Source organism: Hyla sarda, chromosome 2, assembly GCF_029499605.1.
Source record: "Hyla sarda isolate aHylSar1 chromosome 2, aHylSar1.hap1, whole genome shotgun sequence".
Lineage (NCBI taxonomy): Eukaryota > Metazoa > Chordata > Amphibia > Anura > Hylidae > Hyla > Hyla sarda.
Genome location: NC_079190.1, coordinates 387,636,949 through 387,781,127, shown reverse-complemented (window position 1 = coordinate 387,781,127; position 144,179 = coordinate 387,636,949). Strand labels below are relative to the sequence as shown.

The 144,179-nt window shown below is 43.8% G+C and overlaps 2 protein-coding genes across 5 annotated transcripts in view; one reads left to right on the top strand and one right to left on the bottom strand.

Moving 5' to 3' along the window:
* Positions 1-37,464, bottom strand: part of SMPX (small muscle protein X-linked) — a 153,086-nt gene extending 115,622 nt beyond the window's left edge. The window contains exons 1-2 of one of the 3 annotated variants that reach the window (XM_056558606.1): positions 37,399-37,464; positions 31,839-34,028 (exon numbers count right to left, since the gene is read on the bottom strand). In XM_056558606.1, coding sequence (XP_056414581.1) covers positions 31,867-32,826 — 960 coding nt within the window. In that variant the 5' untranslated portion in view covers positions 32,827-34,028; positions 37,399-37,464 and the 3' untranslated portion in view covers positions 31,839-31,866. Of the gene's footprint in view, positions 1-9,044; positions 9,084-31,838; positions 34,029-37,398 lie in introns of those variants that run through there. The other 2 variants (XM_056558609.1, XM_056558610.1) reach the window with 2 other exon arrangements.
* A 12,462-nt stretch (positions 37,465-49,926) lies between these two features.
* Positions 49,927-126,177, top strand: MBTPS2 (membrane bound transcription factor peptidase, site 2). Of its 2 annotated transcripts, XR_008888973.1 has the most exons (12): positions 49,927-50,124; positions 54,326-54,474; positions 56,802-56,940; positions 69,875-69,978; positions 72,504-72,631; positions 80,601-80,719; positions 113,465-113,645; positions 117,100-117,194; positions 119,954-120,149; positions 120,641-120,716; positions 121,441-124,668; positions 125,091-126,177. XR_008888973.1 is itself a non-coding variant. In XM_056558605.1 (11 exons), the coding sequence occupies exons 1-11, from the start codon at positions 50,050-50,052 to the stop codon at positions 121,661-121,663; spliced, it is 1,485 nt and encodes a 494-aa protein (XP_056414580.1). In that variant the 5' UTR covers positions 49,927-50,049; the 3' UTR covers positions 121,664-124,682. The 2 variants fall into 2 exon arrangements, 1 of the variants encoding a protein (XP_056414580.1); XM_056558605.1 differs by lacking the exon at positions 125,091-126,177 and having other exon boundaries at positions 121,441-124,682.
* Positions 126,178-144,179: the final 18,002 nt, after the last annotated feature.

The following is a 144,179-nucleotide window of genomic DNA, read 5'->3' as shown; positions in this document are numbered from 1 at the left end:
TGACAAGGGGATGATGAAGGGGGGATGTGTGGGATGATGACAAGGGGATGATGAGGATGTTAATGACGGGTCTGGATGATGACAGGGGGGGATGAGGTATTTCCCACCCTAGGCTTATACTCGAGTCAATAACTTTTCCTGGGATTTTGGGTTGAAATTAGGGGTCTCGGCTTATACTCGGGTCGGCTTATACTCGAGTATATACGGTATTTTTATTATTGCATATGTTTTTGGTACTTTTAATTATGGGTAATCATAATATGTTATTCAGCCTATGGTTATACCTAGGTACCATATTTTCAGGGAGTTTTAGCATATGGTGCTGAAAACACAGAATAACTGTGCACATATGGAGATATGTCCCTTGACACCTGATAACTGCCAGCCACAGATATACCTGGCTCCGGAAACTGACTGTGCGTTACAAAGGAAATCAAATTCATGGACCTCAATTTCCCTTTAGTACAGAATTTTATATGGTTTAATTGTTGCACAAAACTCACCATTGCACAACATTTATGACTTTTCTACACACCCCAAAGAACCAAGCCATGTCTGGGCTTGTGTATATTTGTCAAAAGTTATAACATATTTTTATTGCATACGTGTCACGCCGAGCGCTCCAGGTCCCGCTCCTCCCCCGGAGCGCTCGTGGCGTTCGGCTCCTGTTTGCAGCGCCCCAGTCAGACTCGCTGACCGGGTGCTCTGCTCTGTGTCCCCCGGCGGGGATGCGATCCGCGCGGCGGGATGTGCCTGCCCGCGGGTCGCATCCCGTTCCGTTTACCTGCCCCGTCCTCCTGCTCAGTCCCGGCGCACGCGGTCCCGCTCTCTAGGGCGCGCGCGCGCGCCGGGTCTCTCAGATTTAAAGGGCCAGTGCACCATTAATTGGTGCCTGGTCCAATCAGTTCCCAATCACTCCCTACACATATAAACCCACTTCCCCTTCCTGTCCTTGCTGGATCTTGTTGCCTTTGTGCCAGTGAAAGCGTTCCCGTGTGCCTATTGCCTGTGTAACCAGACCCTTGCCGTTGCACCTGACTACGAACCGTTGCCGCCTGTCCTGACCTTCTGCTATGTCCGACCTTGCCTTTGCCTTGTCCTTGTGTCCCGCGCCTGTCTCAGCTGTCAGTGAGGTTGAGTCGCTATCGGGTGGAACGACCTGGGGGTTACCTGCCACAGCAAGTCCATCCCGCTTTGCGGCGGTCTCTGGTGAAAACCAGTAACCCCTTAGATTCCGTTCCCCTGGTACGGCCCATGCCCTCGCCTCACTGACACAGAGGATCCACTACCCGTGTCCTCCCCGCATACCAGTCCAGATCCTGACAATACGTAATACATAAGTGCAAGAAAAGAGTAGTTCCAATAGCACAATATATCAGAAAAAGCACATGTCTGTCACGATGCCGGCTGGCAGGAGGTGGATCCTCTGTGCCAGAGAGGGATTGGCGTGGACCGTGCTAGTGGACCGGTTCTAAGTCACTACTGGTTTTCACCAGAGCCCGCCGCAAAGCGGGATGGTCTTGCTGCGGCGGTAGTGACCAGGTCGTATCCACTAGCAACGGCTCAACCTCTCTGGCTGCTGAAGATAGGCGCGGTACAAGGGAGTAGACAGAAGCAAGGTCGGACGTAGCAGAAGGTCGGGGCAGGCAGCAAGGATCGTAGTCAGGGGCAACGGCAGGAGGTCTGGAACAAAGGCTAGGAACACACAAGGAAACGCTTTCACTGGCACAATGGCAACAAGATCCGGCGAGGGAGTGAAGGGGAAGTGAGGTATAAATAGGGAGTGCACAGGTGAACACACTAATTGGAACCACTGCGCCAATCAGCGGCGCAGTGGCCCTTTAAATCGCAGAGACCCGGCGCGCGCGCGCCCTAGGGAGCGGGGCCGCGCGCGCCGGGACAGGACAGACGGAGAGCGAGTCAGGTACGGGAGCCGGGATGCGCATCGCGAGCGGGCGCCACCCGCATCGCGAATCGCATCCCGGCTGGAGACGGTATCGCAGCGCACCGGGTCAGTGGAGCTGCCCGGAGCGCTGCGGTAGCGAGAGTGAAGCGAGCGCTCCGGGGAGGAGCGGGGACCCGGAGCGCTCGGCGTAACAGTACCCCCCCCTTGGGTCTCCCCCTCTTCTTAGAGCCTGAGAACCTGAGGAGCAGACTTTTGTCTAGGATATTGTCCTCAGGTTCCCAGGATCTCTCTTCAGGACCACAACCCTCCCAATCGACCAGGAAAAAGGTTTTCCCTCTGACCTTCTTGGAGGCCAGTATCTCTTTAACGGAGAAGATGTCCGAGGAGCCGGAAACAGGAGTGGGAGAAACAAACTTAGGAGAGAAACGGTTGATGATAAGTGGTTTAAGAAGAGAAACGTGAAAGGCATTAGGAATTCGAAGAGAAGGAGGAAGAAGAAGTTTGTAAGAGACAGGATTAATCTGGCACAAGATTTTGAAAGGACCAAGATAGCGTGGTCCCAATTTGTAGCTAGGGACACGGAAGCGGACATATTTAGCGGAGAGCCATACCTTGTCTCCAGGAGAAAAAATGGGGGGAGCTCTTCTTTTTCTATCAGCAAACTTCTTCATGCGTGATGAGGCCTGTAAAAGATAATTTTGGGTCTCTTTCCATATAGTGGAAAGATCACGAGATATTTCATCCACAGCGGGCAAACCAGAGGGCAAGGGAGTAGGGAGGGGGGGAAGAGGGTGACGGCCGTACACCACGAAAAATGGGGATTTGGAGGAGGATTCAGAGACTCTGAAGTTATACGAAAATTCGGCCCATGGTAGAAGATCTGCCCAGTCATCCTGGCGGGAGGAAACAAAATGGCGTAAATAATCACCCAGGACCTGGTTAATTCTTTCTACTTGCCCATTGGATTGAGGATGATATGCAGAGGAAAAGTTTAATTTAATCTTGAGTTGTTTACAGAGAGCCCTCCAGAATTTTGACACGAATTGGACGCCTCTATCCGAGACGATCTGCGTGGGCAACCCGTGAAGACGAAAAATGTGTACAAAAAATTGTTTTGCCAACTGAGGCGCTGAAGGAAGACCAGGAAGAGGGATGAAATGTGCCATCTTGGAGAATCGATCAACGACCACCCAAACAACAGTGTTGCCACGGGATGGGGGTAAGTCTGTAATAAAGTCCATACCAATCAGAGACCAAGGCTGTTCGGGGACAGGCAGAGGATGAAGAAGACCAGCGGGCTTCTGGCGAGGAGTCTTATCCTGGGCACAAACAGTGCAGGCTCGTACAAAATCCACAACATCCGTCTCCAGAGTCGGCCACCAATAGAAACGAGAGATGAGTTGCACGGATTTCTTGATACCCGCATGACCTGCGAGATGGGAGGAGTGACCCCATTTGAGGATTCCGAGGCGTTGGCGTGGAGAAACGAAGGTCTTCCCTGGAGGAGTTTGCCTGATGGAGGCTGGAGAAGTGGAGATCAGGCAGTCAGGGGGGATGATGTGTTGCGGAGAGAGCTCTACTTCCGAGGCATCCGAGGAACGAGAGAGAGCATCGGCCCTAATGTTCTTATCGGCAGGCCGAAAGTGAATTTCAAAATTAAATCGGGCAAAGAACAGAGACCACCTGGCCTGGCGAGGATTCAGCCGTTGGGCAGACTGGAGATAGGAGAGGTTCTTGTGATCGGTGTAAATAATAACTGGAAATCTTGATCCCTCCAACAGATGCCTCCATTCCTCAAGTGCTAATTTAATGGCTAGAAGCTCTCGGTCCCCGATGGAGTAGTTCCTCTCAGCCGGAGAGAAGGTCCTAGAAAAAAAACCACAAGTAACAGCATGCCCGGAAGAATTTTTCTGTAGAAGGACCGCTCCAGCTCCTACAGAGGAGGCATCAACCTCCAATAGGAAGGGTTTAGATGGGTCAGGTCTGGAGAGCACGGGAGCCGAAGAAAAGGCAGACTTGAGCTGTTTAAAGGCGTCTTCCGCTTGAGGAGGCCATGACTTAGGATTGGCATTCTTTTTGGTTAAAGCCACGATAGGAGCCACAATGGTGGAAAAATGTGGAATGAATTGTCTGTAATAATTGGCGAACCCCAAAAAACGTTGGATAGCACGAAGTCCGGAGGGGCGTGGCCAATCTAAGACGGCAGAGAGTTTGTCTGGATCCATTTGTAGTCCCTGGCCAGAGACCAAGTATCCTAGGAAAGGAAGAGATTGACATTCAAACAGACATTTCTCCATTTTGGCATACAGTTGATTGTCACGAAGTCTCTGAAGAACCATGCGGACATGCTGGCGGTGTTCTTCTAGGTTGGCAGAAAAAATCAGGATATCGTCCAGATATACAACAACACAGGAATATAAGAGATCACGAAAGATTTCATTAACAAAGTCTTGGAAGACGGCAGGGGCGTTGCACAGGCCAAAGGGCATGACCAGATACTCAAAGTGTCCATCTCTAGTGTTAAATGCCGTTTTCCATTCATCCCCCTCTCTGATGCGAATGAGATTATAGGCACCTCTTAAGTCCAGTTTGGTAAAGATGTGGGCACCTTGGAGGCGATCAAAGAGTTCAGAGATGAGAGGTAGGGGGTAGCGGTTTTTTACAGTGATTTTATTAAGACCGCGGTAGTCAATGCAAGGACGTAGAGAGCCATCTTTTTTGGACACAAAGAAAAATCCGGCTCCAGCAGGAGAGGAAGATTTGCGGATAAAGCCCTTCTTTAAATTTTCCTGGATATACTCAGACATAGCAAGAGTCTCTGGGACAGAGAGAGGATAAATTCTGCCCCGGGGTGGAGTAGTACCCGGGAGGAGGTCAATGGGACAGTCATAAGGCCTGTGAGGAGGTAAAGTCTCAGCTTGTTTTTTGCAAAAAACATCCGCAAAGTCCATATAGGCCTTAGGGAGACCGGTTACAGGAGGCACCACAGGGTCACGGCAGGGAGTACTGGGAACCGGTTTAAGACAGTCCTTGGAACAAGAGGGGCCCCAACTCTTGATCTCCCCAGTGGACCAATCCAGGGTAGGGGAGTGGTGTTGAAGCCAGGGTAGTCCAAGGAGAATTTCGGAAGTGCAATTGGGGAGGACCAAAAACTCAATTTTTTCATGGTGAGATCCGATGCACATTAGGAGGGGCTCCGTGCGGAAACGTATGGTACAGTCCAATCTTTCATTGTTAACACAATTGATGTAGAGAGGTCTGGCGAGACTGGTCAGCGGGATGTTGAACCTGTTGGTGAGAGAGGCCAAAATAAAATTTCCTGCAGATCCGGAATCCAAGAAGGCCATAGTAGAGAAGGAGAAGGTAGAGGCGGATACCCGCACAGGCACAGTAAGACGCGGAGAAGCAGAGTTGACATCAAGGGCTGTCTCACCATTGTGCGGGGTCAGCGTACGTCTTTCCAGGCGGGGAGGACGGATAGGACAATCCTTCAGGAAGTGTTCGGTACCGGCACAGTACAGGCAGAGATTCTCCATGCGGCGTCGTGTCCTCTCTTGAGGTGTCAGACGAGACCGGTCAACCTGCATAGCCTCCACGGCGGGAGGCACAGGAACGGATTGCAGGGGACCAGAGGAGAGAGGAGCCGGGGAGAAAAAACGCCTTGTGCGAACAAAGTCCATATCCTGGCGGAGCTCCTGACGCCTTTCGGAAAAACGCATGTCAATGCGAGTGGCTAGATGAATGAGTTCATGTAGGTTAGCAGGGATTTCTCGTGCGGCCAGAACATCTTTAATGTTGCTGGATAGGCCTTTTTTAAAGGTCGCGCAGAGGGCCTCATTATTCCAGGATAGTTCTGAAGCAAGAGTACGGAATTGTACGGCGTACTCGCCAACGGAAGAATTACCCTGGACCAGGTTCAACAGGGCAGTCTCAGCAGAAGAGGCTCGGGCAGGTTCCTCAAAGACACTTCGAATTTCCGAGAAGAAGGAGTGTACAGAGGCAGTGACGGGGTCATTGCGGTCGCAGAGCGGTGTAGCCCACGACAGAGCTTTTCCAGACAGAAGGCTGACTACGAAAGCCACCTTAGACCTTTCAGTGGGAAACTGGTCCGACATCATCTCCAAGTGCAGGGAACATTGAGAAAGGAAGCCACGGCAAAATTTAGAGTCCCCATCAAATTTATCCGGCAAGGATAGTCGTAGGCCTGAAGCGGCCACTCGCTGCGGAGGAGGTGCAGGAGCTGGCGGAGGAGATGATTGCTGAAGCTGTGGTAGTAGCTGCTGTAGCATCACGGTCAGTTGAGACAGGTGGTGGCCTTGTTGCGCTATCTGTTGTGACTGCTGGGCGACCACCGTGGTGAGGTCGGCGACAACTGGCAGAGGAACTTCAGCGGGATCCATGGCCAGATCTACTGTCACGATGCCGGCTGGCAGGAGGTGGATCCTCTGTGCCAGAGAGGGATTGGCGTGGACCGTGCTAGTGGACCGGTTCTAAGTCACTACTGGTTTTCACCAGAGCCCGCCGCAAAGCGGGATGGTCTTGCTGCGGCGGTAGTGACCAGGTCGTATCCACTAGCAACGGCTCAACCTCTCTGGCTGCTGAAGATAGGCGCGGTACAAGGGAGTAGACAGAAGCAAGGTCGGACGTAGCAGAAGGTCGGGGCAGGCAGCAAGGATCGTAGTCAGGGGCAACGGCAGGAGGTCTGGAACACAGGCTAGGAACACACAAGGAAACGCTTTCACTGGCACAATGGCAACAAGATCCGGCGAGGGAGTGAAGGGGAAGTGAGGTATAAATAGGGAGTGCACAGGTGAACACACTAATTGGAACCACTGCGCCAATCAGCGGCGCAGTGGCCCTTTAAATCGCAGAGACCCGGCGCGCGCGCGCCCTAGGGAGCGGGGCCGCGCGCGCCGGGACAGGACAGACGGAGAGCGAGTCAGGTACGGGAGCCGGGATGCGCATCGCGAGCGGGCGCCACCCGCATCGCGAATCGCATCCCGGCTGGAGACGGTATCGCAGCGCACCGGGTCAGTGGAGCTGCCCGGAGCGCTGCGGTAGCGAGAGTGAAGCGAGCGCTCCGGGGAGGAGCGGGGACCCGGAGCGCTCGGCGTAACAATGTCCAGGTAAGTTTTCACGCGGAAGGAAAAATGTAGAATGGTCATCCATTGCAACAGGGGCCTGCAGACAATTAGTTCATCAAAAATGAAAAACGATTCGATGTATCGGAAAAGCATGACAGTCGCCAAATCGCAAAGGAAAAGCAGCCAACATACTATCCCAGACTAGAATTATCAGAGAACCCCTTTACTCTGAGTAGGGAACAAGAAAATCATATAGGCATATACCCCTGGGAACACACCCCATAATATAGTAAAAGAGATAAAACACCAGACAAGAAAAACAATTAAAGGGATAAAAAGTTAAGTACCGGAGCTCCCTTTAATGTGTCAGTTGAAAATGTGGATTTAATTTCTGAATCTGAGAGAGGTGGTGAAGATACAGGGAATGTTTGTGATCTGAAAGACAATAATGATTGCTGTGATATTGAGGAGGAAGATAGGTATGAGGACCTGCCATGATTAAGCCAGTACCTTTGCCTCTCAGGTTATTGAGGGTCCTAAGGCCCCTCATAAAAGGGAGGATACTGTAATGACTCAACCTGGTTCTGGCCAAAAGGTTTGGTTTTCTGGGTGTTTTGCTGAAGCATCATCTGTGACTGTGGAAACGCCTGGTCCTATCAGGGGACTTGGACTTAGAGCTCATCACATCAGCTCTGTTTGTCTCTCAGGTGGATATAAATTCCTAGACAGCCTGTCATTCATTGCTTGTGTTTGTTTGTATCTGCACTAGCTCTTGTTTTACTCCTGGCTTGATCTTCTTAGTGTATTTTTGACTCTTGGCTGTAGTGACCTGACCATTCTCCTGTATCAGTACAATGTGCTCTCTTGGTTAATACACAGACTCTATTTTATTTTAGTTTGGGCATTCCCTGCCTGTCTTTTGTCTTCATTTTATGCCTGCCCTTTGTATCCTGACCGGTTTCCCTGACTTCCATAGTGTTGTTTATTGTTTTGGATTTTTATGCACATGCATTTACTCAATTTAGAGAACATTGTCCAGTTGAGAATCCGTCGCTTAGGGTACATACTCAGGTAGGCAGGTAAAGTAGCTGTGAGTAAGCATAGGACTGCCCATATCCCAGCCTGAAAAGACATTTGCTAAATCTGGTCTTCGTATACTGAATTTGGTCAGTAACAGTATGATTGCGCTATGTATGGTAATGATAATATATGTTCCTTGTTTACCGGTATTATTGGTAATACTGGCCTTGGCATACTGGATTTGGTCATTTACGGTATGGTGTTAATATGTAAAGTAATAATATCTGTAACTTGTATACTGGTATTTTTTAGTAGTAGTAGGATTATTACCGAGAGGCATACGATATATTGTGTGTAAATGTGTATCTGCCTAGGGCACCTAAATAACTTGTTCCAGCCAAGATGGTGACTTCTTGAGAAAAGGGTGGGGCATATTGGATTTTCACTGCCCGGCCCTATTGTTCTGGGAGGGTTAAGTCAGCACCAAAGCTGTCTGGCTGCAGTTTACCCCTCCCTACAGAGGACACATTAACATTCCACCATTTATGTGTATAAGGAGGTTGGCAGTTATTCAACATGTATGGCCACCTTAAAGGGGTTATCCAGCGGAATAAAAAATAAAAAAAACTCAGATCAGCTTAGGACATTAACCTTGCATTTATTATTCTACTGTGACCTATTAAATCTCCTACTTGTTCCCTTCCCCACATGCTGTCTTTAAACTACAGGTCCCAGCATTCTTTGCCGCCGCTCTGTGCTCACTTCCTCCTAACTGCCGTTTTCTTCCCCAGTCCCTTGGCCCCAACCCTCAGAGCGTTACTAATTAACCATTTCCATCCTGCTTCCATCTTCTGTACTATATAGTAATGATTCACAAAATGGGTGCCTCCATCTGTTGCAAAACTACAACTCCCACCATTCCCAAAAAGTCCATCTGTAAACCCCCTCACTTTCTTCAGATCTTTCTTTTGTGCAGTTGCTTCTGAGGGCGTGGCTTACATGGACTTCGAAAAAAGAAGAAAAAGTCCGCTCACCTCTACATGCGAGTTGTAGCTGCCATGATTCCTGATTGCTCCAGGTGCTGTCAGGGCGTTGCTGCTGTGGACAGGAGTGGAAAGGAGTAACTCACTTGGAGTGAAGATCCCTCAGCACTTCCAGACACATCAGTAGATATAAAACACAAGCTTTTATTTTGTCTTCTTAAAAAACATCAGGGTAGCAAATCATGTTAAAAACATGGACCAACGCGTTTCGGCTGTGTAGCCTTCAGCATAATATATTTGTCTTGAGCAGACCTTGAGAAAGGCTACACAGCCGAAACACATCGGTCCATGTTTTTCACATGATTTGCTACCCTGATGTTTTTTAAGAAGACAAAATAAAAGCTTGTGTTTTATATCTACTGATGTGTCTGGAAGTGCTGAGGGATCTTCACTCCAAGTGAGTTACTCCTTTCCCCATGGACTCAGAGATTGCATAAAAGTCACATGACCCTGTCTCCAAGGGTGGGGGCCAGAGGCAGTTAGGGGAAGAAAGCTGAGACAGAGTGGACACAGGATGGCTAATTTTCCTGCATTTCGCACATTTTGTGCTTCATATAGCTCTGCAATGAAGCATTACTTTTAATTTATTGCTTAGGAAGTTATATTTATCATTACATGAGGGAAATAAATAAATGATATTTTACTTAACTGAACTACCCCTTTAAGGGCCGACACCAGACATTACCGCTTGTATCTGTTTATCTTACATGCAAAGAATGATATAATAGCTTATTTCTCTGCTAAGTTTGTATTTAAACAGATTTCCTGCATCCAAAAATTAGACAGAAAAAAGTTTCTGTACCAAATATCTATGGCAAATTATTGGAACAATGTACATAAGTGGGTTTTATTTCATCCTGTGTAATGTATTGGGTAAAATCAGTGAGACAATCCACAGCTGAAATAATCCACCTAACCTGGTCTTACCCTAAGAGCAGTCAGGGCCCAATTACAAAAAAAACAATATGCGTGTTCCCCTGGGAGCTTTTAGAGTTTTCTCTATCACTTTTTAGAAGCACCCCCTGCAAACTATAGCAGTTCAAAAAAATCTTAAGTGTTCTTTCAACAGTTTGGATATGATAAAGGTGGCAAAAAAAGAAGAAGATTTTAATAGTATACTTAATAATATTTCGATAAGGGTTGTAGCTCTATTCTCATTGCATGAAGATTAGATTCTGGATGTACCTGAGAAATCCAATGACTGGCCATACATGGCCATATGAAGAAAGAGGGAAGACAACTCTGGTTCCTGTATCCTGGAAGGACTGACTATCCATCTATCCATCCATCGAGGGCATTACTCAAGGATTCTAACTATGATCTAGCCCTGAGAGCAACTACAATTGCTCATTCATGCTTCCATAGGGTATAGCAGTCTAAAATCCTATTTAAAAGCACTATGTGGAAAAAAATATTGGAATGGGGCAGCCGAGATAGAAAAGAGAGACATGGGGGAGGGGAAAGGTCACCCCCAGAGAAACTGATGAAGAGCAAAATCCTCAGATTTCAGTTATTATTAAAAATGTATAAGAGGCAATTAATAATTAATAGGGGGAAATAGCAAACAAAGTTGTTGACATTTTTAAGTACATTGTAAAAGTGCTGATGGCAAAGAGGCAAAAAGCCAGGAACAGTACATTCCGAATAAAATTAACTGAACATTGGAAATTCACTTTTGAAAACAATAAAGAATACAATATTCTTACATTTTGTATATATTCCACAACTTGGGATACATTAATTTGGGCATGTTGCAATTGTGATCAAACCTAGTAGAGGATTATGTTGTCTTGTAGCCATTAAAGGGGTACTCCGGGGAATTAAAACTCATCCCCTTTCCACAGGATAGGGGATAAGTGTCTGATCGCAGGGGTAGGTGTCTTGAGGGTTGGGTTGTCAGACCACTAGGACCCCATGTGATCTCCTGTATGGGGCCCTGGCTACTTACTGTGATAAATGCAAGTGAAAGCCCACTCAGGCAATAACCAGCTGGGACAGGGGTCCTGAGTGGGCCGTCACTTGCGCTCATCTCTGAGGGTGGCGGCCGGAGGGCGCTGAGGAGGGGTAAGTAGCGGGACAACATGCAGGAGACCGCAGGGGTCCCAGGAGTCGAAACCACAAGATTAGATATTTATCTCCTGTCTTGTGGTTAGGGGATAAGTTTCAGTTCCTTGAAGTACCCCTTAAACTTGATTGTGCCCGTAAACCTATTCATAAGTACTTATGAAGTATGGTTATCCCATACTCAAAGTAGACATGATAGGTGATAACTGGGGGGGGGGGGTCTTCCAACGATCACAAGAGCAGAGGTCCCTTATCCTTCAAATGAATGGGGCAACAATGTGCATGCTTTGCCACCAGTCCATTACCTTTTCTATTAGCCTTCAAAACATAGTCCAGTACAACACTACAGCACAGATTTACTAAAACTCCATAATTCATAGAGAGTGTATACTTAGAATTTACAATCTATGAGTGTGCCAGATTGCTGTCACATTATTACAATGTCTAGTCTAAATTTAGATGAACCATTAGTTGGCTTAAAGTGTACCTATGTTTTGAGCAAAACTTCTGACATGACATACTGACATTTCACCAACATAGCTGTTGGTGGGGGTCTTAGCACCTGAACTTAGACAGATAACTTCTGTCGTTATGGCATTTGTATAAATGATAAGTAAAATGCCAGAATTCTGGTGCACTGATGGTGCAGTGTGTCGCAGTGTGTACACTATGTGCCCTTTACAGAAGATACGTTTCCTTTTACTGAGGCCATGCGTCTTTGTAAGACCCTGAGGATGAGTGTAAAGAGAATGTATAGATTTGCCCCAATTTCCCAGGAATTCATCCCTTTATGTTATCCTAGCCCGATCATATTTTGTCCAGCACCCAGGGAGGAGAGTTGACAAAGGTGTCTGGAGGGTGTCACTTTCTCACATCACTCTGCTGTGGCTGAACACCAGTGATTTGTATATGGCACCTGTGCTGCTCAAAGCTCTTTTTAGCTCTTTGCAGCATTACTAGAAGCACAACTTCAATAGAATGCTGTACTACTCTCATGCCAGGTCTTGGGGCCGGGTGTGGGGTATCAGGGACCTGACAGGTTCTCTTCAAGTGAAAATAGTCATGCACACAGCACTATTCTTCCTATCTCAATGAAAACCAAGTGATATTACCGTATGGTATCATTTGAATATAATTTAACAAATATGTGTTTGTCTTATACACTTTCACTTTGTTTCGAAAGTGGGGAAACCCAAGCAGTGTTTCATGCACCAGCAGACGTTTACTTGACCACCAGTAAATATAGCCCCATTGTCCGTGTATTACTTATTAGATTAATCTGCCCACTGTATATGTAGCACTACAAGCCCAGTACAGAATGCATGATCCACCCCCTGACGTTTGCTTTGTGGCTTGATACTGGTTGTCAAGCTGAATGTTTAGTAAACTTAGTATAAATGTGACATGTTAAATGTGTTGTATACTTAGCATTCTGCAATGCTTTATTTAATGAACCGCACCAGTTTCATATCAAGCTGCACGCCTGGTTACATTTGGCAGAGAACCAGATTCCTCAAAGTGCCAGCATTGTACACTACACAAAGTATATCTGAAAAAGGACAGATCTTCTCGTACAATAAAAAAAAAAAAAAAAAAAAAAACGTTTCCATCAGATAGACGCTTTGCTGAAATGACATGTTATTACTTGTCGCTGATATAGAGCCAACATATTCTCCAACCAAAGGCAAATTTTCCATTAAAGGGCTTCCCCTTTTTTAATTCAAGCCCTCCTTATGATCACTTGATTGTTCTATGTGCAGCTTTAGAAATGGTGAAAGCTACAGCCTGCCATACATTTACTCTACAGTGGCCACTGTAGGGAAAATGTGGTATTACACGAAAACAGTCAAATTAATGACTATGTATATGTAATTTAATAAAAAAACAGGTTGGGCCTGTAAGAGCCCCACGGAATGATTGGTGGGGGGCCCCGCATTGAGACCGTTACCGATGAAAACTTTTAACATGTCTCTTTGACATGTCAAAACATTTTTTTTAAATGACAAGGACACTTAAAACTTCTCAACCTTATCACAATGCCTTGGCAGTAGTTGATTTCCTCTACAAGTGGCCACCTCCAGCCCCTGCCCCAAACCTCCTCTCCTATTTTATTCTAAGCTTAACGGTTTATATCAGACTTTAGTCGCACTTCAGTTTCTTGTGTCAACCTGATGTTACACTGTTTTCCGAGAGGCATCTGGCTTACCTCTATGATGTACAGTCCTATGCAATGTCTCCTTTCCCTGTACTTTAATAGAAAAATAATGTAACATTAAAGATAATAAAATATCAAATAAAAAGTATTCTAAAGCCTTTTAAACTGAAGCAATTTTTCTCATAAGTTTACATGCATTTTTTTTTGTACTGCTTCACATAACTAATAATAAAAAACAATGAATATGTAAGAGGATAACCATATATGTGGTGGCAGTCTGTTATTACAATCTCTGTATTTCTTGCATTCTGTTGTATCATGTATTGGCTGTACCTCGACCAGTATGGCTGTCTGTTTCCGGCTCTGTTCTTTGTATATGCCGGTGTGCAGCTCTGTCAAACAGATGATCGGCAGGCCCACTTGGTGACAGACGGGAAGATAGAGCATGAATTTAAAAAAACTGCCTGCCTTGTTCCTGAGCTCATTTTGTGTCCTTCCTACACTGGATTCTTATTCTTGGATTCGATTTTTGTTTTCTGCTTACATCTGGGGTTGGATGCTCTTATAACACCGTCACTCCCTATTAATGCAAGCAAAGCCAAACAAGTACTTAAAGGGGTACTCCAGCCCTAAGACAGCCGCCACACCCCATCCCATAGGCTTGCATTGAGCGTGATGTCACATAAAAAGCTAGTGACTTCTGTCTATTGTGATACATTTGATGAATTTTTCAACAGTTTTACAGTGGATTTCTGGCAGACATGCCACTGCAGGTATAAACCATGTTCCAAATTATTATGCAAATGATATTTAAAGGGGTTATCCACCATAAGGGGATTTTATTACGTACCTGGCAGACAGTAATGGACATGCTTAGGAAGTATCTGCGCTTGTTTTGGGGCTAAATGGCTATGTTGTGAGATTAACATAACACTGTGGCTAGCTTTTTGTGAACTGGTATTTCCTGTTTGACTTTTTTTTTTTTTTTACTACAAATCCCACAATTCCATTTTCCACCCTCCCACACATCAGCCACCCCACCCATTGAAACATAACTGAGCTACATCCATTCAAAGACCTGTGGTTTTCAATCAGGGTGCCTACAGCTGTTGCATTAGTTGCAGATTGATCTCTCTCCCACCAAGTGATCGCTCCAAACATTGAAGCAGACAGGCTCCCTGTCATCAGCTGACTAGTGAGTCAGGTCTCGGCCGCATTGCAACCTGGGAAAAATCTGAGAAAACAGTATTTTTGTATGCTGTTAAGAATAAATATTGGGGTGAAAATCACAGAAGAATTGTGAGAAAACCGTCACACACAGGTACAGACACTATATTATGAACTGCACTAACTTTACAGCCCCTGTAGCATAGTCAAATAAAAAAAATTCCTGGAATAACCCTTTAACCCCTTAAGGACCAAGGACGTACCGGTACGTCCTTGGTCCTGCTCTCCTGATATAACGCGGGGTTACACAGTAACCCCGAGTCATATCACAGCGGGCCCGGCGTCATAGTGAAGCCAGGACCGGCCTCTAATAGCACGCAGAGCCGATTGCGGCTAAAAGCGAAAGTTGTCGGTTAGCTCAGTGGGCTGTTCGGGATAGCCGCGGCGAAATCGCGGCATCCCGAACAGCTTACAGGACAGCGGGAGGGCCCCTACCTGCCTCCTCGCTGTCCGATCGCCGAATGACTGCTCAGTGCCTGAGATCCAGGCATGAGCAGTCATGCGGCAGAATCGTCGATCACTGGTTTCCTATGAGAAACTAGTGATCAATGATGAAGATGAGTGTGTGCAGTGTTATAGGTCCCTATGGGACCTATAACACTGCAAAAAAAAGTGAAAAAAAAGTGAAAAAAGATCATTTAACTCCTCCCCTATTAAAAGTTTGAATCACCCCCCTTTTCCAATAAAAAAAAAACACAGTGTAAATAAAAATAAACATATATGGTATCACCGCGTGCGGAAATGTCCGAATGATAAAAATATATAATTAATTAAACCGCTTGGTCAATGGCGTGCGCGCAAAAAAATTCCAAAGTCCAAAATAGTGAATTTTTGGTCACTTTTTATATCATTTAAAAATGAATACAAAGCGATCAATAAGTCCTATCAATGCAAACATGGTACCGTTAAAAACTTCAGATCACGGCGCAAAAAATGAGCCCTCATACTGCCCCATACACGGAAAAATAAAAAAGTTATAGGGGTCAAAAGATGACAAACGTATTAATTTTCCTGCATGAAGTTATGATTTTTTCCAGAAGTCCGACAAAATCAAACCTATATAAGTAGGGTATCATTTTAATCGTGTGGACCTACAGAATAAAGATAAGGTGTAATTTTTACCGAAAAATTTACTACGTAGAAACGGAAGCCCCCAAAATTTACAAAACGGCGTTTTTTTTTTTCAATTTTGTCGCACGATGATTTTTTTTTCCGTTTCACCGTAGATTTTTGGGCAAAATGACTGATGTCATTACAAAGTAGAACTGGTGGCACAAAAAATAAGCCATCATATGGATTCTTAGGTGCAAAATTGAAAGAGTTATGATTTTTTAAAGGCAAGGAGCAAAAAACGAAAATGCAAAAACGGAAAACCCCCCGGTCCTTAAGGGGTTAAGTGTCACATCGATTAAATATTTAGTTTTTCAGTTTAACAGTGTGTCTGAGGGCTCTTTTGATAACTGAAAGCAATTTCGGACATCTATGCTAATTAGATTGCCAGGTGAGCCCAATTTAAGGAAAAACTACCAAAGGTGGGTGTTCCACATTATTAACCTCTTGGGGACGCAATGCGTACAGGTATGCCCTGCATCCTCGGTTCTTAGCCCCTTAATGACTCAGGACATAAATGTACGTCCTGGTGAGGTGGTACTTAATGCACCAGAACGTACATTTACGTCCTATACATAACTGCGAGCATCGGAGCGATGCTCGGGTTAAGCGCGGCAAGTCCGGGCTGCTGATAGCCAGGGACCCACCAGTAATGGCCGACATCCGCGATCGCGCAGGTGTCCGTCATTAACCCCCCAGATGCCGTGATCAATACAGATCATGGCATCTGCTGCAGTGCGGTCACTAAAATGGATGATCGGATCGCCCACAGCGCTGCCGCGGCGATCCGATCATCCAGAACAACAGACGGAGGTCCCCTCACTTGCCTCTGCTGCCTTCCACGGGTCTTCTGCTCTGGTCTGAGATCGAGCAAACCAGAGCAAAAGATGACCGATAACACTGATCAGTGCTATGCCCTATGCATAGCACTGAACAGGATTAGCAATCGAATGATTGCTATAAATAGTCCCCTAGGGATACTATTAAAGTGTGAACATAAAAGTAAAAACAGTAAAAAAAAAAATTTGAAAAATCCCCTCCCCCAATATAAAAAAATGTAATATCCCCTCCCCCAATATAATAAAAATTAAAAAAAAACGAAAATTGTCCTTAAGGAGTTAAAGGGGTACTCCGGTGGAAAACTTTTTTTATTTTTTTATCACCTTGTGCCAGAAAGTTAAACAGATTTGTAAATTACTTCTATTAAAAAATCTTAATCCTTCCAGTACTTGTTAGCTGCTGAATACTGTAGAGGAAATTATTTTCTTTTTGGAACACAGAGCTCTCTGCTGACATCACGAGCATCCAGAGTAGGAGAAAATCCCCATAGAAAACATGTGCTGCTCTGGACAGTTCCTAAAATGGACAGAGATGTCAGCAGAGAGCACTGTGCTCGTGATGTCAGCAGAGAGCTCTGTGTTCCAAAAAGAAAATAATTTCCTCTTTAGTATTCAGCAGCCAATAACTACTGGAAGGATTAAGATTTTTTAATAGAATTAATTTACAATTTTTTTTAACTTTCTGGCACCAGTTGATTTTAAAAACCGGAGTACCCCTTTAAGGCCAAAATGGGCTGAGTCCTTAAGGGGTTAAGGACGCAGGGCATACCTGCATCAGCAGGCATCCTGTGCAAAGCCCTGGGGGGTCCTGAGGTGATTCCAGGTCAATCGGGTCTCCGGTAACCTGGAATAAAAGGGCGATTGGGGCTGTCCGAGACAGCCTTAATCACCCTTACCCACGGGTGCTACCTCACAATCACGTGATTGATCGGTTGTAACGACCGACCAATCCCTACTCTGCTGGGCGGTGATTGGGCCGGCGATCGGGGCAGGCGGAGGAGGTCCCTCACCTGTCCAGAGGTCAGCGGGGGTCCTCTCAGGAGCGGCGGCAGGAGGTGAGGCCTGATCGCCTCCTGCTATTGCTTAACAAAAACTCCCAGCATGCACAGCCAAAGGGCATGCTGGGAATTGTAGTTATGCAACAGCTGGAGGCACAATTACAACTCCCAGAATGCCCTTTGGTAGTCTGTGCATGCTGGGGGTTTTAGTTATGCAACAGCTGGAGGCACATTATTTTCTATGAAAAAGTGTACCTCCAGCTGTTGCATAGCTACAACCCCCAGCATGCACGGACAGCTAAAGGGCATGTTGGGAGTTGTATAAGTGTGCCTCCAGCTGTTGCATAACTACAACTCCCAGTATGCCCTTTGGCTGTCAATGCATGCTGAGAGTTGTAGTTTTGCAACAGCTGAAAGCACACTGGTTGCGAAACAGAGTTTGTTACCTAACTAAGTGTTTCACAACCAGTGTTCCTCCAGCTGTTGCAAAAATACAACTCCCAGCATGCACTGAGAGAGTGTACATGCTGGGAGTTGTAGTTTTACAACAGCTGGAGGCACACTGGTTGCGAAACACAGAGTTTGTTACTTAACTCAATGTTTTGCAATCAGTGTGCCTCCAGTTGTTGCAAAACTACAACTCCCAGCATGCACGGACAGCCAAAGAGCATGCTGGGAATTGTTGTAGTGTGCCTCCAGCTGTTGCATAACTACAACTCCCAGAATGCCCTTTGGCTGTCAATGCATGTTGAGAGTTGTAGTTTTACAACAGCTGAAGGCACACTGGTTGTGAAACACTGAGAGTTTGTTACCTAACTCAATGATTCACAACCAGTGTGCCTTCAGCTGTTGCAAAAATTCAACTCCCAGCAAGCACCGAGAGACAGTACATGCTGGGAGTAGTAGTTTTGCAACAGCTGGAGGCACACTGGTTTCGAAACACTGAGTTTAGTAACAGCTCCCTAACAGCTGGAGGTTTACAACCCCCTCCCCTATGTGAATGTACAGGGTACATTCACACGGGCGGATTTATAGTGAGTTTCTCACTGCAAGTTTGAGATGCAGCAAATTTTCCACCACAGTTCAAACTCCCAGCGGGAAACTGTAATCCCGCTGTGTGAATGTACCCTAAAAGCACTACACTACACAAAATAAAGAGTAAAACACTACATATACACCCTTACACAGTTATTCCCCCCCCCCCCCCCCCCCCAATAAAAATAAAAAACATCTTGTACGGCACTATTTCCAAAACGGAGCCTCCAGCTGTTAAAAATTCAACAACTCCCAGCAAGGCATGGGAAACACTGCCATAGGGTATTTTGGTGGCAGAGGCAAGTTTAATGCCTGCATCTGGGTCCATCCCTATGCAAATCCCCAATCTAGTCCTCAAATGCGCATGGCGCTCTCTCACTTTGGGGCCCTGTCGTATTTCAAGGCAACAGTTTAGGGTCACATATGGGGTATCGCCGTACTCGGGAGAAATTGCCTAACAAATTTTGGGGGGCTTTTTCTCCTTTCACCCCTTATGAAAATGTGAAGTTGGGGTCTACACCAGCATGTTAGTGTAAAAAAATTAATTGTTTACACTAACATGCTGGTGTTGCCCTATACTTTTCATTTTGACAAGAGGTAAAAGGGAAAATAGCCCCCCAAAATTTGTAATGCAATTTCTCCTGACTACGGAGATACCCCATATGTGGGCGCAAAGTGCTCTGGGGGCGCACAACAAGGCCCAGAAGGGAGAATGCGCCATGGACATTTGAGGTGATTTGCACAGGGGTACAATATGGGGTATTTCTGTACTCAGGAGAAATTGTGTTACAAATTTTGGGGGTCTTTTTCTCCTTTTACCCTTCATGAAAAGGTAAAGTTGGGGTCTACATCAACATGTTAGTGAAAAAAAAAATATCTTTTTACATTAACATACATTTTCACAAGAGGTAAAAGGAAAAAAAGATCCCCAAAATTTGTAACGCAATTTCTCCTGAGTACGGAACTTCCCCATATGTGGACGTAAAGTGCTCTGCGGGGGCACAAAAGGCTCAGGAGTCAGAGCGCACCATGTACATTTGAGGCCTAAATTGGTGATTTGCACAGGGGTGGCTGGTAGTTACAGTGGTTCTGACATAAACGCAAAAAAAAAAAATTTTGGAAATGAAACCCCTCACGGAACGTAACAAAAGGTATAGGGAGCCTTAACACCCCACAGGTGTTTGACAAATTTTCATTAAAGTTGGATGTGAAAATGAAAAATTAGATTTTTTTAAACTAATATGCTGGTGTTACTCGGAATTTTTCATTTTCACGAGGGGTAATAGGAGAAAAAGCCCCCCAAATTTTGTAACACCATTTCTTGGTGGAGTAAGGAAATACCCCATATGTGGATGTTAAGTGCTCTGCGGGCGTACTACAGGGCTCAGATGAGAAGGAGCGCCATTGGGATTTTGGAGAGAGAATTTGGCTGGAATAGAAGGCCATGTGCATTTACAAAGCCCCCATGGTGCCAGAACAGTGCCCCCCCCCCCCCACATGTGAACCCATTTTGGAAACTACACCCCTCACGTAATGTAATAAGGGGTGCAGTGAGCATTTACACCCTACAGGTGTCCGACAGGTTTTTTGAACAGTGGTCCATGAAAATGAAAAATGTAATTTTTCATTTGTACATCCTATCGTTCCAAAGATCTGTCAAACGCCAGTGGGGTTTAAATGCTCACTGCACATTCTGTGAGGGGTGTAGTTGCCGAAATAGGATCATATCCACTGTTCTGGCACCATGGGGGGCTTCTATTCCAACCAAATTCTCTCTCCAAAAGCCCAATGGCACTCCTTCCCTTCTGAGCCCTGTAGTGTGCCGGCAGAGCACTTAACATCCCCATACTTACTCAAAAGAAATGGTGTTACAAATTTGGGGGGCTTTTTCTCCTACTATTCCTTGTGAAAATGAAAAATTTGGGGTAATACCAGCATTTTAGTGAAAAAAATCACATTTTTCATTTTCACATCCAACTTTAGCAAACATTTTCAATAACCTGTGGGGTGTTAAGGCTCACTATACCACTTGTTACATTTCTTGAGGGGTGTAGTTTCCCAAATAGTGTGCCATGTTTTTTTTTGCTGTTCTGGAACCACATCACCCAAAGAGCGACACAATCAAATCTGTTTAACTTTCTGGCATCAATTGATTCAAAGAAAAAAAAAGTTTTCCACCAGAGTACCCCTTTAAGGTGAAAATGGGCTGAGTCCCTAAGGGGTTAAGCAGAGCACCATTTTTAAGCAATATGGGGAAGAAAAATGATCTCTCTGCTGCTGAAAAGAGTGAAATAGTTCAATGCCTTGGACAAGGTATGAAAAAATTAGATATTTCACAAAAACTTAAGTGTGATCATCGCACTATTAAGAGATTTGTGGCTGATTCAGAACACAGACAGGTTCGCGCAGATAAAGGCACATTGAGGAAGATCTCTGCCAGATCAATGCATCGGATCAAGAGAGCAGCTGCTAAAATACCATTACATAGCAGCAAACAGATATATGAAGCTGCTGGTGCCTCTGGAGTCTCTTGGACATCAAGGTGTAGAGTCCTCCAGAGTCTTGGAACTGTGCATAAACCTTCTATTCGGCCACCACTAACCAATGCTCATAAGCAGAAATGGCTGCATTGGGCAGAAAAATACATGAAGACTAATTTTCAAAAAGTCCTGTTCACTGATGAGTGCTGTGCAACCCTGGATGGTCCAGATGGATGGAGTAGTGGATGGTTGGTGGATGGCCACCCTGTTCCAAGTGCCAGATGCAGCAAAACAACCCCAAAACATCATTGAACCTCCACCATATTTCACTGTAGGTATAGTGTTCTCTTCTTTGTAGGCCCCATTCCTTTTTCGGTAAACAGTAGAATGATGTGTTTTACCAAAAAGCTCTATCTTGGTCTTATCTGTCCACAAGACGTTTTCCCAGAAGGATTTTTGCTTACTCAAGTTCATTTTGGCAAAATGTAGTCTTGCTTTTTTATGTCTGTCAGCAGTGGGGTCTCCTGCCATAGCGTTTCATTTCATTTAAATGTCGACGGATAATTCGCGCTGACAGTGATGCTCCCTGAACCTGCAGGACAGCTTGAATATCTTTGGAACTTGTTTGGGGCTGCTTATCCATCATCCAGACTATCCTGCGTTGACACCTTTCATCAATTTTTCTCTTCTGTCCACGCCCAGGGAGATTAGCTACAGTGCCATGTGTTGCAATCTTCTTGATAATGTTGCGCACTTTGGACAAAGGCAAATCTAGATGTCTGGAGATGGACTTGTAACCTTGAGATTGTTGATATTTTCCCCCAATTTTGGTTCTCAGGTCCTCAGACAGTACTCAACTCCTCTTTCTGTTGTCCATGCTTAGTGTGACATACACAGACACACAATGCAAATACTAAGTGAAATTCTCTCCTTTTTATCTGCTTTCAGGTGATTTTATTTTGCCCACACCTGTTACTTGCCCCAGGTGAGTTTAAAGGAGCATAACATGCTTGAAACAATCTTATTTTTCCACAATTTTGATAGGGTGCCAATAATTTTGTCCAGACCATTTTTGGAGTTTGGTGTGACATTATGTCCAATTTGCTTTTTTTTCCTCCCTTTTTTGATTTAGTTCCAATACACACAAATGGAATAAACATGTGTATAGCAAACCATGTGTTACTGCAATCCATTTTTGTGAGAAATTCTTCTTCTTCTTGAAAAATGTCAGGGGTGCCAACATTTACGGCCATGACTGTATATACAAAACCAGAACAAAGTAAACAATTAAATAAATGACCAAATTCACAAGCATCTGCCAAAAGCACAGCATACACATTGGAAACTGAGCCAGAGCCCTGATTGGCTTGGCGTTCCAATGCTTTGATTGGTGGACCAGTCCTCCTGACAGTAAGGTGTCTGGTAGTGATGGATACCCTGGGACAATGACCAGCACCGCAGCACTAATCAGATTGGTAAGCAATGGGGGAGAGATGCCCTACTGGAGTCCATACTGGTGAGTATATTACAATAGTATAGTAACATGCTACAGAGTACACAATCTGCAGTAGATCCAACCTGTGTGAAAGTGATTGATTTTGCATTTGCAGTCAACCCTGCAGTATACTACCCAACTGGGATGAAAGTTTTGTCTATGTTTTATATGTTCTTCTTGCAAATGAGAACAATGATACCACTGTTTGAAAAATACACAATATGCAAAAATATATGAAAATGTTTTTGCATATGTTACCTTATTTTTTAGCTATTAAAACATTAATGGCACAAAGCTGCTGTTAAGCAGTGTGTAGAAAACACAGGATATTTAGATATAGATATAGCCAACACTGGGAATCTAACAAACTGGATATGTATAAAATCAAACTGGATATAAACATTGATGGTTATTTACTCTGATAATCTGGTCTAATAAATTATTTATCCCTTGATACACCTCAGTGTAAATATTCATTCTGGTTGCCTGGACTATAGGTTGTATGTCTAACACTAACGTTAGGGAGATCACAGGGGAACAGGACTGCTGGACCATTTATTGCCTCAGATGCTGCCCTAATAGATTGCCTTGTAGTCATACACTGACGGGCAGTAATCTTTTGGAAGACTATTTTAAAGCAATTTGCAACTGATCAAACAACTGCGGCTTCAAGTTTCCTAGTAGAAAATAGGGTAAAATTAAGAACAAGTAAAAAAAGAGAGAAGCACATTTCTACATAGGCTCCACAACATACCCTCTGGCTATATCTAGGCATCAGTGGGGTCTCAGCACTAAACCCCCAAAAATCTAAACTTTTTACATGTCTACATCAATCTACATTATGCTTCTAAAGCACTGTTGGTAAAAAGATGTATAGATGAATACTGAATATAAATCAATGTTGTTTGCCAGATGGGAGGAGTATGGTAAAACTTTATGGGATGCCTGAGAACCTGTTGGCCTGTGGAGGAAGTTGGCTTGAGTTTGTCCGACACAGTGCAGGTCATTGGGCTGTAACCAGTGTGTTGGGTCTTTTGAAATGCAGCAAGGTCACAATGTTGCCAAAGAGGGAAAGCTGGTGGACTGGCTGAAGAGAAAGTCTGAGTGGTTTGCTTGGTACTTTATCCATGAGCAGCACAGTAGAGTAAGTGAACAATGAAAATGGAGAGTTCAGATGCCATATGGTCTGTGTGTGTCTCAGTCCTCAGAAAGCAGTGGGCAGAACCTTGGTTACTTGTCCTGTTTGATATATAGATTTTAGACTGCTTTGTTTTAGTACATTTGTTGGGTTTTAGTATTTGTATATTTTTGTTCTGCATTTGCTTTGTGTTGTGCATTTTGTCAGTCCTGTTTTGACCTTGTTTGATTCTACAACTCCGAAGATAGAATCCTGTTCTGAGCTTTCTGCTAATCTGTCTATCTAGGAGTGAGTGAGTCTTGTGCCTGTATTTGCTTGCATTTAGAATGTTAGTTCCCTCCTTGGCCAGTATCCTGATCACCTGGTGAAGAGTGTCCGCTGACTAGGGGACTATTTGGCTTTGATATTGATGTCCCTCCTTACTTGGAGTAGGGTATATAGTGTGTTCTTTGTTCTGAATCAAGTGTGAACAGTGCTCTTGATTTCCTGACCCGTTTTATGTTAGTATGCTATATCCTGTCATGATATATCTGTTAGTTGGTTATTGAATTCCCGTTATGTTCCTGATTTGTTCTCCGACTATGTACAGTTCTGTTTGTTTTGTTGACTTCAACGCCACTGCACTTTAGCGCAAGGAAGGGAGAGGCTCCAAGTTGTCAATCCGTCAATTAGGGTGGATGTGCAAGTAGGCAGGGAGAGTGGTTTATAGGGACAGCTTTAGGGCTCACTTTTCCCTGCCCACCCAAAGTTATGACAGTAACATGGCTGAACAATGATGTCAATAGGGCATTTCATATGAGGTCTCCAATGCAGTGGTAGTGATGGTCTGATTGAAGGGATGTCTGGCAGTTTTTTTTTGTTTGTTTTTACCTTCCAACACCTGTCCCCTGGAAATGTTTAATCAAACCCAGAAAACTGGGTTAAAGTGTACCTGCCACAAGATAAAAATAAATAAAATGCTCAAGGCTTACTCTTTAACTGGTGCTGATCCTGTACTTAAGCACTGGTTTTTAAGGCATTAATTCCCTTGTTTATGTTGCTCACACTACATGCAGTTCACTGAGGACGAGGGAGCGTTCCCTTGGGCAAGCATGACACTTGCCCTCCCATCTCATGTGGTAACTTCTTCGCTCACTGTTCAGAGCTGCTAACCAGCTGTTATCAGCCAGTGAAGCTGTGTGACATGTGTAGTGAAGCTCTGTGACATGTTCCCGCCTCAAAGAGCAAGCTGGTTGAAAAGCTAGGAGCATGTACAGAGCTCAATGATCAGTCAACACTTTCTGTATTTTGCAATAGCTGCAGGGGCAAGACAGTGTTCTGGACAATGGAGGAACCCCTAGTGGTAAGAAGTATAGAGCATATTTTTTTACCCAAAAAATAAAATTTTTAATCAATTTATATTAAAAGAACACAATGAATGTTATCTACAATACATAAAACGCTTATGCAAACGACAGTGCCCATTTAAGACTATACCACTTTGATTTGTGTTTACAAAATGTTACAGGTCTTTGTTATCCACAAGCAAGAGCGCACCAGCTCACCCCTGGGATAAGCCCCAATGCAGCACAGACGGGAGCGGAGCCACTCCTAGTGTTCACACAATGGAAATAGAAGATTGTGCAGCACAGAAGCTCTGTAAAATCCTCATTTCTTTATTAGTATCAAACACTGACATACAGGAATAACAGGTGACGTGTTTCAGCTATCATATGTAGCCTTAGTCACTAAGTCACTTAGTCACATAGTAAACTAAGGCTACATAAGATAGCCAAATGTGCCACCTGTTATTTCTGTAGGTCTTTGTTATATTTTGAGGATATTAGTGGTCACCTACTTAACCTCTTAAGGACCCAGGGCGTATGGATACGCCCTCACACCCTGGGCCTTAAGGACCCAGGGCGTATCCATACGCCCTGGCGTTTTCCGGTCTCTGCCGCGTGCCGGGCAGAGATCGGAACTGGATGCCTGCTGAAATCCTTCAGCAGGCATCCAGGGCAAACGCCGAGGGGGGCCATGTAGGCCCCCCATGTCGGCGATCGCCGCAAATCGCAAGGGAAATCGCCCTTGCGATCTGCGGCGATACCGGGCTGATCAGGTCTCTGGGACCCGACCGCCCGGTAATTTTGCATGATCACAGCTGTCACAGACAGCCAGGACCATGCTAAAGTATAGGAGCGAGGTGGCAAACCGGCCACCTCCTCCTATACCCTGCGATTCTTCGGTTAGTTAACCGACCAATCGCAGGAGGGGGGCGGTTACTTTCTCCCGCCCTGCCCGGCCCCTGAAAGTCCGGAGAGGACGGGAGGAAGACCGGAGGACATGGCGGGGGACGGGGGAGTGCTGGGGACCGGCCCCGGTACTTACCTCGTCCCTGAAGACCCGGATCCCGGCGATGAAGACGGCGGCGGCGGCGGCGACAGGTGAGTTGATCTTCAGCTGCGGTCGGGCCCTTTACAGCAATGCACGTCGCCGTAAAGCGACATGCATTGCTGTAATGGGACCCTGTAAACTACAACTCCCAGCATGCCCAGACAGCCCTTGGCGTCTGGGCATGCTGGGAGTTGCAGTTTTGCAACATCTGGAGGTCCACAGTTTGGAGACCACTGTGCCCTTCCAGATGTTGCAAAACTACACATCCTCAGCATGCCCTTACTGTCCAGGAATGCTGGGAGTTGTAGTTCTGTAACATCTGGCCCTTCAGATGTTGCAGAATTACAACTACCAGCATGCCTGGACAGTTTTGGCATACTGGGAGTTGTAGTTTTGCAACATCTGGAAGGGCACAGATTGGGAACCACTGTATTAGTGGTCTGCAAACTGTAGTCCTCCAGATGTTGCAAAACTCCAAGACTGGTGGGAATTGTAGTTCGGCAACATCTGGCTCTAAAGATGTTGCCGAACTACTACTCCCAGCATGCCTGAGAATGTTTGGGAGTTGTGGTTTTGCAACAGCTGGAGGCACACTGTTTGGGAAACATTGTCTGTTTCCTAACTCAGTGTTTCCCAACCCGTGTGCCTCCAGCTGTTGAAAAACTATAACTACCAGTATGCACTGATAGACTGTGCATGCTGGGAGTTGTAGTTTTGCAACAGCTGGAGGTCCCCCCCTGTGAATGTACAGGGTACATTCACATGGGCAGGGGGCTTACAGTGAGTATCAGGCTGCAAGTTTGCGATGCAGCAAATTTTGCGCGGCAGCTCAAACTCGCAGCGGGAAACTCGCTGTAACCCCCCGCCCATGTGACTGTACCCTAAAAACACTACACTACACTACCACAAAATAAAATAAAAAGTAAAAAACACTACATATACACATACCCCTACACAGCCCCCCTCCCCTCCCCAATAAAAATGACGTCTGGTACGCCACTGTTTCCAAAATGGAGCCTCCAGCTGTTGCAAAACAACAACTCCCAGTATTGCTGGACAGCCGTTGACTGTCCAAGCATGCTGGGAGTTTTGCAACAGCTGGAGTCACCCTGTTTGGGAATCACTGGCGTAGAATACCCCTATGTCCACCCCTATGCAAATCCCTAATTTAGGCCTCAAATGCGCATGGCGCTCTCACTTTGGAGCCCTGTCGTATTTCAAGGCAACAGTTTAGGGTCACATATGGGGTATCGCCGTACTCGGGAGAAATTGCCTAACAAATTTTGGGGGGCTTTTTCTCCTTTCACCCCTTATGAAAATGTGAAGTTGGGGTCTACACCAGCATGTTAGTGTAAAAAAATTAATTGTTTACACTAACATGCTGGTGTTGCCCTATACTTTTCATTTTGACAAGAGGTAAAAGGGAAAATAGCCCCCCAAAATTTGTAATGCAATTTCTCCTGACTACGGAGATACCCCTTATGTGGGCGCAAAGTGCTCTGGGGGCGCACAACAAGGCCCAGAAGGGAGAATGCGCCATGGACATTTGAGGTGATTTGCACAGGGGTGGCTGATTGTTACAGCGGTTTTGACAAACGCAAAAACAACAAAACCCCACATGTGACCCCATTTCGGAAACTACACCCCTCACGGAATGTAATGAGGGGTGCAGTGAGAATTTACACCCCACTGGTGTCTGACAGATCTTTGGAACAGTGGGCTGTGCAAATTAAAAATGTTGTACAGACCACTGTTCCAAAGATCTGACAGACACCAGTGGGGGTAAATGCTCACTGTACCCCTTGTTACGTTCCTCAAGGGGTCTAGTTTCCAAAATGGTATGCCATGTGGGTTTTTTTTGCTCTCCTGGCACCATAGGGGCTTCCTAAATGGGACATGCCCCCGAGCAAAATTTGCTATCAAAAAGCCAAATATGACTCCTTCTCTTCTGAGCATTGTAGTTCGCCCGTAGTGCACTACAGGCCAACTTATGGGGTACCTTCATACTCAGAAGAGATGGGGTTACAAATTTTGGGGGGTATTTTCTGCTATTAACCCTTGCAAAATGTGAAATTTGGGGGGAAACACACATTTTAGTGACATTTTATTTTATTTTTTGACATATGCAAAAGTCGTGAAACACATGTGTGGTATTAAGGCTCACTTAATTACTTGTTACGTTCTTCAAGGGGTCTTGTTTCCAAAATGGTATGGCATGTGTTTTTTTTGCTGTTCTGGCACCATAGGGGCTTCCTAAATGCAACATAAACCAAAAACCATTTCAGAAAAACGTACTCTCCAAAATCCCCTTGTCACTCCTTCGGTTCTGAGCCCTCTACTGCGCCCGCCGAACACTTTACATATACATATGAGGTATGTGCTTACTCGAGAGAAATTGGGCTACAAATATAAGTATACATTTTCTCCTTTTACCCCTCGTAAAAATTCAAAAAAATTGGGTCTACAAAAACATGTGAGTGTAAAAAATGAAGATTGTGAATTTTCTCCTTCACTTTCCTGCTATTCCTGTGAAACACCTAAAGGGTTAAAAGGCTGACCGAATATAATTTTGTATACTTTGGGGGTTGCAGTTTTTATAATGGGGTCATTTGTGGGGTATTTCTTTTCTTTTTTTTTTTATATCTTTTATTTCTTTTAATAATAAAATTTACAAAACTACAGTGTACGATTCAGATATACATAACAGCACCAGTCAAAAAAGAGGCCATATAGCCATACTTATACTTGTTTACATCTGAGAAGTATACCTAATCATTATCTCCTTATCTACTACAATCTTCTCCAGATATCTAGAATTCCTCCAGTTCACGACTCGTACCAACTGCGCAGCCAAATAATAAACAAGAAAGTTGGGCATATCCAATCCCCCCCTATCTCCAGGGGCCATAAAATATCTGTACTTCAAACTGACCCTTTTCCTTCCCCATAACAATCTGCCCAGTATAACTTCTATCTTCCGGAACCACCCCTTACCGATCCACATTGGCGAGGCTCTAAGGAAAAACAGGATCTGTGGGAGGATCACCATCTTTACTATCGCCATCCTTTCTGACATCGAGAAAGGCATTTTAATCCATATTTCTACTCTCTTCACTAGACTATTTAATAGAGGGCGTATATTGTTAGTCACAAACCTATCATTTGTGGCTGCTATTTTTACTCCCAAATAGGGGAAACATTCAGGTTTTTTTTAGCACGGATAATCTTCCCACCATCTCCCCCATATCTTCATCTAGGGGGAGCATAGTAGATTTACTCCAGTTTATCTCCAACCCAGATAAAGGGGCAAATACATCAAACAGCTTCATGATCCGGTGTATTTTTTCTTGTGGGTTAGTTACAAAAAGGAGGATATCATCTGCAAATAGTAAAATCTTATTTGTTTCTCCGTTTACTCCAAATCCCTCATAGAAATTGTTATCTCTTATCCAAGCCGCAAAGGGTTCAATATAAATTAAAAATAAAGAGGGTGAGAGGGGGCAGCCCTGCCTTGTTCCTCTACTTAGTTTAAATGGGTAGGAGGGAATTCCATTTACCACTACACTCGCCTCCGGATTAGTATACAGTAACTGAATATAACTCAAAAATCTCGTGCCCACCCCCACCTTCCTCAAAACTTCCCAAAGGTATCCCCACTCCACCCTGTCAAAGGCTTTGGTAGCATCCAGTGACAGAATGGAGCGGGGGCCCCGGGATCCACTCTGGATTGCCTCATATACCTGGTGGATATTGTCGTGGACCGTTCTTCCTGACCTAAATCCCCCCTGGTCTCTCCCCACCACTACCTCCACCACTTTATCTAATCTCCTTGCCAATACTTTCGCTATTATCTTTATATCCGTATTAAGCAAGGAGATGGGGTGATATGAACCCAAATCCAAAGGATCTTTATCTTTTTTCTTAATAAGTCTGATGTTAGCCTCACACATTGATTTAGGGAGAACACCCCCCCCCCTCCAGGATTCATTAATGATACCCAACAGTTTTGGAAGTAGCAGGGTTGAATATATCCTATATATCTGGAATAGAATACCATCGGACCCAGGGGATGTATTCCCTTGAATTGATGCCAATGATTCCTCCAATTCCTGGAGGGAGATCGGGTCATCCAAAGAATCCCTGGCATCCTCTGTTAAACTTGGAATATTAATTCCTCTCAAAAATTCCACTACGTCAGCCCTATTAATGTTGCTACTTATATAGGGGGAGATTTATCAAAACCTGTGCAGAGGAATATTTGCCCAGTTGCCCATAGCAACCAATCAGATCGCTTCTGTCATTTCTAACAAGGCCTCTGCAAAATGAAAGAAGCAAGCTGATTGGTTGCTATGGGCAACTGGGCAATTTTCTTCTGCACAGGTTTTGATAAATCTCCCCCATAGAGATTGGAGAAAAAAGAGCTAACCATTTGAGCTATTTCTTCTCTTTCTGTGGTTATGCTGCCATCCACCCTCCTCAAAGCAATAATACCACATTTCTCACCTTGATTTTTAAGTAATCTTGACAATGTCTTATTTGGTTTCCCTTTCTCAAAAAAGTTAAATTGGCCACTAAAGAATAGTTTATTTTGTGCCTTTTTAAGTAGATATTCTTTGTACTCCTCTTGGGCTGCCTTCAATTCTAACAGCCGTTCACCCCCCACTATCCTCATCTATCCCTGCTTCTAATAGTGCCACTTTACTATTCAGCATTGATTCTTCCTGGGCAAATTCCTTTTTCTTTTTATTAATTCGCCCTATATATAGGCCTCTCAAGAATGCCTTCATGGCATCCCATACTATCTGAGGACTCGCTGAATTATGGTTAATCTCCCAGAATGCTTCTATTTCCTGTCTAAACCAGTCCTGGTCTCCCACTAATTCTATCCAGTGGGGGTTGAGCCGAAAGCCCAACCTTTTCCCACCCATTGCCTTACCTCCAATTTCCACCACCACTGGACAATGGTCCGATAGGGTTTTAGCTCTATACTGCACCCTACTGGTCCAGATCATCGCATTCTTATCACAAAGACATAGATCAATTCGGGAAGCAGTGTTATATGAAGTACTAAAGCATGAGTACTGTCTTACTCCTGGGTTTAGTTTCCGCCACCCATCAACCCAATTCATCTCTCCACAGTACCTCGCCAATGCTGTTTCACTCCCCCCTACATTCCTACCTAGTTTGTATCTGTCCATACTAGGGTCCATTACATTATTCATATCTCCAACTATCCATAATGCCGCATGTGTCTTCCTTTCGCTGTAACTCACAAGGTCCCTCAGAACATCCAATCTAAAGGGTGGAGGAATATAAACAAAGGCCAAGATAATAGCCCTATTTTCCCACATTCCATAAAGAAATACGTATCATACTTGTCTACCTTTGCATTTTTTATTTTGAATGGTACCTTCCTATGAACATATAGTGATACTCCCGCAGAGTACGAAGAAAGTCTGGAGTGGTATTCTTCTTTGGCCCACTTCCTTGGTAATATCTGCTCATCTCTTGACCTATGGGTCTCGACTAAACATATGATCGCAGGAAGGCACCTCCGAATATAATCAAAGATTGCACACTTTTTAATTCTATCCGACATACCTCGCACGTTCCAAACTAACAACTTAAACGAAGACATATTAACTTTAAAAAAAAAAAAAAAAAAGAAGAGAGGAGGAAAAAAAAAAAAAAAAAAACTCTCTCCGCCTCCCCGTGCCGTCCCTCCCCCCTCCCACAACCTTCCTCCACCCCCCCACACACCCCCCTTCCCCCCTCCCCATAATGCACCGTACTTCTACTATGCATTTCTATCCTAGTGACACCCCGCAGGCCCCCCCTGGACGTAGAATTAATATTCAGCTAATACTTCCAACCCCTAATGCCATGATAATATCTTATACTACATGCCTTCTTTATCCATCCAATCTGAGACTTCCTGCGAGGTTCCAAATATTATTACCTTTCCCTTATGCTCTACCCGGAGTCTTGTTGGAAACAAAAGAGAGAAGGGCACCCCCGCATTCTTTAACTGCCTTTTTATCTCTCGAAAGGATGCCCTTTTCCTCTGAGTCTCCCAGGAGAAATCCGGATATACAAAAATGTTCTGCCCATTGTACTGTAGGTCCCTCACTTCTCTTGCCCTCCTAAGAATCGTGTCCCTATCCTGGGAAGTATATAACTTGATTAGGATTGTCCTAGGGGGGCCCCCCGGAGGGGGTATCCGCCTTGGGACCCGATGAGCTTGTTCGATCCCAAACATTGGGGTAAAGTTCCCTTCACCTATCACGTCCTTCAGCCATCCACTGCAGAACTGGATAGCAGAGTCCCCCCCCCCCCCCTCTGCCCCTCCAGGGAACCCCACCATCCTTATATTACAACGTCTAGATCTATCTTCAAGGTCAGTGAGCTTATCTTTAATGGATATCTTCTCCTTTTTTAAATCATTGACCTCCTCTTCCAGAACCTTGATCCTTTTTTCTGTTTTAGGGGCTTCTTCCTCTGGTCTGGAAATCCTATCTCTCATCTTAGTCATATCGTGTCTTATCATTGATACCTCAGTAGATACCACACCCAATTGTTTATTTATCTCCTCAATTGCACAGTTAGATTTTTTTACCCCTCCCAAGATCTCCTCCAACAACTGAATTCCCATGGGGGGCACGGTCTGCCTGTCCTCAATTTCTTCCACCTCCAGAACCGAGTACCTAGAACCTGTTTTACTAGGAGAGAGATCCTTCTGGGTTCTAGATTTAATACCCACAGCTGGAGACTTCCATATTTTATCCAGTTTACCCATAGCCCCCTTATCTTTCTGTGGCGAGCTACCCCCTGATCTTCTGGGGTTCACCTTAGGGGCCATTTCTCCCGCTTTATCTCTTCGCTTTATACTTGTAAGGTGTACGTATCACCACCCAGGTTCCACCTATTATCTTAACGAAATTATACACCATAGGCCCCTCCCACCCAATAATTTGCCTCCAATTATTTACAACATACAAAGGTGAGGATTCGTGGCCCCACACGGTTCTGGGATACACTTTGGACAGAGGATATCGCAGCCTGATCTATCAGTATCCGCCGTCAAATATAGCATAATAATATACAACTAAGAACTCATTAGCATATTTGATCCCCTTGATAGACAGTCCAGTCTCCCCCTAAAGTCACTGATCTTATAGGCCCTCTGTTGGATCCAGGGCAAGAGTCCAATTTCATGGAAGAGGGGGTCTACTAAGGCCCAATTGTTCGATTTGGTCTGTGAGTCCAGACTTCTCCAAGTCGCTAGAAGGAGTAACCAGGTAGGGTATCTGGCGTCCAATGTTGTCTATTCCACATGGGACAAGTGCTGGGGGCTGCTGCTGTTCATAATGTTGCAGAGATGTTAATGACTGATTTAACTGGCTTAAAGGCTGCCAAAATAATTATCAATATAGCATCAGATCTTTTTCTCGATTCCTTTCTCCTTTCCACAAGAGAGGGTCTGGCCCAGCCTGATAAAGTCCCAGCAAGGAGCAGCGGGGCCCCACACGTGCACTCCTCCACCTCAACGCCACTACACCGCACTGTGAGGCAGGGGCCACCATTTATGGGCTTCCGGAACAGGCCCGGCACTCCTCTCCCTTACTGGCTGCAAAAGTCCGCACCTCCCTCTCTCTCACCTTCTCTCTGGCGTCTCCCTCCGCAGCACACGGGGGGAGAGAAAACATCTGCCCCGCCACCTCCGTCTCCTGTCAGACAGCAACCCCACGGAGAACATCGCGTCGCGTCACCTCCACCTCGCTCCTCCCTCCTCCTGGGGCCCAATCCAGGGACCAGCGCCCCTAGCTCTCACGGGGTATCCAGGTAGGCATGTGGTCCTGGCGGCATTCCTCTATCAGTGTCCCGGCATCCCGGGGTTCGTTTCGGCTCCACGTCCGTCCCGAGGGCTCAGGGGGCGGGGGCGGAGCCCTGGAGCGCGCGGCCCTAGCTCATGCCGCCGTCACTTCCTCCCCCCTGATACTCATTTGTGGGGTATTTCTAAGATGAAGACCCTTCAAATCCACTTCAAACCTGAACTGGTCCCTGAAAAATAGTGAGTTTGGAAATTTTGTGAAAAATTGGAAAATTGCTGCTGAACTTTGAAGCCCTCTGGTGTCTTCCAAAAGTAAAAACTTGTCAATTTTATGATGCAAACATAAAGTAGACATATTGTATATGTGAAAAAAAAATTAAAATATTTTGAATATCCATTTTCCTTACAAGCAGAGAGCTTCAAAGTTAGAAAAATGCAAAATTTTCAAATTTTTCAAAACATTTTTCATAAAATTAAGAAAGGATGCAAGTTACAATTTTTTTTTTACCACTATGTTAAAATAGAATATGTCACGAAAAAACAATCTCGGAATCAGAATGATAACTAAAAGCATTCCAGAGTTATTAATATTTAAAGTGACAGTGGTCAGATGTTCAAAAAATGGCCGGGTCCTAAGGTGTAAAATGGCTGGGTCCTTAAGAGGTTAAAGGGGTACTCGGGTGAAAAGCTTTTTTTTTTTTTTTTTTTTAAAATCAACTGGTGCCAGAAAGTTAAACAGATTTGTAAATTACTTTTATTAAAAAATCTTAATCCTTCCTGTACTTATTAGCTGCTGAATACTACATTGGAAATTCTTTTCTCGTTTGTAACACAGAGCTGTCTGCTGACATCATGAGCACAGTGCTCTCTGCTGACATCTCTGGCCATTTTAAAGAAAAGAATTTCCACTGTAGTATTCAGCAGCTAATAAGTACAGGAAGGATTAAGATTTTTTAGTAGAAGCAATTTACAAATCTGTTTAACTTTCTGGCACCAGTTGATTTAGAAAAAAAAAAAAAAAACGTTTTTCACCGAAATACCCCTTTAAAGGATAAGTCTTATGCCTGACAGTACAGAAAAACTTATCACCTATCTGCAGGATAGGGAATAAGTTTTAGATCGAAGGGGGGGGGGGTCTGAGCGCTGTGGCCCCCTCCTGCGATCGTCTGTACGGAGCCCCAGCTCTCCCACAGAGTGCACGTCATGACCCCGCCCCCTCCATATATCTCTATGGGAGAGATGTTTGGCAATCTTCGGCTCTCCCATAGAGATATATGGAGGGGGCGGGGGTCATGACGTGCCACTCTGTGGGAGAGCCGAGACTCCGTACAGAAGATAATGGGGGGCCACAGCGCTCAGACCCTCCACCATCTAAAGCTTATTCCCTATCCTGCGGTTAGGGGATGCGTTTTTCTCTACTGTCAGGCATGAGACATCTTCTTTAATTCTCATTGTATTAAGATAATTGCAATTACTAAAATAAACCTAAAATTCCTATCAATACATTTCTGGATAATAGAGTAACACTTTGTAATGGCTGACAATGGACTAGAAGTGATTTAATTGCTCTTTTCCTAGGACAAAGCCTCAGAGAGTGAATGAAGGCTAATGAGTTTTCTATTTGAATACACTGTTCATTATAGTCAGCCATATCTCTGAGTTATTAAGAGATTTATTGACTCTGGGTGCAGGAAATACAAATATGACCCACTGCATGGAAGGTTAGGCTGGGTCCGCACTACGTTTTGTCCCATACGGGAGCGCATACGGCAGGGGGGAGCTAAAACCTCGCGCTCCCGTATGTTACCGTATGCGCTCCCATATGCCATTCACTTCAATGAGCCGACCGGAGTGAAACGTTCGGTCCGGTCGGCTCATTTTTGCGCCGTATGCGCTTTTACAACCGGACCTAAAACCATGGTTGACCACAGTTTTAGGTCCGATTGTAAAAGCGCATACGGCGCAAAAATGAGCCGACCGGACCGAACGTTTCACTCCGGTCGGCTCATTGAAGTGAATGACATACGGGAGCGCATACGGTCACATACGGGAGCGCAAGGTTTTAGCTCCCTCCTGCCGTATGCGCTCCCGTATGGGACAAAACGTAGTGTGGACCCAGCCTTACAAAGTTTCTTATAGCTTATAATTTACATCAGCCTGTGATCACAAACTCTAAGAACCTTGTGTCTTTAAAAAAAAAAATGTATATACCGATTACGTGTAACATTTAGGTAGATAGGTCAGCAGGAAAACAGGGTTGTAAATAAGCACATGGCTAAAGTGGCTTCTTACCAAGATTTCAGGTATATCTGCTTTTATTTCCAATAGTGCTCTCCATTGGTAAGAGATACAGTTTTTGTTAATATGTAAATGATGCTTAAGTGCCCAGGAGGCATTCCCTAGCACCGCAAGAGCCAAGTCAAGTCCAATCTATGTCCTTTGTATCACCGCCCCACGTCCCGATTGCCCCCACCTACTCTGACTTGCCATCAGGTAAAGGACACATGGGCTGGACTTACAGGGGCTCTTGCTTTCTAGGAGAACGCCTCATGGCACTTGAGCCTCATTTGCATATTAACAGGAAAAAAAAGGTTTTATCTTGCTGAAAGCTTATAACGGAGCACGACAAAGCAATAGAACAGAATTACTCAGACCTACCAATCCCAAAAATACAGAATCATCTATCATCAGACTTGTAGGCACTTTTGACGCATATACCCCACAAATCGGATCCTAAAAACTTATTGGCACATATTACAGTCAGATTCAGACCTCTCTGACAAAATAGGCACCAGACCCAATATTGGACCTGTTGGTCCATAGTCACTTCAATGAAACAATATCCAGCAACAGGACCTGGTTACCACAACCTCCACCTGGTTCCTATGCATGTGGACATTGTTCCACATGTAAGGTGTTTCCTAAAACAAAATCATTCACTTACCCTGTGGATGGTAGAACATATAGGATCTTGGACTTCATTAATTGTAGCAGCAAAAACGTACTTTATGTAGCAGGCTGCACCTGCCCTAAATTGTACATGGGTAAGACCACACAAGAACTTAGGCACCGTATTGGCAAACATATGAGTACTATTCGGAGTAGCACAGACACTCCCATAGCCAGACACATGAAGCTGGCCCATAATAACCTGATGGACCAGATAAAATTCTGGAGCCTCCGCTAGATTAGGATGGGGGAAAGAAAAGGGGGATGTAGATAGAGTCCTTTTGAGAGAAGAGGCCAAATGGATTTACCGGCTACAGAGCAGGAGTCCAATAGGCCTCAACGAAGGCTTCTCGTTCACGGCATTTTTTGAATGACATGCAATTTTAAAATATATTTCAAATATTCTCTTATTAAATATGTATCACAAGGACCATTCATTTTAGGCTAATACGAAAAGATGAATATAGGACAAAGAACACATAACAACTGAATTGTGACCCATCAGGGCAACTAAATATTATCCGATATATACCATGTATACAGCTTCACGCAAAATGAAAATGGAAAAGAAGAACTTAAAGTAAGGTCACAATATGTATAGTATATAGTATCCATAAAAAATAAACAATTCATATAACAACTTATACTTACCATGTTGGCTTTTCTCTTCTGTTTTTTTGGGGGGAGCCGGTATCGGGGGGAATTGAGCCATGATCTATAATATAATAAGCAAAGTTAATATTTAAACAAGTAAAATAATAAATTAATAACAAATATATATAAAAAGTGCATAAAATACTATCAGTATTTGAATAAAGAGAGCATGACCTAACACAACTGATGACAGTCCCCCTGACTTACTACAGGGAATGGATCTTGGTATCCTCCATCTATCATCAGTTTAGTCTTTGTATATTTTCAGCACACAGAAAAAGTCCACAGACATGCGTGGTGTCATAAAGTATCCGACGCAGCCGTAGTCATCTCAATATGCACAGCAGAACCTAAGTGTCATGTCGTGCGCAATGATAACCCGGAAGAGGGAGGAACAACATACTGACCAACATTCCAGAGGGTGCGCAGCCGCAGATGTCGGCGAAAACACATGGCACTGGCTAAGTTCACTGACATGAGCGGCGCCAGGAATTCACGCAATGTTTACAATGACGTATACATTACATGACATGAGCGCGGATAGGCTCAATACAAACACACCTATGACATGCAGTCATGTGGACCTAAGCGGATTGGCTGCAAGGAGTGGAGCTGTGCCATATATTGTTACAATTGGACAGCCCTGATGCGCACGATGATGCTGTGATTGGAAATGTCACAAACAGAACATATTTAAGCCTGACGGTCCAGTCTCACCAGCCATTTGCCTCATTCCCTTGAGAAAGTCAGCGTTGCTGACGTAACATCGGGGGGCTAACTGAGACTATTTTAAAGGGGTATTCCAGGCAAAAACTTTTTTATATATATATATATCAACTGGCTCCGGAAAGTTAAACAGATTTGTAAATTACTTCTATTAAAAAATCTTAATCCTTCCAATAGTTATTAGCTTCTGAAGTTTTCTGTCTAACTGCTCAATGATGATGTCAAGTCCCGGGAGCTGTGCATGATGGGAGAATATCCCCATAGGAACTGCACAGCTCCTGGGACGTGACATCATCATTGAGCAGTTAGACAGAAAATAACAACTCAACTTCAGAAGCTAATAACTATTGGAAGGATTAAGATTTTTTAATAGAAGTAATTTACAAATCTGTTTAACTTTCCGGAGCCAGTTGATGGGGAACACTGGAACAAGTTGTCTCGTGTGACTGAGCGCACTTCGTCTAGCCAGAATGACGTCTGCCGGCGCCATCTTTCTATTCATAGGGGCGGGTCCGGTTGGTCGCCTACAAACCTGGCCAACAACCAAATCATGTGACTGTGTATACCGTCCCATGACTGTCATGTGACAATAACACAGGAGAAACCAGGAAGACAAGAACAAAAACTGACAGTTACAATAAAGTGGGTGAAAACTTGAACAAACATAAACAAATAAATCACAAAAATTAACCAAACTCATTCCGGTCATTCAGACCGGCGTTACCAGTACCGTTTAGCCGGACTATCCAGCGGGCTTCTCGCTGGAGGAGGAGTTTACCTCGGTCACCTCCATTTCTCAGGGGTGGAATTCTCTCTAGACCTAAAAACTTTAGACTGCTATGGCTGCCATCATGTGCTTGGTTCATGTGGGCAATAAGACTATTTTAATATCAGACCAATGTCCATATAATACCAGTACTAAACACATCCAGAGCAACTGAACCAGCTGGTTAACACAATCAAGTGTAACCTAAGGATGTGTTACATATAATAAGGAACTCAGTCTGTCATTTTTAAACTACTACATGTTTAATAAGATATCCATTGGATTTTAACTTATGAATCTAATAAAGTAATAATTTAAGGGGGGGATTTCTAGTTTAGGGCGTACCCCTTGGGGGTTGACCCCTAAAGGTTGTTGATTATCTCACCAAAGGACAACACTATTGAAAGAAAAAAGATATGCATGGAATCCTGATAACTAGCCCTATCTAGCTATGGGCTTACTTACACCCATTAAATAACCATTGTAAGCAAGAAAATGAGTTCAGCTACAGAAACGTGCACCTGTATACTTATTACATTTATAATAGTTGTGTAATCGGCGGTTGATTGCTCCAGCCTGTAACTCAGGCATGGAGCAATCAATCAGAGACAGGACGCCGACGGAAGAAGGTAGGGACCTTCTTCTCTCCGGGTAGCGGATCGGGGCATCACGATTTTATCACGATGACCCCGCTCAGCCCGACTGAGCAGCCGGGAAGCTTTGAGCGCGGCATCGGAAGGGTTAATAGCGCGTGGTCGAACGATCGCGGCCGCGCACTATGAGCCGCGGGTCCCGGCTGTGAATAGGCGCCGGGACTAGAGATGAGTGAACTTACAGTAAATTCGATTCGTCACGAACTTCTCGGCTCAGCAGTTGATTCATAGATATGAAATCTCGCGGGACTATGGTCCATAAATTGTGGTGGTGGGTTAGTCACTTGAGGCTTGAGAAAGGGATAGATCCTGAAACTTCGCCAATCAAGCTCACCTGCTGGTGAGCCTCCAGACGCTGTTCTCAGAGTAAAGCGAGGTGCGCAGCTACTGCATATACTCGAGTATAAGCCGACCCGAATATAAGCCGAGGCCCCTAATTTTACCCCAAAAACCCAGGAAAAGTTATTGACTCGACTATAAGCCTAGGGTGGGAAATACATCATCCCCCCTGTCATCATCCAGACCCCCGTCATTATCCCCCCCCCCTTCATCATCACCGTCTGTCAATCTATTCCTCTGTGGTCTTCAACCTGCGGACCTCCAGATGTTGCAAAACTACAACTCGCAGCATGCTGGGTGTTGCAGTTTTGAAACCTCTGGAGGTCCGCAGGTTGAAGACCACTTCGGCCTTCATCATCATCCAGTCCCCCCCCCCCGTCCCTTTTGTTTTGTACTCACCTCCCCTCGGCGGGAAGTTAGGGTGAGCTGGTCCGGGCCATCTATGCTGCAGGGACCGTCTGGTGGGAATGGTTAGTCGTTGCGGGCTGTCCATTTTCACCAGGGGGGGGCCTCTTCTCCGCGCTTCGGGCCTGACCTAGTGACGTTGCCTTGACAACGATGCACAGGGACGTTGCGCATGAACGTCCCTGTGCGTCATCGTCAAGGCAACGTCACTACTCCGGGGCCGGGCCCGAAGCGCGGAGAAGAGGCCCCCCCCGGTGAAAATGGACAGCCCGCAATGACTAACCATCCCCACTGGACGGTCCCTGCAGCATAAATGGCCCGGACCAGCTCACCCTAACTTCCTGCCGAGAGGAGGTGAGTAGAAAACTAAAGCGGGTGTCTGGATAATGACAAAGGCCGCAGTGGTCTTCAACCTGCGGACCTCCAGAGGTTTCAAAACTACAACACCCAGCATGCCCGGACAGCCGGACAGGTGCACTACGTTACACCCATACCCTTGTGCAGATTGAGTGGTAAATTTTTGTCGATACTTGCATCCTTTCTTGGTGAAAAATTCCCAAATTTGATGAAAAATTTGAAAATTTAGCATTTTTCTAACTTTGAAGCTCTCTGCTTGTAAGGAAAATAGATTCACATATACAATATGTCTACTTTATGTTTGCATCATGAAGTTGACATGTTTTTACTTTTGGAAGACATATATATATATATATATATATATATATATATATATATGCAGATAAGGTCAGGCTGCTCACCACTCTCGCGTTTGCTGCACTGTCTCGTGCTACGGACACCGGTACCGCTCCCGGCTTAGTAGAAATCACACAGGAAAGAAAACGTCCGGCACTCGGGAAGATGCAGATAAAACTTGTCAATGGCTTTATTCACACGCTTAGGCAGGACACAATCTGACGCGTTTCGCACACTCAGGTGCTTAGTCGTAGATAGACATACACTCAATAATGCGGGTTAAAATACACATGAGTTTGGTCACATGACCACATGAATCTTAATTAAAAACAGTTGGTTACAAAACATGGCATTGGGAATCATGATCACATTTGATCGTTCGGAGAGAGTTCACACAAGGATGCAGGCAATGCGGCTTTAAATTTCAAATTTTGAGTAACATTTAAATTTCAATCTCGAATGGTCTAAAAACTAGTTTATCAATACTACCGATATTCATATTAATTTGGAGGTACATATTTACCGAAATAAACAATTTGAACTATACTTGCACATCAAGATCCGAAATATTTATGTATAGATCAATAACCGCATAATGTGCATCTCACCGTGTGAACATCCCCCTATAATTTGCAACAATTCAAAATTTATTATATGTGCACAAGAAGACGAAGAGTGCATATTGGACCGGGAACTAAACATACGTGATTAATAATAAATTGTATACATCGACTATATTCTCTTATTCAATTTATGCACACGTTAACATTAAATCCAATCTTTTTTTTAACCCTTGCGGGAATCTTGTTCCCAAGAGGAACATCCAATGTGCCTCTCTATTGTATAATTTCTTTCTAAGATCGCCTCCCCTAGGTCCTAAGGTGACTTTTTCTACCCCCAATACTCGTAAATGGGTGGTGTCCCCTGAATGGGACTCCCTAAAGTGACGTGACAGCATAGACATGCTTGTCAAACTACTTTTAGCATCCGTAATATGTTTCCTAAACCTCACTTTTAATGAATTGCCCGAGCATCCTACATATTGCAAATTACAAGCAATACATGTTGCTACATATATAATGGATTTAGTGTTACAATTGATATACTGGTGTATATTGTATGTCCTATTTGTTGTGCAAGACGTTACAGTATTTGAATTTACCATGTGTGTACATGTGATGCATCTAGTATGACCGCATTTGCGATTACCTATATTCCTCAACCAGTCCCGGTCCTTTACACTTTCCTTTTGACTAGTAAATAGACTAGGTGAGACTCTGGTTCCAATAGTGGGGCCTCTCCTGGACACAATAGAAATACCTTCCGATAATATGTCTCTTAATATTGGATCTGTTTCTAATACCGGAATATATCTATTTATTATTTTCTTAATCTGTCCAAATTGAGTACTGTATGAAGTCACGAAAAATGGTGGTCTATCTTTACTCGGATTTATATTTTCATTTTTAATTGTGTTTTTGGCTAATTTGCCTCCAACCTTATATGAGTCCCTTCTATTTTGATGCCTACTGGAATATGATACTAGTTCCTCACGCCCCCGTCCCTCTATTCTTATTTCTGCTTTTTTTAGTATTTTTTCGCTATAACCCCTCTGCTCCAATCTAGTATGAAGTTCCTCTGCTGCAATTTTAAATTGTTTCTCACTAGAGCAGTTACGTTTTATTCTACATAATTCGCCATAGGGAATATTATCCAGGACATGTCGTGGATGGCAGGAGGAGGCCAATAAAGTAGAGTTAGAGGCTGTGTCTTTTCTATAGGGGCGAATTTCTATACCATCACTCCCACTAATCAGCGAAATGTCCAAAAAATTAATTGTATTTTTATCGAAATGTGAGGTGAACCCCAAATTTAAGTTGTTGTTCCCAATATACTTAACAAATTCCGAAAATAGTGTCTTCGTACCCCTCCAAATTATCAGTAAATCGTCTATGTAACGACTGATCCAGTGTATATTATCATAATATGGGTTTTTATCACTGAAAATAAAGAGCTGCTCCCAATGAAACATGTAGATATTTGCAAAAGACGGGGAATATTTGGCACCCATTGATGCTCCCCTGGTCTGCAGGTAGAAACCACCATCAAACACAAAGTAGTTGTGTTTAAGCAAAAACTCCGTGGCGATGGTGATAAATTCCTGCAGACCAGGGGAGTATGTGCTGAATTTTTCCATATGGACGGACAGGGCCTCTAGGCCCTTAGACCAGGGAATGCATGGATATAAGCCTATAACATCACAGGTTGCCCATGACAACTGCTCATCCCACACAATTTTTTCTAAGATATTGATCACATGCTTAGTATCTTGTGTGAACGTGGGGGTGATTTTAGTCAGGGGTTGGAGATGGTGATCCACCCACTCCCCAAGGCGCTCCCCCAGCGACCCAATGCCAGCAACTATTGGCCGAAGGGGAGGTGGAAATACACCTTTGTGCACCTTGGGGAGTGAGTGGAACACTGGGGTAACTGGATTCTCTACAAATAGATATTCTTCCAGTTTTTTATTGATCGCCCCCAGGGCTACACCCTCTTCCAATATTTTCTTAAGTTCCATTTGGTACGTTTTAGTAGGGTCATTTTTTAATTTACAGTAAGTTGATGTGTCTGATAACATATCCTCATTGAGTTGTTTATATAACCCTGAATCCAGAACAATAATATTTCCACCTTTATCGGCATTACGTATTACGATAGATTTATTCTCAGATAATTCCTTCAATGCTATACGTTCATTTTTATTTAGATTATCATAAGCATTATCACGAGACACCTGTTCATTAAGTTTCACTAGGTCCCGCTCGACCAACTCCTGGAATCTATCCAGCGCCTCCGAACGGGAGGCAACAGGATAGAAACCAGGGTTGGCCGAGCGGTAGTTATTATTCCGACTATCATCAACAACTGCATTTTCTTTCTGCAAGCAAGTGAGCTGTAATAATACATTTTGATCCTTGAAATTAGTAACATTAACATTTACTTCATTAACCTCACCATCGCTCGCCACTGATCCTTCCACAACTATACCTGAAGGTTCCCCCTCCTCATGACTCATAACCCCCTTGTGAAAATGTCTTTTGAGAGTGAGTCCTCTTGCCAATTTATTAACATCTAGTATGGTATTGAAAAGTTCAAACTTACTTGTCGGCACAAAATTCAGTCCTTTACCAAGTACAGTAATCTGGTCAGCAGATAAAATGCATGCAGATAAGTTCATTACCGGATTTATCTCGGAACCAGTAGCGAGCGCAGGGGGTATCTTCTTTCTTCTATGTTTGCGTCCAGCTCTCCTTGCTTTTGACCCTTTAGGCTGTCGGTCTGGCCCAGACGGTTTTTTGGAACAGCTCCAAGTTCTTTAGATGGTGCGGCAATCGATGTTGATTTCTTTTTCTGTTGTTGTACTGATGAGTATTGTGCACCTGTATTTTCCTCTTGGGAACTTTCAGGGTCTGAAAAGCTCACTTTCCTTGTAGATCGGGACCTTGGATGATTTCTGCGTTTGGATCTGGATCGTGGGGTGCGTAAAATAGAGCGCGGTGTGTCTGGATTGTCTCCTTTATTAAGATGCCACGAGAACACTTGATCTTTATTAGAGTCCAAAAAATCTCTTTGGAATTTACTTTTTTTAATATCCATTATAGAGTTTTCCACACTGTCTAGCTTCTCCAATGCTGCTTGTTCCACGCTGGCAAAATCCTTGTGCTCTTTGTACATAGCCAGCTGGGTCCTAAGGCCCTCCATTTCTTGCTGCATACTGGCTAATTCCAGGGATTCCTCCTCCACAATATATGTCAAAAGTTTAGCTGAGCAATCCAGCAATGCGGAGTCCCATTTGGTAATGAATCCCTGTGAGTATGTTTTTATGGGTCTTTTTTTCAATCTGAGACCCCTTGGAACAATGTTCTTTTCTAAATATGTAGTGAGAGTTTTGTTATCCCACCAGGTCTTCGTCTCTTTAATCATGAGATTCTCCAACTGTCTTGTAATAGCAAGCATGTCAGGGGGAACCACATTAACCGTGGGTGTTACAAAATCATTAAACACTGTTTGAGCTTTCGCATCTCTGCTCGGACCGTATTTGTCCATATTACTCACATCAACGGTTGCAGGTTCCCCCAGTCCTAGCCTTGGCGTTTCCAAATTAGATTCAGCCATGTTAATCCACGTGGTGGGAGCACTCCAATGCGGGAACTGTTAGATGCAGATAAGGTCAGGCTGCTCACCACTCTCGCGTTTGCTGCACTGTCTCGTGCTACGGACACCGGTACCGCTCCCGGCTTAGTAGAAATCACACAGGAAAGAAAACGTCCGGCACTCGGGAAGATGCAGATAAAACTTGTCAATGGCTTTATTCACACGCTTAGGCAGGACACAATCTGACGCGTTTCGCACACTCAGGTGCTTAGTCGTAGATAGACATACACTCAATAATGCGGGTTAAAATACACATGAGTTTGGTCACATGACCACATGAATCTTAATTAAAAACAGTTGGTTACAAAACATGGCATTGGGAATCATGATCACATTTGATCGTTCGGAGAGAGTTCACACAAGGATGCAGGCAATGCGGCTTTAAATTTCAAATTTTGAGTAACATTTAAATTTCAATCTCGAATGGTCTAAAAACTAGTTTATCAATACTACCGATATTCATATTAATTTGGAGGTACATATTTACCGAAATAAACAATTTGAACTATACTTGCACATCAAGATCCGAAATATTTATGTATAGATCAATAACCGCATAATGTGCATCTCACCGTGTGAACATCCCCCTATAATTTGCAACAATTCAAAATTTATTATATGTGCACAAGAAGACGAAGAGTGCATATTGGACCGTTAACCCTTACTGTAACGTCTTGCACAACAAATAGGACATACAATATACACCAGTATATCAATTGTAACACTAAATCCATTATATATGTAGCAACATGTATTGCTTGTAATTTGCAATATGTAGGATGCTCGGGCAATTCATTAAAAGTGAGGTTTAGGAAACATATTACGGATGCTAAAAGTAGTTTGACAAGCATGTCTATGCTGTCACGTCACTTTAGGGAGTCCCATTCAGGGGACACCACCCATTTACGAGTATTGGGGGTAGAAAAAGTCACCTTAGGACCTAGGGGAGGCGATCTTAGAAAGAAATTATACAATAGAGAGGCACATTGGATGTTCCTCTTGGGAACAAGATTCCCGCAAGGGTTAAACAAAAGATTGGATTTAATGTTAACGTGTGCATAAATTGAATAAGAGAATATAGTCGATGTATACAATTTATTATTAATCACGTATGTTTAGTTCCCGGTCCAATATGCACTCTTCGTCTTCTTGTGCACATATAATAAATTTTGAATTGTTGCAAATTATAGGGGGATGTTCACACGGTGAGATGCACATTATTCGGTTATTGATCTATACATAAATATTTCGGATCTTGATGTGCAAGTATAGTTCAAATTGTTTATTTCGGTAAATATGTACCTCCAAATTAATATGAATATCGGTAGTATTGATAAACTAGTTTTTAGACCATTCGAGATTGAAATTTAAATGTTACTCAAAATTTGAAATTTAAAGCCGCATTGCCTGCATCCTTGTGTGAACTCTCTCCGAACGATCAAATGTGATCATGATTCCCAATGCCATGTTTTGTAACCAACTGTTTTTAATTAAGATTCATGTGGTCATGTGACCAAACTCATGTGTATTTTAACCCGCATTATTGAGTGTATGTCTATCTACGACTAAGCACCTGAGTGTGCGAAACGCGTCAGATTGTGTCCTGCCTAAGCGTGTGAATAAAGCCATTGACAAGTTTTATCTGCATCTTCCCGAGTGCCGGACGTTTTCTTTCCTGTGTGATATATATATATATATATCAAAAAGTTTTTTCCTGAAATACCCTTTTAAGGCTGGAACTCCACTGAGGTTTTTTTTTGCAAAAACGCTGTCAAAAAAGCCAATTTTCCCGCACAGCGTTTTTTCAGTGAAAAAACGCCGCGTCCAGATGTTAGCTGCAAGTCAATGGTAAACTGCAAAATGCCAGATTCACTTGGCGTTTTTCAATTTGGCGTTTTTTAATCCTTTTGGCGTTTTTTCCGCAATTTCTGGCTCAGAGGCTGGATTTTGAAAACGCCCGACAAAACCTAGTTTCTAAGTCTATGGGAGAGCAAAAACGCCAAGAAAAACGCCATGTTGGTTTAAAATTTTGCGTTTTTGCAGGCATTTTTTATTAGTTTTTGGACTTTAGCGAACCAAAAAAATTATGGAGATACCTTTTTTATTAAAATTTCGTAGGGTACCATAAAAATTTTTTATAAAAAAGATACAGTAGTGATGGAAAAAATTGTACTTAACGAAATTTATCTTTTTTTATTATGAAATGTTTATTAATTTTTAAACAGAGATCAATTTATGTGAGCGGGTAAAGCGCTAAAAATGTAGCCGACAATAATAAAAATGTAGTGTGTGTGTGTTTTTCACTTTTTTTTTTTTTTTTTTTTTGTTAGGTAGTACTACTACTCCCAGCATGGAACACACTGTTCCATGATGGGAGTAGTAGTTACCTGTACTTATTGACAGATCGCCTGTTGCGATCCTCTTGTATAATGTATGGTCCCCTGCACTCACGTATATACACACATATTCATATTTCCCGCAGAGAGCTGTGATTGGTCAGATGGTTCCAGCCAATCACAGCTCTCTGTGAGAAATAGAAATATGTGTATATATACGGCGTGCAGGGGACCATAGGAGAGCGCCGGCCGCCGCATTCATACATTATACCGGAGCATCACAGCGGGTGTCAGGAGTGATACCCCCAGTGATCTTTCATTAACTACAAGTACTACTACTCCCAACATGGAGTACACTCTGCTTCATGCTGGGAGCTGTAGTACCTGCATTAATAGACAGATCGCAGCAGGTGTCAGAAGTTACACTCGCTGCGATATGTCTATTAATGCAGGTACTACAGCTCCCAGCATGGAGCAGAGTGTGCTCCATGTTGGGAGTAGTAGTGCCTGCTAAAGGACACATCACAGCGAGTGTCACTACTGACACCCGCTGTGACCGTCCTGTTTATAGCAGAGATGGAGCGGCTGTATACATCGCTCGCATCCCTGCTCTGCACTATACTCCGGGCCGGCCGCTCATCCATCTTTTCCTCAGAGCTGTGATTGGCTGCAACCATCCGGCCAATCACAGCTCTGGGCGGTAAATATGAACGGCCAGTGATGTGAATAGAGCAGAGATGTGAGCGCTGTATAGAGACACATCACTGCTATATTATGGACGATCACATCGGGTGTCAGACTGACACCTGGGGCGATATGTCTATAGTACAGGTACTACTACTCCCATCATGGCACAGTCTTGTTCCATGCTGGGAGTAGTAGTACTACATAAAAAATGTGGAAAAAAAAGAGAAAAAAAAGTTAAACACACACACTTTATAAAAAAAATGTATTAAAAGTTTGTTATAACATTTAGTTATAACATTTAGTTAAATACATTTTTACATTCCTACTGCATCCTATTTTTATTTTTTTTGGTACCAAACTATTTTGTAAAAAAATAAAAAAGTTAAACACACACACAACTATTTTGTAAAAAAAAAAAAAAGCAAAAGGGGCCAAAAACTGCAAATTCCACACAAAGGTAAAAACGCCAGAAAAATCGCCAGAAAAAATGCCAAAACGCAGGGAAAAACTGTGGCAGTTTTTCTGGCGTTTTTATGCCACAAAAATTGCAGGGCAAAAATCTCAGTGGAGTTCCAGCCTAATGATTCCAAATGGAATTCCGCTTGCACACTTGTGGTATTGGCACCTATTCCATAGAAAATTTTAACATTGAAATAAGTGCCTGAAAGTACCTGACATCACAGGATGCACATATATACGGGGGAAAGTTTGTCCTATTCTGACCCTATAACTTCATTATTTCTCCTTATACGGGCCTGCACGAGGGCTCATTGTTTGCATCCCGATCTGTAGATTTTAACAGTACCATTTGTGTTTTGATGTGACTTTTTGATCGATAAAAAAAAAAAAAATTTAATTCGAATGTTGCAGTTAGTTACTAACTACAACTCCCAGCATGCCCAGATACAGCTGTGGCTCAGCAGCGGCCCCAAATGAAAACTACAACTCCCAGCATGTTGGACAACATAGTAGTATATAGTATAGATCAGTGTTTCCCAACCAGGGGTGCCTACAGCTGTTGCAAAACTACAACTCCCAGCATGCCCGGACAGCCAACGGCTGTCCGGGCATGCTGGGAGTTGTAGTTTTGCAACAGCTGGAGGTGCTCTGGTTGGAAACACTGGTGTAACATTCCGAGAGTTGGAGGATTGGTTGGATAAATGCCATCCATTGCATTGACGGTATTTTTAATATAAAAATAAGGGCAGGGTGGCCAAAATACCGGCTGTGGCGGTAAAATACCAGCCAGGTGGCAACCCTATTCCCAGACCAATTAGTCCTATCCTGCTTATGGGTATTGAATTTGATTTACATAGCACTGTCTTGCATGCTTGTTTACCTTACTTTTCTGGGAATGCCCAGATGTCTCCGTGCCGTTGTATTGTTATTTTAACTGAAAATTAATACAAATAAACAAATAATACAAAGGATGCAAAAACCCACATGCAAAACATGAGGAAGCAAAAACCCACTCTGTGAGAGAGGCAGGTACTGGAGGTGTATCTAGGCTGTCACTTAGTAAATTAACACATCCCCAGGTAATAATCTATTATATATGTAGCTCGTATTATACAGCAATTCATATGCCACTGAATAATAATACATGAGCAGTAAAGCCGCATCTATATTACTTCCGCCAGCAACAAATATGTCCGCGCAACACTCCTTCCTGCGCCTGCGTCACGCCCTGACAGCGAATCAGTGCGGCGCATTAGCTCGTCCCTCAACCAGAAGTGTCCGTCCTGAAACGTGCACCGGGATCGCGAGGTTCCTGTTGTGATAGAGTTCCGCCGTGATCAAATCGCTGAATGGCAGGGCCCCTGTCGCTATGATCCCGATACCGCTGGTCGTGGTGGTGCTAGGAGGATGGTGTGCTCTTTATCTAGCTGACACCTTACTGACGGTGAGAGGGCACGGGAAGGAACCTTCTATTATTCTCTGTGAGGAGGGGGGGGGTGTTCAGTCACGTGGTTTGTAAGATGGACTTGAACCTGCTCTATGGGGCTTTCAATAATAACTGGGCTCTGCTAATGTTTTAGCTGTTTCCTATCGATTGTAGAGCCTCATTATAGATCACTAGATACACTCTCATCTGGCATGGCTATTACATGTGGCATGTATATGATGGCTTGCTAATGTCTTTATAGCAGTGTTCCACAAGCTGCTGCTTGCCAGCTGTTGCTGAACTACAACTCCCAGCATGCTCTAACAGCAGTTGGCTGTCTGGGAATTCTGGGAATTGAAGTTTTGCAACAGCAGGAGGTCCACGGTTTGGAGATCACTGGTCTGCAAGATGCCCAGCTAAAGTCTTCTGGTGAGAACACATGTATCCATCAGGATAGACTCCTTGGAGATAAGTGGCGCCAGAAGTGTTTTCACTGACAAGCGCTTATCTATCCTGCATGAAACCAGGGAATCCAGCAAGATCTAAATCCAGTGAGATCAAGGTCAAATGTATAAACTAACAATTGTGTACACTCTAGGGCTGCACGATATGGGGGAAATGTGCGATTGCGGTTGTGGGCCTAAATATTTCGATATGCAATGCAATGTGATACAATAAATGGTGAAATCCCAAAGCCCCCCCCCCCCCCCCCGTTTTTATGTCCAATCTCCTCCATTTCACATCTATCCACCTATTTTATGCCCAATGCCCATTTCGCATCTCCCCCATTTAATTTCTATCTCCCCTCTCTCCATTATCACATCTTCCTCCATCACATTATCCTCCTATGTCACATTCCCCCGTCACATTCTCCCCCTGCCACATTCTCCCACCCATGGTCACATCTTCCCCCCCCCCCCCCCCCCCTTTCACATTCTTCCCCCCCCCCCCCCCAGTCACAATCTTCCCCCCCCCCCCCCCAGTCACAATCTTCCCCCATGTCACATTCTCATCCCCATATCACATTCTGCCCCCCCCCCCACGTCACAATCTCCCTCCCCCATCACATGTCCCCCTGCCACATTCTACCCCCATATCACAATCTCCCCACGCCAAGTCACAATCTTCCCTTCACGTCACATACACCCCCCCCCCCCCCCCCCCCCCCGGTGTCACAATCTCCCCCCGGTAGGTAGCTTTTTGTACTGTTTTTGTACTGCAGCAATACACTGGGTTTCCCGGACGGTTTCAAATCTTCCGCGGGAACTGGGAAACCCAGTGTGTTTGTGCTTGCGGCCAAAGAAGACCTTTCCCGATCAACCAATCACTGGCTTGACACGTTTCACTGCTGCAGCCAGTGATTGGCTTAAAAGGGAAAGATCTTACTGCTTGTATGGAGAAGACATTAGACCTCGAACCGCAAGGAGACGAACGGCATCTGCAGGGACTGGGAGTAGGGGAGCAGAAGTTTTTTTTTTTCTTCCTTCTTACTTAGCTCAGTGTTTTTCTACCAGGGTGCCTCCAGCTGTTGATAAACTACTACTCTCAGCATGCCCGGACAGCCTTTGGCTGTCCGGGCATGCTGGGAGTTGTAGTTTTGCAACAACTGGAGGCACCCTGGTTGGGAAACACTGAATTTTAGTATTTAAATTTGTTTTTACCTGCTGTGGCTGGCCCCCGCCCACAGCAGCACACGGGAGCCGGCCCGAGCAGATAATAGCAAGTTTTCCCAGGGGGCTGTATCGCAATATCGCAAAAATCGCGATTCGATTGCTTTTGCGATATAACGTGCAGCCGTAGTGCACTCCAATGCGTTTTGAGCACTAGCACTTGGTCATAAAGTGCAAGTCTAAAGCTGTGAGCCCCCTTGGGCTGTACAGTTACCAAGACAACTGTATCACACTTACAAAATTCTTTGCACAAGCACTTTTCTGATGAACAGGACTTGTGCATGTAACTTTGCTGAGCGTGGTATGGTTGCCTCGCCAACTGTACCACCCAGCGTGGCCTACATCTCCCCACACTGAAGGTAAAAGGGTAGCTCCCACCATCCCTTTTTTTTCTGTCCCTGCCTATTGCCCATCTATCCCTAACCACCTCCCTGCCTTTACATTTTTTTTTTTTTTACTATATTAAAAATGCTTTTTTTTCTGACTGGTAGTGTGCTCACTACCAGGCAGACTTCCCCAGCGGGCGTGACATCACTGATGCCTGCTTTGGGGTCCGATTCCGCCCTTAGTTCAACTATACAGGGTTCCTCCAGCTGTTTCACCACTACAACTCCCAGCTTGCCCTGACATCTATTGGCTGTCAGGGCATGCTGGGAGTTGTAGTGAGGAAACAACTGTAGGCACCCTGTGGTGAAAACAGTCTCAGCCGCAGCTGCCACACATCCCGCTCCCCAGGGCCCCGCCGCGCAACACCCCCCACCCTTCTCCCTCCGACCGCTCGAAAAAAAACATTCCGCTCCATCACCCCCAGACCACCCCCCACCCGCCCAAAACTACAAGGAGAAAAAGTAGTTTGTAAAGTATTATTACCCATCCGGAGGATCAGCGCAGCAATGAGTGCGCGCGCTGCCTCCGAACAGGGTAACGGGGGTGGGTGGGTGGGTGGTCGGTCGAGGCCAGTGGAGCTGGCCAATGCGTGCAGCCCCAGCTATCAGCGTGCTCGTTCTCGCCTGTTTGATTGACAGGCGGGAGCGAGCAAAGCAAGGACTGAATTTTGACTCATTGCCAGGCTTAAATGAGTCGAAATTTGGTAGTGACGTCACTGCCGAATGCATTCGACCACTAGGAGGGCGACCCCTAGTGGCCGAATTTAAAAGTGATTTTAAACTGGTTTAAAATCACTTTTTTTAATTAAAGTATATTAGAGATATGTTGTAGTACTTAAGTACTACAACATATCAATTTTTAGATTTCATGATAGTGCCCATTAAAGATCGCCAGGGCTCATAACTATAGACTTGCGCTTTAATCATGGCCATGATGCTAGTGGTTAAAATATCTGTGAAATATATCTCAAGTCCTTTTATCATACAGGATTCGAATCCTTCCTATGTTATCTCTCCTGCTCTGATGTAGTAATGTGCATGTCTTCTGAGTTAAAGGGCTGTTTTAAAGCCGATAAACTGATCGCACTGATCATGTGAGGTGTCCAGTCTATAAAAAGTACCTTTCAACAAATAAACTCTTCTAAACTAACTCAGGCTATGTTCCCTAACTACCCCTAACACCCAAGAGCTTTAAAAAGCTGTATAACATACCTTTCTTCTTGCTCACATAGTGCAATTTTCCAGCAGGAAAAAGTGGCCGTTTCCCAGCAGGCATGACATCACTGAAGCTTGCTGGGGGATCACTTCCGCCCTCATATGGTTGCAGTGCTGTGATGAATAGAAGACCTCAGGCTCTGTGCAGCTTTCAGTCTATGTTGCTATCAGTGAGGCTCTCCTGCAGGTTTCAGTCTGTGCAGCTTTCTGGGAGAATCTGTGGAGCTTTCACTTTATGTGCAGCTGTCAATCAAGCTCAGAGGAGCACTTCCTGAGTTTGGTCTTCTGCCAGGCCGGGAGAAGACCAAACTCGCTGTATTAATTGTGGCAGAGAACAGAGCCACCTAGTGGCCGTTTTTTCTATTACATTTTAAACATATTTATGTTGATAATTTTAAGTGAATGGGGAAAGCGTCTTCTAATTACACAAGGAAGACTATATTAAAAGTTTTATTTGGTGACAGGTATTTTTTACTCTTTCCCTGAAGTATCTATTGAAATCAGTGTGTATTAAATGTACTTTACAGACCACCGGGGTCCTTCAGACTTAGAGACTCATTACAATTATGTCTGGGAGGTAATACTCTAATGGGGATGCTTCGTAATAGGTGGTCTCACACTGAGATTCACTTTGGTTAGGCATCTGGACTGATAATCGAGCTGACTAATCGATATTGATCTAAAAGCAGAAGTTATATAATTCAGTGTAGAATAGAATAGTCTAGTTTCATATCATAGCTATCCAGTTTATAGAACATTGCAGCTTGCCTTTAGGACTGTGTGCTCTTCTGTATTCAGTAAAATTGTGTATTAATTTCTGCATACAAAAATGATATAGTCTTTTTATATAAAGTACAATACAGATTAGTACGTAAAGTAAGTGCAGATACATGTAAGGTTACTTTCCCTTTTGTTGATATGAGTTCTTTTTGTTGTTTTTACCCATAGTCCTCAAAGACCTACAAGAGCACATATGAAGAATGGCTTTCCACACACGGGCTCAGCATCTCACCATTTCACATCCGCTGGCAAACTACGATATTTAACCGTCTATTTTATAAGTGGGGAAGATGGAAGCCGTACTTTTTATATATATGGTAAGTGTCTGTATAAGATCACTTCCCAGCAGTGTCCTCCTTATCATCACTGAAAAAAAAAAGAAGGTTGAAGGAGCTCCGTGTGTAGGATCTAAGGATAGCAGGGTGGGAGGAGGGGAACCAACAGCCGCTTACCAAAACTGGTTGTGTGAGCTCACAAACAACAATGGAGATCGCATAGAGATATAAATATATAGTCCTCAGCCTATCTGGAGAAGATATAATCAGGAGGATGACTGGAAATGCAGGAATAACTTTGGTGCTGGACGAATGGAGATAGCAGAACCACGAAAGTAAAACCAGGTCTGTTTATTCAGCAGAGATGCAACACGTTTCGCTGCGCATGCGCAGCGAAACGCGTTGCATCTCTGCTGAATAAACAGACCTGGTTTTACTTTCGTGGTTCTGCTATCTCCGTTCGTCCAGCGCCGAAGTCATTCCTGCATTTCCAGTCACTCTCCTCCTTATAATCACAGACAGGAGTACAGTAAGGGTTGACAACAGAGTACACACAATAGATGTCAGCCTCCCCTTCCCTGTAGAATGAGAATAGCTCAGACAAGGTGTCAGCGCCATAGTAATGTATAAAAAAATTAGATAAAAAATGTGCGCTGTGTTGGATGGAATCCTGTCAGGAGGTTACCTTAAGAACAGTTGTTGGCTCCTGCATTTGCATTTTTGACCTGGATATGTCTAGGGCAAATAATACATATCCAGGTGTTTTTTATTTTTATATATATATATATTTTTTTTTTATTTGTTACTTTCCTGCACTTGCACTTTATTATGGTGATATTATAACCTTTTCCAGCATTGACACTTAAATGGGTACTGTCAGATACAAAAACTTTTGATAAGTTGTAAATATTTAGCAATTGCTTTCATTAGAACATTTTCAGTATTTAATACTGAAAAAGCCAGTCAAACAATTGCCCCCCCCTGCCTGCTTGGACACATACTAGTCCTGCTGTGTCCGTGTATCATCACCCATGTCATGGACACACTTCCTTGATTGACAGCTGTGAGCGCAGGGCTCGCAGCTGGAGGAAAAATCCTCCCACTGTTAGCTTGTGTCCCGCTGTCAGTGAGGACAAGCTGGGAGTTGTAGCTTTGCTAATGCTAGGGGAGATGTGAGCAGACAGCATACTGAGGAAGGGGGCGGAGACCTGCACTGTGAAGCTGCTGCCTTCTCCTTTTTGTGTGCTGATCTGCTGCTGAAGATAGGGCAGTGGGAGGATCCAGGAAGGGGCATTTATTATAAAACATGATTTCCCTAGTAGAATCCCATAGTCATGTTTAAAGTTTAAGCTAACAATCAGAGTTTACAAGTTTTTATAGCTTAGCTGAATGGCAGCAGTTTTTCCAATGGTTTACAGCTTTAGTCTTGAACTATTGACTCTCCATTCCCTTCACTTATACAAGTGTCTCTAGTCCTGAAAAAACATATTTACTTAATCCCTTATCAGTGAGAGGCTAGGTCACCCATGGATTCCCTGTAACAGCAGAACACAACACTATGGAAAGTATATGTATTGCCGCTCCTAATTGTGCGTTGCGTGCCATATAGTGAAGCACATGAAAAGCATGCTTCTTCACAGTCACTTAATGTGTTCGTTTTGCGGTTACGTGAGGCACTTCATGCATTGGTCTTTATTCTTACAGTAGAGAAGTCATTAATTATAACTTTTTGTGAATTGGGTCATTTAAACATACTATTTTTTTTATTCCAATCTAAATTTACTAGGAGTCGGAGTCGGTGCATTGTTTGACGACTCCGACTCCAGGTACCCAAATTTCGTCTGACTCCACAGCACTGCAGATTTCAGTTGTAAACTAAATGACTGAACACAGCTTTAAATATGCACAGGATATGCGCAGGACACTGTACGTGTAAAAGACTCTAAAAACGTATTCCCTTAGCACCGCCATAGGCTTTAGTAGATGCTCATGACTTCATACTTTTTTTGCTAGACACAAAAGCATGGTAGATTAGGTTTTGTCTAATTACCTCTTATACCACAGCGGTGCGCCGCATCCGGAATACCTTTTTGACAGTAGATGTATACTGGTGGCTCAGGCCTAAAATGTGATGTGAATGGGTCCCTATATCGTACCACTGTGTATGCAATCATCTGTAAGCCAAGTAGATCAGCAGCACAAATTCCTCTCTTGTCCTTATATATTTTCTACAATGTATAAGTGTAGGTAAAACATATGAGCATGCACTTATTGAAGCATATAGTATATTGCTGCTATTAAGTTTGTTGCTAGTGCTTGATCTCTGTACATATTGGGTCTAACATCCTCTCTATCCTCTTGTGCTGCAGGTTCAGCTTGGGCATGGTGTTTGGAGTCCTCGCTATGTTTGGGTCGATGATTTTACTGGGCAGGACGCTGATACAGACATTAAATCAGATGATGACAGATACCCCAGGGCCTCAGAATGATCGCATGCTCCAAGTTGTGGTCAGTAGAGACTAAATCCATTATGTTTTTATGACTTACCTCATTTACATTTCACTATATTTGGCATCAATTGATTATTTGTGTTTGCTGGTATTCTACAAAATTCTTAAGCCAACTTTCACCTGCAAAATATTTATTTCCCTATCGCCCATGATGGCACCTTTTGAGAGACCGCCTCCTTCCTCAGGACAGGAAACAGGAACTGGAAACAGTTTGCATATAAGGACCATAGGGGCTGCTATTCCCCAGTTCTGTTTCCTGTCCTGCGGATGATAACCGGGATGGGTCCCGTACTTCGGGAAGTTTGCATGTAAATATTGGGACTGTGGGGGCCCTGGTCTAATTGGGACATACAGGGTACCTGCAAGCGGCTTAAAGACCTTCGTATGGGGGCAGCCGCTAAGTCTGGGCGACCTCTCCCCGTCTCGCGCATGGCGCGTGTCTCCCGGTCCCTCTCGCTCCCTCCGGCTGGTGCATGCGGCCTTCTTCTCCTCCTCTTGCGGCACGGCCTAGCGTTCACGATCCGGCAGCGTTCGCTTCCGGGAAGAGGGGGGGCGGAGTGTGCGCATGCACGCACGTTGCGTGACGTGCGTACGTATTCAGCGCACGTCACATCAGTGCGCTTTCGCCGTGAGGAGAAAGGGGGCGCTGCGGCCTATTCCAAGTACCCGGAGAGGGAAGTCCTTGAGGCTTCTGACCGGGAAGGGCGGAATCCGGCGGGGTACGCGCCAGTCTGGTACCTCTCCAGGATCCAGGAGAGGTGCTTGCTCCAAGTCAGTGACTTATGGAACAAGTGACCCGCATTGAAATGGAGCCTGCTGTGACAGCTGAACCGGTACTATGGTGGGGTAAGGGGACACCTGTCCCATGAACTTTTTTTTTTTTTCATTTATTTTTTTGCAACCTTTTAATAGTAGTTTTTGTTCATTTGTTTTAGGCTAAGGAAACGCCTAGGAAGGCTAAATATAAGAGTAAACAGTGTGTTCTTTGTAGAAAGAAGCTGGATCCAAATTATTTAAGTTCACATTGTGAAGCCTGTGTTTAAAAGGATTGTGGAGGATGTGTCTCTGTCTTTCTCCAAAAGTATGCAGGAGGTAGTAAGAGAAGAGATTAAGGCCTGTATGTCCACTTGGTCATCCGTGCAGCCAGAACTTAGTTATTCCACTATAGCCATCCATTTTTCTGTACCTGGTTGTTCAGAGCAAAGAGATTTTTTTGAATTTGAAGAAGGTGATTTGGATGAAGAGTCAGAAATTTTGGAGGAGGTTCATAGCAGTGCTTTTTTTCCTACTGAAAATGTGGACGGTCTAGTCAGAGTGTTCGGATCTACCATGAAGCTTGATGATAGGATTGAGCCTTTATCTGTGCAAGATCGCATGTATGAAGGCCTTACACCTCGCAAAATGATTGGTTTTCTGGTGCATGACTCTTTGACCTCTATTATAAAGTCTGAATGGCAAAGACCAGATAAGAAATATGCTATAGTACCGAGCATTATTAAGAGAAAATATCCTTTTCAGGAAGAATTCACCGTCAATTGGGATAGGTCCCCTAGAATTGATCCACCTGTAGCTAAGATGTCTAAAAAAGCAGCCCTACCATTTGATGATGCCAGCTCTCTAAAGGAGCCAATGGACAGAAGGGCTGATTGATTTCTTAAAAAAGCCTGGGAAGCAACAGCAGGCTCCTTCAGACCAATTATTGCTACCACATCTGTGGCAAGATCTTTAAAGGTCTGGATTGATCAGCTGGAGGAGCAGATCAGGGATGGTGCTCCTAGAGACCAATTGCTTCAATCAATCCCTACCTTGGCAGCAGCGGCAGACTTTATATCGGATGCTTCTGCAGACACCCTAAGACTATCCGCTAAAGCCTCGGCCTGTGCCAACTCTGCCAGACGGGCTATTTGGGTTAAAGAGGTCAAAGGAGGTGATCTTACCTCCAAATCTAAATTATGTGCTATACCCTGTGAATGTTCCTTTCTGTTTGGGACTGATTTAGATCTAGTCTTAGAGAAAGCAGCGGATAGGAAGAAGGCCTTTCCCTTGATCCCTTCCTTCCCCAACCAGAACAAGATTCGTGGAAGAGGAAGGGTGGGATTTCGGAGAGGTTCATACAGGGCCAGGCAGTGGCGAGGCCAGAGAATAAGCAGAGGTTTCATGTTCACTACCCCTGAAACCTCCAAGAAGTCCAGTCAGTAATGACTTAAGATTCCCAGTGGGGTGCAGGTTGTCTCATTTTCTTCCCCAATGGGAGAAAATTTCTGCAAGCCACTGGGTTTTGTCCACAATAAAAAAAACGGTTTAAAAATAGTTTTTTCAGGTCTCCCGACTCCCAGATTTGTTCCAACAGATCTCCGAAAGTTTCTAGAGAAACAGGCTGCCCTGGAGAAAGAAGTTTTCTCCTTGATTCAGAAGAGAGTTCTGGTTCAGGTTCTGGAAGAAGAGCGAGGTCTGGGATACTACTCCACGCTCTTCCTGGTAAGAAAGCCCAATGGCTCCTTCTGCACTATAATAAATCTCAAGCTATTGAATCGTTTCCTGAAGTACCAAAAATTTCAGATGGAAACGATTCAATCAGCTATCCTGAACCTGAACCAGAACTGTTTTATTATCACCTTGGACTTAAGGGACTCGTATTATCATGTCCCGATTTTCCAAGGTCATAAAAAATATTTAAGTGTGGCGGTGGTCTTGGGAACCTGTCTGTTTCACCTCCAGTTTCAGGCACTTCCCTTTGGCCTATCCCAGGCTTCCCGAGTCTTCACCAAACTTATGGCCGAGGTAATGGCCCATGTAAGAGAACAAAATATAGTCATAGTTCCGTACTTAGACGATTTCCTTTTGGTGTCAGACTCGGAGGAGCTCTTGATTCGGCAGGTTCTTCAGACTCAAAAAATTCTGTTGAAGCTAGGGTGGGAAGTGAATCTAGACAAATCCCACCTGGTCCCTTCTCAGGTATGCACATTCCTGGGGATAGGCCTGGACACCCATCAAATCTCCTTTCTTCCCCAATCCAAGGTGATTTTGGTCAGGCAGAAAGTGTCTCCGCTACTGGAACTAAAGGAGCTCCCCATAAGGGAGGCCATGTCTGTCCTGGGCCTGTTAACTTCTTGTATCCCAGCGGTTTTATGGGCTCAGTACCATTCGAGAAGGCTACAGGAACAAATCCTGAGCCAGTGGGACGGAGTCCCCGATTCACTAGACACTTACGTGACCCCTTCAGCCCAGGTTAAAAGGTCCCTTCTCTGGTGGTTAAATCCGGCGAATCTAGAAAAGGGCATTTATTGGGTAAAAAAGAATGAATTTTGCCTTACTACAGAAGCAAGCCTCCGGCGGTTGGGAGCCCACAGAGAATCCTTAATCCTTCAGGGTCAATGGAGTCAGGAGATTTCCAGAGAATCTCAGAACCAAAGGGAATTGAAGGCAGTCCTGTTCGCCATCTCTCAATCCGTTCCTCTGCTTGGCGGAAAAGACCTAAAAGTTCTGTCAGACAATTCCACAGTAGTTGCCTACTTAAATCGTCAGGGGGGTACCAGATCCCCTTCCCTCATGAAGACTTGTCATCACATCTTCAGACTGGCAGAGATGCATCTCAGCTCCTTGTTTGCTCTCCATCTAAAGGGGTCCCAAAATCAGGTGGCGGACCTATCTCAGCAGACATCGCCTGAACCAAGGGAATTGGGAGTTAGATCAGACGATTTTTCTCCAGATTTGTCAACGTTGGGGTACTCCCCACATAGATCTGTTCGCCTCAAAGGCCAACAGGAAAGTAAAAGATTTTTTCTCCCTGTCACCAGCGGATCACCCCCTGGGGATAGACGCTTTTTCACAGAGTTGGTGCAGGGGACTTCTTTATGCCTTCCCTCCGGTCAGGTTACTTTCAAGAGTCCTAAGGAAGATCAGAGAGGACAGGGTGAGAGTAGTGGTCATTGCCACATTCTGGCCCTGCAGGGTATGGTTCACCTGGTTGAGGAAGATGTCAGTGTCAGATCCCTGGATCCTTCCAGAGTCCCCGAACCTTTTACATCAAGGTCCAGTTATGCATGCTGAGACCTCCAATCTGCATCTGACGGCATGGCGGTTGAGCGGGGCATCTTAGAACAAAGGGGTATTTCTGATCGTGTTATTACTACTCTGTTGGCGAGCAGAAAAAAGGTAACTTCTCAAATTTATTTAAGAACTTGGAAAGCCATTGGCAGATTCATGCAAAACCCTATTGATGTTCTTAAAACTCCTGACATCCCAAAAATATTAGATTTTTTGCAAGTGGGTCTAGATAACCAGCTTAGACCCAGTACTTTAAAAGTTCAAGTGTCAGCACTTAGTGCTCCTTTTGATTTATAAACTAGCGGAACATCCCTGGATTAAAAGATTTTTATCAGCAGCAGTCAGGATGTCTCCGGTGGTTAGACCATTGGTTCCACCTTGGGACTTAAATATTGTCCTAAATAGTCTCACTAAAACTCCCAAGGAGCCATTAGTTGAGGTTCCCTTAAAGATTCTTACCTTTTAAGCTTGTGTTTCTTTTGGCAGTCATGTCCGCCAGGAGGGTTGGGGAAATTACTAGTTTCTCTATTAACCAGCCCTATTTGTCTGTCTTTAATGATAGAGTGGTGTTGTCTCCTGATCCAGCCATTCTCCCCAAGAGGGTCTCTGACTTCCATAGAACTCAGGTTGTGATTCTACCTTCCCTCTGTGAAAATCCTAAAAATGACAAGGAAAGAGAATTCCATTGTCTAGATGTTAGGAGATGTCTTCTTCATTATTTGGAGATATCTAAAGATTGGCGCCTATCGCCTAAGTTGTTACAATTCCAGGGGCCGAATAGAGGTAGAGCAGCTGCTCCTAGCACTGTGGCGAGGTGGATAAAACAATCGCTCCAGCTAGCATACACTTCTGCAAATCTAAATCCCCCTTCAGGGTTTAGTGCTAATTCTACCAGATCAGTTTCTACATCCTGGGCAGAAAGAGCCTCAGCTTCTATTCAGCAGATCTGCAGAGCAGCCACCTGGAGTTCACCACATACCTTTTACAAACACTACAGGTTGAATCAAATGAGAGATGAGGAACTTTCATTTGGTCGTAAAGTTCTCCAGGCAGTAATCCCCCCCCCCCCTAATTATTAGTCTAGTCTACTCACTCTCCAAAGGGGCCATCATGGGCGATAGGGAAAACATAAATTACTCTTACCGGTAATTGTTTTTCGTTGAGCCCATGATGGCACCTACTAATTCCATCCCATGTTATATGTAAAAAAAAAAAAAAAAAAGATATTTCCTAGCTATGTATGTAGGTTATGGTTGATTATTATTCATTGACAATTCCTTTTGGGTTGTTACTCCTTGATACTTGCTTAAGAACTGGGGAATAGCAGCTCCTATGGTCCTTATATGCAAACTGTTTCCAGTTCCTGTTTCCTTTCCTGAGGAAGGAGGCGGTTTCTCCAAAGGTGCCATCATGGGCTCAACGAAAAACATTACCGGTAAGATTAATTTATGTTTTTTACCCCTGTTGTCTGCACACATGGAACCCCTGGTAATCAGTTATTTTCCATGTTCTTGACACAAGCATACACAGTCAGCGCAGTACATTGTGTAGTGGCCCTGTTGGGTACTCCACTACATTACTTCTCATCCCCTGTTCACAGGATAGGGTATAAGTGTCTGAACATGTGGGGTCCAACTGCTGGGACCCCTGCAATCTCCCGTATGGCACCCTGGCTCTCCTCGTGCATGGAACGGGGGTCAACATGCCCTTTTCATGCATCCCTATGGGAGAGACAAAAATACACGAGTACAGCGCTTGTGTATCTCCGGCTCTCTCATTTTAATGCTTGGAGCAGTTGGACCTCCCCGCGATGCATCTCAATGAGAGAGCCGGATATACACAAGCCCTGTACTCGTGTATCTCCATTTCTTTCATAGGGATGCATGGAAAGGGGATGTTGACCCCTGTTCCGTGCACAAGGAGAGCCAGGGTGCTATACGGGAGATTAGGGGGTCCCAGCAGTTGCACCCCCCCATGTTCAGACACTTATCCCCTAAAGTAGCGGAGTACCCATTTAAAGTGAATGGGAGCTGAGCTGCAATAACCCAGTCACTCTACAATGTATGTAGCAGGTTTGCTTCTGGCTTCATTCGGGGGCACTATGAGTGTGGCAATGAGCTGATCAGTGGGGGTGTCCGGTATGAGACCCCAACCAGACACTGATGGTCCCTCCTGAAATCGGTGTTCAATACAAACGTGATGGAAACCCCTCTAAAATGCCCCTAGGCGCTCATGGCGATTGATCACATTGGAAAAAGTTGCTCTCAGTCATTTTGTTATGAAGTAAAATGCCATTAAAACTGTCTCTTAAGTGTGAAATTTATGAAGAGTTCGCTGACATTTCACAGACTTGCTTTTCCCATTAGTCTAAGTATTGTTCTAGTTTCCTAAGATGTATTTTGTGGCTTTTCTTCAGTCAATTTCTTCAGAAAGTCGCAAATTTTCTTCCCCACACATCGTTTCTAAAGTATGATGGCCTTCTGCAATGTACATGGAGTTAAATGTCAGCTGTCACACAACGCATATGTCATCTAGGATGTATAAATGAGCCGCAGAGCGTTCCTTCTCTCATCCCAGACAGCATAGTTACAGCTAAAGACTGTAGAAAAGCCACAAAGCCCAAAAATAAAGAAAACAATACCTTCTAAAGGCTATATCCTTTAGAAAGATTTGCATCTTTTTATCTATGATTTTAAACTAAAAAAAAAAACTTAAAACTTAAATTAAAAGGGGTATTCCAGTAAAAAACATTTTTTTTTCATACCAACTGGCTCGGCTCCAGAAAGTTAAACAGGTTTGTAAATTACTTCTTTTTAAAAATCTTAATCCTTCCAGTAGTTATCAGCTGCTAAATTTGAGTTGTTCTTTTCTGTCTGAAAACAGTGCTCTCTGCTGACACCTCTGTCTGTCTCAGGAACTGTCCAGTGTAGGAGCAAATCCCCATAGCAAACCTCTCCTGCTCTGGACAGTTCCTGAGACAGACAGAGGTGTCAGCAGAGAGCACTGTTGTCAGACAGAAAAGAACGACTCAACTTCAGCAGCTAAGTACTGGTAGGATTAATATTTTGTAATAGAAGTAATTTACAAATCTTTCAACACTGGAGATGAAGAAAAAATGCGGAGCACTCACCAAGCTTCAACTGCAGCTGTAGTTTATTGCAAAACTTACATCATAGGGGTGCACGAACCAGGGAGTTGTGCGGAGGACACGGGGGTATAATCTCGGTGACGAACCGTTGCGCGGTTCTGCGCGTCGTCAGAGCGGGAGTGTCGGGTTCACAGGAACAGGTGTGCTTAAAACAGGTAAGTGTAGTGACGCTGCAGGTGAATCTGTGCGTCATTGGCTACAACACCGTTACATATAACTCTTAAAAAATTATACAAGTGCAAGTTAAAAGCAAACTTCTTATCTAATGAGACAATTGTATTCAATATGCCAACTTACAACAAAGCACTATACTCTTGTTTGTCACTTAAGCCCATCGGGCCGGTGGCATCCAGCCGGATGATCCACCTGGCTTCATTTTTCAACAATTGTTGGTGTTTATTCAGACCTTGCGCTATATTCACTATTTGCTCAATAGCAGCAAAACGCAATCCTTCCGGATTGCTATAGTGGACGTCTCTCATGTGGGTTACGAATTGTGGGGCACCTATACCTGTAACGAGGGATCTCAGGTGTTCTCTGATTCTGTGATATAGTGGGCGAATCGTTTTACCCACATGTGCAGACTATGCAGTAAACTACGTGGGTTGACTTACAGTTTAAAAACTGTTCTATTTTGATGTTATAACCACCTATTTGCAAATTTTTATACTTCCCATTGTATTTGCATTGCTTGCAAATTACCTATTGGTTTAGAGTCCCTCAACCAGTTAGTAGTATGTTTTTTTTTGTATTTATTTATCCTGAATTGTAATATTTTTTCTGTATGTTACTATTGGTGACCTGTTATTAATTTTCTCTAAGTCACTATCCTGCTGGATCATAAACCAGTTTTTATTAATGGATTTTCTTATTACTTCATTCATGGCAGTATTTTTAAATGTGAATGTGAACCTATGGTTGTTGTCCTGTTTTCTTTTATTGGAAAGAAGTGCTGCTCTGGGAATTTTATCTACTTTAGATCGTGCTGCCTGGAGTATTTCAGGGGGTATCCTCGTACAGATACATTTACACAATTGCTAATCCATTCATTCACAACATTAAACTCCTCCTCCGATTCGTCGACGACATATTCTTCGTATGGGATGGAGACAAGGATAGTTTTGATCAGTTTACACAATATTTAAACAATGTGAATAACATGAATATGAACTTTACATCTGTATTTGGGAAAAATGTTTTGGAATTCCTAGATGTACAAATAGAAGTAAAAGATAACAAAATCATTACATCAGGGTTCAGAAAATCTACATCACGTAACTCCATCTTACACTACAATTCATCCCATCCCACCCACATTAAAAACGAAATTCCTAAAAGCCAACTAATTAGATTGAAAAGATAAACAACGATGAGAACAAATACAACAAGCAAGCCGATGAGCTGGAAGAAAGGTTATTAAAACGAGGATACCCCCCTGAAATACTCCAGGCAGCACGATCTAAAGTAGATAAAATTCCCAGAGCAGCACTTCTTTACAATAAAAGAAAACAGGACAACAACCATAGGTTCACATTCACATATAAAAATACTGGCATGAATGAAGTAATAAGAAAATCCATTAATAAAAACTGGTTTATGATCCAGCAGGATAGTGACTTAGAGAAAATTAATAACAGGTCACCGATAGTAACGTACAGAAAAAATATTACAATCCAGGATAAATACAATAAAAATAAAATACAAAAAAACCATACTACTAACTGGTTGAGGGACTCTAAACCAATAGGTCATTTGCAAGCAATGCAAATACAATGGGAAGTATAAAAATTTGCAAATAGGTGGTTATAACATCAAAATAAAACAGTATTTAAACTGTAAGTCAACCCATGTAGTTTACTGCATAGTCTGCACATGTGGGTAAAACGATTCGCCCACTATATCACAGAATCAGAGAACACCTGAGATCACTCGTTACAGGTATAGGTGCCCCACAATTCGTAACCCACGAGAGACGTCCACTATAGCAATCCGGAAAGATTGCGTTTTGCTGCTATTGAGCAAATAGTGAATATAGCGCAAGGTCTGAATAAACACCAACAATTGTTGAAAAATGAAGTCAGGTGGATCATCCGGCTGGATGCCACCGGCCCGATGGGCTTAAGTGACAAACAAGAGTATAGTGCTTTGTTATAAGTTGGCATATTGAATACAATTGTCTCATTAGATAAGAAGTTTGCTTTTAACTTGCACTTGTATAATTTTTTAAGAGTTATATGTAACGGTGTTGTGGCCAATGACGCACAGATTCACCTGCAGCGTCACTACACTTACCGGTTTTAAGCACACCTGTGAACCCGACACTCCCGGTCTGACGAAGCGCAGAAGCACGCAACGGTCGGTCACCGAGATTATACCCCCGCGTCCTCCGCACAAATCCCTGGTCCGTGCACCCCTATGATGTAAGTTTTGCATTGCAGAATTGGTGACGCAAAAAATAAGCCATAATATGGATTTTTAGGTGGAAAATTGAAAGGGTTATGATTTTTAAAAGGTAAGGAGGAAAAAACGAAAGTGCACAAACTGAAAAACCCTGAGTCCTTAAGGGGTTAAAGGAGTACTGCAGCCATAGACACTTATCCCCTATCTCCCAGATCTCCTTTAAAGGGGTACTCCACCCCTAGCATCTTATCCCCTATCCAAAGGATAAGGTATAAGATGTCAGATCGCCGGGGTCCCGCTGCTGGGGACCCCTGGGATCTCGGTTGCGGCACTAATACAGGGTCCGGAGCATCGTGACGTCACGGCTCCACCCCTCGTGACGTCACGGCCCGCCCCCTCAATACAAGTCTATGATGGGAGGGGCATGGCGGCCGTCACGCCCCCTGCCTAGACTTGCATTAAGGAGGCGGGCCATGATGTCACGAGGTGCGGAGCCGTGACGTGACGCTGCTCCGTCCCCTGTATCGCCCGTCATTACGCACAGAGCGAACTCTCTCTGTGCAGCAATGATAGCGGGGTGCCACAGCCGAGATCCCGGGGGTCACCAGCAGCGGGACCGCGGCGATTTGACATCTTATCCCTTAGCCTTTGGATAGGGGATAAGATGCTAGGGGCGGAGTACCCCTTTAACAGTCTGTTTGTTAGCAGTCAGGACTCAACTCTAATGCCAACGGCCGGCGATGCCCAGCATTAACCCTACGACTGAAGTTGATCACTGGATCTATAGGTCAAAATTACTGATGCCCATGGGTTCAGGGGAAGAAGTGTCTCTGGGCTGGCAGGGTCCCAATTAGCTGGGGAGACAGCCGTAGAGTTCATACCTGGCTGGTGTAGAAAAGTGGCAGAAATGTCTCTGTTGCGCAAAACGTGTGTGACTTTTTTCCCTTAAAGGGGTACTCCGATGGAAAACTTTTTTTTTTTTTTTTAAATTAACTGGTAACAGAAAGTTAAACAGTTTTGTAAATTACTTCTATTAAAAAAATCTTAAAGGAAATTATTTTCTTTTTGGAACACAGAGCTCTCTGCTGACATCAGGACCACAGTGCTCTCTGCTGACATCTCTGTCCATTTTAGGAACTGTCCAGAGCAGCATATGTTTGCTATGGGGATTTTGTCCTACTCTGGGCAGTTCTTAAAATGGACAGAGGTGTCAGCAGAGAGCGCTGTGTTCCAAAAATACAAGAATTTCCTCTGTAGTATTCAGCAGGTATTATGTACTGGAAGGATTAATATTTTTTAATAGAAGTAATTTACAAATCTGTTTAACTTTCTGGCACCAGTTGATTTAAAAAAAATAAAATAAAAAAAACTTTTCCATTGGAGTACCCCTTTTAAATGACTTGGGTATACACTTTCAGTTTTTAACTTTTAAGTTGTTGCTGAGTTATGAAGTGCTACTTTTCTAGTTCTCAAGTTTGTCACAGATCTACACCAGCCCCGACCTGGCTTACAATATTGGCAGTGGAGAACGTTTAAAAAAATAAAAAAATAAATTGCATATTTTTTGTGCACCGCAGTAAAAAGTCTCAGAAAAGTCACAGAGGAATCTACAAAGTGGTTTTATAAAGTAATTAGTTTTTTTGCTTCTGTGCACCAAATTTACCAACTCCCGCATGATATTATGACTTTAAAACACTTTCTAAAGACACACAATGATAAATGTCCCTCATATTTTTTGAAAAATAGTAAAATAAAACAAAACCTACATAAATTGGGTATCCTTGTAATTGTATGGACCTAGAGAACATCTTTTTATTTCAACCCTAAAGCGCACTGCATGGAAATGAAACCCACCGAAGTTTCAAAATTTGTTGTTTTTTGCCCCACAAATATTTTTGTTGTTGTTGGCCTCACTGTATATTTTGGAGTAAAATTGATTGATTGACTAACGGAAAAGGGAATTTCATTTAAAAGTTGAAAACAATTGTTTTGCGCGTGAGCCAGAGGAAGCGCTATATGCGCAAAACAATTGTCGCTCTTTCAGTGAACGCACCTGCATGTACGCTTGTTTACACATGTTGTTGGTGGAATAAAACGCAGCTGTGATTAAGTGGTAAGTGCCATCTATCGTTTATTTTCTGCTATTGGAAACTTATGAACTTGCTTCTCTGCTGTGAGATTGAGCACCCACGGAGTACATCCACCTAAATGTCTGTATCAGGATCACAGCATTCTCAATGTATGGGCATGGATAAAGTTGCGGCCGTGCCAGCCATACTTCTTACTTTGTTGAATTTTATATCTTTGTCAACCCCCATCAGCCCCAAGAAAGGTACAGTTTACTTTTATACTCTATCATTTATCCTCCTATAGCTATCTAATGGTGACAGATTTTCTTATAGAATCGAAAGCATTTTAATAGATCGGCCTTTTCCTGTTCCTCTTCCACCATTACACCCACCCTGGGCCATCAATTTAACCTAATTTAGTTGAAAAATATTTTTGGATTCTTTCTACTTCTCTCTGTTTCAATCTCTTCTTCCTTTGTGTTTATTTTTCTCTTTATAAGTTTTTATTGCATCTTCACGCCATCTAGTTTTTGTAGTTTAACGGGGTACTCCAGTGCTCCAGCGTGCTGAACATTTTCTTCAGAACGCTCGGAGCCGGAGGCCGTGATCGTGAAGTCACACCACGCACCTGCCATTCATGTCTATGGGAGGGGCATGACGTGACGTCATGACCACTGCCGCAGGAACCCGGTGTTTGTTTACATTCGCGGGGGACTCCAGCTCTGAGCCGAAGGCCGTGATCGTTACGTCATGCCACGCCCCCTCATGACCTCACACCACACCCCCTCCATTCATGTCTACGGGAGGAGCGTGTCGTGACATCACGACCACTGCCGCAGGAACCCGGCGTTTGTTTTAGAATGCAGAGTGCTGCAGGAGATTGCGGGGGACTCCAGCAGCGGGACCCCTGCGATCAGACATCTTATCCTCTACCCTTTGGATAGGGGATAAGATGTCTAGCAGTGGAGTACCCCTTTAAATGCTTTATTATTATTTATCGCATCTCTTACAGTTTTATTGAATCTCTTGAGGTATCTTAAAGTGAACAATTATTTGCTGTATTTTTTTAGGGGCCATATATATCTACACAATAACAAATCACACTGTCTCTGCATGATACTAAGAGATGGCAGTAACATATAATTAGCTTCCTATCTAAGTGCAGCCTATGCCCGTCCATTTGTCTGTGCAGCTGCCAGTACATGGTATGTGTTGGTCTGTCTGTGGAGCTCATGTTTTATATTTTGTCTCTATGCCAACTTGAACAGGTGCCTGGTGTAAACCTGCCCATCAGCCAGCTGACATACTTTTTCTCCGCAATCCTCATCAGTGGTGTCATACACGAGGTCGGGCACGGAGTGGCAGCCGTCAGGTAATGCGATCTTCATCTTTTTTATGTCTGGCAGGAATGAAGCTGCATTTTGTATTCACATGAATATTTAAGTGGTATAACTGGACAGCAGTGAATAAAGGCTGAAATATTTATACCCTACCTGGACGTGCTGTATAGAAGCCGTCACGAATCTGATGATCCTCCATTATGATATTCTAATCAGCCTTTATGTTCAGACGTTACTTTAATATGCTGCTGGTTTGACGGAATATGATCTGTCAGAAATATCAAATGGAGACTCCATGGAAAACCTGAGTATCCCATTGCAAGTTTGGTCAATAGGCGCATGAAAGCACAGAGTGGCACCAGCACTTTCTCCATAGGATAATGTAGGCAAGATGGCTCTTCCTTGCCCTGAAGTTAGGTAAATAAATGCATTTTTTTTTTTGCTTTTTGATAAGGCAGTGTTGTGTGGCAAATGAAGGAGTTGTCCCATCAGGGATCCTCTTATCTATATGATATGCAGTGTAAAAGAAGACAAGACCGGAGCACTCACCAGGTAAACTCGATAGATGAATCTTTATTGCAGTGAAAAGTATAACAAGTAAAACTCTGTAACAGTGTGGAGCGGACGCATTAGCGTACACCGGGCGACAGCAGCCGTGAAACATTTAACAAGTATAACAAATAAAACTCTGTAACAGTGTGGAGCGGACGCATTAGCGTACACCGGGCGACAGCAGCCGTGAAACATTTAACAAGTATAACAAATAAAACTCTGTAACAGTGTGGAGCGTACGCATTATTGTACACCAGGCGACCGCAACAGTGAAACATTATAACAAATATAACAAATAAAACTCTGTAGCAGTGTGGAGCGGAGGCATTATTGTACACCAGGCGACAGCAATCGTGAAACATGTTAACAAGTATAACAAATAAAACTCTGTAGCAGTGTGGAGCGGAGGCATTAGCATACACCGCATGACAGCAGCCATGAAACGTATAACAAAACTCTGTAGCAGTGTGGAGCGGAGGCATTAGCGTACACCGGGCGACAGCCGCTGTTTCACTACTGCTGTCGCCCGGTGCGCGCTAATGCCTCCACTCCACACTGCTATAGAGTTTTACTTGTTATACTCTTCACTGCAATAAAGATTCATCTAGCACGTTTACCTGGTGAGTGCTCTGGACTTGTCTTCTTTACACTATATATCATGTCGGAACTTCCATTCATTAGTGTAGCACTGCCTGTCTTGATATTTTGCCACCCTTTTACTCTCCGTATCCACAAGACTACATACACTTTCAAAACCCGTGCCGGGAATCTGTGTTCTTTTGCTATATGTCCTCTTCTTTATAAAGAATAGGACATATAACAAAAGAACTCAGATTCCCGGCACTGGTTTTAAATGTGTATGTAGTCTTGTGGATACGGAGAGTAAAAGGGTGGCAAAATATCAAGACAGGCAGTGCTACACTAATGAATGGAAGTACCGATATGATATATAGTGTAAAGAAGACAAGTCCAGAGCACTCACCAGGTAAACTTGATAAATCTTTATTGCAGTGAAGAGTATAACAAGTAAAACTTTATAGCAGTATGGAGCGGAGACATTAGCGTGCACCAGGCAACAGTGCGGAGGCATTAGTGTACACCGGGTGACAGCAGCCGTTTCACGGCTGCTGTCACCCCGTGCACGCTAATGCCTCCGCTCCACGCTGCTACAGAGTTTAACTTTTTTTTACCTGGTGAGGGCTCTGGACTTGTCTTCTCTACACTATATAACTACACTATCAAACTGTGTGAGAGAAAAAATAGAGGGATTTTCCCACAGCGACCAATCACAGCTCCGCTAACAAGCTGTGGTAAAGTGAAAGCTGAACTGTGATTGATTGCTGTGGGAAAATCCCTCTTTTTTTTCTCTCACAGTTTGATAAATCTGGGCCTCTGAAATCCTCGACACTTTGTCACGTAAGGATATGTTCACATAGGACTGAAATGCTGCAGGTGTGCTGAAGATTTGTTGCAAAAATGTTGACTTCTCCGTTGAAGCTAATCTGGAAAATCTGCAACAAATCTGCAGCATTTGGGTATGTTTGCACGTACTGTATATGCTATGGATTTTATGCTGCAGATTTGATCACGGACTTGCCTGCATAAAATCTGCAGCATGTATAGCTCATCATATACAGTATGTGTGAACATACCCTTTCAGAGAGACATTGGGGGCAGTTTATCAGTAGTTCAGATTCTGCGCTGGGTTAGTAGTTTTCCCAGTTGATGCGCAAAATTTATGTTACACACATCACTTCATAAATTTGCACAGATGACAGGAAGCCTCTGGATAGTAAAAGAGTGAAAAGCTCATACACATTTATATGCCAGTTGGTCACTGGAGTACATTTGCGCAAAAAATATCAAGGCAAGTGATAAGTGACGTCTTTTTCGTCGTATTTTTATTATTATTTTTATTATTATTCCGTCTTCTTCATTGTATTATTATTATAATTTTTTTTTTTTATTATGGTGAAGATGTATTGCATTTATTTTGTATCCACAGGGAAACTGTGCGATTTAATGGCTTTGGCATGTTCATGTTTGTGGTGTATCCCGGGGCTTTTGTCGATCTTTTCACCACTCACCTCCAGCTGGTTTCACCTGTTCAGCAGTTGCGGATATTTTGCGCAGGTGAGTGACCTTCTTTGCCTTTTCAGAAGGCATTAATGGCATTTGGGATGATGCACATGCTCTTCTGGGGAGTGAGGATGTGGAATTCCTCTATAATAATCGGAGGGGACATATTTCATATTCATGCCCTCTTGACGCTATAACCCATTCTGACAACACAGTGAGCTTCCTAGATGAAAAGAAATTCTTCTGCTCAGTCACAGCAGGAGTTATTTATTTATTTTTAAATAATTTGGTATGTGGGGTATTCGCCTTCTAATGCACATTTGCTTTCCTATACACCCAGTATACATGTAGGGCAGAGTCATTCCATGTCTGGATTACAACATATATGTTGTAATAGATAGGCAGGCGTCTCTCTGAATTCCAAAAACGTCACATTAAAGGGGTACTCCGCTGGAAAACTTTTTTTTTTTTTTTTTTTAAATCAACTGATGCCAGAAAGTTAAACAGATTTGTAAATTACTTCTATTTAAAAATCTTAATCCTTCCAGTATTTATCTGCTGCTTTATGCTCAGCAGGAAGATTTCTTTTTGAATTTCCTTTCTGTCTGAACACAGTGCTCTCTGCTGACACCTGTGTCCATTTTAGGAACTCTCCAGAGTAGGAGTACCGTATATACTAGAGTATAAGCCGAGTTTTTTGTGCTGAAAACACCCCCCTCGGCTTATACTCGAGCGAACTCTCCACCCTTAGTGGTCTTCAACCTGCGGAACTCCAGATGTTTCAAAACTACAACTCCCAGCATGCCCGGACAGCCATCGGCTGTCCGGGCATGCTGGGAGTTGTAGTTTTGAAACATCTGGAGGTTCGCAGGTTGAAGACCACTGCCCGGGCCTTCGTCATCATCCAGCCCCCCCATCCCCCCTTTAGTTTTCTACTCTCCTCCGCTCGGCGGGACGTTCGGGTGAGCTGGTCCGGGACATCTGTGCTGCAGGACCGTCCGGTGGCAAGGGATAGTCGTTCCGGGCTGTCCATCTTCACCAGGGGGGGGGGCTTCTTCTTCGCGCCCGGAATAATGACGTTGCCTTGATGACGACGCACAGGGACGTTGCGTCCCTGTGCGTCGTCGTCAAGGCAACGTCATTATTCCGGGACCAGGCGCGAAGGACGGAGAAGAGGCCCCCCAGGTGAAGATGGACAGCCCGGAACGACTATCCCTCCCCACCGAACGGTCCTGCAGCACAGATGGCCCGTACCAGCTCACCCGAACGTCCTGCCGAGCGTAGGTGAGTACAAAACTAAAGGGGGATGGGGGGCTGGATGATGACGAAGGCCCGGGCAGTGGTCTTCAACCTGCAGACCTCCAGATGTTTCAAAACTACAACTCCCAGCATACCCGGACAGCTGATGGCTGTCCGGGCATGCTGGGAGTTGTAGCTTTGGAACATCTGGAGGTCCGCAGGTTGAAGACCACTGTTAAATCGGACATTGACAAGCGGTGATGATGAAGGGGGTGGTGTGGGATGATGACAGGGTAATGATGAAGGGGGGGATGATGACAGATGATGATGATGATGATGACTGTGTTAATGACGGGGGTCTGGATGATGACAGGCGGGATTATTTATTTCCCACTCTAGGCTTATACTCGAGTCAATAACTTTATTTTTTATTTTTTTTTCTTCCTGGGTTTTTGGGGTGAAATTAGGGGCCTCGGCTTATATTCGGGTCAGCTTATACTAGAGTATATGGTAAATCCTGCCAGGCCAGCTGGAGTCCAAAGTCTGTGCAAGCGATGAGGGGAAATGTGCTCTGGACAAGTAGGGAGACACCTAGTGGAAGCTTTTTTAATGACAAATTAAACATAAAAACTTTAGAAATCAGAAATATTTTTTATTTACCATTAGGAGTTCAGTAAAAATAAAATAAAAAATTAGGACGAAGAATAGGGAAGAACATTTATCATTGTTGCTTTGGTAAACAAATTCCGAAGGCATTTTTTTTTTTTGCTTTAGTTTTGCTTATGTGCGACATGTTTATCATACATATCACAGGGGGTTGATAAATTTAGAGCACATAAGCAAAACAAAAAATTTTTGGCGACTTCTTAAATTTGCTCACTTATCAGAGCTTTGAACTCCATGTCGATAAGCAAAACCTGGAGCACACTTGCGACTTTTTGTAAGGGCTTTGCGACTTTCGCACATCATAAATTCGTGACCACTGCAAAGTGAAAATTGAAATTTGCTTAGGTAAGGCTGTTTGTAACTTGATAAATGTCCCCCTACCCCCATGATTTTGCACACAACAAAACAGGCAAAAAATTTAAGCAGACCAAAATGAGTGGGTGTGTTGGATATGATGCATCAATAGAAGTCAATGGGTCAGTCTAGATTTAGGCTAGGTGCTGCAACTAGTATGTATGTATGTCATGGGATCATTTGGTCGTACAGCATCAGCCACCGATACTCACTGATTTAAAGGGGTATTCCAGGTTTATACATCTTATCCTCTATCCAAAGGATAGGGGATAAGATGTATGATCGCAGGGGTCCTGCCGCTGGGGACTCCCACGATCTCTGTGCAGCCCCCGGCATTTTGTGCCAGACGCTGCTTACGAAACGGGGACGTGATGTCACTGTCATGCCTCCCCTAGTGACACCACGCCCCTCCATTCATGTCTATGTTTTTAGGATAGGGGATAAGATGTATAAACCCGGAATACCCCTATAAGGTGGTTGCAGCATCGGATGCCTGTTCAAGATAAGCAGCATGGGGCGTGACCATTTTAAATCTGTGAGCAGCCGTGGTGCCGACCCTGACGAGTGACTAGCCTGCTGCCGGCACTGACGTCATGCCAAGGAGCGAAGCAGGCGGACATTACTAGTCAGTGCCGCTTGGAGGACACCACTCATCAGGGTCCCTGCACCTGAGTCTGTAGGAGCGCATCAAGGAACACAGGCCAGGTAAGAAATGCAATGGCACAAAGGGAGAAGGGTAGAGGAAATCATGTGTGGTAAAGGGGGAAGAATTGAAATTGCTCAGGGTGGATAAAGGAGCAAATGAAGTGGAACAGTGGGGGAGGGGTGATGTGCACAGGGGGTGAAAAAAGGGGCAATGAAATGGCACGGGAGGATCAAGGGGAGGAAAGATGTGGTATAGGAGATGACAAAGGGGAGGAGGATGAAATGGCATAGGGGGGGGAAGGGGCGGTAAATTGCACAGGGCAGATCAAGGGGTGGGGGGAAATGGGGTGAATAAATTGCCACAGGGAGGATCAATTTGGGGTAATGAAATGGCATAGGGGGAATGAAGAGGTGGAGGAAATAGCACAGGGGTAGGATGAAATGGCACAGAGGTTAATGAAGCAGGGAATGAAATGGCACAGAGGATGATGGAGGGGGGGATGAAATGGCACAGGGAATGAGAGGGGGCAGATGAAATGGCCCAGGCGATGATGGGGGATGGGGATGAAATGGCACAGGCGATGATGGGGGAGGGGGATGAAATGGCACAGGCGATGATGGGGGAGGGGGATGAAATGGCACAGGCGGTGATGAGGGGGGGATGAAATGGCACAGGGGATGATGGAGGGGGGATGAAATGGCACAGGGGATGATGGAGGGGGGATGAAATGGCACAGGGGATGATAGGGGGGGATGAAATGGCACAGGGGGGATGAAGGGGAGGGGAATGAAATGGCACAGAGGGATAATAAAGTGGGGAATGAAATGGCATAGGGGCTGATGAAGGGGGGGGGATAAAATGGCACAGAGGGTGATTGGGGGATGAAATGGCACAGGGGATGATAGGGGGCAGATGAAATGGCACAGGCGATGATGGGGGGGGGGATGAAATGGCACAGGGGATGATAGGGAGGGGGATGAAATGGCACAGGCGATGATGGGGGATGAAATGGCACAGGGGATGATGGGGGGGGGGGATGAAATGGCACAGGGGATGATGGGGGGGGGATGAAATGGCACAGGGGATGATGGGGGGGATGAAATGGAACAGGGGATGATGGGGGGGGGATGAAATGGCACAGGGGATGATGGGGGGGGGGATGAAATGGCACAGGGGATGATGGGGAGGGATGAAATGGCACAGGGGATGATGGGGGGGATGAAATGGCACAGGGGATGATGGGGAGGGATGAAATGGCACAGGGGATGATGGGGGGGATGAAATGGCACAGGGGGGATGAAGGGGAGGGCAATGAAATGTCACAGAGGGATAATAAAGGGGGGAATGAAATGGCATAGGGGCTGATGAAGGGGGGGATAAAATGGCACAGAGGGTGATTTGGGGATGAAATGGCACAGGGGATGAGGGGGGGGGGGTGAAATGGCATAGGGGATGATGGGGGGGATGAAATGGCACAGGGGATGATGGGGGGGGGGGGATGAAATGGCACAGGCTAATGGGGGGGGAAGGGATGAAATGGCACAGGGGGGATGAAGGGGAGGGAATGAAATGGCACAGAGGGATAATAAAGGGGGAGGGTGAAATGGCACAGGGGTGATTGGGGGATTAAATGGCACAGGGGGGTGATGAGGGGGGAAATAAAATGGCACTGGGGGGGTGATGAAGGGGGAAATGAAATGGCACAGGGCGGTAGTCACAATTCTACTGCTTATACTGGAATTGCATTGCGTTGTAGAACAAGCAGTGCGCAGTTGGTGGTATGGCGAGGAGTGTGTCACCAGACTGTCTAAAGATGATGTCACAAACATGATAAGTTTGGAAAGCTCTGGTCTTGATATATGATTCTATATAACTTTCAAAGATAGAATCTTATGAACTCTACAGATCCTAAAATCAAGATGTTAATGCGATCCCCTCTTGAATGCCATCAGCTTTTTTTTTCCAGATGTCAATCAAGAGTGATGGGGAGGAGTTTGGGAAGGGTAGCTGCCAACAAATGAATGATGGCAAACATAGCGGTGCCTAACCCTATTCTCCCAACTCCTGTCTAGTAGTGTCAATATGGCGGAGAGCGGGGATCAAAACTGCTGACAAGATTACTTTAAAGGGCTTTATCCATGAACCTACAAAATGCTAAACAGATGCACAAATAAAAAATGTTTATGTCCATCTATTTTTGAGACTGCGCTATTGAAATATCATTTAATTGCCCACCATGTGTCCCGTGGCAATGCATTTTGGTGGTCTTGCATGTGCAGTGGTGTTTCAGTCGTCTGTCATACATACTGATGCTTCTAGGTATATGTAAGAACCCCTAGGGGGGAAATGTCACTGCAGATGGGAGCGGGGGAATTTGTTCAATGCTCTAAGAGAATTTTTAGTCAACTGATTCAGGAAGGTATTATTCTTTTAGCTATGCTCAATTATGGCCACTAGGTGGCATACTAACTCCGTACCGAAGAAAGTGAGGATCTGTCATATTTTAGTAATACTGTAATGGACTGCTGATATGCAGATTGCCATATTTTAGGGGCCCGTGTTAACTAATTCCTTATTCTTTGCTTTGTGCCATATATATATATATATATATATATATATATATATATATATATATATATATATATATATATTATATAACTCAACGTGTATGTATGTATGTATGTGTGTATGTTCCAGCATCACGTCCAAACAGCTAAAGATATTAACATGAAACTTGGCACACATGTTACTTATATGTCAACAACAAACATGGGATAGGTGATTTAACCCTTACTCACCCCCATTTGCCAGGGGCGGGGTTATTGTTTAAAGTCCCATACAAGTCTATGGGAAATATATGTTACTGCATGACTTTAAAACGGCAGGAGATATTTCAATAATACTTGGTCACATGTTACTTATATGTCTACTTAAAATATAGGATAGTTAATTTAACCCTTCACTACCCCCATTTGTGAGGGCTGGGATTTTTGTTTAAAGTCCCATGCAAATCAATGGGAAATGTATGTTCCCACATAACTTCCGTGCGGCTGGAGATATTTCAATACCTGGTACACATATTACAGGTCGGCATGGGAGGTCGAGATAGGAGGACGGGATAGGAGGTCGGGATATGGGGTTGGGATATGACCACAATATATGAGGATGGAATATGAAGTCAAAAGCTTCCTCTGTTGGTTTTCCTCCATAACAAGGATTAGGAAGGAAAAACCGGGCAGCGCCGGGTACTATGCTAGTGTATATATGTGTGTGTGTGTGTGTGTGTATATATATATATATATATATATATATATATATATATATATATATATAAATTTATTTGTGTGTGTGTATGTATGTTAACTTCCAAATGGCTGGAGATATATTAATGAAAATTGGTGCAAGTTACTTACCGTATTTATCGGGGTATACCACGCACCGGCCTATAACACGCACCCTCATTATACCAAGGATATTTGGGTAAAAAAAGTTTTTTACCCAAATATCCTTGGTAAAATGAGGGTGCGTGTGTGCATGCGTATACCCCGATGCACCCCCAGGAAAGGCAGGGGGAGAGGGGCCGTCGCTGCCCGCTTCTCTCCCCCTGCCTTTCCTGGGGTCTAGAGCCCTGCTGCTTCCGCTTCTCTCCCGCTGGCTATCTGCGCCGCTGCCCGTTCTCTCCCCCTGACTATCGGTGCCGCCGCCCCATTGCCGGCGCCGATAGCCAGGGGGAGAGAAGCGGCTCCGGCAATGGGGCAGCGGCGCCGTTAGCCAGGGGGAGAGAAGGGGCAGCGGCACCCAATGCTGGCGCCGCTACCCCGTTACCTCCCCCATCCCCGGGTATATAATTACCTGTTGCCGGGGTCATTGAACTGCAGCAGCCTATCGGCGTATAACACGCAGGTAGACTTTAGGCTAAAAATTTTAGCCTAAAAAGTGTGTGTTATATGCAGATAAATACGGTATATATCAAATAAAAATATAGTAAAGTTTAATGTTCAATTAACCCTAACCCACCACCTTATTCAAGAGTGGGTGCAAATCTATGGGTCTTCCGGTACATCTCCTCACCTGAAGGGGAGTTGGGTTTACGGGAGATGAGATTGGGATATGAGGACAACAGCTTCATTGTTGCTTTTCCTCTCCCACAAGGTTTAGGTAGGAAGACCGGGCAGGTACTCTGCTACTATGATAACGATCTATACTATGTGCCTGCTTCAAATGGGAAATACTTAGTCTCCTCTCTTACAAGGGTACTCCATTGGAAAACATTTTCTTTTAAATCAACTGGTGCCAGAAAGTTAAACAGATTTGTAAATGACTTCTATTAAAAAATCCCAATCCTTCCACTACTTATCAGCTGTTATATAATACACAGGAAGTTCTTTTCTTTTTTAATTTCCTTTCTGTCTGACCACAGTGCTCTCTACTGACACCTCTGTCCATGTCAGGAACTGTCAAGAGCAGGAGAAAATCCCCATAGCAAACCTTTTTTTGCTCTGGACAGTTCCTGACGTGGATAGAGGTGTCAGCAGAGAGCACTGTGGTCAGACAGAAAGGAAATTCAAAAAGAAAAGAATTTCCTGTGTGTTATACAACAGCTGATAAGTACTGGAAGGATTGGGATTTTTTAATAGAAGTCATTTACAAATCTGTTTAACTTCCTGGCACCAGTCGATTTAAAAGGAAATGTTTTCCAGTGGAGTACCCCTTTTAACTTCCCCTACTTCTCAAGGGTTTGTTTTGCAATGTTTCCCATGTATGGCTTGAACTATTAGGTTTACAAGGCAAATAAAAGTTTAGGAACCTTCTTATTTATTAGTATTTATTTATATACGGTTGGTGATAGGACTGCATATTCCAGTGTTTCCCAACCAGTGTGCCTCCAGCTGTTGCAAAACTACAACTCCCAGCATGCCCAGACAGCCAAAGGCTGTCCGGGCATGCTGGGAGTTGTAGTTTTGCAACAGCTGGAGGCACACTGGTTGGGAAACACTAGCATAGTCCTACATGTTTTATGATGTGCACAGATAATTTTTCTTTTAAATAAATTCCCTCTGTATATAACTTTTTTTTTTTTTTTTTTTTTTTTCATTTTTCTTGTTGCATCTGTTATAGGAGTCTGGCACAATTTTATTCTCGGCCTCCTGGGCATCTTGATATTGTTTCCACTCCCAGCAATTCTTTATCCATTTTACTATACGAGTGTTGGGGCCCTTGTAACAGAAGTTTCAGAGGTAAGTACATTTATACCCATGTTTTATGACATCCTGTGAACAGTAGATTCTGAAGCTCCCAGCAGGGCCCTGAGGCCCCAGAGCCATTGAGTAGTAGTGGTTCATTACCTGTAAAACCATCATAATAGCAGGTATTGGAAGAAAATGTGGACGAATTTTGGCGCTGCAACTCTGGATATTAAGAAAGTCAGGAACACATCCGCATTCCTTTCAGAGGCTTTATTGTGAATACATAAGCTACGCGTTTCTGGTCCGAACCGGACCCTTCGTCAGGCAAGGTATATCATATACCTTGCCTGATGAAGAGTCCGGTTCGGACCAGAAACGCGTAGCTTATGTATTCACAATAAAGCCTCTGAAAGGAATGCGGATGTGTTCCTGATTTTCTTAATATCCAGAGTTCCAGCGCCAAAATTCGTCCACATTTTCTTCCAATACCTGCTATTACGCTACACTGGGACAGCGTGTCTGCTACCAGAGGACTGAGGCTGCGGACCTGGGAATTGTTACCATACCACACTTTTTAGGTGTTGTGCCCTGAGCGCAATGCCCTCCGGTGAGTTTAACCTTGAATACGTGTAAACTCAATTTTTAAACGTTCTTCACTAGGGGCGCAATTTCCCTCTTTCTTTTTTCCTCTCTCTTTATGTAAAACCATCATGGCAGCTGGAATTGAATGGATGCTGTAGGTCAGTTTTTCATAGTTAAAATGTTTTTTCACTGTAGATATTTATCGGGTCCATTTTTTATGCCTGATCAGTGAGGGATCCAACTACCAAGAGGACTTCCAGCCATCCCTAGTTCTCAGTATATAGTTGGCCCCTAAAGGGTTACTTCACTGGAAAATTTTTTGTTTAAATCAACTGGTGCCAGAAAGTTAAACAGATTTGTAAATGACTTCTATTAAAAAAATCTTAATCCTTCCAGTATTTATCAGCTGCTGTTATGATCCACAAGAAGTTATTTTCTTTTTGAATTTCCTTTTTGTCTGACCACAGTGCTCTCTGCTGACACCTCTGTCCATTTTAAGAACTGTCCAGAGTAGGAGCAAATCCTCATAGAAAACCTATCCTGCTTTGGACAGTTCCTAAAATGGACAGAGGTGTCAGCAGAGAGCACTGTGGTCAGGCAGAAAGGAAATTCTATAGGAAAATAACTTCCTATGGATCATAACAGCAGCTGATAAGTACTGGAAGGATTAAGATTTTTTAATAGAAGTAATTTACAAATCTGTTTAACTTTCTAGAACCAGTTGATAAAAAAAAATTTTTCCAGGGGAGTACCCCTTTAAAGGGGCAGTCATTTTTCATTAACAGTCTATGGGAGGTATGAAAACAGCATGCGCTCACTTGAGTGATCTTTCTTGTATGTACAGCTAGAGTATTTAAAGGGGGTACTCTGGCCCTAAGATATCTTATCAGATAAGATGTCTGATCACGGGGGTCCCGCCCGTAGTTGTGACCCTAAAGACATGGAGCGAACATTGCTCTGTGCAGCTACCACAGGTGGGTGTCTGCAGGAGAGATTGCGGGGGGTCACCAACGGCCGGACCCCGCAAAATCAGACATCTTTACCCCCCTATCCTTTGGATAGGGGATAAGATGTCATAGGGCCAATGTACCCCTTTAACCTTCAGTGGAAGAAAGTCTTCTGTAGATAAATAAGGCTATGCTCACACGACCATTAGAGGCTCTGTTTATAACCTCCAATGCCAGTTCTGTCATATTTGACAGAAAGAATAGAGCGCATTCTGTGTGCTATTCTTCTTTCCATGACCCTGTACACCATTATTAGTCAGTGATGTTGAAGGTCATTCCTTGACAGATCTGACACTCCATCATTGTCACTTTCCTGCTCTTATGACAGGGCAGAACAACTGAAAGCTTGATGGTGGTGTGAACAGAGAGAGACCAATGGATGGATGTAATGGCCTGCAGCATATTATCATAGCTTCATTCTTTAACATCGTAATTCTGTAGACGTGACAATTTGTACGTCTACAAAAATTCTAATTATATGGCAAGAAACTTAAGAATTCTGCAGAATATTCACGTAAAGATCAAAAAGAAAAACTGTTTGTTGCCACTATCTGTGGTGTACGCCTCTTAAGGGTGTATGCACATGTACGGTATCCTGGACATATTTGATGCGCTAGATTTAAAGCTGCAGATTTTATGCTGTAGATTTTAATGTAAACTAAATACAGCATCAAATCTGCAGCTTCAAATCCTGCGCATCAAATGTGTGCAAGATACTGTATATGAGAATAGACCCTAAGGGTAGGGTCACACGTGCTGTATTCTGCTGCATATTTTCCTACCCATTGAAGTCAATGGGTTGCAAAATCAGCTGCAGAAAAATACAGAAAATTTGCTGTGTGTGTAAAAATTCATGTGCTGTGTTTTTCTGCGGATTTGCTGCTGTGTATTTTCCTAACCATTGGAGTTACTGGGTAGCAAAATTAGCCGCGCATTGACTTCAATGGGTAGAAAAATATGCAGCAGCAAATATTCCTAGGAGTATTCCAGTGCTAGCATTAAAATGACATGGTGCTGGGCTCTAGAAAAAAAAAAGCTATACTTGCCTAGCTCTGGTCCCCTGAAGCTCTTGTTCAGTCTGCTTCCAAGACAAGCGCTTTTTGCAGGTCCTGACCAATCAACCAATCACTAGGGAGGCGACATACCACTGTTGCCGGTAATTGGCTGAGCCAGCAGATCCTGTACTAAGCGCTCGTCTTGAAAGCAGGAAGAAGACAAAAGATTGTGGACCAAACGGGAGCTTCGGAGGACCAGGAGTAGGTAAGTATGGCTGTGTTATGTTTTACACTACCGCAGAAATACCCCCAAATCTGGCACATCTATGGCTGCCCTGTGTAACTGACATCTGCACCAGCATGGAGCTAGCGTAGATTTCAGCTAAAACATATGCATGCTTGTAGGTGAAAGTTTTCGTAAAATCTCTGGGTATTGGAGGCCACACCCCTTTCAATGAAGCCCCGCTCACTTGACACTAAGTCCCAACCACTTGTCGAGTGAGCTGTAAAGTTGTTGTAATTTTTATTTATTAATTTTAATTTGTTTTTTTTTATTTGCAACTTTTTTATACATGAATCCAAACGTACTGGGTAGAGATGAGCGAACTTACAGTAAATTCGATTCGTCACGAACTTCTCGGCTCGGCAGTTGATAGCTTATCCTGCATAAATTAGTTCAGCTTTCAGGTGCTCCGGTGGGCTGGAAAAGGTGGATACAGTCCTAGGAAAGAGTCTCCTAGGACTGTATCCACCTTTTCCAGCCCATGGAAGCACCTGAAAGCTGAACTCATTTATGCAGGATAAGTTATCAACTGCCGAGCCGAGAAGTTCGTGACGAATCAAATTTACTGTAAATTCGCTCATCTGTAGTACTGGGTTCATAAAGTCCCCAGTAGTATTTTGGTTAGTATTTTTACCAAAACACAGAAAAAGATGCAAATCTTTCCATTGTAGTTTTCTCTGAGTCAGTTCCATTCCTGGGTTTCTATAAAATTACTGACGAAAATACTACCCAGCCTAAAAGTCGCATTAGTACCTAATCAAACAGGCATATATACACGCAATAAGAGTGAATGAAGGGGTAAAATAGAGAAATTAAACACATAACATAGCTGAAAGCTGTAGTATTCAGCCAAAAATGAGGTGCCTTCCTTTTCTTATTTCAACTCCTTAGAACTGATTGGATATCAACTACCTGACTCTTTTGTGTTTGTAGAGATAAGCCGCCGCCAGAGCTGTTCTGGCAGTGGCTTGCCACCCCTCTCCCCATTCAGACACAAACATTTTTGTCCATGTTAAATATTCATGTGCCTAGGAGAAACCAGAGAGTTAGCTGTCGACTAAATGAAAGTGAAACCAACAGCTACTAAAGGTGTATGGGTAACTTTTTCTACTAGACCAGTTGTCTCCAAACTGTGGACCTCCAGATGTTGCAAAATGACATCTCCCAGCATGCCCAGACAGCCAATGGCTGGGCGTTGTAGTTTTGTAACCTCTGAAGGGCCCCAGTTTGGAGACCATTATACTAGACTATGAGGAAAGCTCGCATTTTATCTCCAGTACCCTAGCAATGAATATCATTGTGGATATGACAGCCTGCCAAATATTTATACAGATTGGGAGAGATTCATCAAAACCTGTCCAGAGGAAACGTTGCCCGTAGCAACCAATCAGATCGCTTCTTTCACTTTGCAGAGGCCTTGTTTAAAATGAAAGAAGGGAGCTGATTGGTTGCTAGGGGCAACTGGGCAACGTTTCCTCTGGACAGGTTTTGATAAATCTCCCCTTATTGTCGTCGGACTATAAGAAGCACCACAATAAAATCAGTGAATTAGAAAATATGATTTGCAGCCACATTACAGACTTACCTAGTAGTGTTTGGCAGTAGTCCACAACTAGGACTGCACCGATTAATCAATCTAACCCAGTGTTTCCCAACCAGTGTGCCTCCAGCTGTTGCAAAACTACAACTCCCAGCATGCCCAGACAGCCTTTGGCTGTCTGGGCATGCTGGGAGTTGTAGTTTTGCAACAGCTGGAGGCACACTGGTTGGGAAACACTAATCTAATCGGTTAAAATACATTTCTATTATTGATTTGTCGCTTTCTCGGCCATTAGGGGTGTTACCTACAACCAATAGTATACCTTTTAGTTCTACCTCTTTTCCTGCCTCAGTCTGCCCCTACATATCCCCCTCAGCCTCCCCTTACCCTCTGTGTGCCTTTTTTTTTAAAGACACTGCAGGCTTGTTACCACTGCGGCCTACCTTTAAAGGGGTACTTAAATCAACTGGTGCCAGAAAGTTAGAGATTTGTAAATTACTTCTATTAAAAAATCTTAATCCTTCCAGTACTTATTAGCTGCTGAATTCTAGAGAGGAAATTATTTTCTTTTTGGACCACGGTGCTCTCTGCTGACATCTCTGTCCATTTTAGGAACTGTCCAGAGCAGCATATGTTTTCTATGGGGGTTTTCTTCTACTCTGGAAAGGTCTTAAAATGGACAGAGGTGTCAGCAGAGAGCAATGTGGTCATGATGTCAGCAGAGAGCTCTGTGTTCCAAAAAGAAAATAATTTCCTCTGTAGTATTCAGTAGCTAATAAGCACTGGAAGGATTAAGATAGTTTATTAGAAGTAATTTACAAATCTCTTTAACTTTCTGGCACCAGTTGATAAAAAAAATAAAATTCCATCGGAGTACCCCTTCAAGCACGGACACCACAGCCTGGAGTCCGATACCAGCACCATCACTGAGTGTTGCCTCCTTGTCCTCGGTGCCTCCAGTCACAATAAGCCTTTGGTCCTGGCACCTGCCAGAAGCTCCATTCCCGATTCTCCCGGCATTGACAGATTTTACTGGTTCAGGGAGAACGGCCATCTCTAAGGTCAGTGAACCGCACCTTCTTCCCTGCATCGAGGCTCCGGCTCATAATTTATCCCTTCAGGTGATGTCCCACTTATTGCTCCCCTGTTAACCCTTCAGATACTATCCCCTCTTTTTCTCCCCTGTTAATCCTTCAAAACACTATCAAAGTAATCGAAGAAATAATCGGCAAACTAATCGGCTATGACAATAATCCTTGGTTACAGACCTTTCCCCAACCCAGTCCTCAAAGACCACCAACAGTCCTGAATTTGTACTTTGTTTTCCTATTCTTTTCCAATGGAGTAGCTGGAAAAAAACCAATAATGTTGGTGGGCCTAGAGGACTGGGTTGGGAGCGACTGCCATAGACCTCTTAGGAAGTCTAAAATGAGTCTGCAAATGTTTTTTCTGATTTTCTGTTGTTTAAATGTGGGGGCTTCTTATAGTCCCATGACGATCTGTAAAAATAAATGCCAGGCTTTGGTATCCACAATAACACTCACTGAATATTTCTTATCTGACATTGTCCTGTTTATTACTAAATAAGGAAATAAATGGCTCAGCTCTTGGTTCGCATATATATATATATATATATATATATATATATATATATATCTCAACATGAAACTTGGCACACATGTTACTTATATGTCAACAACAAACATAGGATATGTGATTTAACCCTTACTCACCCCCATTTGCCAGGGGCGGGGCTTATGTTTAAAGTCCCATACAAGTCTATGGGAAATATATGTTACTGCATAACTTCCAAACGGCTGGAGATATTTCGATTATACTTGGTCACATGTTACTTATATGTCCACTTAAAATATAGGATAGTTAATTTAACCCTTAACTACCCCCATTTGAGAGGCTCAGGGTTTTTTTGTTTTTTTTTAAGTCCCATGCAAATCAATGGGAAATGTATGTTCCCATATCATTTCCGTTAGGCTGGAGCTATTTCATTACCTGGTACACATATTACGAGTCAGGATATGAGGATGGGATAGGAGGATGGGATAGGAGGATGGGATAGGAGGATGGGATAGGAGGTCGGGATAGTAGGACAAGATAGGAGGACGGGATAGGAGGTCGGGATAGGAGGACGGGATTGGAGGTCAAGGACGGGATAGCAGGATGAGATAGGAGGTCGGAATAGGAGGTCTGAATAGGAGGTCGGGATAGGAGGTCGGGCATATGAAATCAAAAGCTTCCTCCTTTGTTTATTTTCCTACCCAAAAAGGATTAGGAAGGAAAAACCGGGCAACGCCGGGTACTCAGCTAGTTTTAATTGAAACCCTAAACTGCTGGAGACCATCCTAATTGCTCTGACACCTGATTCTGGCTGGTTTAATAACTGATATATCGGAAACATTGCAGCATAACAGAGTGAATCCTACACCAATGTAATAAGGGAGCCTGACCCTGTCTCATGGTGCCCGCGGTTCAGACAGCATGAAACTGATGACAGGTTCTCTTTAATCCTACAATAAGACAGTGCTCGTAATATGCCAATTAATCAAGCTTTCATCACAGTTCCTCCTTATAATGGTGCTCTTACATTAGGGATCGACCGATATCGATTTTTTAGGACCGATAATCTGTGTCCTTTCAGGACGATAGCCGATAACTTATACTGGAATATCGGTATAAGTTATCGGCTATTTCCACCCACCCCCAACCGGCCCTGCAAAAGCCGCTGCAGATCAATGATTTAAAGCGGGCGATTTAAATCAATGAACTGCAGCGGCTTTTGCGGGGCCAGAGACCGTCGCCGCCACCTGCTTCTCTCCCCCTGCCTGTCCTGGGGTCCTCCCTAGTCCAACCACCACCGCCGCTGCCCCATTGCCTCTCCCATCCCCGGTTTTATAATTACCTGTTCCTGGGGTCCGTGCTACTTCTGGCTCCGGCGGCGTCCTGAGCTGTCACTGTGTGGTGACGTCGCGTTGAGGACGCCACTAGTCATTGCGCCGCACAGTACACAGGACGGCGCAGGAGCCAGAAGTAGCGTAGACCCCGGGCCTCGGGAACAGGTAATTATAAAACCGGGGATGGGGGAGGCAATGGGGCAGCGGCGGTGGTCTCTGGCCGGGGGGCGGGGCATTATCGGCAAGGTAATTGGCAATACCGATAATGTCCAAAATCGTGAATATCGGCCGATAATATCGGCCAAATCGATAATCGGTCGATTTTTTTTTTTTTTAGTGTTTTTTTTTTTTTAAAACCGCAATGAAAACCTGAATGCAAATGAGTGACAGCCTGCCTGCAGGTAATATAACAATTACACTATGTTATCTGTTGCATCCAGTGACACTACTCCAGTCTGCCCTAGTGCCGCTGTATACTTAGCTGGATGACGCACTCTCCTTATAATGTTCCGGACACACTAGAGCCAATGACTGGCTTCAGCAGTAGTCTGCAGGGTGTTGTGAATGGCAAACAGAGGCAGATTGGGGCTAGGGCAAGGCGGTATGACCAAATATGTGTATTGCGGTATTTTTGTAACTTATGGCGGTTCCACGGTATATAACGGTATCCCCCCCCCCCCCCAAATTAATTATTAGTCAAGCGCTACGTCACCCGCAAGCGCTGCCCTCCTCATCCTCCTGTATGTTGCGGCCGTCAGCACTGACACACTATACTGTATCCCTATGCCCGGGCTGCAAAAGGTAAACAAAAATAAACTTTAACGCATGTTCCCACGTTGGCCTTGCGCTCTTCCTGGGGATGTGAACGTCAGACAGCCGTCATCCTATCACCGGGCGTAGCGATGTTCCGCCTCGGCCGGTGATAGGCTAAGCCCACTTAAGCCGGCTTCTTACATGACAGTGCGCTCAACCTATCGCCGGCCGAGGCGGAACATCGCTGCGGCCGGTGATAGGCTGATGGCTGCCCGACGTTCCATTCCTTAGGAAGCTAACAAACAATAGAAGAGGTCCGGCACAATGGTAGCAGGTAAAATCCTGTGCTTTATTCAACATGCAGAATAACATATGGTACAGGAGACAATAGCCTACGCGTTTCGGGCTGTTGAGCCCTTAGTCATGGCATAAAAACATGGTGTAATAATGGACTTATATACACAGATATCCAGTCACATGATCATTAACACACACAGAGAATCAGGATAGACATAAAAAGCGGCATGGATCCAGACATATAATCCATCTATTACATATAAATACCTGGTTACAAAAAGGATATAAAAAGGATATATATATATATATATATATATATATATATATAAACACACAGGGTATGTATATGGAAAATCTCCAGCCCTTTCTCAACGGTTTAAATTCAATTATCCATACATTGTACAATATTATGCTACACATATATATATATATGAATGTGTACAAATACGTGTACACCTATAAATGAACAAACATGTGCATACATATATATGAGGAGGTATAGGAAAAAAATAGGAAAAAATAGGGAAATCGGAAAAGAAGCCAATGGGACAAATATCAATGATACACATTAATAGGTAAGTATAAGATCCTGACGTAAATTAAGTCCGTTGGGCTCCCTGGTCCCCAGCATAAACATCCAATAGGACTCACGATTTAATAATAGTCTTCTCATATTTCCTCCTCTAACAGGTCTTTTGACTTTTTCAATTCCCATAACCCGCAAGGAATCCACATTCCCATTATGGGTATTTTTAAAATGCCTGGACAGGGCTGAGATATTAAATGAAAGTGCATTTCTCGCATCAGACATGTGTCTGCCTATCCTAGTTTTTAATGTATTGCTGGTACACCCAACATATTGGCAATGACATAATTCACAAGAAGCTAAATAAATAATATTTTTAGAATTGCAATTAATGTAATCCTTCATATGATAGATTTTATTATTATAGTAAGATTGGAAATGTTTGTCCACATGCATATGTTTGCACGTGACACAAATATTGTGGCCGCATTTCCAATTGCCAATATGTCGTAACCATCTACTTTCCCCATCTCCCCTATTCTGGATGGAACTATTGTACATGCTTGGAGAAAGGATAGTCCCCAAAGAAGGTCCCCTTCTGGATACCATTCTCACATTATTTTGTAATAAATCGCAGAACATATGGTCCTGTTCTAATATAGGTAGGTATCTCCTGATAATTTGTCCTATCTTATGATACTGCTTACTATATTGTGTAATGAAATATGGAGCCAAATCATTATTTTGTATTTTATTTTTTCTATAGGGCTTTTGTGATATAAGTGTACATCTGTCAAGAGCAGCCGCCTTATCTCTAGCTTTACTCAGAACAGAGGCACTATATCCCCTTTCTTGTAACCTTTCAAAAAGTATATCCGATTCTTTCAAAAAAGTACTCTCTTCAGAACAATTACGTTTAAGCCTACACCATTCTCCAAAGGGGATATTATTCACAACATGTGATGGATGGCACGAACTAGCTTGTAGTATGGAGTTCCCCGCATTCTCCTTTCTGTATGGAGCCACCACGATATTGTTATTCCTGGTGGATAGGCACACATCCAGGAAGGAAATGCTGTTGTGTGAAAAGGTAGACGTAAATGAAAGATTAAGGTTATTGCAATTTATAAATTTCATAAATTCAGCAAATTCCCTCTCTGTCCCTTTCCAGATGAGGAGGAGATCATCTATATACCTCCCCATCCACTTAATGTGTGATTGGAATGGGTTGGTATCGGAAAAGATGATCTCCTCCTCTTCCAGTGGGAGACTATTATTAAATCGTGAGTCCTATTGGATGTTTATGCTGGGGACCAGGGAGCCCAACGGACTTAATTTACGTCAGGATCTTATACTTACCTATTAATGTGTATCATTGATATTTGTCCCGTTGGCTTCTTTTCCGATTTCCCTATTTTTTCCTATTTTTTCCTATACCTCCTCATATATATGTATGCACATGTTTGTTCATTTATAGGTGTACACGTATTTGTACACATTCATATATATATGTGTAGCATAATATCGTACTATGTATGGATAATTGAATTTAAACCGTTGAGAAAGGGCTGGAGATTTTCCATATACATACCCTGTGTGTTTATATATATATATATATCTTTTTTTTATATCCTTTTTGTAACCAGGTATTTATATGTAATAGGTGGATTATATGTCTGGATCCATGCCGCTTTTTATGTCTATCCTGATTCTCTGTGTGTGTTAATGATCATGTGACTGGATATCTGTGTATATAAGTCCATTATTACACCATGTTTTTATGCCATGACTAAGGGCTCAACAGCCCGAAACGCGTAGGCTATTGTCTCCTGTACCATATGTTATTCTGCATGTTGAATAAAGCACCATTGTGTTTACCTGCTACCATTGTGCCGGACCTCTTCTATTGTTTGTTTGCTGCACGTGGAGAGGAACGCCACCTCTCTGGTCGGAGCACTGGAGCAGTGGTAAGGGGGATAGAGCGGAGGACTTTACATATTGATTCCTTAGGAAGCTGGTCCGGACCGACAGGGAAGGTGAGTTAAAGTTTATTTTGTTTACCTTTTGCAGCCCGGGGATCAGGATACAGTATAGAGCAGTGGTCTTCAACCTGCGGACCTCCAGATGTTGCAAGACTACAACTCCCAGCATGCCCGGACAGCCAACGGCTGTCCGGGCATGCTGGGAGTTGTAGTTTTGCAACATCTTGAGATTGAAGACCACTGGTATAGAGTGTCGGCGCCAGCGGCCGCAACAAACAGGAGGGCAGCGCTTGTGGGTGATATGTGAGTAGTACCCAGGGGTGTGGAAATTTTATAGAAAACTACTTGTCCACGGGACTAAAATGGAGCAAAATCTACTTGTCCCTCATGACGATCCACTTGTCCGGCCAATTTTCGCTTTTACGCTCTCGTTTTTTCCTCCTCGCCCTATAATAGCCATAACTACCTACTATAATGATACCTTTTAATTTTTCAATAACATCTTCTCTGAACCAAAAAAAAAATATAAATATATATTAAGGGAAGTGAAATTGAAATAGTAAAAGATAATTTTGCAGATGTGGTGGTTTTCTTTTCTGCGCCATTTATCTTGTGGTTGAGGTAACATGTTAGTTTTATACTTTAGGCCGCCTGATTACGCAATACCAGATTTGTATAGTTTACGTCATGTTTTACTAATTCTGGACTTTTTCTAATTTTTTTTAATTGCCATTTTTTAACCCCTGTAGCTTTATTTTTTTTCCGCATACCAGGCTGTATGAGGGCTAATTTTTTGCGCCATAATCTGTTTTTTGTATCGGTACCATTTTGGTATTGATCTGACTTTTTAATCACTTTTTTACTTTTTTTTCTGGGATATTATAAAAATTTAATCTGTGGTTTGGTATTTTTTTACATTTACCGTACGGGATACTTAATGTTATATTTTAATAGGTTGTACAATTATGCACGAAGCGATAACGAATATGTTTATTTTTATTATGTTTACATGTTTTTATATAGGAAAAGGGGGTGATTTGAACTTTTAACATGGAAGGGGTTAATGCAGCGGTCTTCAAACTTTGGCCCTCCAGATGTTGCAAAACTACAACTCCCAGCATGCCCGGACATCCAACGGCTGTCCTGGCATGCTGGGAATTGTAGTTTTGTAACATCTGGAGGGGCACAGTTTGAAGACCACTGGGTTAATATGTGTCTTTCAAACTTTTATTAAAACTTTTATTTTTTTTATTTTTTTTTTGACACTTTATTACACTTATAGGAGGAATCATTAGATTCCTCAGACAGACGAATAGTTCTATTGAACTCTATTAATCTGTGTGCTCTGTGATCCATTGATAGAGCCTGGTCCAGCCAGGATCTATCAATGACAGAGCCGGGACAGGAGGAAGCAGAGGTAAGTCCTCCGGCTACCTCCATAGTGGATCGCCCCCCTGCGATCGCGCTGCGCTGGCGATCCACCCCACTAGCCCACCAGGGAGCGTTCACATGTCCCTTTAGACGCCGCTGTCAGCTTTGACAGCGGCGATCTAAAGGGTTGATAGCCAGCAGCGGCGATCGCCGCATGCTGGCTATTAGCGGCGGCCCCCGGCTACTGAGAATAGCCGGGGGCTGCAGAGTATGGAGCGGGCAGGAATCCGGAGCCCGCTCCATACATACTGCAGAGCGCCGCATGCAGTCTCCCCGTGCAGACGTGCGGGGAGCGAAGGCAGAGGACGCAGGTCTGCACGGGGAGAAATAAGCCGCGCCCCCTCATCTCCCCCCCCCCCCCCCCCCCCCCCCCCCCGCACGTCTGCAGAGCAGGGGAGAGAAGACAAATACACAGCTTCTCATCTCCCCTGCTCTGCTTTGGAGGACACAGGCTGCAGAGTATGGAGCGGGCAGGAGTCGGGAGCCCGCTCCATACAGACTGCAGATCGCCGCAGCACTTGTCAGGTCCGGCCCTGCTTGCCCGAAGCCGGGCTAAGGGCCGGACAAATTCACCTGCCCGGCGCCCAAAACTGCTAGTCCCGGGCGTCGGGCGATAGAAATTCCGCGAGCGCTGTTCTGCCCCCCCCCCCCCCACAATTATCAGCCCAGGGCTGCACTGACCCCATCGGGGTACAGTACCCCGATGGGGACAGTGCAGCCCTGGGCTGATAATTGTGGGGGGGGGGGGGGGGGGGGCAGAACAGCGCTCGCGGGCCACATATGATTAGTTCCCTGATGTGGGGACAGCGCAGCGCTGCGGCTGATAATTCATTCCCGAGGGGGAGGGGCCAAACAGGTATTGTGGTATGGGTTAAAATTCATATCGTGCAGGAAAAAAATTTCGGTATTCGGTATGAACCGGTATACCGCCCAGCCCTAATGGGGGCGAACCAGAGCAGTGTCACTGGACTCTGCATGCAGAAGACAGGTGTAGTTTATTTTGTTATCTCAATACCTTTGCATGCTTCTGTTTTTTTTTATTTATTTTTTTATTCATCTTGAACTGCCTCTTTAAATATGATAATGCAGGATGTAAATGGAATGGGTTCACTGCTGCCAATCTGCATTGCCCGCAGCTTTGAGGCAATATAGCTTAGAGCTGCACAAAACCGGTTTCCAGATACTCTGCCTAACAACTCCAGTCAACATAAATAAAAGGGAAGACATTCTTACAGCCTTGCTTTGATCGTCGGTGCTCTTCTGCAGAACTCTCAAGCCTTACGGCATGAACGCCATTCAGTAAATACGTTTTCATATACTGTAGAGCAATATACTGGCTTACATAAGGATATTATGCAGCCGTTCTTCATTCTTAAGACATGCCAGTACTAATATATCATTTCGCCTCCACCTTTACCCATAAAACCTTATACAATTAAAACACTGCTGTCTTTTTTTCTTCTGTACGTATCTAGGTGATGGAGCTGTTAGAATAGATTGAGGAATACATTATTCTAATAGGCTTGGGCTGCAGCTCTATGTTAAACCACAAGATTCCCTGCATTATGCATTTATTAATTTTCACCAATTTCTTAGAATCAAATACAGTGGAGCAAAAAAGTATTTAGTCAGCCTCCAATTGTGCAAGTTCTCCCACTTAAAAAGATGAGTGAGCCCTGTAATTATCATCATAAGTATACCTCAACGAAGAGACATAATGAGAAAATCCATAAAATTACATTGTCTGATTTTTAAAGAATTTATTAACAAATACACAATCCTAAAGATATGTTTTTCCCAACCAGGGTGCCTCCAGCTGTTGCAAAACTACAACTCCCAGCATTCCCGGACAGCCGTTGAATGTCCGGGAATGCTGGGAGTTGTAGTTTTGCAACAGCTGGAGGCACCCTGGTTGGAAAACACTGCTATAGACCAAGAGTAACAACGCCAGAGGTCCCTGCAGGAGAGCCGCAATGGCAACCAGGGTGACAGGAATTATAATGCCATTGCAAAAGACCAAATCTCCATCCTCCTTTGGGTGCTATATGTATCTCAATATAGATACAACGCCTAAAGTAGTCTGTATGACTATTAAAGGGGTATTCCAGGAAAAAACTTTTATTTATTTATTTATTTTATATATATATATATATATATATATATATATATATATATATATATATATATATATATATATATATCAACTGGCTCCAGAAAGTTAAACAGATTTGTAAATTACTTCTATTAAAAAATCTTAATCCTTTCAGTACTTATGAGCTTAAGGTTTTTTCTTTTCTGTCTAAGTGCTCTCTAATGACACGTGTCTCGGGAACCGCCCGGTTTAGAAGCAAATCCCCATAGCAAACCTCTCCAAATCTGGGCGGTTCCCAAGACACGTGTCATCAGAGAGCACTTAGACAGAAAACAAACAACACAGAAAAGAACAACCTTAACTTCAGAAGCTCATAATTACTGAAAGGATTAAGATTTTTTAATAGAAGTAATTTACAAATCTGTTTAACTTTCTGGAGCCAGTTGATATATAAAAAAAAATGTTTTTTCTTGGATAACCCCTTTTAAGTTCATGAGCCCTAAATAAGGGGGACCTGGCAGCAGGTGTTGAAAACCTCTGCCATTGTCACCAGAAGGTATATCCAGGATTACGCAGCACCGGTTTCAACTGTACCATATATTGTCAAATGTGCCACATCTTCAAGATAGAAAGATCCTCTGTGTAGTCTTTCTCTGTGCCATCTAATTGATGGAGGTTTCAAATGAAGGATGACTACTTTCAAACAACTCAGAATGCCCTAATAGAATACATGAAAGAAGCCTTTCTAGACCAGTGGTTCTAAACATGGGGTACAAGTACCCCCAGGGGTACTTAGCAGTGCTCCAGGGGGTACTTGAAAAAAAATCAGTAATGGCAGCCACAGTCACTGGTTACTGGTCTGGACCACTTTGAAAGAAATGGTAGGCTGACGTCACTGCACCGAGGAGCAGAGCAGGAGGACAGCAAAGGGGAAGTGCGGGCACTGGGCTGTTGTGGGCAGTAACTACCATCAGGTTTGTTGCTCCACTGCCCCTGCAGACCGGGGACCTACTACTATGAGCCATAGCAATAGGTCCCCAGACCAGAGGAGCAGTGGAGCACCAAAGCGGGACAGTATGGTGGCCTACACTTATATATGGGGGCAGTTTTGGGGCCTACAGCTATATTTGGGGGCACAGAGGGGGCCTAACAACTTTATGGGGATGCAAAGCGGGTACTATTACTGTGTGTGACAATAAACATGGGGAGTTTGTAAATAGGTGGGTATTGTACTGTAGGAAGAAGCCTAAAATGTTTGTTTGGCTGGTTCTGTGGACACGTCTTGTATGGGAGAAATCTTAAAGGGGTACTCCTGTGGAAAACGTGTTTTTATTTTTATTTTTTTATATATTTTTTTTAAATCAAGTGGTGCCAGAAAGTTAAACAGATTTGTAAATTACTTCTATTAAAACATCTTAATCATTCCTGTACTTTATTAGCTGCTGAATACTACAGAGGAAATGGTTTTCTTTTCAGAACACAGAGCTCTCTGCTGACAGCATGACCACGGTGCTCTCTGCTGACATCTCTGTCCATTTTAAGAACTGTCCAGAGTAGGAGAAAATCCCCATAGCAAACATATTCTGCTCTGGACAGTTCCTAAAATGGACTGAGATGTCAGTAGAGAGCACTGTGGTCATGGTGTCAGCAAAGTGCTCTGTGTTCCAAAAAGAAAACCATTTCCTCTGTAGTATTAAGCAGCTAATAAGTATTGGAAGGATTAAGATTTTTTAATAGAAGTAATTTACAAATCTAAATCACTCACAATAGAATGCACCCAGCACTGCCCGGCTCAAGCACCTTTTCACTATGACGCTCACCTTCCAACAGATCAGGAATAAAGTCCAAATAGTTGTGCTCATTGCAACTAATAGCCAGCAAGAAAATCAAGATATCCACGGTAAAGAAATAAATGCAGGGCACTCACCACAAATATTCAATGTTCTTTATTCATGCGATCTTTAACATCTCAGTGCGGTAAGATGCTCGACAGGGGTGAAATTCGGGGCTACGGTCCGTTTCTCGCGATACTTGCTCTTCAACAGGCCCACCGGGCCTGTTGAAGCGCAAGTATCGCGAGAAACGGACCATAGCCTTGAATCACACCCCTGTCGAGCGTCTTACCGCACTGAGATGTTAAAGATCGCATGAATAAAGAGCATTGAATATTTGTGGTGAGTGCCCTGCATTTATTGCTTTACCGTGGATATCGTAATTTACAAATCTGTTTAACTTTCTGGCACCAGTTGATTTAAAAAAAAAACAAAAAAAAAGTTTTCCACGGGAGTACCTCTTTAATGGCGGTCTAGGCCAGATAGTGAAGGAAAGAAAAGAAAAGTAAACAACTCTGGTTAGAGAAGACGTCACCTGTAAGAACAGGGAGGGAGAGGATCAGGGGGCCTGTTATAGAGGAAAGTAAAGCATATGAATTATACTATAATCATTACACAATGTCTCTAATATGGGGGTACAATTTTTGGGAATTGGCTGTCAAGGAGTACTCAGGCAAATAAGGTTGAGAACCACTGTTCTAGACTAACCAACGCTACAATAAGCTGAAAAGATAAGTTACCCTACCAGACCCTTGGAGCAAGCAACCAGATATTTCCTTGTATGAAGATATTCTTTTTGTTAGCTGCCATTTATGATGTTGCTCTGAAACATTTTTTCTAGCAAAACTTTTAGAGTTTTACTTCTTCATTTATCTGGATTGAGATATTGTGGCTGTTGAAAATAAGAGTTATTTTCTTGGCTGCAAACTTCTTTTTTCCATTGAGTTTCTTTCAGTGAAAGTGAGTTATACTTAAGGTTGATCTGTGATAACGTATATTCCACCAGATATGTATTGATTTAACATCCAAAGTGCCATTAGTTCTTAACAAAATCTATTCTTGATTTCTGCGGCTCATCCATCGTATGGGGCAGGATGTGCTGGAACTGTACAGCCGAGATAGTTGTTGGAAATGAATGAAGTCACTAAATGTGAGCCCAGAAGTCATTATTTTTCCATTTAAGCTGATACTTGCTGGAAACATGCCTCAGTCTATGGAAGAAATACACATCATGGTTACCCTGATCACAGCTGCCACAAATCTCTGATTGATGTGGGTCCCTCCTCTAGGATCTGTAGATAGATGTGGGTTAGAGTCCAGCATTAGGATTGGGATTCTGCGAGACCCAATCCAAAAACCTGCGGGTGGGAATGAGGCTGCTGCAGGCAGTCAGGCACTATGCCTGTGGGTCCCACGGTTTAGCACCACCACAGCCTCAACTGGCGGACTGCCAGATGTCTGTCCCCCCATTCATTTGTATCAGTGTCTTTAAAGGGATATATATATATATATATATATATATATATATAATCAACTGGCTCCAGAAAGTTAAACAAATTTGTAAATGACTTCTGTTTAAAAAATCTTAATCCCAGCGCCCTCTTCAGTTACTACGAGATTGTCTATCTTATTATATTTGATTATTGTGCTGCATTTTCCGTTATTTGTTCTTGATGTAGACAACCTATGTATACCTCATGTACCGCCGCTTTGGTATTGCGTACTATTTCTATGACCTTCCAATAAAACTCGTTTTAAAAAGAAAAGAAAAAAAATCTTAATCCTTTCAATAATTATCAGCTGCTGAGGTTGAGTTGTTGTTTTTTGTCTGGCAACGGTTCTCTCTGCTGACATCTCTGCTTGTCTCGGGAACAGCACAGAGTAGAAGAGGCTTGCTATGGGGTTTTGCTTCTAAACTGGGCGGTTCCCGAGACACATGTCATCAGAGAGCACGTAGACAGAAAAGACCAACTCAACTTCAGCAGCTCATAAGTACTGAAAGGATTAAGATTTTTTAATAGAAGTAATTTACAAATCTGTTTAACTTTCTGGAGCCAGTTGAGATATATATATATATATATATATATATATATATATATATATTTCCCCTGGATAACCCCTTTAAAACACTGATACAGATAAATAGCCTAGTGTGTGGCCTGGAGCAAGGTTTCCTGCACGCTGCTGCTTCTTCTGGGACCTGGTACAGGGAGACTGTCATGTTCCCCCACCTGTGACTCTTCAGTAGTTGCAGAACTACAACTCCCTTCATGACCTTCTGCCTGCACACGGTGGGAGTTGTAGTTTGCAACAGCTGGATTGGGGATGGGGGAGGGGGGAGTTGGTACAGTCCATGAGGGGGTACAGTCCTTGTTGGGGCTTGTTCCATGTGAGGGCATCGGTGACCTAGGCCTAGTCTGTAGTGTGCACACTGCTATACAAATAGGCGTATATGCAGAGCATTGCACTCTAGTGTCTGTAGACAGTACAATGCAGCTCTCAGATAAAAAAATAAAAATAAAAAAGGTTGTGGTTACCTGCAATAGAGGCTCACATCCCATTGGAAACGTTATTAACCAATAAATAAATAGTAAGTGATTTTACTTTGAGACTAAAAAAAACAGTAGTCACACTAAAATACATTTCCAATGTCTGAAAGGAAAGATTTTCAGGAGACTTTGTGGTCTTTTAGTTCCTTAGACCAGTGTTTCCCAACCAGGGTGCCTCCAGCTGTTGCAAAACTACAACTCCCAGCATGCCTGGACAGCCTTTGGCTGTCCAGGCATGCTGGGAGTTGTAGTTTTGCAACAGCTGGAGGCACCCTGGTTGGGAAACACTGCCTTAGACTTAGTATCATGCACAGATGTTATCCAGATTAAGTCAGCAAAAAAATTTGAGAAAAGCAGAATATTTTAAACTTTCTTTACAGCGCTGAGGATAATTGTAAAGGATTGTCTGGCCACTTCATATTTTCAAAAAAACGCTCAGAATGTTGTAAAATAATAATAGATGTAGGGAACCTTACTAATCCCCCCTTGCTCCTATTTGATCACCTCCCAGGTCCCCTGCCAGGTTCCTCTTGACATTTAGAATAGGATCACTGCAGCCAGGGACATGAGAACTTGTGGCATCCTGAATCCACAGAAAGTACATCCAGCATATATTTCTGGAAGGGACGTGGCCTTGTGAGAAAAGTCTGACTATAGGATCAGGTTGTAAAACAGATATCAAGGGGTCTAAAAAAATGAACAAAGAAAGAAGGCTTGTAGACTCATACTCAATGGCTGAGATTTACTATAACAAATCCGCCAATATAGTGTAGGTAAACCTGATTACAATGAAGCATCACTTACCCGGATGCACACTCCGGTTCCAAAGATACCCGTTGTATTTGCCTACATTGCTAATAGCTGGCTTTGAGCAATGGAGGCGGGACCCAGCATACCTAGCATGCCAGGTCCTGTCTCCATTGCATTAACCCGGCTATTAGCAACAGGACAAATGCAATGGGTATCTTGAAAACGGAACCACAAACCTGGCTAAGTGATACCTTGTTATAACCCGGTTCACCCGCACTATACTCCTATGTATTGGGTTTAGTGGTCTGTTTGCCTCTAAAGGATGCATAAAATATTTTATTGTGCTATCCCTGGTAAAGCTCTACTATTAAAACTCTGAATAAAGGATGCCCACTATATCCTCACAAGGTATGCCTTCTTCCAAAGGATGCCTGATATGTAGAGATAAAGCACATTATTGGATTACAGTACTAAAGCACATTTCTGCAATCTCATTATTTTTTCATGGTATTAAAAAAAAAAAAAAAAAAAAAAAAAAAAACTCATTAATGTTTCATTTTGTATTTCGAATGGATTCTGGTATTGACCTGCAGTGTCACTGACTCTTATTGTAAAATCCAGTATAAAGGATATGATCAGGTTTCATGCTCTTTCATATGGTATTTGACATTGTAATTCAGCGCTGGATAAAGACCCATTTTACTCCAATGATCCTTTGACTAATAAAACTGCTAATCCATAATCCCTTCCTGAGCCAGGTACCTGCTGGGTCTCCTGCTGGTGCTGACATTTATTTCAGGATCTCCAGCATTAACCCCTGATTCACACCATGTCGCTCTGACAGTACTATGCATTCGGAAAGTTTTTAGACTTTGCAAATTTATTAAAAAGAAGGAATGCCATTTTGCATGACCTAAGTATTCAGACTCTTTGCTATGATGCCTCCTGTTTCTCTTTGAGATGTTTCTGCACCTTCATTTGAATCCGCTAATTGGACATTTAAAAGACACAGCTCTGACCGTATAAAGCAGTGTTTCCCAATCGGTGTGCCTCCAACTCCCAGCATGCAAAACAGCCAAAGGCTGTCTGGGCATGCTAGAAGTTGTAGTTTTGCAACAGCTGGAGGCACACAGGTTGGGAAACACTGATTCAAGGTCCTAAAGACAATGCATATCAGAGCAAAACCCAAGCTATGAGGTGGAAGGAACTACCTGTAAAGCTCAGAGATAGGATTGTTTGGAGGCACAAATCTTTACATTTCTGCTGCACTAAAAGTTTGCAAGAGCAAAGTATCCATCATCATTTTTAAATGGAAGAAGTTTGGAACAACCAAGACTCTTCCTAGAGCTGTCTGCCCCACCAAATTAAAGGAGTATTCCAGGATTTTTTTTTTAAACTATTCTACAGTGGCTTTAAAGTTAGTGTAGTTCATAATATAGTGTCTGTACCTGTATGTGACATGGTCTTGCAATTCTTCTGTGATTTTCACCCCAAAATTTGTTTAACATAATAAAAAATTTACTCAGGTCTCGAGTTTTTCCAGGTTGCAGTGTGTCGCGACGTGACATCACTAGTCAGAGCCTGTCTGCTTCAATGGGTGGAGCGACCGCTGAGTGGGAAAGAGATTATTTAGCAATTTTTTCCCGTTATTTTGAAAGTGTAAATGATGGAAATAAAATCTAACTTTTGTTGACATATTATAAGAATGTCTAATCTGTAATTTGATGCCATTTTGGAGATTTTTCCATCTTTCCTTGGCTTCTTTATGCACATTAATACAAATTTTTACCTGAGGTGCCCAAACTTTTGATCCCCACTGTATGGTGTTCCCAAAAGCAGTTATGGGCTTCTAGCAGTGATGCCGTCACCAGCTCCTCCTGCAGCTAACCGGGATGTATCTGCCAGACTTTAGAGGAATGACGAATGCCTAAACTCAGGGAAAGAATAAGAGCTGAGTGGTCAGAGATCCCCTAGTGGTGTACAAGACATCTCTTACCAGAGGAAGAAGATTAGAGGAGGCATATGCCAGATCTATCCTGAAGAACGATTTATGCACCGCTGAGTAGAAGGAGAATAATGGGTCAGACGGATGCTTCCAGCGCCAAACCTCAGTAAGGGACAATGCTACAATCCAGTTATTAAGACCAGGCGAGCCAGAATCAGATGCTCCAGTACAGCCGACACTTGGATCTGGGAACGCATTAAAGTCACCTATAAGGAGAATAGGTAAAGAAGTAATAAGACATCAACATGAAACGGAGGGGGGACGTACACAGACACCAAAAGAAAACTAAAGGCATGTAGGGAACACTGGACAATGACAAACCTACCAAAATTATCACAAGCCACTTGATTAATGACATTGGAAGGGATTTAGTAACCAAAATAGATACTCCACTCGCATAGGGAGAATAAGTAGAATGGTAGCCCCTCGCTATCCATGCCCTCTTCAGGGCAAGTATTTTCTGACCCATTAAATGGGTTTCTTGTAAACAGTTCAGGTGTGGGGACTGCTTTTTGACAAAGTCCAGACACGGGGGCCTTTTTAAATTTGGAGTTAAGGCCTCTAACATTCCAACTCACTTTTTTAATGGAACTCATTATGTATACCTGAATGAACAATCAGCAGGAGAAACACGATATGACAGAGAACCCTTCTCTCCCCACCAAAAGGACAGATTAGAAATAAAGGTGTACCTGGGACACTACACCACCTGAGGGACTCCGGGAACACACACCATACATACCACAGAAAAAGATAAAACAACCAACTAGACAACCAGCCAGCAAAGACAACACAGAAACAGATGCAAAATCGAGCAAAAAAACATTGCCAAAAATATCCCTGCCTAACACTGGGAACTCGTGCAGGCCTAGACCCTAATCACTAACAGATGAGTAGTAGCAAGAACTTAAGTAACTCAAACAGTCCCACTCCCTCCCACCAACCCGACCCCAACTATGGTAGCTAAAGGGCCAACTCACTCACTAACCCCATTTCAAGTATAAAACAGGAAAACATCGAAGATAAGTCCTTGTATATAGGCCCTAAGACAGACCTAACTCCCTACGCTATCTAAACATACTAGAACTCAGCATAAAGAGTTTCAGGAGAAGATTAGCCTGGAGGTTCCAAAGCAGACGCAGTGTCCACCCACTACAATGCTTCAGCCGTTGATGTGAAGAACCGAGCAGTCTTTCAGTCCACCATTCTAAGTCTCGCCGGGAACAGCATAGCGTATCTGTAGCCTTTGGTGCTCCACCGACAAATCAGGGTAAAAGGCAACTCTGCTGTCATTGAAGAGCACCTCTCCTTTGATGCGGACCGCCCATAGGATAGCCAGAAACAGTCTAGGCGGCCCTGGCGGAGGAGGTCTGGCTGGCACCCTGTGTGCCCGTTTAACAGTAAAGTAAGGTGAAAAAGAGTGCGGGGGGGGGGGGGGATTTCTTTCAATCATGTTTCAAGAAAGGCCACAGGATCAGGCCCTCCGCTTTTTCAGGTAGTCCCACTAGACGTATATTATTATGATGTAGTCTGTTCTTAAGATCATCAACTCTGTCAACAACTTGTTTGATTTGCCGCTGCATAGAGGCTTTCTGTTCAGGAAGAGGATTTCAAGTATCTTCAATAGTTGACGCTATGTTCCACCTCTCCGGTGCGTTCACACAATTTCTGTGTCTCATGATGGAGAATCACAAACTCTTGACTCGTAGACTCAGCAGGACAGGTAGAATGATGTGGAGAGCACTGCTCTCAGGGCTGGGTGAGCTGGGAAACATAGGAAGAGAATGCTCAGGTGAGGCTCTATCCAAGTCGTCTGCAGGTCTTCAAAATTGGCTGAGAGCCTTTGCGGCATGCAACAAAACCTTAGAGACCAGAGGCGTGGGGGCACAAGAGTCCCACCTAGAGGGCCCACCAGCCTGGGAATGAGCCTTATCAGAGGATGCATCATCTTCTGAAGATTGTCTGGCAGCTTCGGCCACTTGTTTAGATTTTTTAGATCTGCTCTGCGGTCCTCCCATACTGCCTGTATGGCCAAACAAAACAGCAGATAATACACCACAAGTCCCAGCAGAGCAGAGAAGGGTAGCAGAAACAGCACCACAAAGTCCAGCAATGCAGGTAAAGCACTGAGCTCACTAGACACCAGCAGGGAATTGGTTAAGTCCAGCAGCCTTTATAGGTATAATAGGGATAAACACATCCCCAGATAGTCCAGCAGCCAGATAAGCAGAGATGCTGAGAGAGGATGCAAAGATGGTATGGCAGTCCTCATCCACTCCTCAGAGAATCAGAATGCTGGTGGTAGTCATTGTGGAGGTCAAGTCGTGGGAGTTTAGCAAAGTAATGTCCAGATTAGAAGGACCAGCGGCCTCTGCTAGATCCGGCAGCCAGGCAGGCAGAGCAGGGCAAATAATCTCCACTACAGCAGTCCTGGGTGATGTCAGCGCCAGAGCGACGGAGCCCAGCAGCGCCTGCCTCTCCTTCCTGACGCTCAGTCCAGGTGCGGGAGTTGTCTTGGCAACTCTGCAGCTCCGCCCACGAAGCCGGGGTAATGGCGGCCTGTCTTCACAGGCACCCCGGAAAGCTGCCCCGCCACCAGCCTCCCGTTCCTCAATACTCCTCCTGGGGCCCTCCACACCTCACCACCGGCTCCTGGAATGTGCCTCCGCCCACTCCACTGAAGATCCGGACCCCCACGGCCTTCACACTCAGCGCCCGATCACCTCTCTGGGCAGTGCCCCCAGTCTGAACCCGCTGCTGCAGCGATGTCTCCCTGATGGCATGGGACCTCACTGGGGTTGGTAAGGGCCCTCAGGATCGTATAGCAGGGTAAAAGAGAGTTGGGCTAGCAGGAGCACAGCAGAGTGTGACAGCTCAGTCCGCCTTCCAAGCCATGCCCCTGAATGAGTCAGATTTTAGCAGATTTTTTTTTCTGGCATTTTTCGGAAAACTACCACTGCAGTTTTGAGCCAAAGCCAGAAGTGGATCGAGTAGGAAGGAGAAGAGTAAGTCCTTCCTTAATATTTCCCATTCCCTTTTTTAGTCCATTTCTGGCTTTGGCTCAAAAACTGCACTGGCAGTTTTCAAAAAAACGCCATAAAAACCCGTGTGGAAATCTAGCCTTTTTTTGCAGATCCCATGTGGGATTTTTTCAATGGAAAAATTAATTGTTTGAATATAGTCTTACAATGTACCTGCGGATTGTACAGTACAGTAAACAAGCACTGATTTAATAGTTTGGCACACATTTACAGAGCCTGAACACTGCTTAGGTGCCAGCTAGGCCTATTACACAATGCAGATGTGCAGACAAAGATTTATTTGTAATAGGTCAAGACCAGGGCCGGACTGGGGATAAAAACCAGCCCTGAAAATTATTGTATACCAGCCCCACAACACATTGTGTCAGCCATCGGCCACCGTGTGCACAGGCGTATCACTTTACATGGCCATATATATACACTGCTCAAAAAAATAAAGGGAACACTAAGATAACACTTTGTAGATCCGAATGAATGAACTAATCGTATGCTTTCGTCTTTACATAGTTGAATGTGCTGACAACAAAATCACACACAAATTATCAATGGAAATCATATTTATCAACCCATGGAGGTCTGGATATGGAGTCACACTCAAAATCAAAGTTGAAAACCACACTACAGGCTGATCCAACTTTGATGGAATGTCCTTAAAACAAGTCAAGATGAGGCTCAGTAGTGTGTGTGGCCTCCACGTGCCTGTATAACTTCACTACAATGCCTGGGCATGCTCCTGATAAGGTGGCCTCCTGAGGAATGATCTCTTGAGGGATGTCCGCCCAGACCTGGACTAAAGCATCTGCCAACTCCTGGACAGTCTGTGGTGCCGAGATATGATGTCCGGGATGTGCTCAGATTCAGGTCCGGGGAACGGGCGGGCCAGTCTATAGCATCAATGCCTTCCTCTTGCAAAAACTGCTGACACCCCAGCCACATGAGGTCTAGCATTGTCTTGCATTAGGAAGAACCCAGGGCCAACCGCAGCAGCATATTGTCTCACAAGGGGTCTGAGGATCTCATCTCGGTACCTAATGGCAGTTAGGCTACCTCTGACAAGCACATGCAGCCCCCCCCCCCCCCAAGAAATGCCACCCCACACCATTACTCACACCCCCCCCCCCCCCCCCCCCAAAAACGACTATGTTGGAAGATGTTGCAGGCAGCAGAACGTTCTCCACTGCGTCTCCAGACTCTGCCACATCTGTCACAAGTGCTCAGTGTGAACCTGCTTTCATCTGTTAAGAGCACAGGGCACCAGTGGCAAATTTGCCAATCTTTGTGTTCTCTGGCAAATACCAAACGTTCTGCATGGTATTGGGCTGTAAGCACAACCCCCACCTGTGGACGTCAGGCCCTTATACCACCCTCATGGAGTCTGTTTATGACCGTTTGAGTGGACACATGCACATTTGTGGCCTGCGAGAGGTCATTTTGCAGGGCTCTGGCAGTGCTTCTCCTGCTTCTCCTTGCAGAAAGGCAGGGGTAGTGGTCCTGCTGCTGGGTTGTTGCCCTCCTTTGGCCTCCTGCACATCTCCTGATGTACTGGCCTGTCTCCTGGTAGTGTCTCCATGCTCTGGATACTACGCTGACAGACACAGCAAACCTTCTTGCCACAGCTCGTATTGATGTGCCATCCTGGATTAGCTGCACTACCTGAGCCACTTGTGTGGGTTGTAGACTCCGTTTCATGCTACCACTAGAGTGAAAGCACCGCCAGCATTCAGAAGTGACCAAAACATCAGCCAGGAAGCATAGGGACTGAGAAGTGGTCTGTGGTCACCACCTGCAGAACCACTCCTTTATTGGGAGTGTCTTGCTAATTGCTATATAATGTCTAACTGTTGTCTGTCCCATTTGCATGTGAAATTCATTGTCAATCAGTATTGCTTCCTGAGTGGACAGTGCGATTTCACAGAAGTGTGATTGACTTGGACTTACATTGTGTTGTTTGTGTTTCCTTTATTTTTTGAGATATATATATTATGTCACAAATTCAAAAAGTAAAATGGCGCAACACTCGGACAAATAATACTGCCACACCATGACCGCTACCACCACAGAATGACTAATAATACTTCACTATGCAAAGACCAAGATTTACGCCATACAGTGACCATATACAGGGAGGCACCAACACTTCACAAGCTCTGCATACCAAGTGCTTACAGTTACATTCGGTGAATCAAAGGTGACGTCTTCTTTGTTCAGAGTCGCTTACTTTTGCTTGTCTTCTCCATCTCTCCTGGCATCATGAAGAATTCTCCAGACCAAGACTTTTCACCGCAGAATCTGCAAAACAAACATTTTAGGCTCCTCGCTTTAGCGCCATCCTCACCTCAATACACACTTCCTATGAATATTGCCTCACATAGTAACAGTGCCCCCCATATAGCAGTTAAGCCCCCCTCTGTGCCCCCATACAGTAGATAGTCCACCTCTGTGCCCCCATTCAGCAGTAAGGCCCTCTTTATGCCCCCATATAGCACTTAGGTCCCCTTCTGTGCCCCTATATAGCAGTTATAGCAGGTACATTCCCCCCCCTTCCCTTTCTCCCTTCATAATTACTATGTGATAGATTTAGTTTCCCCTCCACTCTCATATTAGGTAGGTAAGCAGGCCCCCCCCCTCTCCCTCCATATTAACTAGATAGCTATCTGGTTCCCCCTCCCTCCTTCTTAGCTAGGTTAGTTTTCTGTTTCCTTATAGTAGGTCGGTAGGCTGGCTATATATCTACCCCCCCCCCCTCCCCGTTTTAAAATTAGATATGTAGACTAGACAGCCTTGTATCTTTCCATCTTTCATATTAGGTAGGCTTTACCCCCCCCCCCCCCCCACACACACACACACCCACGCATTTTGCTGTACTATAACAAAAAAAATTTAATGAAACAAAACAACAACTTGCCTGTCACCGCACCCACACAGAGCCGTTCCGTCTGGTGCAGTAACGTCCGGGTCACCGCGTAGGCGGCGTGATGACGTCATATCACCGCACAGAGTTTGCATGTTCTCTGGGTAGCCGGTTTTCCTCCCACTTTTCAAAACCTACTGTCTGAATTGGGAACCCCATTGGGGACAGGAATCAGTGTTGCTTCTTCTCACCAGAACTGGACACCTTTTACATGGGCATTCTGAAAAGAAGTCAAAAGAACAGCAGGGGGCACCCTAACACCAATATCAAGACGCAGGAACATTTTTGTTAAACTGACTCCAACTATTAATTGTTAATGTTTTACCAGACCTAACAGCAAAATGTTATCATTTATCAAGAAACAACAGCCCCCTATAATGAAACAATATATATTAAATGGTTGGGACATTAATGTATTCACATTGAACCCTTCTAAGGAGAGGACTGTACTGTATGTGCTCATGTTATTGCTGTCCGTTGTTTTTTCCTTTGTATACAGAGAAGCCCTAGGGATTTACTTGTAGATTGCTTGGCAACTACTGTCCACAGACGTGTTGTGCTGAGGATGCGTATTATTGAAGGATTTGATAATCCCTGTGCAGTCTTATTTTGATGGTATTGAAACTCTCACTTGCTGATAGGTACAGGCCATTGATCCGTGCCATAAATGCATTGTGGACAGGACCTGGAGCCCCCCCCCCCCAGTATTTTCTACATAAGTGGCCTGCTGGAGGTCATTTTGCAGGGCTCTGGCAGTGCTCCTCCTGCTCTGTCACACCTCAGACAAACCTCCCTCAGCTCTCACCCAAACCTCCGTCAAGCCTCAGCTCTCAGACAAACCTCCGCCACACCTCAGACAAACCTCCCTCAGCTCTCACCCAAACCTCCGTCATCCCTCAGCTCTCAGACAAACCTCCATCACACCTCAGACAAACCTCCCTCAGCTCTCACCCAAACCTCTGTCACACCTCAGACAAACCTCTGTCACACCTCAGACAAACCTCTGTCACACCTCAGACAAACCTCTGTCACACCTCAGACAAACCTCCGTCATGCCTGACGTCAGCTGATGTAAAGTTTTCCTCGATTTATAGAAAACTGAGCCCATGCGCAGCCCTCCGCTGACAGCGCAGGGCTAAAGTAGGCAGCGTTTGGAGCGTAGCCCTGCACATGCGCAGTTGTCCGTACTGCTCAGAGCGCATGCTCTGCTTTCCTCTGCTACGCAGTTAGCGTAGGGAGGCTGGAAAACTTTAACTGCTGTCCGGCTGACTCCTGAGGTATGATGGAGGTTTGGCTGAGGGCTGAGGGAGGTTTGTCTGAGGTGTGACGGAGGTTTGTGTGATGCCTGATGATGTCCTAATATGAACACCGTACATGTGAATTTGATTGTCAATCAGTGTTGCTTCCTGAGTGGACAGTGTGATTTCACAGAAGTGTGATTGACTTGGAGTTACATTGTGTTGTTGAAGTGTTGCCTTTATTTTTTTGAGCAGTGTATATTTCTGCCTAAGCATTAATGTTATATTGTTCTAGGAATGTATCTAACCCTGTTTTGAAGCTTTCAACTGTTCCTGCGGTAACCAGTTCCTTAGGTAGACTGTTCCATAGATTCACAGTTTTTATGATAAAGAAGACGCATCGCCCCTTGTTGGACATTTATTTATTTATATACGTTGATCATATCCCCCCTTAAAATCTCTTCTCAAGACTAAATAAATGTAATAATTTTAATCTTTCCTCATAGCGGAGATGTTCTATGCCCCTTATTAGTTTAGTCACACGTCTCTGTACCCTTTTTAGTTCCACAATGTCCCTTTTATCAACTGGTGTCCAAAACTGAACAGCATATTCCAGGTGAGGCCGTACCAATGCTTTATAAAGTAGTAGTATTATGTCCCTGTCCGCGAGTCCATGCCTCTTCTGATGCATGACAATATCCTGCTAGACTTAGAAGCAGCTGCCTGACGTTTCATGCTATTCTGTAGTCTATGATCTATTCTACACTTACACCCAGATCCTTCTCTACCAGTGTGTGTGTGTGTGTGTGTGTGTGTGTGTGTATATATATATATATATATATATATATATATATATATATATATATACCGTATATGTGTGTGTGTATATATATATGTATATATATGTATATATACTGTATTCACTTTTACTTTTGACCTTGATAGTATTTGCATAGAGTATGCTGTAAAGGTCTTATAGGTGTGAGTCGTTCTTCTCAATTAACCCCCGTCCTGCCTGGTATGGTGGAGAATATGAGATATGGCCGCATATATTTAATTCTGTGGATGGATGTGGTGGCTGTCTTACCAGGTGGGGCAGGGGTCAGAGGATACTTGGTTTGGAGATGTGGTTGAGACCACCCATCTAGATAAATATGGTGAAATTGGACATGCTTGATTTTAGATACCTTTTCCATCTGCTCAGCTCTGAAAGTGACTCACAGTAATGATAAAATGTGAGTTATTGGTATCTGTCCTATCAATCTGGATAGTTGTCTAACACAATGAGCAGAAGTTTTGTTTTTTTCTTTAAAGCAGGTCCCCTGCTCTAGAATTGGATTGCAGAGTTCAATGTGACTTCTCCATTTGTCATTTTCAAGCAAAATGCACAGTATGTAATGCTGTATCCCATGGTTTACACTAACACATCCCAATGTCCACATCTGCTCAGAATTCTGCTATTCTGTATTCATGCCTGTGTAAGTAGCATAACTGATGTCTTATTAGAAACCAATTGTGCGTACTTCAGATACCATTCACTTAAGTTTCTTTCCCACAGGAGTTACTGCTGACCGTTATCCTTTGGGAATGTATTCAGAAATGACGGATGTTTATATGAAAGGAAGGAATTTCTTTTTAACAGGAGTATTTTTATTGTCTACAGATATTTATCATGCATTATCTATCACTGCATTATGTCTAGCGCTTGGACAGTGAGTTAGCAGTCTTAAAGAGTACCTGTCACCAAACTAAACTTTTAATATATTGTTCTTTATGTAATTATAAGACACTTTGCTATTTACTTGTTGTTAAAATTCTCAACCTTTTTATATGTTTTTAATGTGATTGGAAAAACGGCCACTAGGTGGCTCTGTTCTGTTCCCTGTGCAAGTCATACAGTTTGTTTGGTCTCCTCCCAGCCTGGCAGGAGACCAAACTCAGAAAGTGCATGCGGGGCATGGCGAGGCACCGCTTTCGCAGGCTTAAGTGATGTCACGCCTGCTGGGGAACGCCCACTTTGCTCCTGATGGGAGCTCACACAATGTGAGCAAGGGGAAAGGTATGATACAGAGCTTTTTAAAGCTCGAAAACATTTTTAAAGGGCAGGAGGAGTGTTAGGAGTAGTTAGGGAATATAATCTGAGTTAGTTTAGAAAATATGGTTTGATGACAGGTACTTTTTAACCCCTTAATGACAATGGACGTAAATGTACGCCATAGTATGGTGGCACTTAACGCACCATGATGTACATGTACATAACCGCGAGTACCGGACTAGTGCTCGCATCATGCACGGCAGGTCCCGGCTGCTATCAGCAGCCAGGGACCCACCGGTAATGACAGACATCAGCGATCACGCTGATGTCCGCCATTAAACCCTCAGATGCCGTGATCAATACAGATCACAGCATCGGGGATCCAATCATCGTCCCTTTTTCCCATTTTACCCCCAAAAAGTGTAAAAAAATAAACATATTTGGTATTTTCGCGTGCATAAAAATCCGAACTATCAAAATATTATGTTAATTATCCCGTACGGTGAACCGCGTAAACATTAAAAAAAAAAAAAAAAAAATTGCTGCTTTTTTGTAACATTTTATTAACTCCCTAAGGACTCGGGCGTACCTGTACGTCCTGAGTCCGCTCCCATTCTATAACGCGGGGCCATAGCTGGTCGGGCCCGGCCGGGACCCGTGGCTAATAGCACGCGGTACTGATCACGGTGCTGCGTGCTATTAACCCTTTAGATGCGGAGTTCAAAGTACCCCTTTAAGATATTTTTGGCAGGTGCTGAAAGTGGAATCTGCGCAGAATTTACGTTGTGTGAACGAGCCCTAATTGTAGTAAGCCATGAGCCTATATGTCCATCTATTGACTAGGACTGCGTTTTTCCCCCTGTAAGTACACAATAATGGTACCATTGAAAGCAAGCAGAGATATTGAAAACTGTAATTGTATTGTACGGAAATGTTGTAAATAACTTTGTAAGTAAAAAAAAAAAAATAAATCTTGCTGACGTCAGAATACCATTTTAGCCCATACAAAGAAAGATTGCGATGGATCACTCATCCCATCTGTATTCTCGCTTGAAACAAGTGGTTTTGCAGCTACGCTATGAAATTTGGCTTTGGCGAGTTGACTGTGACCAATTTTTGTGTAAACATTAGGACCTAGATGGAATTGATATGAATAAAAAGCAATGTATATGGATGTGTGTATGTTCCAGCATCACTTCCAAATGTCTGGAGATATTTCGATGAAACTTGCTGCTACACATGTTACCTTACTCCGCAAGCATTGCATCTCTGGGTGAATATTTTGATGCGTCTTGCAAACCACACCCCCTCACAAGCCATGCCCATGTAAGGGCACTCCACTTTCTATTTTCGGCCTACAGTCTCTTCATCAAATCTCAGCCCCACCTGACGATGGGATATGAGGTCGAAAAATAAGGACAAGAGTATATATATATTTTTTTTTTATTGCCACAAGCTTTAGGTTGGCAGACCAGGCAACTTTGGGTACTCAGCTAGTTATTGTATAAAATGCAGTTATTTTGGCTTTTTGTCCCTATCCCTCTCCTCATCTAACAAGTTTCATATCATGATCATAGGGCTTCATTACAGACACAGTTGTATAAATCTTTGTTCACATGCCGGTTATTTTATTGCTGTTTAAAGGGGTACTCTACTGGCCAGAATTTTTGTGCTGCAGGGGTCGGCCATGCCCCCTCAATGCAGTCTATGGGAGGGGGCGTGATGGTTGTCACGCCCCTCCCATAGACTTGCATTGACGGGGCATGGCAGTGATGCCACGAGGGGCGTGGCCAAACCCCGCAGGGGGGCGAAAACAGCATTCGGAACATTTAGTTCCGAACACTGGCCAGTGGAGTACCCCTTAAAGATATTTTGGGCTTAATTCTAATGTTCAGCCACAGTTGCATTGTGTTTGGAGTAATCTACTGTTGGGTACCGAGTGATTAATCCTATAGAAGTAAACCTTGTAGACAGAACAGGAACCTGTCCTATTTGCTTTAGAATGTTTTGTCAGCGCCATCTCTTTCTTCTTCGTAAGGAATCTCCAGCAAGTGGACCAAGAGGTTTATTTGTTCGTGATATCATAACTCAAGTTCAAGACTGTCCGGTGAGAAGTGTGGATGACTGGCATAAATGCCTAGCCGACATATCCTTGAGGCCCCAAACAGGCTTCTGCCTAAGCACTGCAACTCTTCAACAACTGCACTTTCCCAGCAGAGGTACAAACCATTTATTTTTTTATATTTCTACTTTGTGTTCTCACATTGGGGGGAATTTATCATAAGTGGTAGAAGCGCAGTGAGTTATTTTGCATCTTTTTTTATAGAGCAAAAAGCAAGTAGTCAATTTTTTGTGTATTGTGGAATGCATTTTGCAGTGGATACTAATTTGTCCTGTGCGTTTTTTATTAATTTTTTTGTTTAGATGCTTTTTTTTGGCGCAAATATGTTTTTTTTTAAAGCAAAAATACACCATCAAAAAGGACAAGTAGGAGAGTGTTCTACCAAGACAGCCAAGGGATGCAAGAGCTGTCCCTCAACACTGCTAAACTACAACTACTCCCATCATGGGACAGAGTCTGTCCCATGATGGGAGTAGTAGTAGTACCGCAGCACTGAGGGACGGCACTTGCAAATTCCACTGGCTGTGGGACTCTTTTGGGACAGTTATGACTACTACTCCCATCATGAACCAACTCTGCCCATGATGGGAGTTATAGTCTAGGGGCTGAGGGGCAGATCGCAGCAGGTCATTCTCCAGAGACCCGCTGCGATCTGCATTTATTAGCTATTCACCAATCAGAGCTCCTGTCTCCCGGTGGTGGGGATAATGAATTATGAGAGTTGTATACAGTAGCCTGCGAGGAGTACAGTGGAGCCGCATGTTCCGCCGGCTTGTACAGGTAATAAATGTGTATTGCAGCGGGTCTCTGGAGAATGATGAGCTGCGATCTGCCCCTCAGCCCCTGGACTATAACTCCCATCATGGACAGAGACGGTCCCATGATGGGAGTAGGTATGTGTACCGCAGCGCTGAGGGATGGAACTTGCACATCCCCCTGCAGGACTTTTAGGACTACTACTCCCATCATGGACAGACTCTGTCCATGATGGGAGTTATAGTCCAGGTGCTGAGGGGTAGATCGCATTTATTAAGTTAACAAGCTGGCGGCACATGCGGCTCCCCGCCAGCTCCAGGCTCCTGTATACACTGTCCTCATTCATAATCCCCGCCACCAGGAGACGGGAGCTCTGATTGGGGAATAGCTATTCAACAATCAGAGCTCTGGTCTTCCGGCGGGGAGTGCAGGGGAGCTGCATGTGTCGCCAGCTTGTTAACTTAATAAATTCGGATCGCAGTGGGTCTCTGCAGCATGACCTGCTGCGATCTGCCCCTCAGCCCATGGACAATAACTCTTATCGTGGACGGAGTCTGTCCATGATGGGAGTAGTAGTCCTAACTGTTCAAAAAGGGTCCCGCAGCTGTGGGATGTGCAAGTGCCATCCCTCAGCGCTGCAATACTACAACTACTCCCATCATGTGACAGACTCTGTCCCATGACTGGAATAATAGTCCAAGGGCAGAGGGACAGATCCAAAGGGGGTCTCAGGAGTGACTGCGACTTTTACTGCTCCGCCCCTAGTGATGACATCATTAGGAGGCGGAGCTACATTGTCCAGGCCTGAAGCAAAACGCATTATGAGAACAAAGCCCATCTGGCAGTGTGTTCCCAAACAGAGAGACTCCAGCTGTTGCTTAACTACAGCCCCCCCATGATTTGAGTTGTAGCAACAATTAGCAACAATTGGAGGCTCCCTGTTTAGAAACACGCTGCATTATGTGTGCAATCTCCAGGGGAGAGCTCAAAAAATGTACTAACCCATATTTCTTGTTTTTCTTTTCCTCTCATTTCAGATACGTGAATGCGGAGGACTACGTCAGATTCGATGGACTGCGACGATGACCAGCATTTTTTAAATTTCAATAAAATGGTTAACGAGGGCGGTGGGGGAGTACTTTTTTCAATATGTTGTTTTTTTTATAATTGAATTTTCAGGCTTAGTAGTGGAAGCCGTCTTGTAGACAGAATCCATTACTAAGCCAGGGCTTAGCATTAGCCAATTATTACCCCGGTACCCACCGCCACAGGGGTGCCGGGAACTGCCGATACCAACAGGCCCGGAGCATCAAAAATGGCGCTCCTGGGCCTAGGCGGTAACAGGCTGGCGTTATTTAGGCTGGGGAGGGCCATTAACAATGTTCCTCACTAACCCTGGTAATGTCAGGCTGTTGCTGCTTGGTTGGTATCTAGCTGATGCTGAAAATAAATGAATAAAAAAAACTTGTGTGGTTCCCCCTATTTTCAGTATCAGCCAGATACCACCAAGCAGCAACAGCCTGATGTTACCAGGGTGGGTGGGGACTATTGTTACTGGCCCTCCCCAGCCTAAATAACGCCAGCCTGTTACCGCCTAGGCCCAGGAGCGCCATTTTTGATGCTCCGGGCCTGTTGGTACCGGCTCTTCCCGGCACCCCTGTGGCGGTGGTAATAGGGTAATAATTGGGGGTTAGCGCTAACTGATTTTGGCGCTAACGTTAAGCCCTGGCTTAGTAATGGATTCTGTCTACAAGACGGCTTCCACTACTAAGCCTGAAAATTCTATTATAAAAAGCACGACACACTGAAAAAAAATCTTTATTTATAAAAACACTCAACCACAGCCCTCATTAACCCTTTTATTTAAAAAACGCTGGTCATAGTCGCAAACCACAGAATCTGACAAATCTGAATCAGTCCTCCACATTCACGTATCTGAAATGAGAAGAAAAGAAAAAAAACAGAAAAAAGGTTAGTACATTTTTGGCGCTCTCCCCTGGGGAGTGTGCCCATACTGCAGTGTGTTCCAAAACAGGGAGCCTCCAATTGTTGACGTCTGCCAACTGTATCCTGTATATAGTCATCTATAGACAGCTGTATATACAGGATAGCGCACAAAGACTTAACCCAGAACTGCTCAGCAGTGTGTGTTAACACTTTCCTTGCTGGACTCCTGTATAGTATACATGGGTACACTATGCACCCCTGTATACTATACAGCCGGCAGACATTAGTAGTGATGTTCAGCACCCTGTATATGCTGTACATCACTCCTTAACTCCTTACATTCTATGGGCCGGGGGCTCTGCATCTGACCCAAGGAGTGGTACCCTGAAGGCAGTGAGTGTGGAGCAGGAGAGTTGCACAGCTGACTGTAATGTCGTCTTTGCAATTCCCAGTGACCTTAATATGATGTCAACATGAAGTTCTTTATGTAAATAAACACACATCAGAAAAGTAGCTACAGAGGATACCCAGGGGCTCGGAGGCAAAAAAAAGGTTGTAGGAAACATCTAGGGGAACAGGACGGGTCTCCATTTTTTGGTATCCTCGAAATACACAGAAATGCCTGCCAGCCGCTCATTGTTGTAGTGGGTCCTTGCTGCAGCCATTCATTGGCTGAGCTGTCACTTCCAGCCTTTTCCAGGGACCAGGAAATGGAGATCAGGGGGGACTCGGTGAACAATGCTGGTGTGGGAGATCTGTTAGACGAATAACTGCAGAGTATTTAAATTTTATGATCCCAAAGAAAATAACTATTTATACTCAATAGAAATGATTTTCTGCATTTTCAGTGTACAGGCGGCTGGATGGATCGGTAGAATGTTGCGGTAACAACAGTTTTTCTGACATCTGCTTCTCCTACAACGTTTATGGGTACAGTCAGCAGGTAAGCCTTTACTGGATGACGTAATATTGTCCTGTGCTCTTGTTTACAGATATATAACTTTTTTAATACTGAAGGTTCAAGTGACCTTGTAAATTAAAGACACATTAGATAGCGCTAGTCACCTCTGGAAGTGCTTATCCCCTAGGGGAAGAAAGGATAGAAAATCCAACATACCCAATTCTTCTTACCCTCCCTTCTTAACGCTGCACACGGCATTGGTATTAGTAACCCCGGTCTTTATGGCAGTGTACAGCTAATGTTTCGTTGATGCTTAGCAACAGGGCGCTAACTAGGTGAGTACACTATCATGGTAAGATGCCGCCTGGCTATAGGGACGATGCTGACTAGAGGTGCACCAAGGCTGCGCAGAAGTTTTTTACTTTTTTCATCTTGGAGAACACAGATCTTCTTAGGAGAGAGAAGCCTGATGATTATTGAGGCTCAGCGTGACCAGATGCTTTGGTTTCAATGATCAAGGGGGTGTGACCAAGTGGATTGCTATAAAATGAGAACATCGTTTCCTACTAGTGCCACAGAGCTCTGTTCTTTTCTGCATTACTGCTGTATATTGAGAAAGCAACCATTTCCTGCATTATGAAGGAGTGAGTGCTGTGCTACATTCTTTCTTCATATTGATCAGTGTCTTAGGGTCTATGCACATGGCAGAATATCCACTTGTAGAATTCCACCTCAAATTAAAGCCCATAGACTTCTATGGGATTCCGCACTCCCATTCACACTTCTGAATTTCCGCTTGGGCTTTAATTTGAGGCGGAATTCCACAAGCGGAAATTCTGCCATGGGAATAGACCCTTACTCTAACTGGTAAAAAGAACAATCTAGAGGACACATTCACTTTAAAACCACATGCCTAATATTGTTTAGGTCCTCCTTGTGCTGTAAAAACAGTCCAAGGCATGGACTGTACAAGATCTTTGAAGGTGTCTTGTGGTATCTGTCACCAAGATGGATGTTATCAGTAGAACCTATAGATTCTGTTGTGAGGTGGAGCCTTTCTAGCATATCCTACAGATGATCGATTGGACAAAAATTTGGGGAATTTGGTGGCAAAGTCAACACCTTGAACTCTTCATTGTGTTCCTGAAATCATTAGGGAATATCATTGCCATTAAGGGTGTACTTGGTCTACAACAATGTTTAGGTACAGTAGGTGGAAGCATCAAAGTAATATCAACATGATGCAAGGACTCAAGGTTTCCCAGCAGACACTGCCTTTGCTAACTTGTCTACTTCCCATAGTGTACTCTGGTACCATCTTTTCACCAGGCAACGCATAGGCAACCATGATTCATCAGACCAGGCCATCGTCGGCTATTGCTCTATGGTCTAGTTTTGATGCTCACATGCCAAGTTTAGACGCTCTTGGCGGTGGACATGGGTTAACACGGGCACTCAGATTTCTCTGTAGCTATGCAACCCCATACAGAGCAAGCTGTGGTGTACTGTGTTTTCTGACACATTTCTATCATAGCCAATAGGGATCGACCGATATCGTAGTTTTAGGGCCGATACCGATAATCTGTGGAGGTTAGTGCCGATAGCCGATAACTTATACCGATATTCCGGTATAAGTTATCGGCTATTTACCCCCCCCCCCCCCCACACACTGCTGCAGATCATTGATTTAAAGCCGGCGCTTTAAATCAATGAACTGCAGCGGCTTTTGCGGTGCCATAGACCGCCGCCGCCACCCGCTTCTCTCCTCCTGCCTGTCCGGGGGTCCTGATTCCGATCACCTCCCACCCCGACCGCTCACCGCACCGCCCCGGCTCCATTGCCTCCCCCATCCCCGGTTTTATAATTACCTGTTCCCGGGGTCCACTCTACATCTGGCTCCGGTGACGTCCTCCTGAGCTGTCACTGTGTGCACTGACGGTGACGTCGCGTCACATCACTCGTCATTGCGCACAGCGTAACGCAGGACGCAGCAGGAGCCAGAAGTAGCGTTGACCCCGGGAACAGGTAATTATAAAATGGGGGATGGGGGAGACAATGGGGCCGACGCGGTGCGGCAGGTCGGTGGGGGTGGGGCATTATCGGCATATCGGCAAGGTAATCGTGATTATTGGCCGATAATCGGTCGATCCCTAATAGCCAACATTTAAGGGATATTCCGGGATCTAACATTTTATCCCCTATGTCTGATCGCGGGGGGCCTGCCGTTGGAACCCCCCCAATCTCGCTGCAGCACCCGCATTGTATGCGGAGCTGCATCTCCAGTTTTGGAAACCTCTGGTTTTCGGGACTGGAGAATGTACACAACACCAAGCCCCCCTTGTGATGTCACGCCCCATCCATCCATGTCTATGGGAGGGGGACTGGCGACAGGACGTATTGCCACGTCCCCCCTCGTGACATCACGCCCCCTCCCATACACATGAATGGATGGGGCGTGACGTCACGAGGGCGTCGTGGTGTTGCGTCAATTCTCCAGTCCCAAAAACCAGAGGTTTCTGAAACTGGAGACGCATACAATGTGGGTGCTGCAGCGAGATTGCGGTGGGTCCCAGCGGCAGGCCCCCCGCGATTAGACATCTTATAAACTATCCTTTGGATAGGGGATAAAATGTTAGATGCCGGAATATCCCTTTAACATTTTAGATATTTATGTTGTAGTAGTTCCTCAGTGGCATTGAATCAGGCAGATTAGCTTTAGTTCCCTCTTGGGAGTAAGGGGTGCATGAACTGTTTCATATGTAAGAAGAGGTGGTAACCTGAGGGTTTTATTTTATTTACAGTATGCTTGTCTAGCGGCAAGGAAAGCGATCCATTCAAGTCCAGAATGTCAGTCTAATTCAGACTGTCAGAAGTCAGCTGCTAACAGTGTCTGTGCCATCCCATCCATAGAGAATCAGACTCGTCTGATCAGAGTGAAGCATCCTCCTCAACTAGATATGTTATTTATAGGATATCCTGCACACCTAGAATATGGAGGTGAGAAAATATTAAAGTGTAAAGACATTTACTGTATAGAATAGTGTTTATACTGGTCTGGTAGATCACATGAATGGGGGCCTGATATAAAAAAAAAAAACTTCTACTTACCTCCCTTTCTCCTCACAGCCTCTGTTATTTCAGCTCCCGGTCTCTACCACACTCCTCTCCATGGTGCTGCAGATAATTCCATTCAGCCAGTCATTGACCACAGTGGTGTCCGGCCTCAGCCGGTGATTGACTGAGCAGCAATGAAACGTGTTGTCTGCAGCATTGGGATGTGTAGCAAGGTAGAGACTGAGTGCCTCAGTAATAGGGGGTGAGAAATGTTATCAGACAGCCTGTGCACAAGTTTTTGGGAGAACAACCCATTTTAACAATGTATAAATGTAATGCCAGAATTATTTGTGTAAACCCCATTCTGGTAAAAAAAAAATTTTAGGCAAATATGAGCGCACAGACATTATTGACAGTCCTCTTTCTTTCCACAGTGAGCCTGAGCAGTTTCATTCCTCGATACAAGTTTCTCAGTGTCAGCCTTCCAGTGGTAATAGAGACCTTCTGCAAGTATCCTTTTAAGCACAGAATATATTTAAAAAAAATTGATAAACTTGATTTAGTGGCTATTGGCAGAAAAATCCTACTGGTGAGATGTTTGAGTATTTGCTCATGTATTGTGGGACTAAAGATAGGCCTCTCGCTAGCCAGCTAGCACCCCTGATCTGTACTAAAGAGGGACAATAACCCTGAAACAGCTGTCTACAGATTGGTATGCTTTTCTTCTGGAGAGATATTTGACTTGGCATACATTCCCAGTCAGTTTCTAAAACTCGGTAAAACACTGACTTTTAAGGGAAAGCTACTTGAAAAGGTGACAGCTTGTTTGCATATCCTTTCTTCACAGAATTTCCAGTGGAGCGTCAATGGCCTAAAAGTCTCTACACATTTTATGACACTCTCCTTATTGAAAAACAATACCCCTTTAGTCCCTCTTCAACTCTTTGACATGTCACCAATATTTGGGCAACACTTCATTACATATGTTTTCAACTACTGTTATGGTGGCAGCTGTACCTAGATAAGAAAGGGAGACCCTTGAATGATAGTATTAGAGAATTGCATAGCAAGTTGTTCTCATTGAAGCTGTTCCTTTTAGAAACTAGAGTGATCCGGAAAGGAATCTTCATGGCTGTGAGAGATGAAATTCCCAGCCATTGTGATGTCTTATATATTAGGTATTTCTATGTAGATATTTCTTTCTTTTGCTTGTTTTTTCTTTAATTCCACTAAGATATGTGATTTCTCTCTCCGGGGCGCTGGCGGTGATCAATGCTGTTCCTTGCTTTGCACTGGATGGACAGTGGATACTAAACTCATTCCTTGAAGCCACGCTGAGTTCTCTCATAGTGGAGAAGGAGAACAGAGAACTTTTGGGGTTTTTCATTCTTTTAGCAGGCAGTATACTGCTAACTGCTAATGTGGTCCTTGGACTTTGGATGGTGACAGCTCGGTAGCCACGTGTCTTTTTTGGATGAAAGCCTTTGGAACATCTCCATTCATTCTCCATTTAATGGGTTTGACTTTAAGTCATGCACTATTGTTTAGTTCTTCTTTTTTATTAGCCAGAGAATGTCTGTCTGATAAGTGACCAAAATCCCAGGATCGTGAGTTTGTGAACAGAAGCATGCAGACCCCACTAAAGGGAACAGTTTAGTGACAAGCGAGGAGCTTGACTTTTATGGTCCATTGGAATGATACATAATGTGATTGACCAGAGGCTGGTGGTCTGGAATAAAGACAATTACAGATAATGCAATATTGTACATCTCAAAATCCAAAGGAAAAGCTTTTGAAGACCAATACTCCCGCGATGACTAGTGCCCTACTTTTCCATATGTTTGATTGTGAACACAGTAGAGATTTACAGTAGTAATTTTTCTACACTCTGTATTGCTATAGCATTTATCCTAGCTGCCGACCCACAGGAACATGTGGTAAGGTCCTGTGTGCATATGATTTTTCGTTACATTTCTGTTAAGGGATAAGGCAGTGCTACCATTTTATGGCTAGGTGCAACTTGAGTTAGTGGGGCCCTACTGTATTACATGATTCAGTTTTTTTTATACCATACAGTGGCACATAGAGTGCCTGCAACCTCCATAATTCATTCATGACAAGTCTGTGACAGCCATCTGTAATTTAATAATGTATTTTTTTGCAATAATTTTTAAATGGTATAGAGATGCATCTCCATTTCTCAATACTGTCAAATAACTAAATTTAGTCTGCAAATACCATCTGAGCTCCTAAAATGCTCTTTTCAGCTTGAAGCCGACAGCTTTGGACACAAATAGAGAAGAAACTAGATATGATTCATAAGGGTTTCCTCCTAACATTCTCCCAGCCCTCTGGTAGGGAGTACCTAATAGAGAAAAACAAAAGAGAGGGACCGTGCCTCGTGTATTACCCAAGACACTTAGATGGGATAGGGGGGTGGATGGGTAGCACCAGCCTTTCGGTTGGCCGCTCACCTTGTTGAGGATAATCTGCGCTTATCACCCCTAGATAGGGGTATATTCGTAGTAGAAGTGAACTGCAAAGCCCAAAGGGTCACAGGGATGGAGGGTCCAATCCTGTTGAATGTGGTAGATGAGGGGAAAGAAATGACCCGTACATCAGGCGCTGTTCGAAGTTCCAGTCGATGAATACATTTTCAGATGTAGCATTTAAAGTACGATTTGGTACTATGTTTATTAAGGAAACCAATGACGCGTTTCTGAGGTAGAGCTCTCCTTCCTCAGATTGGCATGACATTTTACATTTTGTTAAGTTGCGGCCTTGTAGGTAAATTAAAATAAGAAAAAATTAGGTTCCTCTCAACCCCCCCCCCATCTCTCTGCACTGAAAACCCCTTAAGGATGCTGCCTGTTTTTACCTAAATGACCAGGCCCAATTTTTCAAAACTGTCCTGTGTCTCTTTAAGTGGTAATAACTTTGACATACTTTTACTGAGTGACGCAATTCTGAAATAGTTTTTTCGTGATATATTGTACTTTTATATTAGTGGTAAATCTTTGTTGATTCATGCAGCATTTTGCAATCTCATGCAGTATGCATGCATCCAGTTGCATTAACCCCTCAAGGGCGCAGCAAATTTTTGCCTTAAGGACGCAGCCCTTTTTCGCAATTCTGACACTTTAAGCATTAATAACTCTAAGATGCTTTTACCGATTATTCTGATTCTGAGAGTTTTTTCGTGACATATTCTACTTTATGTTAGTGGTAAATTTTCGTCGTTACTTGCATCCTTTCTTGGTGAAAAATCCCAAAATTTCATGAAAATTTTGAATATTTTGCATTTTTCTAAATTTGAAGCTCTCTGCTTGTAAGGAAATTGGACATTCCAAATAAATGTTATATTGATTCCCAAATACAATATGTCTTCTTTATGTTGGCATCATAAAATGGACATATTTTTACTTTTTGAAAAAATTAGAGGGCTTCAAAGTAGAGCAGCAATTTTCAAAATTTTCATGAAAATTGCCAAATCTGAAGGGACACATGTTACAGAACTACAACTCCCAGCATGCATGGGCAGTCTAGGCATGCTGAGAGTTGTAGTTTGGCAACATCTGGGGGGCCACCGTTTGGGCACCACTGTAATAGTGGTCTCCAAACTGTGACCCTCCAGATGTTGCAAAACTACAACTTCCAGCATGCCCAGACAGCCTTTGCATACGTCCTATCTCCGGATACATTCTCACAATAGGACTATGCATACATCCTATTGTTGTTCTGCTCTGCACAATACACTGCAGAAGATCGGTGGCGGGACACAGCTATCAATCATAACCGTGGTCTCGCCACAGCTGCCGAGACCAAGATCGCTCTGGATTTGGCAGCCATAACCCAATAGATGACATGGTCAGTACTGGCCATGGCTTCTATAGGATTGACAGTGGAAGGGAGACTAGCCCTGTCTCCATCAGCCATCCCGCAATGCGATCTCGGAGTACCAATGGTTGCCATGGCAGCAGGAAGCTGCCAGCCATAGAGTGTTAGTGTAATACTGACAGTAATGCTGTGCTTCATTACAGATTAACTGCAGCATAATATAACAGGAAAAATGTATAAAAATAAAAGGTTTATCAGTAAATAAATAAAATAAATGCACCTTTCCCAATAAAGCACTGTATTATAAAAAAAAAAGCAAAAAGCAAACCTATACATACCTATATAAATTTGATACCGCCAAATTGTACCAACCCACAGAATACAGATAACAACATCATTTTTACCACACAGTGAGCGCCATAAAAAAGTAAACAATGCCAGAAATTTCACATAAAATGCTGCATGTATCAACAAAAATTTACCACTAATATAAAATACAATATGTCACGAAAAAACTATCATAGAATCACTTCACTCAGTGAAATCATTTCATCGTTATTACCACTTACAGAGACGCATGTCAGATTTAAGAAATGGGTTCTGATCATTAAGGTAAAAACAGGCTGTGTCCTTAAAGGAGAACTATGGGATTGAACATTTTATCCCCTATCCTAAGGATAGGGGATAAGTTTCAGATCGCGGGGGGTCTGACCGCTGGGGCCCCCCACGATCTCCCGTACAGGGCCGCGGCTCTATGCATAGAGAGCGCGTGTCGACCACCACACGAGGCGGCGGCTGACACGCACCCTCCATTTACTGCTATGGGAGAGTCGAAGCGCTGCCTTCGGCAATTTCCGGCTCTCCCATAGCAGTGTATGGAGGGGACGTGTCGGCCGCTGCTTCGTGCGGTGGTCAACACACTCCCTCTCTAACCAGAGAGCCGGGGCCCCGTATGGGAGATCGCGGGGAGCCCCTGCGGTTGGACCCCCGCGATCTGAAACTTATTCCCTATCCTTAAGATAGGGGATACATTTTTCAATCCCGTAGTTCTCCTTTAATGGGGTACTCCCCAATCTGTTTGACTTTTTGGCACCAGTTGATTAAAAAAATAGGTTTTCCACTGGAGTACCCCTTTAACCCCTTGCCGCAGAACGACGGGTACACCCGTCGCTGCGGCACGGGAGGGTTATGAAGCGAGCTCAGGAGCTGAGCTCGCATCATACCCGCACGGTCCCGGCTGCTATCGGCAGCCAGGACCCTTGGCTAATGCCGGACATCGCCGTTCCGGCAGATGTCCGGCATTAACTCTTTAGACGCGGCGATCAAAGTTGATCGCTGCGTGTGAAAGTAGAAGCATCCCGGCAGCTCAGTCGGGCTGATCGGGACATCGCGATGTCCCGATCCGCTAGGATGCAGCAGGAGGGTGCCTTACCTGCCTCCTGCACGTCCGAACGGCGATTGATTGCTGCAAGGCTTGAGAAATCAACAGCCGATAACACTGATCAATGCAAAGCTATGGCTTTGCAGTGATCTGTGTAAAATATCAGTGTGTACAGTGTTATAGCCCCCTATGGGAGCTATAACACTGCAAAAAAAGTTAATGAAGACGCTTAATAAAAGTTTGAATCACCCCCCTTTTCCCATAAAAAAAAAAACTAAACTGTGTGAATAAAAATAAACATATATGGTATCGCCGCGTGCGTAAATGTCCGAACTATAAAAATATATTGTTAATTAAACTGCACGGTCAATGGCGTACGCACAAAGAAATTCCAAAATAGTGTATTTTTGGTCACTTTTTAGAACATAAAAAAATGAATAAAAAGCATTAAAAAATAAATCAAAAAGTCCGATCAAAACAAAAATGGTACCGATAAAAACTTCAGATCACGGCACAAAAAATTTGCCCTCATATCGCCCCATACATGGAACAATAAAAAAAAGTTATAGGGGTCAGATTAGGACAATTTTAAACGTATACATTTTCCTGCATGTAGAAAAAACAAAAGTGCAAAAACGGATAAATGCTGTGTCCTTAAGGGGTTAAAGGGGTACTCCGGTGGAAAACATTGTTTTCTTAAATCAACTCGTGCAAGAAAATTAAATAGATTTGTAAATTACTTTTTTTTATTACTATAAAAAAAATCTTAATCCTTCCAGTACTTATCTGCTGCTGTATGCTCCAGAGGATATACTTTTCTTTTTTAAATTTATTTTCTGTCTGACCACAGAACTGTCTGCTGACACCTCTGTCAGGAACTGTCCAGAGCAGGAGAGGTTTGTTAATGGGATTTGCTCCTACTTTGGACAGTTCCTGACAGAGGTGTCAGCAGAGAGCACCGTGGTCAGACAGAAAAGAAATTCAAAAAGAAGAAATTCCTGTGGAGCATACAGCAGCTGATAAGTACTGGAAGGATGAAGATTATTTTTATAGAAGTAATTTACAAATCTGTTTAACTTTCTGACACCAGTTGATTAAAAAAAATTATTCCATCGGAGTACCCCTTTAAGAGAAATGGGAGGCCACTGTCATAACAAAGGGTGTGGTTACTTATGTCAAGTGATATCTAAGTTTTTCCTTTTTAATAAATTGCAAAAACTTTAAAAAATTAATTTTCACATTCTCATTATGGGTTACAAAGTGCAGATTGATTTGGGTAATACTTAATTTATTTATTTTTTATTTATTTTATTTTACAAGGCCTCAACATAAAATGAAAGGGTCTGAAGACTAATCAATTGGTTTTGTACAGAATAGTGAGGTTATTTAAAAAAGGAATCTGTCATCACTTTCATGCTGCCTGAACCATAATTTGTCTCCCTTTACTCAAACATTAATCAAGGCTGCTGATGACTTGTAGTTCAGGCAGCGTGAAAGTGATGACAGGTGGCTTGTAAGTTTGTAAGAGTATGGAATTTCTGCGTGCGGAATTTTGCTCCAAAATCCTGCGGCGTGAACCTTTGCCTTGATGTAAATGGGTCTTCCATGGACCCGTTCACACTGTGGAGAATTCCTCCACGGAAATTGATCTGCCAAAAACGGAATTACGTGCATACTGCATTGCCGTCAGTATTTCAGTGGTGGTCGCCAGACGGAAGCTACCGCGAGCGGAGATTCAGTTGTGTGAACATTCCCTAACTCTGGGGCATTAATCTGATACATCTACTGTTTCATGTGACTTTTGTTGTGTGGTTGTACAAAATGTGGTGTGTTCTTTTTTATTTATTTTTTTGTTTCTTTTTGCTGTAGAAAAAAAGTTTAGCAACTTTTATTTTACCAAAAGTAAGATGTGGTAAAATAAAAATTGCAGGTCTTTTTTTTCAAATTTTAGACCAACCCTGTCTGTTTCAATGTTCCAAGGCTGTGTTCACATGTTATGGTTTCTTTGCTGTTCACAAACCTGTTTTACTAAAATGTTCCCAATTTTTGCAGTAAAACTGATGGGGGAGATTTATCAAAATCTGTCCAGAGGAAAAGTTGCCCATGGCAACCAATCAGATCCATTTTTTTCCTTTTTTTTAACAAGGCCTCTGCAAAATGAAAGAAGCGATCTGATTGGTTGCTATGGGCAACTCAGCAACTTTTCCTTTGCACAGGTTATGATAAATCTCCTCCTCAAATCAACTGGTGCCAGAAAGATATACTTCAGAAGATAAACAAAAAAGTCCAGCGCAAAACTTTGGTATGACTAAGGCCAGCTTCCACGGCCGAAACGTGTCACCTGTTCCAATGTGATTGTTCCTGTATATGCTTCCTGTGAATAAGAAATAAATCCTTGTTTCATGAGTTTTGCGCTGGACTAATTCGTTTTGATGTCTGTTGGGTGTAGTCCACACCTGTCCATGCAGCAGTTTACAGACTGAGGGCTGAAACCTACCTGCTATTGCTTAGAAAGCTATACAGATATGTAAATGACTTCTATTTAAAAATCTTAATCCTTTTAGTACTTATCAGCTGCTATATGTTCTAATCTGACCACAGTCTTTCCAATCTGACCACAGTCTTTCCAATCTGACCATGATGCACTCTGCTGCCACCTCTGTCCATGTCAGGAGCATGATCAAATCCTCATAGCGAATTTCTCCTGCTCTGGACAGTTCTGGACATGGACAGAGGTGGCAGCATAGAGCACTGTGGTCAGACTGCAAAGAACTACACAACTTCCTGTGGAGCATACAGCAGCTGATAAGTACTGAAAGGATTAAGATTTTTTAATTGAAGTAATTTACAAATCTGTATAACTTTCTGCCACCAGTTGATCTGAAAACTTTTTTTCCCCTCTTGAGTAACACTTTAAAGAACCATGCCGGGTTTAATTTTAGTTTTTTTGCCCATATCATGTACACTCACCATCACTTGTCCTACAGCACAATTTGTTTTATTCCAGCTCAGCTACTCTGTGTTTTATTACTCTAATTTGATCTGATTTTGTTTTTTTTAGTGATTTTCCTTAAAGGGGTACTCCACCCCTAGACATCTTATCCCCTATCCATAGGATAAGATGTCTGATCGTGGGGGTCCCACTGATGGGGACCCCCACAATATAGCACGCAGCACCCACCTGTTACTGCTCCAGAAGCGCTGGAGGGTCTGTCACCCAACCACGGGGATGGAAGATCGTGATGTCACAACTCCGCCCCCGTGTGACGTCACGCCCCACCCCCTCAATGGAAGTCTATGGGAGAGGGTGTGATGGCTGTCACCTCCCATAGACCTGCATTGAGGGGGTGGGGCGTGATGTTACACGGGAGCGGATGTTCCGTCACGATCTTCCGTCCCCGTGGTGCTGCGTACTATATTGCGGGGGTCCCCAGCGGCGGGACCCCCGCGATCAGACATCTTATCCCCTATCCTTTGGATAGGGGATAAGATGTCTAGGGGTGGAGTACCCCTTTAAATCATGGTAAAATCATGACAGTATGACAATGACAATTGTGTACAAGTATTATAAAAACATATAATTTTTACCATGATTTTGGAAAATCACTGCAAAAACAGCTAAGGCTGTGCTCACAAATGGTGCAATGTGTGAACACAGCCTATAATGCAGTAATAATGAATAAATATAAAATGCTTTAAAAATTCAACATGTGAACACAGCCTAAAGACCTCAAATATTGGTAATACAGTTCAACTGTTATTATAGGTTAAATCACTTTCTCCTCATGGCAGGATTTCTCTCAAAAATGCCTTTAGAGTAAGAATATGCATCAGAACTGCATAATGTGAATTCACACCAATCCTCTTGGTCGGAGTCTGAGTTTACCTGGGTAATCTACAGCACCAGTAGCCTGATGAGATGATTATCTGCAGTGATTAAACACCCCTCTCAAAGCCAAATGGTTAATGGGAAATGTAGGCTGCATTACACAACCCACATCATTGTGCTTTTATAAACCAAGATTAAGCCTTTCCCATGCACGCCACATCATCAAAAAGAGGTAAGAAAAAGGCAGACACAAAAAAAAAAAAAAACTCTAATTCTCTATGCTGCACTATACAAGCAAAAAACAAAACTTCCCGAAATGCTTTTTTAGTTTGTTGTAGATTGTTGTATAATTTTGGGGAGTTGTAATGCCTTTCTTAAAAATAATCCTACCTCAATTGTTCAAATCCACAATTTTTTTTTTTTTTTGCTGTCATATGTTTAATTTTGCAGCTATTGTAGATGTTCCTGAAAACTGTATTTAAATAAAACACCTGAAGATATGTAACTGACTTATATACCCCTGAAGGAAGTTGTGTAGTTCATTGATTGCTAGTGTGATGCTGTTTCACCATCATCCTGTGCTGTTTCAGGAGTCTTGGCTGGATCTGGTCTCTTAGCTCTAGCCCCGCCCCCTGAGTGATGTCACCACCTTTTGACCAGCCTCTATAGTCTAAATCACCATCTCCCTGTCATAAACATACAGTATATATATTTTGTGGGGCATTTAGAGAAGAATGAGCTGTGTTATACCATGCTGCATTGTGCCGAACAATGCCACAGACAGATGAGCAGACAGGCAATGAATACAGCAGCTGACTTCAAAGCAGTAGTCTGCTGTGTACTGAAAATTTCTGCAGCAGGCAGGTAAGTAATAGTATATGCTTCTACAGCATTTTAAAGAGTCTTGTACGTCAGTCAAACAAGGGTTGGGAGGCGTCCCAGCTGTGGCACTTCAACAGTTTGGCCTTGCCTTCTTGACTTTTGGTTGAGAGATTAAAGGGGTACTTCGGTAGAAAACTTTTTTTTAATTTTTTTTTTTTTTTTTATGAACTGGTGCCAGAAGGTTAAACAGATTTGTAAATTACTTCTATTAAAAAATCTTTACCCTTTCTGTACTTTTTATCAGCTGTATGTTACCGAGAAATTCTGTTCTTTTTGAATTTCTTTTTCATCTTGTCCACAGTGCTCTCTGCTGACACCTGATGCCCGTGTCAGGAACTGTCCAGAGCAGGAGAAAATCCCCATAGCAAACCTATGCTGCTCTGGACAGTTCCTGACATGGACAGAGGTGTCAGCAAAGAGCACTGTGGGCAAGACAAAAAAGAAATTAAAAAAGAACAGAATTTCCTCTGTAGCATATAGATGCTAAAAAGTACAGGAAGGGTAAAGATTTTTTAATAGAAGTAAATTACAAATCTGTTTAACTTTTTGGCACCAAGGAGTACCCCTTTAAAATTGAGTATTTTCTTTAAAGGAGTTCCCCGCCCCTAGACATCTTATCCCCTATCCAAAGGATGTCTGATCGTGGGGGGCCCGCCGCTGGGGACCCCTGTGATCTCGGCTGCAGCACCCTGCTGTCATCACTGCACAGAGCTAACTAGACTTCTTATCCCCTATCGTTTGGAGATGTCTAGGGGCAGAGTACCCCTTTAATCACATATTGGTGGCTTTGTTCAAGATCCATTGTGATGGTGTACAGAAGCTAAATGATGTATTGTGTGTCACTGTCCAAATACTTCTGGACCCAACAGTATGTTATATGTGAAGATATTTTTATATTCTGTCTGGTTCCAAATAAAGAAATCGGCAAATACAATTACAGCACATAATGAAGCAATCTCTTGATTTGTTTAGGTCTGTCCTTTCCTTTCAGCAGTCAGATCAGATGTGATATTCCTAGTACACTAATAAATATGATTACTGTACAGGTCTGTAGGCACTCCGTTTACCATCAGATGGTGCTTCCATAAAACACCAGACCCATAGGCACTCAGTGCATCATCATTTGATACTTAAAGGAGTACTCCAGTGGGGAAAAAAAGTTAAATTTAACTGGTGAAAGAAAGTTAAACAGATTTGTAAATTACTTCTATTTAAAAATCTTTACCCTTTCTGTACTTTTTATCAGCTGTATGTTACCGAGAAATTCTGTTCTTTTTGAATTTCTTTTCTGTTTGACCACAGTGCTTTCTGCTGACACCTCTGTCCATGTCAGGAACTGTCCGGAGCAGGATAGGTTTGCTATGGGGATTTGCTCCTACTCTAGACCGTTCCTGACATGGACAGAGATGCCAGCAGAGAGCATTGTGGTCAGACAGAAAATAACTTCCTCTGTTGCATACAGCAGCGGATTAGTACTGGAAGGATTAAGATTTTTAAATAGAAGTTTCATATCTGTTTAACTTTCTGTCCCCCCCCCCCCCCCCCCCCCCCTCCGGAGTACCCCTTTAAAGGGAACCTGTCAGCTGTGTTAGCTCAAAAACAGTATGATTCAAATATACAAGCATTTCTGAAAATGTACTGTTTAACAGATATATGCCTACTAATCTCCCATGTGTCTTTACCAACTTTACGTTGTTGGAAAAACCCAAGTAGGTTTCTAAAATTCCCAGAAGTCTCCAAGACACAACATTGACTGACCTGATAATTATAGGTGTTCATTCACATTGAAAACTACAAAGTGGAAAACCACACTACAGGCTGATCCAACTTTGATGTAATGTCCTTAACCCCTTAAGGACCGAGGGCTTTTCAGTTTTTGCATTTTCGTTTTTTCCTCCTTGCCTTTAAAAAATCATAATTTTGCACCTAAAAATCCATATGATGGCTTATTTTTTGCGCCAACAATACTTTGTCATGACGTCAGTCATTTTGCCCAAAAATCTACGGCGAAACAGAAAAAAAAATCATTGTGAGACAAAATTGAAAAAAAAAAAACGCTGTTTTGTAAATTTTGGGGGCTTCCGTTTCTATGTAGTAAACTTTTTGGTAAAAATGACACCTTATCTTTATTCTGTAGGTCCATACGATTAAAATGATACCCTACTTATATAGGTTTGATTTTGTCGTACTTCTGGAAAAAATCATAACTACATGCAGGAAAATTTATACGTTTTAAATTGTCATCTTCTCACCCCTATAACTTTTTTATTTTTGCGCTTATGGGGCGGTATGAGGGCTAATTTTTTCCGCCGTGATCTGAAGTTTTTAGTGGTACCATTTTTGCATTGATAGGACTTATTGATATAAAAAGTGACCAAAAATGCACTATTTTGGATTTTGGAATTTTTTTTTTTTGCCCTTACGCCATTGACCGTGCGATTTAATTAACGATATATTTTTATAATTCGGACATTTTCGCACGCGGCGATACCACATATTTTTTTTTTATTTACACTGTGTTTTTTTTTATGGGAAAAGGGGGGTGATTCAAACTTTTAATAGGGAAGGGGTTAAATGATCTTCACTTTTTTTTTTTCTTTTTTTTGCAGTGTTATAGCGCCCATAGGGACCTATAACACTGCACACACTGATCTTTCACATTGATCACTGGTTTCTCATAGGAAACCAGTAATCGATGATTCTGCCGCTTGACTGCTCATGCCTGGATCTCAGGCACTGAGCAGTCATTCGGCGATCGGACAGCGAGGAGGCAGGTAGGGACCCTCCTGCTGTCCTGTAAGCTGTTGGGGATGCCACGATTTCGCCGTGGCTATCCCGAACAGCCCACTGAGCTAACCGGCATACTTTCACTTTAGACGCGGCGTTCAACTTTGAACGCCGCGTCTAAAGGGTTAAAACACTGTGGCCCCGTGTTATAGATCGGGAGCGGACACATGACGTTCCAGTACGTCATGTGTCCTTAAGGAGTTAAAACAAGTCAACATGAGGCTCAGTAGTGTGTGTGGCCTCCACGTGTCCGTATGACCTCCCTACTACACCTGGGCCTGCTCCTGATGAGGTGGCGGATTGTCTCCTGAGGGATTTCCTCCCAGACCTGGACTAAAGCATCTGCCAACTCCTGGACAGTCTGTGGATGGAGCGAGACGTAATGTCTTAGATGTCCACAATCGGATTCAGGTCTGGGGAATGGGCGGGCCAGTCCATAGCATCAATGCCTTCCTCTTGCAGGAACTGCTGACACACTCCAGCCATATGAGGTCCAGCATTGTCTTGCATTAGGAGGAACCCAGGGCCAACCGCACCAGCATATGGTCTCAGAAGGGGTCTGAGGATCTCATCTTGGTACCTAATGGCAGTCAGGCTACCTCTGGCAAGCACATGGAGGGCTGTGCGGCCCCCCAAAGAAATGCCACCCCACACCATTATTGACCCACCGTCAAACCGGTCCTGCTGGAGGATGTTGCAGGCAGCAGAACGTTCTCCACTGCGTCTCCAGACCTGTCACATGTGCTCAGTGTGAACCTGCTTTTATCTGTGAAGAGCACAGGGCGCCAGTGGCGAATTTGCCAATCTTGGTGTTCTCTGGCAAATGCCAAACGTACTGCACGGTGTTGGGCTGTAAGCACTACCCCCACCTGTGGACGTCAGGCCCTCATACCACCCTCATGACTTCTGTTTCTTACCTTTTGAGCGGACGCATGCACATTTGTGGCCTGAGGGAGGTCATTTTGCAGGGCTCTGGCAGTGCTCCTCCTTGTACAAAGGTGGAGGTAGCGTTCCTCCTGCTGGGTTCTTGCCCTCCTACAGCCTCCTCCACGTCTCCTGATGTACTGGCCCGTCTCTTGGTAGCGTCTCCATGCTCTGGACACTACACTGACAGACACAGAAAACCTTCTTGCCACAGCTCGCATTGATGTGCCATCCTGGATGAGCTGCACTACCTGAGCCACTGAGCCAGTTGGAGACTCCGTCTCCTGCTACCACTAGAGTGAAAGCACCGCCAGCCTTCAAAAGTGACCAAAATATCAGCCAGGAAGCATAGGAACTGAGAAGTGGTCTGTGGTCACCACCTGCAGAACCACTCCTTTATTGGGGGTGTCTTGCTAAGTGCCTATAATTTCCACCTGTTATCTGTTCCATTTGCACAACAGCATGTGAAATTGATTGTCAATCAGTTCTTCCTGAGTGGACAGTGTGATTTCACAGAAGTGTGATTGACTCTGAGTTACATTCTGTTGTTTAAATGTTCCCTTTAGTTTTTTTTTGTTTTTTTTTTGAGCAGTGTATTTCTCTTAGGCTGGGTACACAGGAGCCTTTTTGTTATGTATTTAAAGAAAAACTTTAATAGACCTGCACCTTCTTCTGTGTTTTGGACCCACTCCTGGCATAGCTAACTGCAGAGTCCTTTCTTTGCTGCTGTGATCTCTGTTATTCATGCAGGGAAATAAGGGAATTCATTTAGCTTTCAGGACAAGGAGACATACAGTAGCTGGAGCATGGGGGGGGGGGGGGGTACAAAATATTTACTGGACACCAGGTATAATTAACCCTTCACCGCTGAAGACCATTTAACATGTTTTTTGTTGTTTTTTTTTTTTTTTTTTACTTTCTTAGCACATATAAAGGGGTTGTGCGCTGCCCTGCCTTTCGGAGCTCCGCTCGCAGCGCCCCCTTCCCATAGACTTTCATTGAGGGGGCGGGCGTGACATCACGTGGGGGCGGCCGCGAACACGGAAGCCGCACACAGCGTTCGGAGTAATGAACTTCCGGACGCTTCGAGCAGAGCTCTGAAAGGCAGGGCAGCGCACAACCCCTTTAACCTCCCCCTCCCTGGCCCTGGAACCTTGTTTAGTGGAAGAGATGTTATAGCAGTCACTACCTCTTGCAGGAAGATGGGCATATTGAGAGAAGGTTCAGAAAGTCAGGGAAGAGCAAGAGAATGCAGGAATGAGTTAATAGATGCCTGGGTTAGCTGGGTCGTCTTGGGGTCTCTCTGTAGATTGTACAAGCCATGGTAGTAAGTTTGAAAATGCATTAGCTATTTCTCTAGGGGAGAGGACCACTTTCTGGGAGGAGGGATGTTTCATTGCAGCTAAACGACACTTAGCCTGGGATGGTTTGAGTCGTTTAGCTTATAGGGCAGTGGGTTTATTGTCCTGAGTGTAAAAACGGAATCTAGATTTCTCTAGGTCTTTTTCGTCATAAGAGTTGTCTCAAATATGTACGTGCATGGAGTAACTGAGAATGAAGATCGGTAGTGGGCATGGATCTGTCCACGTCAGTTCAGCAATCCTCGTTTTGTTAACCTTCTCTAACAAGACCCTTGAAATGAGTATCAGTCTAGAATGTGTATGAAAACGGGTGAGAAGTAGGTAAAGTCGCGTTCTGAAGCATGGTAGATACGCCAAGCATCAAAAAGGTCATAGGAATTAATTACGGTAAGTCTCTAATAGTGAAGGAGTGTTACCTATGTTCTCCGGAGAGGTCCAAAGAGGGATCAGAGACTGAATTGAAGTCTCCACAAATGATAGTCTCGCCATGTTGTACAGTTGCTAACAATTTAAATACCTTCTGCAGAAAGTGACTTTGCCGACTATTTGGGGCATATAAATTGACAATGGTGAAAGAAATATCAAAAGTACACACTAGAATAAAAAAGCGACTGTGTGGATCTACTATTTGGTGAGAGATAGATACTGCTAAGTCATCTCTGAAGGCTATTAATACACCTCTCCTCTTCTTTTCAAAACAGGAAAATACAATCATAGGAAATCTCCTGTGTTGGATAGGTGGTGGATTAGCTGATGAAATATGTGTTTCTTGCAGACACATTAATGAGACGTCTCATCTCTCCACCTCCCACCACAGAAAATGTCTTTTGAGTCCTATTCAAGCCGTTGACATTCAATGATAAGATATCAAGACCCATGGTTGGTATAAAGGGACACTAGCAGACTAAAGTGTTGAAGGGGATTATAAAATCGACTGGCCACAGAGGGACTCAGACGAGGATGTCACAATATAGGTGTGAAAAAGGACATCTCTGGAGTCGGCAGGTGGAAGTGGTATAAGGAAATAAAAACCCGGCTGGACTTAAGAAGTCCCAGACGAGGATCTTAAACTGGGGTCTCTGTCTCAACGTTAACATATAAAATGCATCGGGCCGACACTGTGGGGATTAAAAATCTGACTTGGCTCTAAGAGCCACATACGAGGGTGTCACAATAAAGCTAACTCTTAGACAATAGTATATACAGTATGCTAAGACTTCAGATGAAAGTATCAGCTAAACAAGAATGTACGCAAATGAAAAAAAAACAATATAGGTAAAAGTAAACTAGTAGAAGTGCAGATGCACAAAAACTACCGGTCTGGAGATCAAATAGTTAACACCGAGTCAGCAGGTGTGGAGGAAATAGTCTCGGACTGGTCAACTGTCATTGAAAGCTTTTACACCAGGAAAGCAAAAAACATAATGGGGTCCATTAATACTTGCACAGATATCACTCCGGGTCTCTTCTGGATGGCGAATCGGCATGTGGTGAAGCAGAGCAGTCTTCTTCAGGGATCATGCCCCATGCTCCTAGAGTAGATAAGCCATCTTCAGCCGTAAGCAGAGCATGGATTCTGCCTTGTGGGTTGATAAGTATCTTGGCAGGGAATCCCCACCGATAGGGGACCCCCAGGTTGCGGAGAGTCTCTAAGTGGACCAAACCTGTGTCTCGCTTGTAGTGTGGCAGCCGAAAGGTCCACATACATTTTATTTTAACTTCCTTATACGGTTCAGGCAGACAGGTTGTCTACGGGAGTATTGCAGGAGATCTTCTGGCCTGAAAAAACGTGAACCTGCCTAGGACATCTCGAGGCAGTTCCTCAGGGAGAGAACATGGCTTAGGCACTGTGTGGGCCCTATCTATACTGTATTCCTAGTCCTCAAGATCAGGGAGCAACTGTTTAGTGAGCTGCTTCACGTACCGGACAAGTTGGGAGCTGGAGACGTTCTCCGGAATGCCCCGGAATTTTACATTGTTCCACCTGTTGCGGTCTTCATAGTCCACCAATTTAGCATGTAAAAAATCCACTTTTCCATCTAAGGCGTTCTATTCGCTTTGTAAGCCGTTATGAGCCTTGGCAAAGGAGACCTGTTTTCTGCTCAAGGAAAGCCATAGAGGCATGCAGGGGTTTAAGTAGCTTGGTGAAATCTGTTTGTTGGGAGCTACGCAGCATAAGCAACATCTTTCAGCATGGTATCAGACACAGTCTTATCAGTGGTCTGGTATGTAGTAAACAGGTCAGTCTCAGAGCATGCCACTGAGTCAGCAGTATCTTCAGTCCCCTTGTCTGGGGCAGCCAGATGGGGCTTCTGTTTAAGTGGACTGACCTGAGGCAAGTCTTGTGGCATGCTGGGTGTTCCATTCCTCACGCTGCAGCACTCCAAGTCCATCCCTGCCGTTCTGCCATCTTCATCCGCCAGGTTAGAAGCGGGCTCAGCGGACTGTATCTGTGGCGTGGGTGAGCCCCAGTGTGACGGAACATCAAAGGAGAGGGTCTGGTGTACCCGGGTGGAAGGTAGGTTCTGGTAAGGGCTCACTCTGATATCCGTACTGTTCTCCTCAATGGAGTGCTTTGGCTTGTTGCGGCCTGTAGGAGTCTGGTGAGAACGCGCCGTGGCACCATCTTGGGAAGGCTTGTGGGCTGAGTCCCCGGAACGAAAGAATTATGTTAGCTGCTGAGAACCTGAGTTTTTATGGTTTCTTTTTCTGCTGAAGGTCGCCATGGGAGTTGAGACAGCACAGGTTCGAGTTGGAAGTAGCTGGCAGATGTCTAGGTGCTGTTTTCCCGGCTCTGAAAACAGGAGCTCTTCTTCTATGCGGCCATTCAGCACGGCGACCAAACCACGTCCCAAGTAAGCTATGTTCTTTGCGCATGCACCCAACAGATCCAGTGTAGACAAGCAGTGGTATGCATAGGTGACACACCAAGTGGCATTATGTGTTACTAGTAGCCACTAATGTTGCATTCAAAAAGGAAACAATCATTAAATAGGTGGACGGTGCAAAATAGGGCCAGGGCGGAAAAATTTGATTTTGCCTAGAATGGCAAAAATCCTTGCACCAGCCCTGTTTACCAGAGATCTTCTGACTCTTTATGTAATACACTGCATTACTACTGTGGTGCAGTGTGTGATGACTGTCAGCACAATGTCAGCATAAAAAGTCTTGTAAAAATTCTTTTAGAGTGATGCTGCCCTGAAATTGCAAAAATATTGGGATGTGATCACAGAACCATTAAAGGGGTACTCCACTTGCCAGTGGTCAACCACGCCCCCTCTTGACATCAGGCCATCACGCCCCCTCCAATAGATTTGCATTGAGGGGGCGTGATGTGATGTCACAAGGGGGTGCGGCTGACCTCCCGCAGCGCGCACACAGCGTTCAGAACTAAATGTTCAGAACACTGGCCAGTGGAGTACCCCTTTAATCATTTTGTTGCAAATAGTCAACAGCATCTAATGCAATTATCTGTTGTCTTCAATAATGCAACTTTTAAGTAGTCCCATTTCTCCTGGACTCTATTTAAACTATTTCAGTCTTATAGGGACTCATTAATTAATCTTCAAAAATACAACCTCCTAATAATTGTGCACATAACATAGGAATACTGACCGTATTCTATCACCAGCCTAGGGATTTGACTGTGGTTATTTCAATAAACTATTTATATATCCAAATTCCCCAAGGGTTTCCCAGGGTTTTCAATAATATCCAATTCCCTTCCGAGCGAAGCCCAGATGGGACTAGTTTCCAATTCTAGGGACCACCCTTAAAGTATAGCTTTTATTTTTTTATATTGTTAAAGATCCTTTATATACCCTTGGTGCTCATATATACAGTGATATTGTATAGGATATTATGGATATAGGATATGTAGATGATATTATGATTGCAGGAAGTGAATACTGATTGGTATACTGGACTTAATCATACCCACAAATGGAGGTTATATAAAGCAGGAACGTAGTCTGTCACTTCAGTGTTACCCCGACCCTTGACAAAGCTGGTTCCTTCCAGCAAAACGTCAGGGGGTGCACGTGTGTGGAATTTTAATAGCATAGGGACAGACCACAATAGGGAGAGCTTATTGCAACTTACGAGTCTATCTGAATCAATATAAAGGGCACTGAATCTAATGTGGTCACCATACTGATGAATGAATGGCCAATCAGTACTGCAATATTCCCCGTGTTTAAAAGTGGATACAATAACCACCTAATCTTGGTTCTGGTCCCTATGTAGTTTTAATCACAATAGCACTGTATATATGAGCACCAAGGGTATATAAAGGATCTTTAACAATATAAAAAATGTAAGTTATATTTTAAGGGGGGTTCCTAGAATTTGAAACTAGTGCCATCAAGGCTTCGGCTCGGAAGGGAATTGGATATTATTTCAATAAACTAGACCCCCAACCATAAAGGCAATGGGAAAGATTCAAAACCTGTGTAGAGGAAAAGTTGCCCATAGCAACCAATCAGATTGCTTCTTTTATTTATTTATTTTTAATTTTTTTAAGGCCTCTGAGAAACAAAAGGGAGCTGAGTGGTTTCTAAAGGCAACTGCGCCACTTTTCCTTTGTACCGGTTTTGATAACTGTCTCCCATGACTCTTTTATGTTCATATGTACTTTATACATACTGCAGATTTAATGCTGTGTAAATCAATATAAATAAATAGTTGATCCAGAAAGACATTGCAAAATGGAATAAAAAAAAATTTCTCTTGGCTTAGCCGCATAAAAAAACTAAAAATGTGCATGTCCTTCCACACCACTTATCTCTTTCATACCTGTCATTTTCTCTAAATCTAATCTAGTAGCAAGGAAGATTTCACCTACGACGCACATCTATCTTTCTTTTTTGGCAAGACGGTACTTTACTGTTCATTATCTATGATGTTTGACTTTTCCATCCTCTCGTATGACGACTTGGTTTACCAACCGGAACGCTCTTGCTTGAGCGACTAGAATATGCCAAATTGCGCCACTTTTTTATTTCCTGAAAGGATGTCTTGAGCATCTAATGCGTGAGTTGACTCCATTTGAAGAGCTTTGTGTAACCTCTCCTCCCCTCCTCGAAAAATACCATATATATGATACAGTTAGGTTGTTTAACCTAATGTCAACCTGTAGGGGTTCTGATTAAACCAAATCTTACTACCTTAGCCATAAACTTTCTATAGCTGGGAGTTGTTAAAAGACTATATTACAAACTTTTCTCTGGGTAGTATATAGTTCTGCATATTTGCTGACGATACATCCCCAAACACAGCCATCAGGTACTCAATAACAGCAATGAGAGTAATAAAGAACCTTGTCACCACTCTGAAGGTTTAATGTAACCAAACCATGCAGGGTTTTTAAAATTCTTCAGAAAGTACAGGTATACTTTATGCTTCACCTCTGCTTCTATTGTCTTACTACAAAGCCTTTGAAGAGACCGCAGTGACTGACTATGATTACAGGTGTCCATTCACAATGGAAACTATTTCTCTGTCTCTGTGGTATAGAGTCCTGCCGGTTTTACACAAAATCTTCCCTTAAACTTCCATTCTTTGCTGGCAATGTCATTGGGAGGTCGGTAAACTGACTCATATCTGGTGGAAATGCCCCCTTATCAACTTCTTCCCTGATAAGGTAATATAGATCACATTTAAGATTACTGGTTATAAATTGGACCATAACCTTTTACCCCTGCCTCTCCTGGAAAATAAGATAATGGTATTAAAGCCACTATATCGCTTTTTCCTTCAGATGGCTAGGGTGGTCATACCCCGTATGTAGAAGTCACTTGTACACCCCCCATAGTTGTAGTGACACACTTGTTTAGACAGTAAATGTGGCAACTCTTGTTCTGCAACAAAAAGACGCAAGTCTAAACCCAACCTTAGATCATTTGTGTGCATTACAGAGTGTGGAACAGTATTATACAGCATATAGAGGCCCATAATGTGCTAATGCACTGTATGTATGCAGAAAGCCATGTTGCTTTTAGATGGGAATGTATGTAATAAATGGGCTGTCAGAATACAGCATGGGCCATTATATAAGTGCAATATCACCATATAAGGGCCTGCAACCCATGTCTGGCGATCCAGGATGAGAACACCCAATGCAACAAGCTGGATATTTTTGAATCTGACATCCCATCCATTACCACATAAGCTGAAATGAACCACAGCACAAGACATATGGACTATCTTGTACAGTTGCCCACTGGTGTGGTTTTGCCTGATCAAAAACCACTGATTGCAACATTCTTTAATCTGGACACCTATAAAGTTCTAGGCAACTGTCTTTTGCACCAATACTTTGCTCTATGTATACAGTGCTGCCCCCTGAATGTAATTCCCTCTCCGCCCTCCCTTTTAACTTGTCATTATTATCATCAGCAGTAGTTCACTGCTTAGACCAGGGCTGCTTTTGTGATGTATCCCATTTTCCTATCTTCTAGTCAGAAGCACAATGATGGTGCGTGATTCTCCACACCTATGTGCTGCAGGACCCAGGAATTTTTTTTGAAATAAAATGTATGCCTCCTTAGGGCATAAAAAACCCTCACTAACATACACAAGCAAGTTTTTTCTGTCCTGTGATCAGGACGTAGGCTGGCCGAACAGTTTTTTTCTTGTCCCGCCATCACTGCGTTCAGTTTTTTTTATATTTTTGATGGCGCTCGCTCCGTCCGAACCTGCCTCCCCTCCTACTCCCCCCCGGAAGGCCCGGGGCCAGCTGCGGCTTTCCGTCCTGTGTCAGCATATGTGCTTACCTTGCCAGAGCTCCGCTTTGCCGCAGGGGTGTATCTATTTGGGCAGCCATCAGCGTCTTCCTTATTGTGCGCCGTGCGTGCTGACGCTGCATTCCTCTTGTCGGGGGGCATGGCTTAACAATCTTGGGATCGCTTCTTTTCTTTTAAAAAGAAAATGAAAAATGAAATTAGAATAACTTTATTCTTCCTTTCTTTGTCCCCCAGTATGACTGGGATTATTTAATCTATATTTTTTTCTTTAGTGGAAGTTCTTGGACTTCCGGGTTGGGAGGTGGAGTGTTTCCTCTGTGTCCTTATATATTCCTTTGTTTCTCAGCCTCCTGTCTCTTTGGAGTCTGCAGTTCCTTGCTGTTGCATTTCTGCATTATAGCCTTCTGCTTTGAAATCAAGTTTTCTTGCTTTTTCGCGGTGTGTCCCCCCCCCCCCCCCTCTTTCCATTTTTTTTTAAATAAAATATATTTATTAAGGTTTTCAATACAGAGAAACACACTAATAATAACCGACATAACACAGGTCATCAGATAGAAAACAAGCGCGTGAAAACTCCTCCATCAAAGGCGGCATAAAAGGATACCCAGAATACATGGTGATGATGGCCCAAAGGAGTCGGGGATGCAATGGGTAGCAGGTACCCCATAAATAGCCTAAAACATAACAGAGTCAATATGAACAAAGGGGGTATATGAAAGGGGGGTCAAGATTTACATAACATGCAAAAACGGATTTCAGGTTAATGTAGGCCGTCTTAGAAAGGAAAGTGGAGGAGAAAGGAAGAGAAGAGAAAGTGGGTACAGGACAGAGGTAAGGGGGATAGAGGAGGATAGGGGGTAGGAGAGGGAGAGGGGGATGGTGAGGATGGCGAGATAAGATAAGTAGAGTACATACCTCAAGGGGCAGCAGGCACAGGCAAAGCCACGGACGGTGGACCAGCTGGCATAACTGGGCGGGTAACACACTCTAGAAAGTGTTAGTAGATCCATTGTGTGATTATGGCATCAGGTATAAGGTTCTATAGGCGTCGGTGAACAGAAAACGGAGCCAGGGGCCCCATATTGTGTGGTGTCTTGTTAAGTATCACCTTGAATCATCTATCAATTCTTCCATCCTGTGGATGTAAGTGAGCTCCTGGGCCCATTCAGAGAAAGATAGAGGGGAAGTGGACTTCCATCTCCTAGGGATCACTGACCTGGCAAACAGTAGCATGAATCTGATCAGGCAAGCGGGCCATTTAGGAACTGTTGGAGGAAAAATAGATAGAAGGAGAGGGGCTGGGTCAAGAGTGAGGCAAATAAATGTGAGGTTTAAGATCATGTCTAGGACTTGATTCCAAAAGGAAAGCAGTAAGGGGCAGAAGAGCCAGATATGCGACATAGTGCCACCCGGCATAGGTCATCTCCAGCATAGGTCTGGTAAGCCAGGATAAAATCGGGACAACAGGGTCGGAACTCTGTACCACCTTGGGAAGAGTTTATAATTTGTCTCCTGCGCCTTACAATAAATGGATTACCTGTGGCACATGGATATGGCTATTCCCCATCTGAGAACTCACTGTTCAATTCTTGCTCCCAGCCACAACGGAAAGGTAGTGGGTCATCTCTGAGAGCGTCAAGCAGGAGAGCATACAGAGCGCTAATGGGACGGTACGTCTCATTACCTTTTGTACAGAGTTTCTCGAATGGAGTAAGGGGACGGTGGAGGTTTAGAGTCACACTATTGGTGTCCTAAAAATGTCTCAGTTGAGCGTATTGAAAGCTGTGCATGAGAGTGATAGGGGAAGGAGACATAAGTTCTGATAAGGGTTTCAGCTCAGAGGGATCTAAGAATCGTGAGAAGGAGATACCTTCTGGTTTTGAGTATCCCACAAAGGAGGGGATGTAAAAGCAGGTTTAAAAGCTGTGTTGCCAAATACCGGGGATAATGGGCTGTCAGATTGGTAGAGGGGTATGCCAGTGAGGGAGAATGATGTGCTCGGGCAATAGAGGATGTGACAGGTGGTAGCGTCGATAGATCTTAGTCAGTAGTTGCCTGGGGATCCATAATAGCGTCCTAGGATCTATATGGGTGGGATGATATTCCAGGGTGACCCATTGTTTAGTGAATGGGGTTGCTCGACAGTCCATAACTCTAGTCAGTACTGCTGTTAGGTAGTAGAGTAGACAGTCAGGCAAGCCCAGTCCGCCATCTGATTTTCGTCTAGAC

Bases quoted from the DNA above. Each gene is read 5' to 3' on its own strand.
- MBTPS2 (XM_056558605.1), top strand. From the start codon at position 50,050: ATGATCCCGATACCGCTGGTCGTGGTGGTGCTAGGAGGATGGTGTGCT. The intron at 56,941-69,874 runs GTCAGTAGAGAC...CAACTTGAACAG, and splicing joins ATCGCATGCTCCAAGTTGTG to GTGCCTGGTGTAAACCTGCC. The intron at 72,632-80,600 runs GTGAGTGACCTT...CATCTGTTATAG, and splicing joins GTTGCGGATATTTTGCGCAG to GAGTCTGGCACAATTTTATT.